General features: G+C 47.6%; 2 protein-coding genes and 1 long non-coding RNA gene across 11 annotated transcripts in view; all 3 read right to left on the bottom strand.

Annotated features, from left to right (window-relative positions):
- LOC309634307 overlaps positions 1–11,410 on the bottom strand; it is a 13,735-nt gene extending 2,325 nt beyond the window's left edge. Inside the window, exons 1-2 of the long non-coding RNA XR_014247964.1 lie at positions 2,831–11,410; positions 1–2,095 (exon numbers count right to left, since the gene is read on the bottom strand). The exon at positions 1–2,095 is cut by the window's left edge and continues 2,325 nt beyond it. This is a non-coding gene — a long non-coding RNA (uncharacterized lncRNA). The remainder of the gene's footprint in view (positions 2,096–2,830) is intronic.
- TGFBR1 (transforming growth factor beta receptor 1) overlaps positions 1–11,942 on the bottom strand; it is a 68,037-nt gene extending 56,095 nt beyond the window's left edge. The window contains exon 1 of one of the 4 annotated variants that reach the window (XM_082404051.1): positions 11,725–11,942. In XM_082404051.1, the coding sequence (XP_082260177.1) occupies positions 11,725–11,809 (85 nt within the window). In that variant the 5' untranslated portion in view covers positions 11,810–11,942. The remainder of the gene's footprint in view (positions 1–11,724) is intronic. The other 3 variants (XM_082404052.1, XM_082404049.1, XM_082404050.1) reach the window with 3 other exon arrangements.
- A 31,852-nt stretch (positions 11,943–43,794) lies between these two features.
- On the bottom strand, positions 43,795–143,390 carry COL15A1 (collagen type XV alpha 1 chain). 6 transcript variants are annotated; one of them, XM_082403757.1, is made up of 42 exons: positions 143,282–143,378; positions 142,804–142,883; positions 142,636–142,721; positions 109,323–109,870; positions 108,090–108,164; positions 106,547–106,627; positions 101,463–101,610; positions 98,189–98,298; positions 95,563–95,718; positions 94,222–94,374; positions 92,068–92,217; positions 91,411–91,551; positions 88,856–88,906; positions 87,596–87,682; positions 86,303–86,428; positions 85,359–85,421; positions 79,754–79,789; positions 79,196–79,336; positions 78,946–79,014; positions 78,091–78,126; positions 77,902–77,985; positions 76,512–76,577; positions 74,028–74,063; positions 72,089–72,151; positions 69,591–69,659; positions 69,448–69,483; positions 66,008–66,061; positions 65,848–65,907; positions 64,292–64,360; positions 64,133–64,174; positions 61,598–61,643; positions 59,707–59,787; positions 59,238–59,287; positions 59,039–59,140; positions 57,986–58,130; positions 54,099–54,163; positions 52,622–52,750; positions 52,426–52,485; positions 51,631–51,690; positions 47,209–47,394; positions 45,875–45,990; positions 43,795–44,881 (listed from the first exon to the last, which is right to left on the bottom strand). In XM_082403757.1, the coding sequence occupies exons 2-42, from the start codon at positions 142,812–142,814 to the stop codon at positions 44,668–44,670; spliced, it is 4,101 nt and encodes a 1,366-aa protein (XP_082259883.1). In that variant the 5' UTR covers positions 142,815–142,883; positions 143,282–143,378; the 3' UTR covers positions 43,795–44,667. The 6 variants fall into 6 exon arrangements, with proteins under 6 accessions (XP_082259883.1, XP_082259888.1, XP_082259885.1 ...); XM_082403762.1 differs by lacking the exons at positions 74,028–74,063; positions 95,563–95,718 and having other exon boundaries at positions 143,282–143,390; XM_082403759.1 differs by lacking the exons at positions 106,547–106,627; positions 143,282–143,378 and having other exon boundaries at positions 142,804–143,012.
- Positions 143,391–143,670: the final 280 nt, after the last annotated feature.

Genomic DNA, 143,670 nt, shown 5'->3' with positions numbered 1-143,670 from the left:
TAGAATGTGCATGCCAGAGGGCTCTGGACCCCCGGTTGTTTTATTTCCTTTGGCTGTAGCAAGTACCGCTGGTTGGTCTGTGTTCAGAGAAATCAGTAATAGAAACATATCTGGGGTGAGGAGATGGTATAGATTTTTTTTAGTCCCCCCCCAACATTATATTATGAACGTTTTCAAACATTCAGAAAAATTGACAGAAATGTGAACACCTCTATAGCCACCATTTAAATTTCATAACTGCTACTATTTTGCTATATTGATTTCATCATTATTTATCCATCTATGCATCCATCTGTTAAGGGTCTGATTTGATAGTATTTAAAGAAATCTTCCACAAAGTTAGGCGATTTTTAAGAAATCATTCTCCCTAATGGAGGCTTGAGTCAGAAAAGGGATGCTAAATAAAATTGTGAGGAGGCAGTTGGATTCCTGTTCAGTCATTAGCTGAATTATCATCCTGAAATTATCCTGCTTATCCTGAAATACCACGTAATGTCTGAGCTTCAGTTTCCTCACTTATAAAGTTAGACAAAATGATAATCATGGTCTCATGGTCCTTTCTAGTCTAAAAATTCTATGATTCTATAAAAAACAATTTTCTTAATAACTATCATTTACTCCATGTTTTCTATGTGCCAGGAAGTATGCTCCAAGTTTAGGAGCATAAACTCATTTAATCTTCACAGGTTCCTTAAAATTTCTGAGATACCACACTCATGAAAACTGTCACCTGTTTTAGCAGCATGTGGCCAGGCTGACCTATTTCCAGTTGCGCTTCCTCTCCACATGCTCAGTGCTCTTTACTAGCACCAACTATACACTTCTCTGGTGGAACCAGCTGGAACTAGCAATCAGAAATTAGCTTTCCTCATTGAGAAACAAGAGCAAACTGTAGCCCCTGGTCTGTAATTTTTTCCCCAAATGTGAAATGAGATAAAATAGCTAAAACTACTTTAACTTGTTTATTTTGGTAAAATAATTACATATAATTATTGTTGAAGGAAATCTACAATACACAATCTTGGTGTTTTTATTCAAATCTGTTGTACACTGAATAACAAAATTAAAATGTCAGTTTTTCAATTGGAGAAAAAAGGACTCAAATCAATAGCCATGTGCTAAACAAAGAGACTCAATTAGAACACATTATAGTTTGGTTTGGGAATGAATACATCAAGAAAAAAAAAAAAGCCCCATACACATATTGTGTGTGCATGTGTGTGTGTGTGTGTGTGTGTGTGTGTGTGTGTGTGTGTGTGAGAGACAGAGAGAGAGCGAGAGAGAGGGGGAAAGAGAGAGAGAGAGGGAGGGAGGGAGTAAGAGTTTGTGTGTTTGTATAAATGAAAAGCCACCATTACTGCTTTTATCTCTATATTCCTCTTCAGGTTTATCTCCTCTATGTTCAGTGCTCCCAAATATGTATATTAGTCCTTATTTCTAGTAAAAAAAAAAAAAAAAAAAATTTGTCTTTGCTTTTTTCCATGGGAGCTATTTGTTATTTCCATACATATTTAAAGATCTTATATTGTAGAAATGTAACAGGATGCCTGCACAAGGTGTCCTAGAACTATAAATATACACTATTATGCAATCAGTGAGGTTCACACCTCGGAAATCTAGATGGAATGGTTATCCTGAAGCAAGTGAACAAAAATAAGGAGGCTCAGCCTGTTGATTAGAACAAGGAAACACTGGAACAGGCCTAAAGTAACTCTGCAACTGCAGAATACGCAAGGCAAGTGAATTCACTCAAGTCATGGAGAGTGATAAACCCCAATTCTTCACTTTTTTCCCAATGCCCCTTATACAAAGCTTCTATAATAGATTCTGCTCAAGAGCAGGGAGAAACTTGTTTTCCCCAGTGAAATAAGCATGTCTCTAACCAAAGAATATCCTTTATGGTAACATACGTGGGTATCTTTTATATGAATATTGGGTTACTATACAACCAACATATATAGGGCCACGCTCTCTAGGTAAGTGCAGTCTCTCCTCAAGGAAGTCATCATTCCCATAATTCATCACCCAGAAAGGAGGCAGCTCTTCAAACAGGAAACCCAAGCAAAGACACTCTCTGGACCTTGCTGAGTTGGGACTGTGGGAAAAGAGGTAGATGTCTGGCTCAGTTCACTTGGTGGCAGTACTCACTCTGTCTGCCAAACGGAGACAGGCCAAAAGATAAGGACCTGAAGACAGAGTCTTTGTAAACCAGAATGAATAGTTTTATGTTGCTTTCTATCCATAGCTTTTAGGATAGCTTGATTTAAACATTCCAGCCTTATATCAGCTGTTGCACTGGCATTAAGGTAAAACTAGTGTGTCCTTAAGAGTAGAGAATAAAAATGGTAGCAGCAGCACTAAACTGAATCCTCAAACATATTAAAGAGGAAGGCTGAGAACAAGAATCAGGGCTGCCAGGTCCTGGAACTCTTTTAACACTTGGAGATTCTCCCTGCATTGTGGCCTTCGTGTTTGGGGGCTCCATTTTATTAAGGAAGGTGGCAGCCTCCTCATGTGTTCTCAACAACAGGCAATGAGATCTATGCAAACTCTCAGGTTCCCTTATTGCCCTCAATCCTAGAAAACTCAAAGCTAATTATTGTGCTCAACTACTAAAGCTTTCCTCAGGTAAAAGTTATAGCTAATTTTTCTCTTTCTTTTCCTCTTTTACTTGTTGGTTGTTATCTTTCTGATCACTAGTTTTGGTCTTACTGCATATATTTTTATTTCAAGCGTCCTAAATTCTTTTATAGAAAATGGCCAGAGGACAAGACAAGCACTGAATAAATTTTTCCCATACAATAAGATAAAGTTATAAAACAGTGCTCACCTTGAAGCCATGAATGCTAGGGAAGTCGAGAGCCTGTATGCTGGCTAAAAACAGTGAGCAAGGAAGCCTGGACTACACCTGTAAGTAAAGAATTCTGGGGTAGAAGAAGAGCTTGGAGATAATCAATTCCATCCTCTCACCTAATGCAAGAAATGTGTTCTACAGCTTCTTGGACAGAAGGTTATCTCTGCCTCCCACCTCTGTCTGAATATTTCCAGTGACAGGGAACATAGCACCTTATAATGTTCCACTTCATGACAGCTCCCATTGATAGAAAGTCCTTTCTTACATTGAGTGAAATCTGCCTCTCAGTCTACCAATTAATCATAGTTCATTACACAGACATGTATTTCCTCTTCCAAAAGGCATTCCTTCACTTATTTAAATGTATAAGTCTCATTTATTGAATATCTATCAGTATCAGGCTATGTGCTAGGTACTCTATAAACACTACTATTGATACATATTATCTTCACAATCATCATTGAAGTTAGGTGTTATCCTCCTGCGAAAAGTGAGTCCCAGAGAGACACACTGATTAGAATCTAATGCCAGACAAATATGTGGGGGCTCTTATACCTGTTCCCATAAAGATTTTATTACATTTCTGGCAACCAAGTCACATGATTTAAACGCCTTCAAAATTGGAAAGAAAACAAATAAGTTAGATCAATCCAAAGAGAAAAATAAAGATGGTCTAGAGATACGTACAACTGCACCAGTGTTTAGTTCACGGAGAAAAACAGTAGCATGAAAAGCGTTTAACAATATTGCCATCCGGAAGCTCCAAGAGACAGCAAAGGTAACACCTATTAACATCACAACCATGACGTGAAGCCAGTGGAGTAAAAGCAGGCTTCAAACAAGAAACTCCCTCTCTTGTACCTCAGCCAGGAACCAGAGCAGATTCCCAGGAAGTCAGTCATATTACTGCAGAGAAAGCAGCATAGCCTAAAGGCCAATTTCAGTAGAACCAGAAGTTCACAAACGATTCTGAATATATACTTCTTTGGCTTGGGGGTAGGGGGGTGGGTAACAAAACATGGACCTGCAACCGGGAGCGAAGAATGTAACAGTGAATTGAGCAAGGCTCCACATCTAAGCTAGGAATTCAGGATCAAAATAAATACTCCACTTAAGGTGGTTTGGGGGGCATGAGAATCCAAAAGAATGGGGTGGAAGGAAATGCTGATAATCATTTCTCTGCCTAACGTCCTCTCCCATTCCAACCATGTTCCAGTCTTATATTGTTGCTGCCTACTGAACCATTTCACTTGCCTAGCCTACTTTCACCTCAAACTCAACATGCTCAAATCAGAATTCATTTCCCTTCAATCTTTCTCTCACCAAATTCCTTACTAGTTAAAGGCATTATCTCGGTATAAAAATCCTGGAGTCATTCTTTTTTTATTTCATGGAGTCCTTCTTAATTTTTTTACTCCACCTTTTTACAGTTAAGAGCTACTGCCATTCAACAAATATTTACTGAGTGCCTACGATGCACCAGGCACTTTCTTTGCACTCTAGATACACTGATGAACAAAACAAAGATATACACTTTCATGAAGCTTATATCCTAGTAGTTAGAGGGAAACAATAAACATAGTAAATAAGTAAATATGATAAGTAAATACAGTATTTCAGAAGGTAGTGTTAAAAAAAGAAAAAGCAAAGCAAGATAATGACAATTACAAAAAGGGTGGTCAGGGTAAGGCTCTTTGAGAAAAAGGTGACATGTGAGCAAAGACACAGAAGAGGTGAGGGAGGAAGCCAAGAGCCTGCAGGGAAGGCAACAGCCATGCAAAGGCCCTACTGCCAGCTCCTATTTCTTTAAAATGTCACAGAGCCACCCTTTCACTCCATTCCCAAGGCCATCATACCTACTCCAAAAACTCCTAGGTAGCCACCCTGCTCCATTTCCTCTGTGGTGCAGTTAAACATTCTTTTTCCTGATTTTCAAGGCTCATAATTCTCTGAGCCCACCCTCTACATCATGAACTTCCATTCCTCCCCTTAAAATTCTTGAAACTTAGCACGCTCCTTCTTCACTCACATCATCCTCCCCTACCTAGGCGTACTTTCCCTCTGCCCCTCATCCTCTCTAAACCCTACCTATTCTGCAAGGCACAAGATCAAGTCCTATCACCTCTAGAGAGCAGTCCCTGTGGTTGCTATTACTGAATCTGTATTCATATTTCCCCAGCATCATACTCCTTGAAAGCAAGTGTGCGTCTTTTTCTATACCTCCCACTGAGTTGACCATTACTAAATATTTGCTAAGATTAAATGAGCTATTTCTACTACAAGCCAGAGCTCTGCCATCTTAAAAACATATTAGCTTTGATAAACTATTGAGACAGAATGATTAAAGAATGATTATATTATACAAAAAAATGCAAAGGGGACAGAATAAGCCAAAATGTTAACGATGGACAATGATAGCTTTTTTCTCTTCTCTGATTCAAATTTTCGGCTCTGTGTGCCTACGTTAATTTGAGAAGCAAAGAGTTTGCTATGAATATAAATAAATCAACACAAATAGTGAGGGATCAACCATCATTAGAATCATTGGAGAGATTCAAATTACCTAAAAATATAATGTCAAAGAAAGACTGCAAGCATCTGAGTAAGCTGTAGTTGCAAAGAGGCAAACTGTAATAAAGACAAGCTGAAGCATATTCTCATGGTGAAGGAAAGGAAGGAAGGAAAGAAGGGAGGGAGGGAGGAAGGAAGGAAGGAAGGAAGAAAATCTTCCTGACAAAATGACCATTATAAGATATTTACTGTGTATGAAAGCAGCGTGATGCAGAGGAAAGAGTACACACTCTGCAAAGGTTAAACACAGGCTCCACCATTCATTAACATCATGACCTCAGTTTCCTGGTCTGTAAAATGGAAACACAGAAGCTCTTCTATTTACAAACTTTCATAGGAACAAACTAAGTTCCAATCTGAGCAAAATCCTGACAACTCTGCCTACCCAGGCTGATGGAGTTAATGGTAATGCACAATCATTTGAGTCTCAGTGGCTGGACTACTGTTAGTCACTATCTGTTCCATCTAAAGGAGTGTCTTCCTTTTACAAATGTATTTATGATTAAAATATGAATGACAAAATATTAACATCTTTAGATAATGTTTAAGAGAGCTGAAAAGAATCCTGAGTTAAAACCAATGTTATCAAAATCTACAGTTATCTCCTGGGCACTGGTCACTGGACCTGGGAACAAACGGACTTAAAAAGAGTCTTTTGGAAATTAACTGGTACAAAAGTAAGAAGATTTGGTACTATTACACAACTATCATCCAAGGTTGGTTATGCGAATTAAATGAGACAAGGCAGGTAGAATTCCTAGCACATTCTTAAATATATTCCTTTCAGATTGATAAAATGGTGCAAGGACCACTGAACCTTCACAGAAATGTCAAAGCAACCTGTGTGTATATGCTGCAAGTCATAATATTTTTGTTATAAATCATTCTGTATAATGTATACTGCTCTCAGATTGCCAAAATGAGGGAGCGGCTTTACAAAAGGCCAGATCTGATCTATAAAATTGTACCCATAAAACCAATCAGACTTGCTCCACTAGTGTTTGAGAAAGTGTCTAAGGCAAAAAGCCTACAAGTCAATCAATCGTTAAGTTCACATCTAAAAAGGGTAACCATAAGAAACTGACTTGTAGTATTTGGACTAAAACTGTACAGCTAAACCTGGATCTAATTCAGAGTAGCAGCAAATCTTAATGTTTATGGAAACTGCTTAGATTTGATATTGAGAAAATTACATTAAGTAATGCATTAAATATTATCCTAAGTATTGCAGTTAGGCTGGGTCAAGACAGACTATAAATTTTGAGGAGATTCCAAAAGTTTTCTTGAGCCAGTTCTATGGAACAAGACATGAAAATTCCTGAGAAACATGCCAGCATCTGCTGTCAATTCCAGAATCAGGAAGCGAAGATGTGACCCAATCACATGGTACCAAACCAGGGTCCATCTGTTCAGAAAAAGTTGCATTATGCAAGCCATGACCAAGAAAAAAACAGCAAAAGGCATGAGGTTTTTTGACATGTGCAGGGGATTCTGTGGTTTGAAAAGATATGTTCTCATATCAAAAGGGCCATCCATAGGATACTGGCATTTTCAAAACCCACTTCATTAGACATGAACATATCTGATACAATACAACTGTACTAAAGAATAGTATTGAGTTCAGGCAACTGTTTCAATTAGGCCTAGGAGAAGCTGTCAACAAAAGTCTTCACAGGAGCATCCTTCCCCACAGGAACAAGATTTATCTCCTTCTTCATTATTTTGAACATGTCAGTTCCCCATTTAATTTTTTTTTTAATTAATTAATTTATTTATTCATTTATTTATTTTTGGCTGTGTTGGGTCTTCGTTGCTACACAAGGGCTTTGTCTGGTTGCGGTGAGCGGGGGCTACCCTTCGTTGCAGTGCGAGGGCTTCTCATTGAGGTGGCTTCTCTTGTTGCGGAGCACAGGCTCTAGGCGCATGGGCTTCAGTAGTTGTGGCTCACGGGCTCTAGAGCGCAGGCTCAGTAGTTGTGGCGCACGGGCTTAGTTGCTCCACGGCATGTGGGATCCTCCCGGACCAGGGCTCAAACCCGTGTCCCCTGCATCGGCAGGCGGATTCTTAACCCCTGCACCACCAGGGAAGTCCCTCCTCATTTAATTTCAACAACAAAGCAGATCATCTAAAATTCTAAACCTAACCATGTGCTACAAGGCCTTTCAATTGCATCCCACTTCAATTAAACCAAATTTTCTTCCAAACTACTATAAGCCTACTTTTCTCAATCAATAAGCACTACACCAGGCCCTTTTTTTCAGCAGTATAAAAAAGGTACTGACCTTCTCTTGAGGACTTTATAACCTATAATTATTCCCCCTCCCTCCCACTTTCAGAACTCACTTTTCTTAAGCTCTGTGAAATTCAAGGTAACTTGACTTAGGTAAGTCACTCCATTAACTCTGTTCCTCCCCCCTCCAAATCCTTCACATTTTAAACTGCCATATAGGACACAAGATCTAGAATCAGAAAAATCAAAGTTCCTGTCCTGGTTCTGTCCAACCCTGAGAAATTCACCTAACCTCTAGAGTTATGCTTTTCTATCTGTAAACTCAGTGATTTATGACTTTCAACATTTGAATGCCTAGCCCTGGTGGGCATCCCATTATATTATACTCTCCCTTACTCATCCCACTTAGATTACCTTTCTGTTTCCAGTCACATATTAGAGAATTTTTAGAATTTGGGAAAAAATAATAGTGGTTAATATATCCAAACCCCACATTTCAGAATAAGGAAATTAACTCTATAAAGAGTAACTTGCCAGCCAGACAATAGAAGCTTTTGCTTCCTGCCCTAGGGGAGCTGGGGGACACAGCTTACAAAGAGAGAGCTTAATACTCATCAAATCCCCCTCTCTGCCCAACTGAATTCTAGCCACCCTTCAAAGTCAGTTTAAGTCCTAAAGTGTCCAGGAAGCCTCCCCCAGTCACTTCAGTCGAGAATACTCACTTCCCTCTTTGAATACTGATGCCTCTCTGCAGGGGTGATATTAAAAGTATTAACAACTAGCACCCCAGTGGTACCAACCAATCAGAAAGGATGTCTAACCAATCAAAACACACGTGGCCCAGTGGGAATTGCTGGTTGAACATCAGCCCTCCTATTAATAACAATACAAAATAGCAACCTCAAACGCCAATACAATTTTCTCATTTGATCTTCACAATCTCATAAACTGGACAAAGTAGGTATCATCCCCATTTTCTACATATCTAGAAGTTGGGACTAATAACCAAATCTAATAACCAACTGCTTCTTTTACCACATCACATGACTTTTCCTGATTGTACACAGAATTCTCAATTAATATTGTATAAACTGTACTTACATATAACAGTATAAACACTAAAGGAATACTCAAGTCAAACAGAATTAATTTAAACAATAAGCATTTAAGTGGAACAGAATATAAAACATAGTGCTAGGTTCTGAGACCATAAAAGAAATAAAAGGCATGATCCTTGCCCTCTGGGTACTTACAACATGTTGGAGAGTATTTGTAAGTAACAGTGCAACATGGTAGAAATAGACAACACAAAGTGTACGTTCTATACAGTTCAGGGAAATACAGACTAAAGCGGTATAGGAAATCAGGACTGAGAACTTCTCTCCTCACACGCCCAAAAGGGGCAAAATTAAATATGTAGTGAAAAGGCTGAAAAGTCAGGAGTGGGTGGAAAAATAGAAAACGCTGGACTCGAGGGTTTGCAGTAGTGGGATGTGAGATCTCTGGTTGGATACACAGAGATGGCCCTAATCATAAGCCTCAAGTACTGCTCTAAGCACTGAATACAAATGGGAAATCTCATAAACCCTTTGTGGGGATGGCTGAGGAAGATTAGCTTGGCAGCAGCCTATAAAAAAGCCTAGGTGAGAGAAACTCTGGAAAGCAAATGGATTTGAGGGATAACAGGCAGGACTAAACTGATGGCTGCATATGAAGTAAGGACAAAACATTCAAGAGGCATCAATGTAAAGAAGAGTTGGGTTTTAGGCATGTTTTGAAAGAAAAAGTTACAAAATGGCAGAAAAGAAGCATTCTCACACAGGATATGTATGTATACATAGTGGTACTAAACTGTGTACCACGGACAAGGAACCAATTTCCCTAGAGAAATCTATGTTGGAGAGAGCAGAAGCTGGGCAGAGAAATACAAAACTGATACCCAGACAATAAGGAACAACTGCAAACTCTTAAAAAGGAAGTCAAATTATAAATTTTAAAAAGCATTTGCGCTTCTTCAGAATATATGAAAGGATGAATGGAAACATCAACATAATGAAGGAGAACAGGCAGACCAGTTGAGGTAGTCTAGACTCAAGCATAATAATAATAGCTCCTGGATCGGCTTTGTATTGTAGGCATGCCAGGGTAGTCTGTAAGCTCCTCCAGGGCATGGACTGAGCAATACTCTGTACATCTATTAAGTCCAATACTGATGCTTGAATACACGAACACTTTGTGTGCTAAGCTAGGTGGAAAAGAGTGAACTATGCTACTTGAGTTAATAGTGGTGTGGAAATGTTACCTATGCTTGATGCATAACTATATGGATTCTCCCACCTGTCCACACATTTATCTTGTCCCCCTTCTCAGGCCAATGTCAAAAATCCATTGTTTCCTCTAATGTAGGCCCAGTGTGAAGGGACTCCAAGAATGTACTAGGAGTGGTTAGGGTTCGGCACTTCCACTGCAGGGGGCACGGGTTCGATCCCTGGTTGGGGAATTTAGATACTACTGCGCGGCAGAGCCAAAAAAAAAAAAAAGAATGTACTAGGAGTCAGAAAGAAGCCAACCTGTTTTTCTAATTGTGAGGACAAAAATCTAAAAGTGAATAATAAAGATCACTCATTAGAGGACTAAAAAAGAAAAATGGGCTATGCCAGACAGTGAGGTGTATATATTAAGGTGTATAGGTTTTGGAAACTCTGAACCCTCAGTGTACTAACTCCAGCTCTTAGTAATTGAGTACTTACCCTCTCCACACCTTAGTTTTCTCATCTATAAAATGGGGCAAATGCCACATAGCCCTAAGGGTTTAGTTGTGAGGATTAGATAATGTACTTTGGTGTACTTCATGCATCTACATCATAGTAAGCTCTTAAAAGACAGTAGCTATTAATAATAATTGGCACCCTAATTCTTGAATTTTTTGTTTTAAAAACATTTGGTGTTCAATTACAGACACAGAAACGTACTTTCACTTTATCTTAGTTGCTTACACTAAGGCTCTATATTTCAGTTTCTAGTACTATAACTTGGATGCTAACAAAGTTTTTCCCTTCTCCTTCCGCGGTGTAGGTGACGACCACATACCCCATCCTAATTTAATATTTTGGAAAACGCAGCAAACACTCCCTCGAAAACCAGCTACACAGACGACTGATTCAAACTACTGTCACTCAAAAAATGGAACATCTCTAGCGATGTTCCTTCGAGGAAATAAAAGCGTTTGATCAATTCAGAGTCACTTCCATTCAAACATTCCAAACCCCCGCAGAGTGAGCAAACGTTCAAGTTTCTACTACGAAAACAATCTGTAGCCTTCTGGTTACTGGATTCACTTCAACACTTTCCCAGAAGCACGAAAGAAGAAGCACTCCGCACATGTTAGTGCCTCCTTGTCCTCACACAAAGCTTCACAGTAGCTCCCCTTCCAAAGCTGGAGAAGCGGCCCCTCTCGGCGGGGTCAGGCCGGCGCCAAAGGCCAGGGCGGCCCTGCTGACCCGGGGGTCTCTGCCACACATTCCCCCCTCCCACTGCTAGGGGAGGCCCTGGAGGATCAGAGCTCACACCCCGCCCTGGAAGCCTCCTCAGACCCCAACCCCTCCCGGGCCCCCGGAGCCTGGAGCACCTACTCGTTCGGGGTGCGGTGCCCGGGACAACGCCACACAGCGCCCCGCAGGGAATGGGGAGCAGCCCCAGCTCTGCCGGTCCCGGCCAGCCCCACACGCTCCGGCCGTCGGCCCGCGCCTACTCGCTCCCCAAAGGGCAGCCCCCGACCCCGGACGGCTTCGCCCGACGCCACCTCCCCCTGAGAGCGGGCAGCCGGGGCGGCCGCAGGCTGCCGGGCAAGTCCACCCGCGCTCCGACCCACGCCCTAGCCCCGCCTCCGCTCCCCGCCCGCGGCTAGCGTGGCGGCGGCCCGAGCAGGAAAGCCCGGCCCCGGCCCAGGCGCCGCCACCTGCGCCCCCGGCCCCGCGCCATGTTTGAGAAAGAGAAGGAGCGAGCCAGAGGCCGGGCCCGGTCCGCGCGCCCCGTAGCCGCATGCCAGTCCCGCCGCGCCGCCGCTCACCCGTCACCTCCGGGACCAGCGTTGCCGCCGCCGCCAGTACGAGGAGGAGCAGCCGGGGACGCGGAGCAGCGGCCGCCGCCTCCATGGTCCCGCCGCCACCGCCTGTGGCCCGGCCCGGCCCGGCAGCCGCTTCTCCTCAGCAAGCCTCGCCTCGCCCCACCTCCCCCGCCGCCGCGGCGGCCTCGCTTCGGCCCTTTGTAACTGCTCCGGGGCTGCGCGTCCATTGGCTGCCGGGCTCCCGCCGGCCCCGCCTCCCCGCCGTCTGCAAACAGCCGAGCGGGCCCCAACCCAGAGCCCCGCCTACGGGCCCTCTGGGCAGCCAATCCAGAGCCGCGGGCGCCTGGCCGCTGGCCACGCCCCCAGACTCCCCGCTTGGGGGGACACGCCAGACCCCTGCAGTTGTGGAAGCCGCTGGGAGTTCGGAGAAGGCCCGGTGGGAAGGATCTAGACAGCGCCAGTACAGCCTTGCCTCCAGCCACCGAGGGCACTGGGTTGTGTCTGGGACGATGGGTGTGTCTGGGTGTGAGTCGCTTTAGGAAAAAGGCTGTGGCTGCTCGACGCTCTTTTCTTCTAGCCTCTTTACTTCTCCCCTAAGATCTGGTACTGAGCCTGATTCCCATTCACAGCCCTGCACCATCAATACCCCACACATTCACCCAGATCCTTAGTACCTTCAAGCAGGCTTCAACTTCCACTCCCCAGATCCTCGCCTCAACTTTCAATGCCCCCCGCCCCAAGATCCTACCTCAGTGCCTTTCAGATATGACCCAGTCTCCTGTTTCCTCCCACTGTCAGCGTCCACCCCCAAACCTAGATACCCCCCCAAAAAAAATTCTGAAAAAAGTCTCCAAATCCTGGCCTCAGACCTCAGATCCCGAGCTCAGACACACCCCCGAACTGCCTCCCGCCCCTCTCCGGAACTCAGATCAGAGCCAGACTGGACTCCAAACCACACTCCTTTCCTCCTGTCCCTTCCTGATCCAGGTGGGAAAGGGAAGATTCCCACCCCCCCAAAGGAGAGGGATTCCCCTTTCTTAGCACGCAGCATCCCGAGGGCGGAGGAGGAGCAGTCATTACTCTGAGCCGCCTTTGACACGCCTGCACAATAATTCTGAGGTGTCACTAGAAACCCAAATAAACTCGGCTACGTTTTCATTCTGAATTCCTAATTTACTGTGAGACGCTCCACCCACCTTTCCTCCGGGACGCCGAAACGAGCTCCAGATTTATCCCTCTTCCTGTCAGACTAGTCCTCTCTTCAGACACAAACACAGACGAGGAGGCTGTTACACAGAACAGAGAACATTTTCCACAGAACCTTTTAGGGAGAAAATTTTATTTTCTGTGCGATTTGAACTTGGAGTTAAAAAACCCTTGGTAACGGGAATCAGAACCAGCCTCTAGTATCGCTTTGTAAATTACTTTAGCACTACTTGGTGAGCATTTTACAACCCTGTGAAGACCTCCCTCCTGAGCACTAAAGGGGCATGGTGGAGGTGTTGGAGCTGAGATCCGAGACGGGCACTATTCCCCTTCTGGCTTGAACATTTACTTGAGAAAGTCAGTTAACCTTTCTGAGCCTCCATTTCTTCATCTATAAAATGGAAATAATATCTATCTCCCAAGGTTAGTGAGAGGATATGTTCAGATTTGGGGGCTCCCCTTCTTCCCTTTCAAATTCTACTTCTAGGCCCTCTCTCATCGGACCCCTCACCTGCTCTTCTCCTCTGGGCAAGTAAGGGGCTGGTATACATACACGGAACCACCTAACCAGGGATGCAGCTACTGCTGGAACCAAGGTCACTGCCTGCTCTCTAGGGCTGCCTGAGACCACCAGCAGGAAGCTTTCTTCTTGCTCCCTGAAGCAGGCAGTCCACGCCCAGGGAGCCTGTTTCTGCCAGGCTCCAGCCCCAATCTGCTTTCTCAGTTCTGGTTTCTTCAGTGGAGACCTGGTGGGTAGGTCAGGGCCTTGTGACACCTGAGGTCTCTAGACTGCTTTTTTTGCTGCTCTAGTCTCAATATCTTGCTTAAGATAAGCCCTCAAGAGATACTGTGTGAATGAGTTAATGAATGAATGATTCATCTCAGACAAGTGATTGTTCTTCTCTCATCATTAAGTTCTTCATCTCTAAAATGGAAATATAATAGTACCTGCCCCATTTATAAATAAAAGGGATCGAATCACATGTCTTAGACCCCTTAAATGACATAATGTGTCTGAATAGTGTCTGGAACATAGTAAATATTTAGTAACGTCATTTCCTTTGCCCATCCCCTTCCAGCTTTGTGTGATTCTAATCAGCGTTCACATTCACAGTAATCCGTGCCTTTGCCTTACAAAGCCTCAATTAATCAGATATCTTCTATGACACACTTCCAGGTTCTTCACATTTCCATGGAATTGAACGTGTTCATTAGGAAACTGAGGAACAGGAAGGAGAAACAGACTATTTTTAAATTTTATTTTCCTGATATTTGGAGGAAATTTCCATGAGCCACCGATCTATAAATAAACTACATTAGAATGGAGCAATACATTATATGTTTATAATCGTGGTTCTCCAATTTAAAATGTCTCCAAATTACTAGGGGAGCATTTTATTTTTTTTATTTTTAAATTTTTATTCATTTATTTATTTTTTGGCTGCACTGGGTCTTCGTTGCTGCATGCAGGCTTCCTCTAGCTGCGGGAGCGGGGGCTACTCTGTTGTGGTGCGTGGGCTTCTCATTGCTGTGCCTTCTCTTGTTGTGGAGCACGGGCTCTAGACACGTGGGCTTTAGTAGCTGTGGCGAGTAGGCTCAGTAGTTGTGGCTCATGGGCTCTAGAGCGCAGGCTCAGTACTTGTGGTGCACGGGCTTAGTTGCTCCGCGGCATGTGGGATCTTCCGGGACTAGGGCTCTAACCCGTGTCCCCTGCATTGGCAGGCGGATTCTTAACCACTGTGCCATGCCACCGGGGAAGTCTCTAGGGGAGCTTTTTAAAATGCAGATTCCTGGTGTCAGCCCTAGAGAGTCTGCTCCAGTTCATCTGAAGGAGGTCCAGGAGTCTGTGTATGTAATAAACACCCCCAGGGGAAGTGTCACCAGGTCACGCTTTAAAAGACACTTCGTTTAGGAAGTGTGACCTTAAAACTCAGTAAATAAAAATGCATGTGCTTATTTCACCTTTTGAAAATGGATGGGCAATGGAAGGAAGCCTCTGGCTTTGGAGGTCTGCAGGCCCTAGTTGGAATTCTGGCTCTGCCATTTACTAGATGTGGAATCTGTGCACCCTACTTGATCTCTCTGAGATTTCACATCCCCGGTGTAAATTGGGATAATGACACTGACTCATATATTTGTTGTAAGGTCTAAGTGTGCTCTTGCACATGAAGAATCTATCATAAACGTTAATTCCCTTCACAGTCTCTATAGGCCCTCAAAAATGTATAGTTTACTCCAACGTCGTGATTTAAAGGGGAAGAAAATGAGGACCAGTCCCCCAGCAAGTCAGCTTCTGAGCCAGGACTAGGAGACTCTCACTCTAGTGCCCTGTCCCCTGCACAATGCTACCTCTCCATCTCCATGCTAAGTACATTGTTTGCTTTGCTTTTCATTTTGCATTATTCCCTCAAGGAAGATGTTTTCTCTTAAGTAGAGAGCAGAGACTGCTAGTTGCCTAATCTACATCCACTGCTACATTCACTTTATAACAGAATCCTCATTTTCTTTGGCAAAGCAGTTCACCTAACTAAAGTTTCCCAGGCTCTGGCACCTCGATATCGCCATGTGGCAGATTTCTGGCCAATGAAATATAATCAGAAGTCTACCAGGTAGAGCTTCTGGGAAAGATATTGTTTTCCTCATAAAGAAGAGATAGAAGTATCACATTCTCACCCTCTTTCTGCCTGGAACACAGTTGCAATGACTGGAGGTGCAGCAGCCATCTTGTGAACATAAGGATGATGGCCATAGCTAGGAATAACAGAGAGAAAAATGGAGACAGTCTGGGTCCTTGATAAATTCCTTAAGCAACTGAACCATCTCTGAAATGCTTATCCCTGGAGTTCTTATTATATGAGAAAAATAAACATCTTTTCTTTTAACCCTAGAACACTTCAACTCTAGTCATATGCTATCTATCTATTGCTGTATATTTTATTTCTATCTTATTTTTTAACCCACAAGACATTATCAATTTATACCATTATTATCTATTGCTAACTCTTAGTGCTCCTAACTGAATAACAAATCACCTCAAAACTTAGTGGCTTAGAATAGTAGCCATGTATTATTTCTCACAAGACTTTGGGTAAGCTGGGCAGTTTTTCTGGTCTAGGCAAATTTAAGCTGATCTCAGCTGAGCTCCCGTATGAATCTGCTGTCGGGTGGCAGATCAACTTGATGCTGAACAGATCTATAATAGTCTCGGTCAGCTTTTCTACGTGGTTTTTAATCCTAGCAAGCTAGTCTGAGCTTGTTAACATGACAGTTCAGGGGTCCAAAATAGTGAATGGAAGTTTACAACTGGCACAACATAATTTCTGCCACATCCCATTGGTTTGGCATGAATTGAGCTGAGCCCAGATTCAAAGGGTGGGGAAATAGACTCCATCTCTTGATAAAAGGATCTGCAAAATCACATTGCAAAAGGGCATGGAGACCAAGAGGGGAATAAGTGTGGCCATTTTTGAAAACACTTTTTACCACTTTTTCTGATCTTCATTCATTTTACCTCTAGACTTTCCATCTTAAATCACCTTCATTCTGCCTGAAGTATATCCTTTTGAATTCCCTTTAGTGAGAGTTGACTAGTGGCAAACAATTTTAGTTTTTGTTTGACTGAAATGTTTATATTTAATCCTTATTATGGGACAGTGTTTTCACTGGATATAGAATTCTAGGGTGATAATTGTTTTCTCTCAACAATTGAAGACATCATCCCACTGTCTCTGGCTTCCACTGCTGTTTTTATGAAATCAGATATTAGTTGATTTCTCCTTTGTAGGTAATCTATCTTTTCTCTCTGCTTTTTTAATAGACTTTATATTTTATAAATAAAGTATAAATAATAAATAAGAATACTTATTTTCTAGGTTCACAGCAAAACTGAGCAAAAATTACATAGAGTTCCCATGTATTTTCTGCCCTCTCCATGCACAACCTCCTCCACTATCAATATCCCCCATCAGAGTGGTACATTAGTTACAATCAATGAACCTATATTGACACATCATTATCACCCAGAGTCCATAGTTTACATTAGAATTCACTCTTGGGATTGAACATTTTATAAGTTTTGACAAATGTATACTGACATGTATCCACCATTATAGTATCATACAGAGTATTGCTATAGTATCAATCCTCTGTGCTTGGCCTACTCCTCCCTCTCTCCCCCTATCAATTGGCAACTACTGATTTTTTACTGTCTCCATAGTTTTGCCTTTTCCAGAATGTCATATATTCAGAATCATACAGTATGGAGTCTTTTAAGGTCTGCTTCCTCCACTTAGTAATATGCATTTAAGTTTCCCCAATATCTTCTCATAGCTTGATAGTTAATTTCTTTCTGGCACTGAATAATATTCCACTGTATAGGCTTACTACAGTTTATTTATGCATTCACCTACTGAAGGATGTCTTGGTTACTTCCAAGTTTTGGCAACTATGGATAAAACTGCTATAAACATCTGTGTGCAGGTTGTTGTGTGGACATAAGTTTTCAACTCATTTGGATAAATACCAAGGAGCATGATTGTTGGATCATATGATGAAAGTATGTTTAGTTTTGTAAGCAATTGCCAAACTATCTTCCAAAGTGGCTATACCATTCTTGAACTTTTTCTGACAGTGAGCTAGGTTACTTGCAGATTAATTTGATTCTTTTGAGGCTTATTTTAAAACCCCTTTAGGACAAGTCCAAAGTAGCCATTAATCTAAGACTAATTTTTCCTCACTTGTAATGTACGGTCTTTCTGGGATCTCTGTTAAATGCTCTATATATTCAACGAAGTGTCTCTACTCTGGCTGGAGAGAACTCAAATGATTCCTGACCTGGTCGGAGCTCAGAATTATCTGAGAACATTATAGCGTCTCAGTAATTTTTCTTTCCTCTAAAGTTGTTATTGATGGCTTTGTGGGGTTTCCTTCCCTGTGTGCGTAGATGAATATTCAACCAAAGACTCAAACAGATCCCCTATGCAGATTTCTAAACATTCTACATAGCTCCTTTCTCTCCTGAACTCTTGCCTTGCAAATTCTAGCAGCTGCAGGCTCGCTGAGCACTGGTCTCTATCTCCTCAATTCAGAAGAAATGTTGAGCAACTGTGTTTGTTACTCATTTGCATATCATCTTTTATGATGTGTCTGTCCAAGTCTTTTATTAATAATTTATAGGCGTTATCTATATAGTCTGGATATGAGTCCTTTGTCAGATGTGTGTATGGTAGTTTCACTCTGACTGTTATTTTATTGTTATCCTCAAAGAGCAGTAATTTTGAACTTTTTCTTTTATAGTTAGTTCTTTTTGTGTTCTGTCCAGAAAATATTTGCCTACATTCAATCACAAAGATATTCTCCTATACGTTCTTCTAGATGCTTTATAGTTTTAGCTTTTACATTTAAGTCTTTGAGCCATCTTGAATTAACTCTTGTGTAAGATGTGAGGTATGAATCAAGGTTCAATATTTTCCATACTGACATTCGGTTGATGCATGACTTGAAAAAAATGTTCTTTCCTCATAAAACTACACTGGTACCTTCGTCAAAAATCATTTGATTGTGGGTTTGTTTCTGGACCCTCTTTTCTTTTACATTGGTTTATTTGTCTATCTTAATGCCAATATCACTGTTTTGATTACTATACTTTAAGGTAAGTCTTAAAATCATGTAGAGTTAGCCCCCCAACTTTGTTCTTCTTCAATGTCGTTTTGCCCATTTTAAGACCTTTACAGTTCCAGGTAAATTTTAATGACAGTTTGTCAATATCTACAAAAAAGCCTGCTAGAATTTTTATTAGAATTGCATTGAATCTATAAATCAATTTTGGGAGAATGTACATCTTTATAATATTGATTATTCTAATTTGTGAGCATGGTATATTTCTCCATCTATTCAAGTCTTTAATTTCTCTCAACAATGTTTTGTAGTTTTTATTGGTAGGAGCCTTTTGTAACATTTGTTAAATTTATTTCTAGGTAAATTTTTACATTATTGTAAGTGGAATTAATTAATTTTTTTTTTTTTTTTGGGCCACAGCTTGTGGGATCTTATTTCCTGGACCAGGGATTGAACCCTGGCCTTAGGCAGTGAAAGCACAGAGCTCTAAACACCGGACCACTAGGGAATTCCCTGTAATTAATTTTTAAATTTCATTTTCTAATCGTTTGTCATTTCCATTAAGTTTTCACTTTAATTATTTTATTTTTCATTTGTAAAAGTCATATTTGGACCTTTTCCAACAATATAGCAATCATAGTTATTTCCTACTTTTGTTTGTGTATGATATTTCCAGTATTTGAATTCTTGTGGGTCTATTTCTTCTGTCTGTTGTGTCTCATTTACAGTGCCTCTGTGTAAGTATAGTTCCTTTTTATTGAAAGCTGTGCATTTCCTTGAGATTTTATTTGTGGAAATTCTTTAAGTTCTGAGATAAAGGTAGGTTCCTCTATCGAGGACTTGCACTAGTTCTTGCCACCTGTACCGCTACCAGTCTCAGATTAAGCTAACAAATTATTGGCTTGAGTTTGGGGGGGCGGGGGTTGTTTGCTGTTTACTGTTTAGAACACACAGGTAATATGAACTTGGGCCTCAAACTACATGAGGGGCAGATTGTGGTCCCACGTGCCCTGTAATGACATTAATTTCCCTTTGTTTGCTTAGCACCTAGGGTCTTGCAACCCCCTGGTGGTTGATGGGGTTAGTAGCTATTTCCGGTTTACACAAACCGGGAGTGTAGACATTTGGGGGTCTCACCTTTACAGACGAGGTGTCTAGGGGCCTTGGATGGCCCTGGTCTCTGTACTTCATGATTCCCTGTCCTCTGTGAGGCCCGATAACAGAAGCTCAAGTCCACCAGGTTCAATCAATGTCCTCAGAGCCACAGCCAGCGCAGTCCTTCTTTCACTTAGTATTCACTTAGGATTTTTGCCTGAGACTCTCTTACTTTCTTGCCAGCTCATAAATGCATTTAGGAAGATATATTGCCTCTGCATTTAAAATTTTTTCCTTGGAAGGGTCAATCCACCAGTTATCAGGAATGGAACTCCTACTACCTAACATCATGCAGACATCTTAAAAATCGCTATCCAGTTATCTGTTAGAGCAGAATACAGTCGTAACTGTTATAGGTCTCACAGGGGTTCAAACCAAAGCTGTTTTGCAATACAGTATGAGAAAAACCCTGCTTCTGGCAGCGTCTCTACCGCTTCTCAAACATTAAAAGCATGCTCACAGTCTGTCTCTCCCCACTCGCCTCTGTCAAGCTGGTTTCCCCAAATGCCTGGGTTACTTTTAAGAAAATGTTTTGTTTTCTGTTTTTTATTGTTTTGTTTTCACTTGGACTTTTGTTATGAAAGTCTAATTTTAAACACACTACCGACAAAGGATTGCCCTGTGGAAAGTTTCTCTGCTTTGAAGAATTTATTTATTTATTTAGATTAATTCAGTAAAAGTCCCACAGATACTGGAAAACAGAAGTGGACTCTTTTTGCTCACGTGAATTTGTGAGTGTGTATATGTGTGTGTATTTAATCCTGGTAGTTAACCTTTGCTCATTTTTGACTGCTTGATCTGCAAAGACAGATACAGGTATATTAAGCTCTCCTTCCTGCTTTCCTCTTTCCCCAGAGACACATCTTCTGGGCCTGACCACCCTCCTTACCCCATGAGAGAACCAAAAAGTAATGCCAATCTCCTGGCCCCTGTGAGTTAGGGCTGGGGGCTAGCAGGCTGGAGCCGTCTTCTCTCTGGCCCCGAGAAACAGTCCCAAGCTGCAGACTGTGGCTCTGTTTGCACCAGTCCTGCCCTCAGACAGCTGGACGTTAAGCAGTCCCGGCTTCCCTCTCCGGGGCTCGGCCTCCAGTGGGCTGATATCTAGGTTCTGCCTTGTTCCCAAGTCTAGGCTGCTGCACTGGTCACCTGTGTTGCCTAGGTCCTCCGTCTGGCCCAGACTCCTTTTTATCACCCCCGCTTCCAAGACTGGAATCTCTGGCCAAAACCGAGCTCAGTGGATGAGTGTTTGCTCCATGCAGACGGACCTCCTAATGTGGTTGCCTCCGCTTTTCAAGTACCCATTGCTGCTCTCGCTTCGTCTGTGGAAACATCTTGCTCCTTGTCAGCATCTCCAGAGCGGACTGTCTGCACATGGTCACGTGTCACTCTTCCCTTGGTTGCCGCCTGCCCTGACTAGACTCGGTGCCTCACTAAGGCCGCTTACCCTTCCTCTGGGTTGGTCTGCCCTATCCAGTTGCATTGTCTCAGGGAGAGCCCAGCTTTTCCCCCTGGTCAGCCAGGAAGATTCCCTGTGGGCAAGACAAATTGAGGGTTTTCAATAGGTTGCCCCTACCCCTTCCCCTTGGATCAAATGTCCCTTTAATCACACGTTCTTAAAAAGTACAAAGAGAAAAAAAAGCCAGAAGATGTGGAGCACATAGCCATGTGGCCTCTTTGTAGGAAATCTGCACAAGTTTAATTTTACACACACACACACATGCACACAGACACACACACACAAATTCACTTGCACATTTAGAACTGTACATCCAAAAAACAGCACCCACATTTCATGAGAGAATTCAACAGAAACACAGCAGCACTGGGGAGAGCTTAATACAACTCTAAGTGGCAGATCAAGCAGTCAGAAAACAATCAAGGCTAAATACCAAGGCTGAGTATGCGCTCACACTCCCCCGCCCCGCCACACACACGCACACACACACGGTCACTTGTGCAAAATGCGGAGTACTTCTGTTTTTCAGTATCGATGGGACATTTACAAAACTGATCATACATGAAGAAACCTCAACAAATTCCTCCAAAGCAGCAACAGTAGAGGATAAATCCTTGTTTCTGGTGTGTTTAAAGTTGGGCATTTGTAACAAAAGTTCAAGTGAAAACAAATTCAAAAAACACTTACAAAAATTTCCTAAAGTAACCCAAGCATTTGGAGACATCAGCTTGAAAGAGGGAGGAGGAGCGACAGCCTGTGAGCACGTTCCCGCAGTTGGAGAAGGGGAGGTAACGCCAGAAGCTGAATTTCTCTTGTACTGTATTGCCAATAGCTTTTGTTTGAATTCCCTTTGATACCAATAGCAATGAAGACTATTTTAGTACCAGAAAAAACTGACGGTGACTTTTAAGTTTGTGCAATGGGTGGGGAGGCGGGGAGTGGGAAGGTGGGGGGCAGAGTGGAGAGTGGACATTCCAAAGGATCAGGTCTCCCAACAGGTCGGGATGGAAGTTTGCACTTACAGGCAAGCAGGTGGCCCACAGCCCCCAGGGCAGCCTCCACCCACCTAAGTCAGCAAGCACCAGCCCTACATAACTCCTTCCTACCTACAGGGCAAGGGCAAAGGATCCCATTCATCTAATTATAGTGCCTTGGCCACGAGCAACCTCTAAAAATTCTCTGGGCCCGAGAGGGATGCCGACTCTCTCCTGAAGGTCTTTTGCAAAGGAAATGGCAGAACCTACAGACCTGTTAAGTTACCTGAACTGGAAAAACTAGGATGAAGGAGGGTGAGCCTTAGTGGGCTTGAAATTCGCTGCCCTTTAGTTTGGGTGCCCTGTGTTTCCAGTTCCATCTGAATATGCCACTTTTTAAGCCAGACCAACAGGATCCAAGCAGCCATGCTGGCCCCAACCAGGTTGAAATTTCCTGGTGAATCTCCCCTTGGTGTCTCTCAGCATTCCCCTGAATGCCAAATGGCACGTTAAAGACATAATCGCACCCCCAACTCAATAGCTGGAGCTTAGATTTGATCTCATTAAACAAGAGTAGGCTGTTCTGTTCTTTTCCGAGCTCTGAGGCAGAAGACTTGACGTATTGCTTTTTGACCCTTCTCTAGATCTGTTTCCTTATCTGTGGAAAGTATGGAGGGATGTTTGGGAAGACTAGAGAGAGAGTTAAAGCTGCTTTCTAAAATCTGGATCCCCTACACCTGTGGCCAGGGAGGAGCAACGTTGCCTCCTAAAGCCTCTGGTAGTGGAGATTCTTTGGGTTACAAGAGAAAGCCAACTCAAAAGCATTAAGCAAAAAACAAAAGAAGAAAAAATTGGCTGAAATACCAGAAAAGAACAAGGGCAGATGATGTCATTAGCTCTCAAGCTCTCTTTTTCTCCATCTCTCATCTCAGCCTTTTCTCTGTCTAGTCCTCATTCTCTCCTCCAGACATACTCTTCCATGTATCAGGGTAGAGGGGATGACCACCATCTTCTCCTGCCAGACGTTCTGAAACAAAATCCCAGGGATAGACTCTGAATGGCCCAACTGGGGTCAGGTGCCCATCATTTGGGTCAGGGTTTCTCAACAGAGAGGCTACTAGCCTTTCGAGTATGACAATTCTTTGTTATGGAGCACTGTCCCGGGAGTTTCTGATGTTTAGGACCCCTGGTCACTAAATGCCAAAGTGCTCCCCAGTCATTGTGACAACAACAACCAAACTGCACGCCCCTCCCTTTCCAAGGCCAGGGCTGTGGGGTGCAATACTGCCTTATGTGGAGAACCACTGCCTTGTGCCAAACACTGAAGCCAGGGTCTCAGGGCATGGTGATTTGTGCCCTTACCACCTGCCCTTTCCTGTGGTGGAGATCAGGATGGATGAGCCATTGGGTTTGGCAACCCTGCCGGACACATAAGGCACCGGTGGTTGGGCAGGAGTCATTTCCCAAAGGAATTCTCACCGGGTTCCTATTACCAGAAGGGATGCTGTGCAGACAAGGCCCCACGGCTGTTGGTTGCAGGCCTCTGCCCCCATCTTTTGGGGGAAACGCGAGCTCTCCCAAGGTGAAGCATTACCATCCTCCTTCCACCAACCAGTCCCCAGGCCTCAGTCACTCCACATCCTAAATCTCAGGACTCCAGCTCAAAACCGATCCCCCTTCACCTGGCATGGAGGCCCTCCTGGTCCCTTGTGTTTTTGACTCCTCTACATGCTCCCTGGACTTTGTCCCCAAGAGGCTGAGGGTCCCTACGTCCCCAGTCAGCACCAACAGTCAGCTGGACCTAACTTGCTGGACCAAACAAGAGCCATGAGGGAGGTTCTGTGGACTAATCACACCAGGACAAGTGCTGTTTCTCTTGTGTGAGCCCATCAGAACCGGACCATGTGGCGTTCCCAGGGCCCTGGCCACCTTCAGAGTTCTGAGAAAGAGGGAAGGAGGGGCTGTTTCTTGAGGATCCCCAGTGTCTTCATGGCTCCACAGCTGAGCTGAGGGATGAGGCACATGGCTGCAGGAACCAGGTTCTGGGAAGCATCTCGTGTGAGTCAAAAGCAAAGGCTAGGACATATTTTTCGAAGAGATTTCAGAGAGCTGAGCATCGGATGAGCGCTGCTCAGGTGGGGACAGAGCATGCTGGCATGGCTAAGTCTGCCCCCGGGGCCTCACACCCAGCGCCCCAGAGGACCGTTCTTGACTCCTCCTTCAGACTCCTGAATGTAACTCAAACTCCTTCCTCATTTCTATTAAGATAGTTGAGACAGTGTGGTACTTTCCAAAGGAATTTAACTGTGAAGCTAAAGGAAATGAAAGAAGAAAATGCTGTAAATCCACCAAGCTTATAGAATCTTTGTCTCAGCTTCTGGAAGGTTCTATTCCACACTCTGAGAGTTCCTTTTAAATAGAGGTTTCTCTATTTAATTGGGAGGAGGTTTCTTCCTCCCATTTCCAACCAAAAGCCAGTATGGGGTCAGGTCTCCTGGACACACTGCTTTCTCTCTCCTAGTCCTCATGGGTAGAGTTGAGTGGGGGAAGGGCAGGTATCCCTGGAGGGGCGAGACTTCAGCGTAAGATCTTTCCACTCAACTGTTCTTTCCTTCTCAAACATAGGTAGGTCACCTCCTCTTAGCCTAGCTCTTTTTTCCTTCTAGGAGCTCATAGTATAGGGAGGGAGATGGCTACACATGATTAATACCTATTGTAGTGTCATAACTCCAGTAGAGCTGGACCACCTCCTAGCCCCCTTATCATAATGTTTCATCAAAAGAAACAATGGTCTGACTTCCCCACACACGCAAAAAAGTCATATAAGTTTTTACTGAAAAGAAAAAATGTTAATGGTGCCAGAAGGATTACATTGAAATCTCACAGTGTATCCTGTGCCACCCCATGCTCTTCCTTCCTTCCGAGAGGCCCTCTATCCATTCTAACGTATATCCAGTAGCCTCCTCCTTCCACTTCTCCCACTACCCAGATCTCTATCCCAAAAGCCTTGGGAATCTGGCAGGCAAATGTGGACCAGGTCTTGGCAGGCTGCCAGAGATGGCAGGAGGGACAATTTGCTCCTGTTTGTGTCACCACGATGCAACAGTACAAGTGTGGTGGTGGCGGCCTTCTCTCTTACCACTCTTCTCTCTGTCCATCCCCAAGCATTATTGCTCTCCCTGGGGTCTGTCCCACATCTTCTCACTTTGACTCAACTTACAGTTCTTCCTGGACAACCTCAAATGCTCCCCTGCCTGCCACCCACCCCTGGCATGGACATGCAGCTGATTCCCAAACCCCTGTTTCCCCAGGAATTCAGCCTCCGAAGTGTCCAGGTTCTTCCAGTATGTAAACTACTCCTTAGGGTTACCTGGAGCTTGAGATGGACCTGTGGCTGCCTACAAAGCTCTCTTTAGGGCAGCAAAACCATGACTTTTATAAGTAGGTTGTTGATGATGTAACTTGGAAATTACCCTGTGTCTTATTTGTTTGCTCTTGGTCTCTCCTCCCTCCCCAGCAAATTTTGACCTGGGATGGAGGTGGGGTGAACAGTGAATAGCCCTTTTGTGTTTCAGACCAGATTGGCATCTCCAAAGTATTTATCTGTGAAATTTCCAGGCCCGTCAAAGGATTTGGTTGGATTCCCTAAGAGACAGATCCTTGGATTAACTGGGACGTGTGTCCCCCCACTGTGGCCAGGGAGTGACACATCCTAATTGGCTGAGGCCAAGGATTACTGTCCATCCCTGAACCAATCATATGGCAACTGGCTGGGATTATGGTAATTGTTAAGGTCAGTCATGGACGCTCAAACACCTAGAGCCCATCCAAACCACAAGGCGATCCCTCTGTGAACTTTCACAAGATAATATTTACCCCTTGCTACCGGGATCACATGCTGATATTTTGTAATCCTAGCTTCTTGACCAGGTAATGCTCAATTCTATTTCAATTTTTAAAAATCCTGGTCTGAGCCCAGTAGATTGACTTCACAACTCGCTAATGGTTCATGGCCCACAGTTTGAAAAATGCCGCTCTTAAGGTTTGCAGAAACTGCTTGCATTGTTTAAATGGTTGTTAAAATGTGTCATAAATTCTCCAGGAATTTAAGAGGGAAATGTGTAAGGAAGTGGAAGTTGGGTTAATAGAGGGTACAAGGTCATTAAGGGGTGGTACTTGCCCCTTGTGACTCAGAAAAAGCCTTGAGAGAAGACACTTTTGAGCTCCAAAGTGGGACTCCAGCTTCAAGTAATGAGACAGTCTACTGGGACTATCCCCCTGAATAGATCAGATTTGGGACCACAAGGCACTCCCCTGGAGTGGCAGTATGGGCATGCAACACAGCTGGATGCCCTGAGATGTTTTGTTCTACGATTTTTCTCAGCCAGAACCCAACTCCAACCCCTGACCAGACTTCTTCAATTCTTTGGAGAGCATGGTGAGCAGACAGATGCTGTTTTGGTCACGCTAGGGCCAGGCTAGTCCAAGCACCGACTGTGAGCAGGGCAGTGTCTGTGTATGTGGAGGATGTGCAGGAGGAGTGAGGATAAACAGGCCATGCACCCATTTATATAAAGTTAAATGATATACACAAGTAAATAATATATTTTTCAGGATACATTCATATGATAAAGACAAAATTCAGAATAGTGGTTGAGATTGAGAGAGAAAGATACAGGGAAGGGACATAGAGGGTCGTTCAACAGTTATGGCAACGTTTCATTTCCTAATCTGGTAGATACATGGCTGGTTGTTTTATTATTTATTAAACATTAACAATGCAATGTAGACACATTGTGTATATACATATACACACACCTATTAGGTATGTATGACAAAAAATATAATAAGCCATGAACCCTATGCTTAATGAGCTCACAGACTTAAGTGGAAGACAGCCATAATCACAATGAATATATTACACAATGAGATCATAAGAAATATAAAGAAGCAATTCATTCTGGCTAGACTTATGACTTTGGGTAAGTTATTTTATTTCTTGAAGCCTCAAGCTTTTCAGATACATTTTACAGATAGATAGATGTTAGATAGATAGATAGTAGACAGATGATAGATAGATGACAGATATATACATATACACATATATAATAGTTTTATTGTGAGAATCAATTGATACATGATGCATGAGATAATCTTTGACAAACTGTGAAACACTGTAAAAAATGTGAGGTAATATTATCACTTTGGGCATATTTTCAACTGTGTATTTCCTCTGTAAAAGCGCTACCCCACACAGTTTTGGGCTCAAGTGGCAGTCTAAAGGAAACAGGTTGTAAGTAACTGTAAATTATTCTCAGTCTAACAAATTTTGTGTCTAGCACGATAAAGATGCAAATAAAGACGACATCGGCTACCACTGAATAGCTTGTGATTGTCAGAACAGGGACTTGGAGCTTAAGGGCTCCATTGGGACCCAGGACTTGGACTAGCGTGCTACTGGGGGTGGGGGGAGGGTGTCAGAGCTGAGAGGAGAGTGCTGTACTTCACCTTCCCTGGGGGCTCTTTCGGTCAAGTCAGCAGACCCCTGCCGCCGTGATCACACTGGGCCCTGGCAGGTGCTGCTTCTCCCCAGTGCTCTGGCCTGAACGTGGACACAAATGTCTCCCCCCAGCTCTTCTCAGCCTCTGAAAGCAGAGGAACACTCTGGCTTCGGATGCTGCCAGAGTAGGCTCTCTTTCAGGATTGCTGGACCCTGTCCTCTATTACATGACACACCTAACATCAGCCAGATGCCCAGCCCAGCTCTGCAGGCTCCCCCTCCAGGTCCTGATTTCTGGCTCCTTGCCATCTCCTTTCCACCTTAAGGTCTCGGAGGCTTGTTCTCCAGAAGAAGGTTAGAATTTGTTGTTAAGACCTAAGAGTTCAGGCTCAAGGACCCTACAGACAAACTGACGCCTAAACTGAGGCTCCGAAGATTCTCTCTCCTGGGATAGAATGTGTCCCAAAGCTTGGGGGAGACGGAGACCCCAGGTTAGAATCAGGTAGTTTATCAGTCAGAGTCCCAGCTGCACAGGTGGCACACTCAAATGGGGTCATTGGAGGGGAGTTTAATAAAAGGATTATTTTCAAAGAGATGGCCAGGTATGGAGAAACCACAAGGGAGAGTGCAGAACCCCAAGGGCTCATGGAGGCACTGGTAACAGAAGGTGCTCTTACCAGCACAGGCCTGAAAAGGGGAGGAAGAGCTACTGGTGCCTGGAGAGAGAGTCGTGTGCAGGGAGCTGCTTGATGGGAACTGAGTTTTTAGTGGGGGAATGCAGCCAGACCTAGAGATCCCATAGACAGCGAACCCGGCAAATAAGTACCCTGAGCTCACTCTTCTCCCTCCCTCCCATCTCCAGCCAACTGGCCTAACCTAACTGGACACCAAGGGCAAGAGAACCCACTGCTGTATTCCACATGGATCAGGTTGCAGGGCACAGAGCCAGGTGGGTCTGGAGGAGCAATTGGCTCACACAGCCTCACTGTGAAAGTGGGGGCAGCTCGACAGGCCTGCAGAGCCCAACAGTCAAGATAGGGAACCCAGAGGGTACCAGATAACAAAAACACAGTCAAACAGTAGATTTGGGGAGACTACCTTCAGACTACAGGAATTCAGAGACAAAAAGGCCATTGGGAGGTGAGGGCACATCCTTGATGGCTGAATTCAAGTGTCCCGTGTTTAAACCAGGACGAAGTCACATCTTTGCAGAGATATTTTTGGCATGCAAGAATCAAATTCATTTAGCAATTTCACTTGAAGCAGCAGGCTGAAATTTTCCATCAACTGCTTTCAAGGACATTTAGAAGCAAATTTGTAGCAGACACTCCCTTATAAGCATCCTTGAGTGACTTAATGGAAAGATCTTTGTGCAACGATTCAGAAGACCTCAGTGATAGACTTCACTCTGCCTCTAACTCATTGGGTCCTTTAAATCACCCCCCTTCTCCTCTCTGGGCCTCAGTTTCCTTCTCTGTAATGTGAGAGGGTTGGCTATGATCTCTAAGATCGCTTCTGATTCTGGCATGCTAAGATTTTAATAGAAACTATACGATCAGGACAAGTCTTGACACGTTGGTCTTGGCAGCAATTTTTTTTTGCATAGGAAACCAAAAGTTCAAGTAACAAGAACAAAAATAAACAAGTGGGGGCAACATCAAACTATCAATAAAAAGCTTCTGCACAGCAAAGGAAACAATCAACAAAATGAAAAGGCAACCTATGTAATAGAAGAAAATATTTGCAAACTATGTATCTGGTAAGGGGTTAATATCCACAATATATAAGGAACTCATACAACTCAATAGCAAAAAAAAAAAAATACAAACCCCAATTTTAAAAATGGGCAAAGAACATGAATAGAAATTTTTCCAAAGAAGATATACAAATGGCCAACAGGTACATGAAAAGATGTTCAACATCACTAATCATCAGGGAAATGCAAATCAAAACCACAGTGAGATACCACCTCACACCTGTTAGAATGGCGATTATCAAAAAGACAAGAGATAACTAGTATCAGAGAGGATGTAAAGAAAATGGAATCCTCGTACACCATTGGTAGGAATGTAAATTGGTGCAGTTGTTGTGGAAAACAGTATGGAGATTCCTCAAAAAATTAAAAATAGAACTACCATATGATTTAGTGATCCCTCTTATGGGTATATATCCGAAGGAAATGAAATCAGTACCTTGAAGAGATGTCTACATTTCCATGTTCATTGCCGCATTATTCACAATAGCCAAGATATGGAAACAACGTCAGCATCTTCCAACAAATGAATGGATAAAGAAATTATATATATATATATATATAATTCAGTCTTTAAAAAGTAGGAGATCTGCCATGTACAACAACATAGATGGACTTGGATGACATTATGCTAAGTGAAATAAACCAGACACAGAAAGACAAATGCTGTATGGTCTCACTCATATGTGGAATCCAAAAATGTCAAATTCATAGAGGCAGAAAGTAGAATGTGGTTACCAGGGGTGGGAAGGTGGGGGAATGTTGGTCAAGGGATACAAAGTTGCAGTTATATATAATGAATATGTTCTACAAATCTAATGTACAGCATGATGACTATAGTTAATAATACTGTATTGTATACTGGAAACTTGCTAAAGAATAGATCTCGGGTGCTCTCATCTTACACACACACACACACACACACACACACACACGAATGGTAACAATATGGAGAGATGGATATGTTAACTAGCCTGACTACAGTAATCATTTCACTATGTATATGTACATCAAAACATGTACTTTTTTTTTTTTTTTTGGCCTCACCACTTGGCTTGTGGGATCTTAGTTGCCCGACCAGGGATTGAACCCGGGCCACGGCAGTGAAAGTGCTGAGTCCTAACCACTGGACCACCAGGGAACTCCCAAAACATGTACATTTTAAATACATACAATTTTTATTTTTATTTTTTGTGAAAAGGAGAACCAGTCATGATGTATCAGCAGAGCCAACTTGGCAGTTACTATGTGATTCCATTTTGCAAGTTACAAAATTGTTTCTTTGAATTTGTTTCTTTCAATTTCTTTAAAATTGCTCCATTTCTCTAACGCAGCAAAGAGGCAAGAGAAAATAATTGCTTTCCAGTGGACTCATGCCCATGAAAACAAACCCGAGTGTACTGCTGCTAAAAAGAATCCAGTCTACCACACTTCCTATTTATTTGGCTTTGGAGAATTGGGCAGAGCAGAACTGAGGGCGGCGTGATACACCGCACTGAGTCATCACCTGAAATGGCTTCCACCTCCAAGAGCCTCCCGCAGGCCAGGCTGTAGTGTAGGCCTCCTCTCACAACTTCCCCCTTAGTGCTATTTCTCCACAGAAGAAGACCCCTGCGCTCGCTTCCTCATTACAATTCCTGCCCGCAAAGTCCATTTCTCTCGTCTCACCTAGAAAAAAAACCAGCGTCTGAATGTGTACTCTTTCTTTGGTTCCTGGCATTAAATCTGACTTCCTGTGAGAGGGATTTGTTGTGTTTCCCTGTCCACCTCCTCCTTTCTTAAGGGAGAGCACTCACCTTCTTCCTTTAAAGATTTGCTCCACCCCTGCAGCAGCCAGGCACTAGATTTTACTGAGGCTGCCAATCACTGATTCTTGACCCCTGGCCACAAAGATGAGGATGCAACCTGAGCCTGACCAATCACAGAACCCCATCCCCTGGCCTCTAGGACTGAATGAGGAGACTGATAAAAGCTGGGGCGATCAGCTGGGACTTATAGCCAGTAAAGCAGGGGGAGGAAAGAGACACCTTCTCATTGCCTAGGCATAAATGAGCTAAATAATATAAGCCAGGAGCTTCCGGTGGTCGTGCCTTCTGTGCCCTGTCCTTGCCAGGATGAAGCCAACTCAAGTAAGAGAAAATGAGGCCCGAGCACAGAGAAAAGTCAAGATGAGTGATGGAGGCAAAAGGATGGGAGCAGGAGGGAGAGGACTTGACAATATTATTTGTTTACTAGGCACAGTGATCTCAGTGCCAGGCCCACCTTTTACAGGAGCCAATAACTCTTCTTTTTTTAAATTAAGCTAGGTATAGCTTGATTTCTGTCCCATAACCAAAGAAGTCTGAATAATACAGAAATTGGTACCTGCAAAGGGGGACTTGTAAGTAATAATAGACTCTAAAAGGTGGAACTGGCCGAGGCAAGGTGGCGAGGAGCCAGGAGGATGGGGAGAGGCTGGCCTTCCAGGCCACGGGCTGGTAAGCAGCCTGGCAAATCTTTGCCAGCTGTCAGGAAAGGTCTAGGTCAAAAGATGTCAGGATGTCAGAGTGGGTTGGCTTTGCGCTACCCAAAAGGATGCTTCCGTCAAAGCTGGGCTGTTTGAAAGCAGCAGGGAACAGCAGGCAGATAAAAGAGAGGCCCTTCTCCTTGCAGCAAGATTTCCAAGGTGCAGAGATTTTGATGATTTTTCCTTAAAGTATTTCAACAGCAGAAATCTGTGGTTGGGAAGAGGGATACCCTGGGGGAGCTGGAGTAAGAAGGAGAATCTCATCCTGAAACCCCACTGAGTGGAACACAGCCCAAGGCCTGTGGGGACCTTCATCACCTTGTGGAGCTTCAAGTCAGCTCAGGCCAGGAGGAAGAGTCCCCAGAAAATGGACCCTGTGGTGAAGAGCAGAGATCCCTCCACTCTGGGGTCCAGATTGCCACTGCTCAGTGGAATTCTCCCAAGTCCCCCAAAAGGTAGGACCAATAGAAGGACAGAAGGAATTTGCTCCTCTGCCAGAGAAATGAGTTTTTGCTGTCCCTGTGCAGAAGGATGGGATGTAGCTACTCGGCAAATGACAACTAACTGGAATTGTTTCCCCTTCCCCCTTTTAAATAGAATTTCACAAACATATATGGAGTGGTTCAATGTACCATTTAATCACAGGTGGCAAGAGCATGAGTATGGCCAATTGGCCTCTCAACTAGAACCTGATCAAACTATTGCTTTTTCAATTATTCAACACATAGTTACTGAGCACCTACTCAGATACTCTTCTAGACCCTGGAGATATGATAATAAAGAAAAACAACCAACCGAAACCAAATCTTGCCCTTCTCTTCCTTCCCATACCAATAGTACCACCATCCAGGCAATGGGCCAGGCTCAAATCCCAGGAATCATTCTCTCATAACTGAGACCTTTCAGCAAGACTCCTCCTAAATTCATCCCAAATCTGCCCACTTCTCACCATCTCTACTGCTTCAGCCATAGCCCAGGACATCATCACCAATCAGCTAAATCATGGCAACAGTTTATTAACTGGTCCATCTGCCTCCACAGTCCACTCAGCACACATAAGTCACAGTGGTCTTTTCAAACAAAAATCAGTTCATATTGTTTTAAACCTAATAGATCTGGTGAAATCAAAAATCTAGATAGTTGTATCTATCTCAATAATAAAATGAATGCTAGCTTCAGGAGGTATGTGTTTGTGAGACTCTCTTTGTGTACTTAAGGAGTCCATGCTGGTTTTCTATTTTCTGATGGTGGATAATGTCATGATGATACTACTGCCTCAAAAAATAAAAATAAAACCAGTTCATGTCCCTCTCTCGCTTAAAATCCTCCAGTAGCTTCTCAGAGCAACCAGGCATAAAGTGCAAACCGTTTACCTTAGCCTACAAGAGCCTAGGTGATCTGCAGCTGCCTACCTAGACTCCCTTGTCTTGCTCTGTCTTCTCTCCCATTTACTCTCCCTCCAGCTCCTTCCAGCTTCTTTCTGTCCCTTAGACACACCAAGTGAGCTTGCATCTCAAGACCTTTACAAAATGTGCTGTTCCTCCTTCCTGGGACACTATTTCCCCAGGTCTCTGCCTCCCTTCCATTGTTCAAAGGTAACAGGATGGGGACTTCCCTGGTGGCGCAATGGTTGGGAGTCCGCCTGCCAATGTAGGGGACGCGGGTTCAGTCGCGGTCCGGGAAGATCCCACATGCCACGGAGCAACTGAGCCTGCGCACCACAGCTGCTGAGCCTGCGCTCTAGAGCCCGTGAGCCACAACTGCTGAGCCCACGTGCCAGGACTGCTGAAGCCCGTGCACCTGGAGCCCAGGCTCTGCAATGGGAGAGGCCACCGCAGTGAGAGGCCTGCGTGCAGCAACGAGGACCCAACGCAGCCAAAAATAAAAATAAATAAATTTATGAAAAAAAAAACAAAACAAAGGTAACAGGATGTTCACTGGGACTTTTCCTGTCGTCTGGGAATTCCAGCTAAAGCCCAGAGATGAGAACTGGAGCATGGCCCTTTCTCAAGACAGCGGCCCACCATGACACCAGGTTCCTTTCCCAGAGCTCATGGAAAGGTGTCAAACAGTCCCTACCACCCATCCCTCCTTTCTAATCTTCATGAGATGACGGGAAGGAGAGAAGGAGGGGAGTTAGAGTAAGAATCATCTGCCTTGTGGGGAGTGCAGTGTTTGTGATGAGAGGTGACCTCCCCCTAAGCCAAGTATTGGGGAGGCTCCAAAGAATCAGCAATAGAGAGGGGTCCCTGAGAGAAGGGGAAATTGGCATGCTGTTCCCAAGTCAGTTATCCTTTTCTAATTTGCCCTTGGACTTAGCTGAGTAAGGTAGAGGAAGATTGACTTTGTTTCAAGATGGGAATTGGGGCAAAAGGGGAGCTACCTATACTCTACAGTTGCCCTGGTGAGATTCCCAGTTGGGCTAAAGGCAGTTGGTCCCACCTCCTGTAGGAAGGTCCTCCAGAGGATTCACCAGCATTTGAGTGCCTGCCACAGAGAGGGCGTCAGTGGCCACTGTAAGCTAGAGAAGTAGGAACAGCCAACTTGGAAAGGACGACAGCCCTGGCCAGGTAAGTAAAGAAACCCTTATCCTGTTTCCTCTCCTCCCTCCCACCACAAACACGCCTGAAGGGCTGAGCCTCGAAGAAGGAAGGCGAGAATATACCTCAGAACTTGATCAGACTCCTTCCCCATCTTCATTCCTACAAGTCAGGATCTCAGTTCAAGAATGCTCTGCATGAGGGCAGGGGAAAGGGAAAAGAGATTGAAACAAAGTTGGTGACAGAAGTCTTTTTTTTTTTTTTTAATACATTTTTCTATTTATTTATTTATTTTTGGCTGCATTGGGTCTTTGTTGCTGCGCGTGGGCTTTCTCTAGTTGTGGCGAGCAGGGGCTACTCTTCGTTGTGGTGCATGGGCTTCTCATTGCGGCAGCTTCTCTTGCTGTGGAGCATGGGCTCTAGGTGCGCGGGCTCAGTAGTTGTGGCTCGCAGGCTTAGTTGCTCTGCGGCATGTGGGATCTTCCCGGACCAGGGCTCGAACCTGTGTTCCCTGCATTGGCAGGTGGATTCTAAACCACTGTGCCACCAGGGAAGTCCCGTGACTGAAGTCTTAAAGTAGACTTTTAATACCCAAGGAGTCATGGAATCTTCCTGTGTCTGTCCCGGGCCTGTTTGCCCTCAAGGTGCATTTCTCACTCCTTGCCAATTCTGCCCTGTGTTGGGGGTGGGAGCCTGATCCCTGCAGGCCATGCTGCCCAAGCTACTGGCTCAGATGACTTCAGACCACCTTTGGTAGGTGAGGGATTGGAAAGCAGCAGGAAGGAATGAATCAAGGCATTTTTCTTCTACCCTGTCTGCCTCTAGTGCAGTTTCTGGCTGTGGGCTCTTCTTCCTTTATGACTCCAGGCTCAGCCCGGTCCAACTTCTGCTGCCTGATGCTCGTTTCTCAGCTCTGGTAACACACTCTCCTCCCTTTGTTCCTCTTTTGATAATGTCTGGTTAGTCTTACTGTGTCCTATTCTGTTCCTCAGCTTTCCCAACACTCATGTAACTAATTGTCTGCATCAGATTCCCTCTGTTTCAAATACTGAGAGTGCTTTTCGTCTTTTGGATGAACCTTAACTCATATACTTCCCCAGAGTTCTATACTACAAAGGACTGTGCCCCAAATATAGCATGGCCAGGGATAGCATCTGTAGGAAGTCAAATAGTTCTATGTTCATACCTTAATCAAGACATCTCAATACACCAGTTGCTAACATCTCAACTCAAATGTCATCTCTTCAGAAAGTTATCTCAGCATCCCCCTCCCCAAATCACACCTCATTATTTTGTCTTCTTTTAGATATTTTCAGTACCCGATTTCATCTTATCTATTTATTTGTTTGCATGCTTATGATCTATTTCCCCTCCCACTGGAATATAAGATCTTCAAGGGCAATTACTCTTCTTCTATACCCCAATTTGCTCAATAAATAATTAATAATTTAATGACCAGCATCAGGACCTGGTGGAATGGAATGTACATCATCCAGAGACCCTCAATTTGCAGCAGCTAGATGTGATAGCTGAATGTCACTTTGGTTGTCAAATCTTAAGGAGGGGGTGAGTGCATTTTTATTGTATGTGAGTTAATTGTATTGTACATATGGGGGAGGGGGAGAGGGAGAGAGAGAGAGAGAGAGAGAGAGAGAGAGAAACCCAAGAGGGCGAATGTAATAGGCATCTTTCATTTTCATTTGCCAATTTACTTTTTGTCTGTAGCATCATCCTTTCTTTGAGGAATTGCTCCTATCCCGGCCATAAAACTCTCTAAGAATACAGAATTTGGGGAGATGAGATTTTTTTAAAATAATCTTTTACATTTCATTTGTGGTTAGAATATTCAGATTTTCTACGTATTTTTGCATCAGTTTTGATCATTACATTTTCATAGCACATCACTGGTTATGATACATCCATAGATGGACTTATCCCCCTTCTCTGTCTCACTCTCCCCATTCCCTCTCTTCTGCTTCCTGGGATCCCCTGCATCAAGTCTTGTCTTAGGCTGTGCATCTGGGGACACCAAAACACTCATCATCACAGTCTGGGAAATGTCTGATGTGGACACAGAGTAGGATTAATGGTGGAACTTCGAAGTCAGCCTCCCTCCTGCTTGTGGGGATGCCTTGAAGAAGACTGCAGTATGGATGAACACAAAATGCCATACTATTTAAGAGCTGTGACACTGGGGACACCCTAAATATGAGAATATTGTGAGAAGAAGCATCCTTGCCTGAGTTCTGAGCAAGCACCATGGCATGGATTGGCAGAGATCTGTATCGGTGGCAGTGGACGGGGGAGGTGGTCTAGGTGACAAGACACCAGAACAGGGTGGTCATGTCAGAGCCCATCTCTTCAAGACCAGCATGACTTCAGCACAGTTCTCAGCATCATAAGCTCCCTGCTAACTGCCGGTGGAGCACAGACACCGGGGAAGTGAGTCTGGCACAAGGGACATCTCTGAGTTCCCCTCTCCCAGCAGGTACCCACAGGTAAAAAATGAGTAGACCTGATTCCTGGGAAAAATATAAGCAAACCTGGACTATTTGAAGGGTAGAATTATTGAAGAATATTTGGGGAAGAAAAGGACTTTGTGTTAATTTCCCACCTAGGAGATCAGACTTATAATTTGGGTTTTAAAGGAAACATGAACCTATTTTATCATCACAAGTTGGTAAAGTCTGGAACATATTTTACAACCACACTATCAACAATTATTTAGTCCAACCTTTCCCCAAACTCACTCATTTGCCTACTGTCTTAACAATATACCGTTTGTACTGCTAGTTACCTAATATTTTTCTTTAAACCAACATATTTTTAAAAACTTAAATACCCACTTAAGCTTCATATTGAATAAAAACAAACATGAAATTATTGATTTGGTGCTCCCTATATATTTCTAACACATATGAAAATAAGTATATAACCATTAAAGGAAAAATCACCTCAATCTAGATGTGGTACACATATTACAAATTGGGAAACACTGATTAGACACAACTATAAATTACCCTGACTTTGTTTCTTATTAGATTTCTAGTGTATTACAATGCCCTCTACTTTGTGAGAGCCTAATTCTCTGTTCATTTATATTGGGTTATAATTGTTCCACTAAGTTTGTTTCTCACAAAGGGTACTTGGGTGTTATAATTTCGAGTCTTGACATTTCTGGAAGTCTCTCTCCTTTGTTCCCAGTTTGGCTGCAAAATTTTAATGTCATAATTCTTAATCCACAGGATTATTTACACATTGCTCCACTGTTTTCTAATTTTTAATATTGCAAACGAGAACTCCAACGCCAGTCTGAATTTCTTTCTGTAATGAAAGTTTATAGGATTTTTACACTATACTTGAAATTCAGAAATTTTACGAGATGTGCCCTTGGGTGAATTTTTTTGCAACACTTCTGCCCAGGACTAGTGATTCACTTTAATCCATAGCTAGAACTCTTTCAGCTCAGGAAATCTCATTATTTTGTTAATTGATATTTCACTTCTTATCCATTCTTCTCTCTTATGCTATGACTCCTCCTGCTATATGAACACTGGGACATCATATCTCTCACTCTCTTATTTTAATTAATTAATTTATTTTTGGCTGCATTGGGTCTTTGTTGCTGCGCGCGGGCTTTCTCTAATTGCGGCGAGCGGGGGCTACTCTTCATTGTGGTGCGCGGGCTTCTCGTTGCAGTGGCTTCTCTTGTTGCAGAGCACAGGCTCTAGGCGCATGGGCTTCAGTAGCTGTGGCACGTGGGCTCTAGAGTGCAGGCTCAGCAGCTGTGGCGCACAGGCTTAGCTGCTCCACGGCATGTGGGATCTTCCTGGACCAGGGCTCGAACCTGTGTCCCCTGCATTGGCAGGCGGATTCTTAAGCACTGTGCCACCAGGGAAGCCCTCTCTCTTATTTTTTTATCTCATGAATTTATCTTTTTGTCTGTGTTCTGAGAGGATTGTATTAATTCTTATGAGTTTACTGATAATTCACTAAATCAGTTTTCAATAGTATATATGCTGCAGTCCTATTTTATTTGGGGGCTCAATCATGTATTCTATTTTCAAGTAGTGTTCCTTGTTCTCCTAGTATCCCATCTGATGCTTCTTTTACCCTCTGACATTTCACTGAAACACAAATTTGAATTTTTCAAGTTGGCTCTTGTTTTCTGTAATAATTCTTTTTGATAAAAGCCATGGGCTCTGATAGATCTGCTGGTTCCCTTTCTGAGACTGTTTAATCTCCTCAGATGACTGAGGAGATTTGTCAAATTAAATATATGTTGCTATTTATAAATATGAAAGCCTGTATTGAAAAGGATTGATAGCTCTTCTGAGTGCTGGCAGCAATCGCCGCAGGTCCCCATAAGCTTTCCCTCACAGGTCCCAGAGTATCTTTGCCTCCAGCCCTGGCTGGCATAGTGCTGTGGGCACCAGCGTCTGGACAGACTCACAAGCAGGCCCTGCCTTTGTAAGATATCCAATCACACTAGGTTCACTTCTTCCAGAAATTCTCAAGACTCCTGTCTGGCTGATGTTGTTCTTCCTTTATGACAGTGGTGTTTCAGAGATTTCTCCTCCTCTTATTTTTATTACTTTCATCATTTCAATGAGATTTGGGGAAGTTACTGTAAGCTCAAATTATTATCTTGAAATAAAACCTGCGTGGCTTCCCATTAGACTGAGCCTGATGTAACTGGCTCTGTGGTGCCGGCCCGAAGACCTCCAACTTCCGATGGCCAGCGTGTACATCGCTTTGCCTGAGAACTTTCTCTGGCAGCCCGAGCCCACTGCGGCTGAGCATGGCAGGTCAGAGGTACTGGAATGTAACGCCCCTCTGCCTTTCAGTGACTGGTGGATGTTGGTGTATAAATACCACAGTTCCTTGTTCCTTAGGTGGGAAACTCTGAGGTGCCTGTTCTACGCTGGATCCCAGAGTTCCTAAAAGGAGAGGATGATCTGGTCGCCCACAGTGGTGACTAGATGCCCCCTTTAAAGCCTGCCTTCCCTTCCTTATCTCACTTCCCCATTCCCCTACTGGTGTATCCCGGGATCACCTCCCACATAAACTACTGGCAAATGAATCCTCATCTAAGGAGGACACCAAATCAAAACACTGACAATGTTTAAGTGTTTTTTAGAAAGTTTTCTCTCCTGGTGTAGAGAATGAACTGGAAGGGAGAAGCTGTGGGCCAGGAGATCAGCATGGAGATGTGAGATGCAGTCCTACAGAGGTAAGACAGGAGCCCGCTCTTTGTCTCAAAGGAGGACCAACACATGCAGCAAAGCAAGAGTGCCCCGAGATATTTTAAAATACACTTTGACATTTGGAAGAACAGAAGTAGCCACCATGGAAATATCCAGACTTCGCTGAACTTCCTCATACCTACTTTACATCTCATTATTATTGTTGCTGTTATTACTAAGAAAGCACTCAGAAAATAATTGTTGAATGAGTGAGTAAGTAAATGACTCCTAGGCTACTGGCTGTCTGGTGGCACCATTCCCTGAGAGAAGGATCGGAGGAGAAGGAGCAAGTCTGGAGGGAGGGGTGGGGTAGGCAATCTCCTCTATGAACATATTAGATAACAGGGCATTCTGGGTCCTGCTTGGAACGCAGGGTGCTGGGCAGGCTTAGGCAGGGGAATAATCAGATTATTTCACTGTCATTGTGGCACATGCTCCTGTCAATCAGAAGGAATATAGCCCCAGTGCCAGAGCGGAATCATGGAGCCCCTACTGGGCCAGATGATAACATTTTAGTTGTAGGGTTATGGGGAGGATGAGCAGAGGGGCAGGGAAGCCAGGACACCCAGGGGCTTGGGACAGTGGATATCCACCAACAGGTACAGCTGCACTAGTGTGTACAGGTTGAGCCAGAGCTCTGGGCTTGAAGGCAGACAGAGAAACCAGGCAGATTGGAAGACGCCATCCAGCAAGACTAGAGAAAGGGCCCCCAGCTCATCTTGAGAGACATCTAGGGCAGGCCAAGGATAGTGAGCACTTACTCAGGATGCTTACTCAGGGTCACAACCCCACTCCCAGAGCTTCTAACAACTTAACTCAGTGGAGAGTAATTTCCTTTACTACCTCTATTTTACAGATGAAGAAACTGAGCTGCAGGGAAGTGTTGAGTGTAGGGTATGATTTTCAGTAACTTGCAGGTGTCTACACGGCTAGTGGGTGGCAGAGCCCAAATTCAAACCCAGACAAAGGCCTGTCTACACTCGACTGCTCTGTAAGTTGGAGTACAAGATGGAAGGCAAAGGGAAAATCAGCCAGTGGTGATCAAAGAACTTTGAGGTTGCTCAGCGGTATCTTGGTGACTCATGAGCTCAAGGAACAACCAGAGAGGTACTCCCCCAGCACTGGGTTAGGCAGGGATTGCACTTGCCCCAACTGGTAAGGTCTTTGAGGAGTTGGAGGAAGAGGAGATACACATGGGATTTGAAACAATCCATGGCAGGAGAATAGGCTTGGTGGATTTGAAAAGTGGGGACACCATTTCTCCAAGTTCAAACATGGTGCTGGGTACAAAAGCATTATTGAAGAAGTATCTCTCAATGGATGAATGAATAAACAAAAGACCTGCTTGATCTTTCTCAAACACAGAACTGATCCCCATCCCATATCTCAGCTTCTTAAAATCTTCCCAAGCTGCTCCACCAGTAGCAGGATGAAGTCCACATACCTTATCTTAGAATTCAGGGCCATCATCTACCATCACATCCCCTACACTCAGCCCTTCCCTGCTGCTAGGTGCTGGGATCTCTCTCTCTCTCTTTGGTCTTTTTCTCAACCTCTTGAGCCCTATTTTATGGTCATTGCAAACCTCCTCACATTATGGGTGGAGGAATTATTTCTTTTGCATAACTCATCTTGGATGGAGCTGCCACTCAAAGTCATAGACACACAACACAAGTGGGACCAACCAGAATCCTTTTCAGGAATTAATATAATCCCAGAGGGGAGAGGGAGTCTTCTCTTTCCTCTGAGGCCACCCTCTGGGGTCTGGAGTAACGTTAAGCCTGGAGCTATGAACAACCCCTGGCACACGAAGGAATCTTGTTCTCGCTGAAGGGAAGGAAGACACATACAGAGAAAAGCAGAAGCAAGACAGACAGACAGACACACAGACACAGAGAAAAAGAGAAACAGACTAAGTGACGATGTTGCTTGAATCTCTTGGATTCCCTGTCCTTCTTCCTGGTTTCATGAGCTAATACATTCCTTTTTGTTGTAGGTTGTTTGTTTTTTGGCTTATGAATTTGCCTTGTGTTTCCCTCACTGATCGCTATTCAGCTGGACGGGACTGCTGCCACTCCCTGAGGTCCATGCGGTCTCCTACTTGCACTCCCTACATGTTCAAGCAACATGGTCCAAGCCATCTAAATGCAGAGGGTACAGGAAATTTGAGACTGGCTCTTATGATTCATTCTCCTCGTTCCCTCGCTTCTTCTGAGGCACCACCACGCAGCCACGTTGACTTTGGCAGAGAGCTTGCCCTGGACTTCCCCCTTCATTCTGTGTCTCCCCCAACTCCCCTTCCTTCCCAGTTTCTAGGCTCCTTCGTGCCCTCCAGAGTCTGCCTCCCGCATGGAACCTGGCCCCTGATGTGGGTAGATATGGGACAGCCGCTTCTGTCTTTCTGCTTCTGGACAGGGGACCTTGGATGCTGCCGGCTCCAGACCTTGAGAGTCCACAGTATGGACTCAGCAAGTACACCAAGACCTCTTGCACTGTAAGGACTACTGTGGCCTCTCTTCCCTCCCCTATTATGCCTGAGAGCGCTAGCCTGCTCCCCAGCCTTGAAGGACATTCAGGGATAAAGTGAAGGCTGGAGACCTTTCAATCATTGCATTTCACTTGTGTGACAAGATCTAGGTGTGAAATACACCAGGTGTTCAGAGGAGGAAGCATGACAAAAGGTAGGCAGGTTCAGAGCACTGGGGGATGTCACAGAGGAAGCAGAGTCTGCACTGGCTGTTGGCAAGAGGGCCAGGCTAGACCTAGAGTGGCTAAGGCTTTCCCAAGACGGGGCAGGGCCCGGACAGCAGCCTGGTAGAGGGGCCTATGTGGCTCACTTAAGTATTCACGAGGCCCTCAGGCTAGTGGCCTTTGGCAAATGACAGGAAAACTGATGTTCAGTGAAGGGCCTTGAATGCCAGGCCCAAGATTTTGACCGTCATTCTCAGAGTCTAACCAGGACTGGGGTTGATGCAAGGCCTCTTCTGGGAGGGCCGGTTGGTCATACCCTCCTTCGGTGCACAAAGAGGACGGAGAAGCCAGGGCATGAATGTCAACCGCCTTCCTGGGGTCAGCAAAAGGGATCTCCCCTCCTTTTGGCTCCCCCAAACCCCGACACCACCCTGCGCCTTCTGTGGCCCAGGGCCGCAGCGGGCTCTGGCTAAAACGGAAGGTACCTTCTTTTCACAACCTCAGCACCTCCTGCCCCCCTCCCCCCTCAGTTCCTGTCCATGCCAGGCACCCCCCACCCCCCCAGCCACTGGGTGGGTGAGCGAGTCCTCAACAATCCCTTCTGGGGCTTTCCAACCTATAACTGTCTTCATCCCATGACTCAGATTTTCACTGCTCTTCCATTTAGGAAGCCCCTAAGTGGAGGTTCTGGGCTGTCTGCCTTTTTTTGGTCCTCCATTTCCTTCCTACCTCAAGGACTATTAGGGTGGATTCACTTTGCTGAGTTTCTGGGCCAGCCCAGCTGAATGGGAGGAAATATCCCAGCATGCCACTTGCCTGGTGATTCTGTTTCTCCTGCAGCATCAAGCCAAGAGCCAGAGAGTCACAGCCTGGGAGCTGGGAGGGAGCGAATAGGCAGCCTTGTGCAGTTGCTCCTTGAAACGATCCTGGGCACTGGAGTGAGATGGACCCTGGGCCTGAAACCAGCCCCACCACTCAGCAGCCTTGTGACCTGGAACAAGTGACTTCCTGAGCCTCAACTTTTTTTTTTTTTTTTTCATTTGTAAAGTAAAGATAAAACTACTTACCTTGCAGGGTTATGAGGAAAGATAAATAGGACTTATGTTAAGTCTGATGTTTAGGAACTGAGAGCTGATATGACTTATTTTATCCCAACCTCCTTGAGAGAAAAAGGCAGATTTGCCCAAAGTCATGTGTTGAGACACAGTTGATCCTGTTTGTCACACTGGGGCTCTTCTGCCCCCACCGAGTGGAAGACAACAGGCAGGAGCAGAGGAGCATGATGGGAAAATCTTCCTGTTCTCTGATCATCTCCCGAGGGGTAGCACAAGTGGCAGTGACAGGGTTAGCAAACCGCCCCCCAGGGCCGCTTCCACATCACTGGTGAAGAATAAAGGAACTGGGGGAAAAAAGTCAAACAGAAGAAAGCGCCTGGAAAAGATGTTTTTATGTTCACTTACATGGAAAAAAAAGAATCAAAGTGTACAGCATGAAGGTATATGTGTCTCAGAAAATTCATCCTCATGAACCTGTTTGTTGAATCGCAGTTATAATTCAAGCATTGCCAAATGGAAGTTATAAAGTCAGGGTGGGGTGTGGGGAAAGGGCCACCACAGGAAAGGTAGTAATTATGTGCTATTTCTTCTCTAGTTTCAGATCATTGGGAGTTTAAACTTTTCCAGCAAGTCATTTATATAAACAGATGCCACACTAAAATATGTTGTGTCGAAATATAAAACTCCTAAAGCAAGATGGCGATAATATTTTAGGAAAAAACATTAAAGTCTGGTAATATCAGAAAATACAAATAGGATCATTTTGAGCAGTTCTGTTTCTCTGTATGAACAGCAGTTGCAAACAATGGATGTATATTAAAGAACAAAACATTTGGTCTGCACATAACTTAGAAAGGGGTACATTTCTAAACACTGACTTTGTAAGAAAACATGAAGGACATCTTACACTCAACAACGGTTAAAAGAAGGAAATCACTTTCTGAAGGATGCAGTGGGCAGAGTGCCAAGGCCTTTGTTTTCAACTTGCTCTTAACCGTGTTGGGATGTGTTTACACTGCATGGGTTTCCTGCAGAATCTAGCACCAATAGATGGATCAGATTTTATCTTTGATCTGAGTCCTTTATGTCTTCAGTTTTGAGTGTATTGAGGTATGTTTTCTTTGGTTGCTGTTGTGACGAATGTGTAATAAAAAACTAATATTTACAACATTTAAACATTTTAGATTTCAGTGTCAACTCTTCACATAAAAAAAAATTGGAACACTCTTAAGAATCATGGGAAGGTCATTACTTCCTCACATCTGTCATGAAACTGTTTTCGATACACAGAACAATTAGCCTATTAGCACAGCTGTATGCTTTCTGGTCCAGAATCTTCCCCGTGCTCAGCGGGGAGGCCAAGCCCATGACTGCCATGTCGGCGGTTCGCCACGCTTCACAGTACTGATCCACAAGACGGACTCCGTGGGTGCTGGAGCCGTGCCAAACGACCTTTTGGGGCCTGAAAGGTAATTTTGTTGTGTTACTTTTTGAAATGACCCTTCTTTGTGGCATATCTTGGTGAGCAAATTGGCATAAGTCTAGTGAGTCAAGTCAAACTCCTGAACCCTCCAGGGTCTGACTGCACATCACCTCTCTGTCTTTATCACTGTTTCCAACTTTCTGAACACACTGCATTCCAACCATATCCAGCTTGTACTTGCTCTGAAATCATACTCTCTGCTTTCGTGAATCTGAACCTTTGCTCGTGAAGCCCCTTAGTCTGGAATGGCCTCGCTTTCATTTTCAGTGATTCCTTCTCATCTTTCCCAAGTCCATTAAACGCCCCCTCTTACAGGAAGTCTTCCTGATTCTTACCACCAAGGAATAATGATTCTTTCCTCTGTGCTCCTACCATCTTATCTGTTTCTCCATTTTCCAATGACAATATTACGTCTAGAATTGTAGCTAGTCTGTGTCTATCTTCCCACAGACTATGAGCTTTGAAAGGAGAGGGGCTGTGTAGGTTTATTACTGTGCCTTCCAGGCCTGGCATTAGGCCTGGCATAGAGTAGACACTGAGGAAAAGTTTACTGAGTTGTTCTATTCTTAAAAGCATACATAATTTTCAAAGAATTAGAGTGCAACTCACAGTATAGGGTTAAAGAATCACCACGAATAGCATTACTTACCACTTATTAAGTGCCTACTGTATGCTAGATGTTCTCACACTTACCTTTTTATTCTCACAACAGTCTTATCTGTATGGATATGATTATCCTGCCCATTTGACAGGTGAGGCAACTGAGGCTCAAAGAGTGGAAGTGCCTTGCTCAAGGTCCCATATTAAGTTACTGGACCCAGGTCTCCTGGTTCCATGGCCCCTGGCTGCCTCACTGAGGCTTTACGTTGGCAGCACCCCAGAGGAGCAGCTGATAAGGGCATCCCATTGTTAGACTGTCTCCTAAAACTGTCTATTATATGATATACTTCAAGGGCTTCAACCTCTACTTACCAAGAAGGATCTGTCATTACGTCTCGGCCATCAAAGGAATATATTGGAACATGTGTATTGAACTGACCTCCATGGCCAGAAAAAATTGAGTCCCAATTATTAAAAAGTACTTGGCCCTATGGAGACAAAATGCCATGTTAGAATCATTATGCAAACAGCCTGCAAATATTTATCCATTCTTCAAGGCCCAGAAGTCCCTAACCCCAATCCCAGATCCTAGACAGAGTGAGAACTCAGGAAATACTTGTGGTTTGATTTTATAATCTTTCCTTGAACCCTTTTGGCTTTACGGTCTTATTTCTTGAGGTAACTTCTTTTACTATATGTGTATAAAGTCTCCTCCCTATCAAAAGTGTGTTTTAGGTCTTTATCATTGCTATTTTAAACGTATACACTGAGCTTCAAATTTGTGCCAAGCCTTGTGCCAGCCTACAAGTGGATCATGTGGAGATGAATTTCTTACTCCTTTTCCTTCGGTGATTTGTATTCCAAGAATACAGTCTGAGTGGGTGAATGTGGTAGAACAGAACCTTGGAAGACGGGATGGGAAGTGCTGGGTGTGGGGTCAGGATGGACTTGCCAGCCTCAAGGTTCCAAACTGGAGTACTGAGGTCACAGGGACCAAAGGGTCTCGAAGCACCTTTGAGGTCTGGTTAGGGGTCAGGACCCAGGATGTGTGTGAGAAGCAACAGAGCTGCCCCTCTGTAGCCTTAAAGGAGTAGGCTATTTCCATGGTATAACTGAGGGATGATGCGAGGCCCTGCCTTGCCAGTGAATGGGGGCAGAGAAATATCTGAGGGTACCAAACCAGGGTGCAGGACAGAGTGGCTCTGCTTTGGGACCAGTGCTCACCAGCTGTTCTCTGGTGCCACTCAGCCAGTGCTCTACAGAAGGCATCCTCAGGTGGGACCAAGAGGGGGTCAAGGAAACTAATTCCAGTTTGTAGTGACTTTGAGTAAACTGCTTTCTCCCTGTGAGCCTCAGTTTCCTCATCTGACAAACTGAGAAAAGAATAACTCCCGTTTTTATTGGGAGTATCTGTTAAGATAATGGCTATGAAGTACATTGTAAACAAACACAAAAGCTATATAAATGAAAGAGGTCATTACTATCCCTCCTGTCTGCTCCAAGGGTCATAAACCCTCCAAACAGGAAGGGCCATTGTAAATATAAGGCAACTGAGGTCCAGAGAGGGAAAGTAACCATCCAAAGTCACGCAGCTAATCAGGGCCTTGAAACGGCATACTTCTGATGATGTCAGGAGTGGCAACTGCCTCTAGTCCCTGTGGAGACCAGTCCATCCAGGAGGCAATGGGAACGATATTTATTTTTACCTTAAGGTTCACTATGGGAAGGCTATATCTCTCTTCTTTCCTCACAACTGTAGAGAGATCTTGCAAGTGGGAGGATAAGAATGCTTCGTAGGTGGACAACAGTCCTGCTGCCCTGGCCTGCTGGAAGCACTGAAAATCAGCTCGAATGTCCCCAGAAAATGGCGTGTTCAGAGCGACCAAGTGTAGCTGAAAAAAGTGAGAGAAAAGACAGTGCAGTTGAAGAATTCAAGCAAACTCCAACCCCCATAGCCATCACATGTTCCTAATAAGATCCCACACTTGCTGTAATGGAAGGCACGCTAGAGGTCACCTTACTCAACCTCTACCTGACATTGGAATTCTAGCCCTTGCTGGACCATCTCCAGGGAGGGAGAGCTCAGGTCTCCCAAAGCAGCCTGTGTCAGCAATCTGAACAGCTCTAAATAGTAGAAATTTCTTCCATATATGAGAAAAACAAAACAAAATAAAGCACTTCAGAGATCTGAATCCAGCCTGCAGGCAGGCCATCTGTGGGTCTGCCCCTCATTGAGTTTCTAGGAGGTTTTTAAGCTGGCTTTGGTCCTAGATCTCAGAGCTACATCAAGCTATCTGCCTCCTGCCCTTTCTTCTACCTCCTGAGTAGGCCTGGGGCTGATCATGAGGGACCAGAGGGAAAAGACATTGAAACGAGAAGGTCATGACATTTATTACTAAGACTTCTGGGATAGACCCTTTTGGAAACTAGGGGTCATACAGGTCATACATACTGACCTGCCACCTTGGTAAGTAGCCCAAATAAAAGCCATTCCATAATCTGCTTTCTCCCACTCTTTCTCTCCCCAAACCCAGCCTTCTTTTGCGGCCCTCTCTCCCAGCCCTTTCTGCTGTACCCTCTGAATTATACTCCATAATCAAGGAGTAGTAATCTCCCTCCTCAATCTCATGTCAGGAATAACTTTTATCTCATTAGCATAGAGCTGGTGCAGGACCCGGGCCCAAGTCGCCAGAAAAGGAAAATATTGTTAAATATCTTAAACCCGTCTTCCTCCCTCTTATGTGTCTGAAGACCGTGGCACCCGAAGGAAGAGGCCTTATGGTCTCATCACCTTTCTGCTGCTGTATTTCTTGGGGCTATACCCAGGGGTGGTCGCAAGAGGCCCTGATGGACTGCGCTTCCCTGATACCAGGGGACACCTAGGAAAGGGGCAGCGGTGAGTGCAGGTCTCCCTGCCACACCTCCAACCCCACCTCCTCCACCTCTCCTTCTTTAAGGAGATGCACAGAGAAATGTCTGCAACGATGGCTGCTTCTGAATGGTGAGATTGGGGGCTTTTATGTTCTCATGTTTCTATACCTTTAACCGCTGGAACATTTCTATCATGAATAGATATCATTTTTATGAAGACAGTGACATTTCCACAATCAAACGTTAAAATGGCTTTTTGAAGATGGTTGTAGTTGTGTAAAATTATAAGTGATTTACTATTTTCTTTCCCATTTTTTTTTTTTTTTTTTTTTTGGCTATGTTGGGTCTTCGTTGCTGCACGCGGGCTTTCTCTAGTTGCGGCGAGCGGGGGCTGCTTTTCATTGCAGTGCGTGGGCTTCTCGTTGTGGTGGATTCTCTTTTTGTGGAGCGTGGGCTCTAGGTGTGTAGGCTTCAGTAGTTGCAGCACACGGGCTCTGTAGTTGCAGCACGTGGGCTTAGTTGCTCTGCGACATGTGGGATCTTCCTGGACCAGGGATCCAACCCGGGTCCCCTGCATTGGCAGGTGGATTCTTAAGCACTGCACCACCAGGAAAGTCCCCTTCCCCATTCTTTTTATTCATTGTCCAAATTTTCTACAATGAATATGTATTACCTTAGAATTTATAAAAAAATTTTGTAGCTACTGCCCTAATGTCTCCCCTCATAACTAAGCTTTTTGAAGGGTTACCTATACTTGCTTCTCTATTTTCTCACCTCCCATCTGCTCTGCAACCAACTAGAATCTTGTTGGCATCCCTCCATGCTACAGAAATGCTTTTCTCTAGTTTCTCAATTTGAACAACACCTTTTAGTTCTTTCAATGGGCCTCTTGGCAGCATTTGACACTGTTGGCTTCTATCTTGTTTGGCATTCTTTCTTCCTCTCTGGCGATGGCTTCTCAGTTTCCTTCTCATATGTCTTCCATCAGTTCCTTTTTGTTTTTGCTCGTCACAATCCAATCTCTTCTCACCATATAGATTCTCTTTTGGGAATCCTACCATCACCAAGACAATTTCCATAGCTCTGCTGAAAACTCCCAGGTCTGTATCTCCAGAGCAGACCCACTGCAGGGTTGCAGACCTTCTGATCCTGCTTCCTCCTGCTGGTCTCCACTCAGATATCCTACAGGTACCGCAGACTCACCATGCCCTACGTTAGTTCCTGCTCGGTGAATGGCAGCACTAAAGGAAACGTGTTTCTGGTGTCCGCCAAGTCCATGCCTTCTTCTTTGAAAGTGTCCCCACAATACTTGCTAAAAAGAGTGGCCTCAGGCCATTCAATTTCATTCTCTTGACTGCTCTTTTTTTTTGTTTTTACATTAAAAAAAAATTGGGGTACAGTTGCTCCACAGTGCTGTGCTAGCCCCTGCTGCACAACGAAATGAACCAGCCATGTATACACATATCCCCTCCCTCCTGGACCCCACTCCCACCCGCCTCCCATCCCACCTATCTAGGTCACCACAGAGCACTGAGCCGAGCTCCCCTCACTACACAGCAGGCTCCCGCCAGCCATCTATTTTACACATGGTAGTGCACATACATCAATCCCAATCTCCCAATTCATCCCCTCCACCGCTCGTGTTTACACATCCACTCTCCACATCTGCATCTCCATTCCTCTCGTGGCTACTCTTTTTTTTTTTAAATAAATTTATTTATTTTTGGCTGCGTTGGGTCTTTGCTGCTACGCGAGGGCTTTCTCTAGTTGTGGCGAGCAGGGGCTACTCTTCGTTGTGGTGTGCGGGCTTCTCATTGTGGTGGCTCTTCTTGTTGCAGAGCATGGGCTCTAGGCATGTGGCTTCAGTAGTTGCAGCACACGAGCTCAGTAGTTGTGGCACGCAGGCTCTAGAGCGCAGGCTCAGTAGTTGTGACGCACGGGCTTAGTTGCTCCGTGGCATGTGGGATCTTCCTGGACCAGGGCTCGAACCCGTGTCTCCTGCATTGGCAGGCAGATTCTTAACCACTGCGCCCCAGGGAAGTCCCTTGGCTACTCTTGATTTGACTGGGAGTAGGCAACTGACCCATGTAGACTACCTCTCCCAAGACTCTGAATTGAGTCAGGTAGTATTGAGCTCTGCAGCTGTAAGATCACATAGAGTTGAGGCCAGGATCAGTGCCATGGCAACCCAAGGCTGTGCACAAGCTTTGCAGATGTAACCTATGTCTGTGTGCTGGGGTAGGGGTGGAGGGGAAGCAGGAGGAAAGACCTTTGCAGAGGCTGGTCTGTAGAGATACTAATAGCAGGAACAAGAGTCCACAGGCCCTGTTGTACTTCCTGCAATTGAGTTCCATGAGGTTCCTGCAATTATCTGAATAAAATCTTCATTTAAGCTAGTGAAGAAATGGAGTGAGAGTTTCAGGTCTAAGCAACAAAATGATCCCTGGAAAAAAAAATCTATCACCACTCAGTTACCCAAGCAGAAACCTGGGCATCATTCCTGATCACCCTCATCCTCACTGCCCCATACCCAACCAATGACCAAATTGTCACTCCTGCCTCCTTAATTTCTCTCCCATCTGCCCACTTTTCTACATGTTCACTGCTGTGATCCTAGTTCAGATAATACAGTAACTACTTAACTGTCTTTGGGTCCCCGGTCCTGTGCCCTCTAATCCATTTGTACATTATAAGCAAGGTAATTTCTCTGATGCCAATCTTATTTACCCTTGTCTTCCTTAAAATCCTTCATTGTTCCCCCACTGCCCAGTGGAAAAGGCCAAAGCCCTTGGCTTGGCTTTCAGGTCCTTGATGACTGACCTTGCCCTATGCAGACTATACTTTTCCCTTCCCTGCCTTGAACTCTACTCCTTCAGCAAGACTGAAATACTTGGAATTAGAGAAATGTACAGCGCTTGCCCTTGCCTCCCTCTGTTCCATACTCCCTCTGCCTGGAACTCCCATTCCCCTCCCCTTACCTGGCTCTCCCCTGTTCTCAACTGTCCTTCAGGTCGTGATTTAAAGGTCACCTCCTCCAAAGAAGGCAGACTTCTTTGACCTTCCTAACACTCTGAGTACCCTGCGTTTGCCTCGCCCAAACGACTTCTCACACTGTATTGGAATTACCTATTTTTTATTTGCCTCTCTGGCTAGTCTATACGCATCTTGAGGGTAGGAACTGTGTGCCAAGCATGGGGCCTGGCACATGACAGACACACTTTCGGCATCTGTACAGTAAATGCATGAATTGTACTTACTGCAGGGCTGTCATAATTAACACTTGAAACAGACGTCAGTGGAAGCTGAAGCTGATGAGACTGTCAGGTAAAAAAGGAAAAAAAAAACCAGTCCTGAATATGCATTCAATCTGTTCTTCACCGTACATTAAGGTACAAGTGCAATGTTTCTTGAAAAGCTGCTTCAAACAGTTTGTCATGGTCTTTGGACCACTCTTAACTGTGAAGAGTTTCACACATGAACGAAAAATTATCCTCGGAAAGGGAGTGGATATTCTCAAGACATTTAGAAAGAGCGCTGAATCAAGGAAGAAGTCCATGTTTTACAACCAACTCATTCACTTAATAGAGCAAGGCACCTCTTCAGAGCCTCAGCTTCCTCACCTGTAAAGTGGGAATGCTATCACCTGCCTCAAAGGGTAGCCGTAAGGTTAAAATAGTGGACAACGCAAGCTGCTGTTGTTCTTATCAGGCAAGCAAGTCTCAGTGTCAAATATTAAAGGGCTCTTCTAGATTGCTTATGCCAACCGTGTTTTCACAGATCAGTAAACTGAGGCCAAGAGAAGGGAAGTCCCTTGCCCAAGAGGATTCAGCTACGACATGGGAATGGCCTGTCTCCAGAGTCTGGGTCCAGCTCTCCCTCCAGCTGTTGTGAGAACGTTCTGTTGGCACTTGGTAATTTTTGGGCTTCTGCCAGATAGTGAACCATGCAGAGCTGGCTGTCCAGAGTCTGGAGAGCTTGATACTGGATGCCAAGGGGATTCAGCAAGTGCTGATGAATGAAGGAGCTAGAGGTAAGGCAGGGAAACGACTCACATTGCTGGAAAGCGCAGGGGGTGGTGGGCTGTCATCCGGAATGGGGATCAGTTCTCCCAGCTTTAAGGAAAAGAGTACGTTGAAATGAAACATCAACTAGAAACTGTTCGCCTATTTTCAAATCAGAAAAATGGCATTTACAGGAGTAGATTGTTATTTTTAGAGGGTACTTGGAGGCAGTTTGTTAAAGAATTACCTGCAGTTTTTTCCAACCATCTCTGACACGAATGAAAAACTCGGTGCTGTCCCTCAGGTAGATGAATGTCCCTTCTATGACCAAATGGGCTTTCTGCAACATGTCAGCCATGCTGCTAAATGCTGTAACCTGTCAGATAATTTTAAATTCCAAACATCGCGGTTATCATCACAGCGATGGCACAATTTGAAAAGCTGGCCTCTTCGTAAAGTCAAATATGAGCCATCCCCTCACAGTCAGTGAAAAGGCTTATTGTGCCATAGAGAGATATATAACTTCATTAATAACCAAAGGACTTTCTTTCCGATAAAACAAAAACACGCATTACCTTGAAACACAAATCTCAATTACAATAAACAAATTAAAACAAAGAAGATAGTATCCTGAGAGTTCAAAGACATTTAAAAACTGTTAACAGAGTTGGCTCTGTTGGATGTTGGTATTGGCAAAATCATTGGTAAGTTTTGCCACTTCCATTTGTGTGAGCTGCACAATGGCACCAACATTGTTACATGTGTTTTGTTAGTTCATGCTGCTCCTTACAGGGTTTCAAATTTCTTTTCATTTGGAGAAAGAAATGTAAGCAAGTGAGTTACTCTACCTACGTCTTAAATCTTTTTTGCCTGGCTGGGTAGTTCCAGTATTAAATACACAGCAGAAAATGGGGGTCTGTAATTTCTCTGTCTAGAAAATTGCCAAAGATCAGACAGCCATCTTGGCCTATCCAGGCACAGGCATAAAAGCTGGAAAAATCTATTGAGAAGTATCAAGCCTCAAAGAAAATATCAACCAAGGAAGCTGTTATTTTTCTTTTCAACTGAGAAAGATTATAAAAACTTAATTTTCACCTAGCTTTGAAGATGACTTTGTGATTAAAATGACTTAGGCATCCCCCAAAGCTACCAAATATCGAAATTCCATCTACTGTTGGACAGTTCTTCATCTGGCAGCCCAAATTTCCAAATAAAATCTATCAAAGACCAAAGAGCATTCCTAGGACTCCTGACATCCTAATGAGGTATTTGTCCCTCTTTCTGTGCATCACAATAGTCTCTGTGTGCCATATCCTGCTCCAGTGATCTGCAGGGTAACAAGGTACAAGAGACATCCTTTGGTAGAATGGAGAAGGCTGCATTACCCAGGGGAAATGTAACCAGCACAGGGCCTCCTGTGATGTTGTTTAGTCTTGTGCCTGTGTTTTTTGATGTAATATGATTGGCTCTTGTTACAGTTTAGTCAATTAAGGATTGGAAAGGTGGAACTTAAATCATAAATGATTTTGTAGTCTGTATCTTTTTACTTAATAAGTCATCAAAAGAGATAATAAATACCCTGTTTGTGAAATTATACCATTTCTATTGTCATGGAGGCCTAACTCCAACAGAGAAGGTGTGCCAGCCCCTAAACACTGCAGCCAAAGTTCTAAGGAAACCCATCCAAAGCAGAAGGATGAAGACACACTGATGATAATACTGACCAGGTTCCTGGATCCGGGAAGCCCTGGCTGTCCTGGAGGGCCGGGTGGGCCTGGAATGGCCACAGCTAAGACAAAGCAGAAAAGAGAAGTTACAAAAAAGCATACTCTCTGCAAAATGCCTCCGAGGTTCAGCTGGTCACTGAGGGGAGCGTTCACCACCCCACTCACGGTGCTTCAAAGTGTTGCACCTCGTAACCGAATCTTAGGAACTCTGTGCCCAGCATATGACTCAGCCACATTGACTGGTTTGGGGGAGAACTGAGATTCTCGACTGTAGCCCTGGATGAAGTCATGCCTAAGACTTTCCAGTTTTATAAGTGAATAAATTCCTGTTGTTTCAATTGTTTGTATAAGTCAGTCTGAGTTGAATTTTCTGTCACTTGCATCCAAAAATGCTCTGACTCATACAACTTATTTCTCCCAAGAGACAAACAGGTAATTACTGAACAGAGGAAGCAGGCTCAGAAAGAAGAAGAGAAGGTGCTAGGCTACAGGGGGGCAGGGTAGGGCAGTGACAGGGGCCCTGGCCGTCCAGCCAGGAGACTCAAGTTCCTGATTTGTCAGTTCTCAGCTGTGTGATCTTGGGGAAACAAGCTCTCTGAACCCCAGCTTCTTCATCGGTGAAATGTAAACAGATATTTCTTCACTAGCCTGTGTTGAGAACTGAGAAGAACACAAACTAGGAATATGCTTTGCAAATTGTACAGCATCCAACCAGAGATTCTTATCTTTTGAAGAGTCAAAATGAAATGCCCTTAAAAATCAAATCAAGGCTATTGCCCTCTCCCCTAGAAAAATGCATATATGCATATCTGCAAGTGCGCGCACACACACACACACACACACACACACACACACACACACACACACTTCTACTTAGAATGTTAGTGGGATGATAGCTCCCTGAGGCACATCTTTGAATTTTCTAGGAGTTTATGGTTCCCAAATGAAGAGTCCTTACTTTAGGCAAACATAAAGAAACGTTATTATAGCAATTCCGCTGCTCTCCTTCTACCTCTCTAATCTCCAGTTCCCCCAAGAATCTGCAAAGCTCTTGGCAGAGTTAAGGATGTTTGTACAAGTCCCAGTAAAATTACTGTATGAGATTTTTGAGGTCACTGCAAATAGGCCTGCAGTCTGACACAGGACCTGAAAATTCATACACAGGTGGTGAATGTCTAGTGGAGACAAGGTCTGAGGACTTGGATTTGGACCCCAGCCATGCCTCTTCCTAGGATTTGTGACCTTGAGTCAGACTCTTAACCTCTCTGAGCTTTGGTGCCTTCATCCATAAAATGAGTTTTATTATCTTATGCATTTCATCTCCCTCCTGGGGTTGCTGTTAAGATGAAATGGGATAATGGATATGGGAGTGTTTTGTAAACTGTGAATTGCTATATATTATGTGAAGGGTAATCCTTTTCAATGGAGCAAGGAGTCCTAGGGCCCCCTAGTTTAGGGCTACTATGGACAACAGAGTCTCTGAATCCCGTACTCACCCTGCAATGCCCCTCCACCTCTTGCAATTCCTATGTATCCCTCAAGGTTGTATGGGCACCTATGGTTTTATCCACCCAGCACCTTCTCTCTTTACAGGACCAGCATCCTCATTTGCTCCTGAGATCTTCCCCTTCACCTCTATGACCATCCAGGTCCAGAAGGAGCTGTCATGGTCTCATGTGATCCCACCTCCTGGCCACAGAAGACTGGTCCAAGGTTGGGCATCTGGCCCAAGACAGGTCAGTCAGAGTCCTTCCCCAGAACATCCCCACCCCAGGGCTTTTCAAACTAAAACTGAGAAACAAGGCCAAGATTTCTAGATGACGGTGGAAGCTGTAGGTTGTCGGTATTTCTCGCCATGCAGAGGATATGGTCTATGGCGATGAAGCGTGATGCTGCAGTCGGAGAGCAGCTGAGCAAGAGATGGCCAGAGAATCCTCGCAGGGACTGAATCCCTGGTTCCGGCTGCACCTGAAGTCTCACTGCATGCCTGCCCCTCTTACAAATTGATTGTTCACACCCTCCTGCACATCCAGTAAGTTTCCCTATGCACTTGAGCTAGTTTGAGTTCCATTTCTGTCACTTGCCCCAAAGTCACCTCCTGTGTAAAGTTCTCCCGGATGCCCCAGACATTGTAGGTCTCCTCCCAGGTGTGCTTCCACCACACCTGGCTCATGCCAACCCAAACAACAAAAATGATGCATTCATGCTATTATCGCTGCTGCTGTTATTTTCCACCATGGGCACAGTGGAGAGAACACAGGCTTCGGGGCTACTCTGATCTGGGTCCTAATCCCATTCATGCCACTTATTAGCTGTGTGACCTTGGAAAGGTTCCTAAACATCTCTGGGTCTCACTTTCCTCCTCTGTAAATTGGGGATGCTAATACTTTCCTTGAAAGGCTTTCTGAGAATCCAGTAAGATAATGTAGTAGAGTGACCAGCAGAGTGCCTGGCACTTGGTAAGTACTTGATAAATGGAGATTTTCTTCTATTTCACCTATTTTTCATTTGAGGAAGTGAGGTACCAAGGGGTAAAGAAATTTTTACATAGAAGGTTAGAATCAGTGCTGGTCCTCAAGTCCCTTAAGGCCCAGGCATTGACAAAGCAGCCAGGAAGTTTCCACCCACACATGAAAAGATGTTCATTATTATTAGTCTTTAGGGAAATGCAAACCAAAACCACAATGAGATATCACTTCACATGAATGAATGATGACTAGAATAAAAAAGATATGATAGGGCTTCCCTGGTGGTACAGTGGTTGAGAGTCTGCCTGCCAATGCAGGGGACACGGGTTTGAGCCCTGGTCTGGGAAGATCCCACATGCCGCGGAGCAGCTGAGCCCATGAGCCACAACTACTGAGCCTGCGCGTCTGGAGCCTGTGCTCCGCAACAAGAGAGGCCGCGACAGTGAGAGGCCCGCACACCGCGATGAAGAGTGGCCCCCACTTGCCGCAACTAGAGAAAGCCCTCGCACAGAAACGAAGACCCAACACAGCCAAATAAATAAATAAAATAAAAAGAACTGTCTAAAAAAAATTAAAAATAGTAAGGATGTAAAATGATTAATTTAAAAAAAAAAAGATATGATAATAACAAATGTTGTTGACAATGAGGGGAAATTGGAACCTTTGTACACTGCTAGTGGGAATGCAAAATGTTGCAGTCACTTTGGAAAACAGTCTGGTGGTTCCTCCAAAAGTAGAGCAACCATGTATATGACTCAACGATTCCACTCCTAGACATTATACCCAAGAGAACTGAAAACATATGTTCACACAAAAACTTGTACACAAATGTTCACAGCAGCACTATTCATAGTAGCCAAAAAGTGGGAACAACTCAAATGTTCATCAGCTGATGAATAAACAAAATGTGGTATATCCATACAATGGAATATTATTCAGCCATAAGAAGGAATGAAGTACTGATACATGCTACAACATGGGGGAACTTTGAAAACATTATGCTAAGGGAAAGAAGCCAGTCACAAAAGGTCACATATTTTGTGATTCCATTGATATGAAATGTCCAGAATAGGCAAATCCATAGAGACAGAAAGTAGATTCATGGTTTCCAAGATCAGGGAAAGATCAGGAAAAAGAGGAGTGACTGCTAATTGGTACAGGGTTCCTATTTAAGGTGATGATAATGTTCTGGAATTAGAGCGAGGTGATGGCTGCCCAACCTTGTGAATATATTAAAAACCATTAAATTGTGCACTTTAAATGGGTGAATTTTATGGCACGCAAATTATATCTCAATTTAAAAAAAAAAAAAGAAAAGAAAGAAGGCTCCATCCAGGAAACAGCCTTCTGTCGGACAGTGTGGCTCTGACATGCCACCCAGATGTGGTGACGCTGGGCACCACTCACAGTACTGACCTGCTCCTAGGATAGCCGGAGGTCCTGGTGGCCCCGGGGGTCCCGGTGGCCCAGGGGAACCAGGTCTCCCAAAGCCAGGTGGCCCAGGCATGCCAGGAGCACCTGGGGGTCCCTGGGGCCCGACGATGGTCTCCCCTTTCTGGCCCTGTCAAGTGCACAGTAACAGAAGAGAGAAAGCACCATTAGTCACTAGAAGTCCCATCTGTTCTTTTTGTCAGGACATTGATAAGAAGTCAGTAGACACCCTCTATTGTTATCGTCATCCTCAACCCTGGCGCAAGCCAGGAGGTGGGAGACCTGAAGAGCGGTGGCCCAGTCGTTATGCTGAAAGACAGCAGAGAAGCCTAGGGAGCCCTGGACTCAGAAGGGCCCCTGGAGCTCATCTAGTCCAGCCTCGGCATTTCACAGATGGAGAAACAGAGGCCTAGGGAGGGGCAGGGCTTGCCCGAGGTCCCAAAGCAAATCAGCAGCAGAGCTGGAAGGAGAGCCCTGGTCTCCTGGCTTTGCTCGGTCTATGCTCATGGCGAGTTCCAGGGCCAGAATTTGCTCCTGGTCCCTGAGGGTCAATGATCTGGTCATAATCTCAGTGGAGGCATAATTTGAACTTCTCTTTTGTGACCTGGAGAAACTTCTCATCCTAAGAAGACCAAGCCCATCTACGGGCTCCTCCTTTGATGAAATTTCAGAAGAATCAAATAGCCCCCGAAAAACATCTCCCTCACCTTCCCTTCTGCCTCTGTTATCTGATGTGTTTACCATTAACAACTCTTTGTGTTGAGTGAGTTTTCCACCGCTGATGTGAATAAGGCACGGTGGTGGGTTACCTGGAAGCTACCTGCGTGCATGTGGCCTTGGCTAGCTCCCTTTCCTCTGTGGCCTCTGCCAGGCTCCCCACCCATTAGCAAGTACGGGGGAGAGAGGCCAATGCCCAAGGCCTGCCTGCAGCCTGTGGTGCTGTGACTGGCCCTTGCTCCCAGCTGCCTCGTCACACTGGGGGGCTTCAGGGAGCGCCGTGACTCCCCGAGGAAGGGGTGTGGAGGGGTCGCTACTCACCGCCAGGCCTGGACTTCCCGGCAGGCCCGGGGGCCCTGACTCAGAGAAGCCGCTGTCAGAGTCTCCTTTTTCTCCTTTGATCCCCCTGTCTCTGTTCTCCCCCTGGAAGCAGAGAACATCCAGTAAGAGTCAGATGAACCAGTCTCTGACATAAGCCTGAGAACTTGGAAACACAGGCCAGATGTTGAGAAATGCTCACCTTCAAGCTGTTCAGAAAATGTCTCAGGTAAGTTGGATCCACAGGAGGGCCTGAAAAAGAAACGCTTTTTAAAAATCCACACTCAAACTCAGAAATTCAAATACCAAAGCCTCCAAGTTGGCAACCATGATGAGTTCCTAGCAGAAGTGACCCCACATTGGTTTAGCTGACAGAGGGGGCACTGGGCTAGGAAACAAGCACTAGTCCAGATCCCGTGACCCTGTGGCATCCTAGGCTTGTCCCTGGTCCTCTCCAGGCCTCGTTCTGCAGATGAAGCTGGAAGGATCAGAACTTCTGGTCTCTCTTGACAATGTTCTATCTTATACACGTGTTGCCCATGACTGGGTCTCTCAGGAATTCCACGGAGCTTGTGGACAGGGTGCTAATGTAATTAGCCTTACTTACTGGCTCAGTTGGATTTCTCAGAAACAAAAATCAAGGGCAAGATCCAGAACAAGAGTTGGGATACCTGGTGGTCCCTGGGCCCCCTGGTCGCCTTTTTCTCCTTTTGAGCCGGGAAGACCCCAGGATCCTTTCTCTCCTTTAACACCTGCCACCAAATACACACACATTAAAAAAAAAAAAAAAAAAAAAGATAGTGGAAAATCACCTTCATTCTATATAAAACATTTTTGAGACAAGTTTTGAAACTGAGCCCCTTGAGCTAAGTCTACTCAACAACAAAGGCCTATTGAGGGTATAAAATCCTTTGCTATAGGATGGAGAGGCAGAGGTAGATGCAGCAGACACAATTCCTGACCTCGGAAAGCTCTCAAGGAGACAGACACAGTGAGGGTAGCGCGAGGCAGGATGGAATAAGTACCATCCTCAAGGTGCCAGCAGTGCATTATGGGAGCCCAGCAGAGGCTACAATTAACTCCCTTGGACGGCTTCATGCACGTGGCCTGAGACTCAACACCAAGTCAAGCTCCTGGTCCCATCTCACCTAAGCCTGGGCAGCACGGTGGTGTAAGGGGAAGGGAGGACTCTCCGGGAGTGCCGCAGAGGACAGCTAACGGTGCTAAGTATTCCACTCGCAAAGTTGGAAGAGTGCCAACAGTGCGGTACGCCACTCCCCACAGGACTTGTGAGAAGCACTGCTTCTGCAGAACCGGCCTTACAGTCTTCCCTCCTCCCCCAACTCTTTATCTGGGAGAGGGGCTCAGAGAAAGCCTCCTGGGAGTACAGAGTTTGGGAAGGGAAGCAGTCCCATTTCCCCACCTAGATGGGTGGGTGGACACTAGATCTTTGAGTTCCTGGTTCCCGAGAGAGATCAACTGACCAATGTGTGCCTACACACTGGGGATCCAGGAAAGCAAATCCAGCTCCACCCCCTCCTCCCCAAGGTCCACCTTGCACCAGGGGAAGGGAGAGCCTTGAATTGGGTCTGAACAAGCAGTTTGAGAACAGCCTGGACTTTGTAACCAAAAGTGATCAAAAACCCATGAAGCCAGATACCAGCAGGGACACCACCACCCAAGCAGGCCAGGAGTGACAGAGCCGAGCCAGAGGTCAGTAGTGGGGGGGAAAAAAAAAAAAAAAGGTCTTTCCGTGTTTAAACTGCAAGCGTTCAGACTTCTCAATCAAAAGGGGCACACATGGTGTGACAGTGTGTGTGGGGACAGGGAACCAGAGTCACTGCTTGCCTGCAGGCTCCCACCTCCTGGCCTATCCCCCCTCTAATGTGTGGTAGATAAGCTCCTACAGGCCACGAACATGCTGATGTTTACTAATCACTAAGAGGCAGTGCGTCTCACACTGCACTGTGTATACATCTCAGAGGGAGCTTGTACAAATGCAGCTCCTGACCTAGCAGGTCTGCGATGAGGCCTGAGATTCTGCATTTCTAACAAGCTTCCAGGAGGTGCTGACGCTGCTGGTCCAGGAACACTCTGAAGCAAAGGCCTTCTGAGCTCCCACGGCCTCCCCTGCATTAGCTCTTGGCATATTGCATTGTAACGACTTTTTAAAGTTTCACCCAGCAGAGTCTAAGGGCCTGGGCGACAGCAGGAGCATGGGATCCATCTGTCTCAGCCCAGTGCATAGGATAGCACCAGGCAAGGAGAAGCTATCAGTGGATGTGTTATGAACAAACTAACACATGAATGGAAAAATGGAGTGCAGCCTGCTAGCTAGGAGGCACAGCCAAGATGCACAGAATAGGCAGATGGGTGACACAAGCAAACAGAGGTGCCCAGTCCCACAGCTTTTGTCCAGCTACCACCTTTCCCATGACACCCAGACAGATCTTCCTGACCACCAAGTCTACGCCCAGCACTGGGCAATTGGAAACCACCTCTGCAGAGATAGGAGGGCCAGGAAATGTCCCAGAGAAACAAGGTGAAGACAGGAGTGTGTACCATGAAAAGTGATGAGTTCTGAATTTCCAGGATATGTGGTACCAACCTAGAGAGAGAGAGAAAGCCAAGGTCATACACTGCAACCCTGTTCTGGTGTTTGCATGCACAGGGAGCCACAGTCCCCTGTCCTGGGGGCGAGGGGTGAGGTCATGGAGTCAGGCCTTCCTTGGGTGTTGTAACCCCCAAAGGCCCTGAGTTTCCCGGCATCCCTCAATGCAAGGCATCCCAGGCCTTCAACTGGGGCAGGGTCGGGGGGTGGGGGCAGGGAGGGCATCATGTAGCTGAGCTGGGCTGAGACCTACTGGCCGAACAACTCTGCAGAGGGAAAGCCCAAAGCTTTAAGACAAAAAGTCATGGCAATTTTGGTCTGGTCAACTGTGAGAGTTCTTGCCCTCCCTTCTGATCTATCAGGATGGATTCATGTGAGAGGTCAAGCACTCTCGGGCAAGTGATGTACTCAAACCATGAAGCTGGGCCAGCCATTAGCTTTGCTGCCATGTGTAATCAAAAATGAGTACACTGAACAGGAGTTGATTGTGGTGATAATTAATAAAGGGGAGTTATCATTAGATTGGGGGTCCAAGCTATTCAAGATAATATTCCTTTACAGTTCATCCCCAGATTCCTGCATTTCTTTGTCTATTAAAACAGAGCCACCTGCCACCCTGCTTTTAATAGTCCACCTTCACCTTTTTCCCAGTTAATATGCAGAATCAAAATGATCCCTCTCACACCAGATCCTCCCATGCTTTTGGGTGCAGGGTCACAAGATGCTCAGGGGTCACCAAGAGAAGATGAGGGGAGGGGACAGGAATCTTCCAGGAAGAATATTTCTAAGTTAACGATAAAGGCAGCAGTACCCAGCTGATATCTTACAGCTATGCTGATAAAGTTGCTCCACTCCAGGGGTGGATTGTTAAGGGTGAATTGTTAAGGTATTAGAAAGGGCTGAAATGAGAAGGGGCTTGTGAAATGCTGGATGTGAGAGGAAGCACTTCTTTTTCAAATGTCTATTTTGAGAGCTGGTCAAGAAACATCCATGCCCCAGCCTGCATGGAGTCCAGCCAGGCAACATGAAATCAAAACCCAAAATGCTCTGAGTTCATCTTTGGCTTATTTTAAGGAACGTCATGACCCCCAAAGGCCATGGTCACAGCAAAGGGTCCTAGCACAGGTCACGGTAATTGCAGTAGCATTTTTACAACGCTCTTGAGTTTTTCAAGTACTGTCCCGTGGCCGGTTCATTCGAAGCCTGATATCGTGTTTGCTGGGAGGGGCTTCGGGCACTAACTCACGGAGGGACCTTGCCTCTCTGGGCTGAGGTCTCCCCTTCTCTATGGCTGGGAGGCCACCATCTCTCAGGAGGGTCTCTCCAGCCCTGACGTTTTAGGATTCTTTTCAGGCCACTGATATAAACGTGACCTGGGTAGCTGTTGTCCTCACGTAGTTCTGGGAGCCAGCAGGCCCCTTGGTCACCTTACACAGGTGGGTCCTATCCTCTGCCTTCCATGCCAGAGTTCCCAGGCCCTGGGCTCCAGACTTGGGTGTCTCAAAGTTTAGACATGGACAGATGTCTGGGCAAACACTCAGCCAAACTGCGTCATTTTAAAGCCTCTGATCCAAGTCTCATCACCACCTCCAACAGGCATCAATTAAGAACCCGCTTCAAGGAATCTTCTAAACTGTAATTTGCAAGCTCCCGAGAACAGAGGCCACGCCTGTCTAGTTCACCCCTGTGGTCCCAGGGCCTCACTTGTACTTGACACTTGGTAAGTCCTTGATAAATATTTGGCGAATGAATGAGAGAATAGTTATGCACAGTTCCATGACTAATGCCTGTGCATGGGGAGAGGCCCACCCTCCCTGGGTTTCCCCACACCTAATATAGGTGACACCCTGGGGACACTGCACTGACCAGCTGGGCGACCAGGCACGTGTCTGACCCCTTGGGGTGCCTGTACCTGCTGCCTGGTGGTCAGGGGACCTGCATGATAGCCTCAGCTCCGTCCGTCCTGTGACCTTAGACAAGTCAGTGAGCTTGTCTGAGTCACAGTTTGTTTCCTCATTACAAAGGGGGAGAGAAAGTCCCTCCTCTCAGGGTTGTGTGCTGTGCAGTAATATGACAGTTGAGAAAGGACAGTTATAGATTTTAGCCCAAAGCTCCCAATGCAAAGAGCACTGGTTAGAATTGCCTTTTTATTCTCATCTGTATTTTAAGGGGTCTATTTCCCCCTTTCTTATACTGCTCCAAGCATGAAGCTAACATTCTAACATGAAGCTAACAAAAGACACTGCTTTTTGACTGCATTAAAAGACACACTCTGTCCACATGTGTGCCCTTAGAAGACCCAGTACGTTTCAGTGTCACAATCTATTATTTACAAACCTCAAGTCACTCAAGGGTCTATATGCAGGTGATAGAAGACATCAGAGAGGACTGACAGACAGAAGGGGCTCAAGACAAAAACTCATCTTCTCTGAGTTGCTTTCTATGCCAAAGCCTGCTCTATAAGGCAGCAACTATAGGCTACTTACTGGCATTTTGCAGTGTGGCCGGACTGGAACTGGGAAGATGGCCTGTGGGAAGTGAGAATGAGAGGAGGGAATCAGGACACCCGACTCCAGCTTAGGCTGGTCTGGGGCCGTTCCCCGCTCCTCCTTCAGGTCTCCCCCACCTCCCCACTGCCAACTTACTCCTTTGATGTTAATCACAGCTCCAGGTGGTCCTGGGGGGCCTGGAGGACCAGGTAGGCCAGGTGGGCCCTAAAGGGAGGAAAGAAAGGCCATACCTGAGTTCGGGTTGTCATGAATTCAGAGGCAGCTGCAGGACACTTCCCCAGGGTTTGGAGACACAATGAGGAAAGGAGGGTCCTCTAAAGCCAACTAACTCTTCCCATGGGTAGGCGAGTCTCTTCCCAGAGCACACCTATATCCGTGGCCTCGCTACATCTTCACAACAGCAGAGCAAGTATCATCGCTGGTTTACAATTGGACATAATGAGGGCCAGAGAGGGGAAGTGACCTGCTCAAGGCCACACAGCAATTCATGGCGGAATGGAGACTGGAAGCCAGATTCTGACCCCAAGAGCAGTGCTCAGAGGATACTGAGCCCACCACCTCTATCGACACATCCCTCATATGGAGGGGCAGGTGGAGTGAGGCCTTCCCAGGATACAGTGCCTGGGAGAGCCCCTCATAAATGTAACAATAAATGCCAACTCCTGTTAGATGGCAGAGTCACTTTCAGAGCCAGGTCAGCCTGGCCTTGACACCATGCAATGTTTTCTCTGCCAAGCCTGGAGCCCAAGCTGGACCTGCAGCAGAAGCTGCAGGAGGGGAGGGGAAGGGGAGGCTATGACCACAGGTGAGAGGCCTCCGGCCCACGAGAAGCCCCACGTGATCACTCAAGTGCAGGCACCGGTGTCTGCTGTACCTGGAGCCCCGGTAGGCTTGGTGAGTGAGTCAGTGCCCAGTGATTCAATATGATTGCATTTCTGCATTTCTAGGCATACAAAGCAGCGACCATGGGGTGCAAACAGAAGCAGCAACACACTTTGAGCTGCATTTGCATGCAGCAAATGGGGGACCTTCAGTGGGTCACTAACTTGTCCAGGCCCTAGTTTCCTCCTGTGTAAAACAAGAACGCCACTGAGTTTCTCTTAGAAGAGTTACTATCAAGACTGAGATCCTGTCCTCAAAAGCACTTTGTAGAGTGTCTGGCACACAGTAGGTGCTCAATAAATGCTGGCTTCCTTATTGCAGACGTGGGACCCTGCTGATGCTCCGGTGTCCGTCATCTCGTTTGGCCCTGCCTACACAGCTGATCGACCTTCCGCGTTCTCTCCAGAGCGCTCACCGAGCACCCCCAGCAACACGCGAAACCCCCAGGACTGCGTAACCCAGGAAGGATGGGCTATTACCCGAGTCGAAAGACCTGGGATTCGAAACCAGACTTCTTGAGAAAGCCCAGATCGTGTTCTCCCACCCTCCCTCTGGGGTCTGGACGAGGAAGCTTATGCCCCACTAAGGTGGATTTGGTGGCAGGGACCTCCTGAGAGCAAGCCGGAGGACAGGGTTGGGCTGGAGGATCTTTGGAAGTGGCAGCAGAGGAAGAAGAATAACGTTCCTGAGCATTCTGTCCACGAGCCCTGCTCACCGGACCTGGCACTCGTCCACCCCTCCTCTGGACACTGGCCCTGGGGCCGCGTCCCTGGGGTGGCATGGGGCTGGGTCCCTGGTGTGGCACTCACCGGCATCATGACCCCTCGATCTCCTTTGGTGCCTTTGAGGCCATTCAGTCCTGGGCGACCCTGAAACCCACGGGAGAGGCCTTAGTAAACCCACTGCCCGCAGGCCAGCCTGGCCCGCGTGTCCTCCCTCACATGCAATATGAGAAACCCCAACACCTACGGGTCGTCCAGGGAGGCCAAATTCTCCTTTGTGTCCTGGTGGTCCTCTGGGCCCCTGGAGGCAAAGTAAATACCAGATTAGAAAGAGAAAAATACTGTATGATGTCACTTATATGTGGAATCTAAAAAAGCCAAAGTTGTAAAAACAGAGTAAGATGGTGGTTAGCAGGGGTAGGAGGGTGGGGGAATAGGAGAGGTGAGGTTTAAGGTACAAACTTGCAACTAGTAGACAGCTAGGTCCTGGAGATCTCATGCACGGTACAGTGAATATGGACAGCAACACTGTATTAATATTACAATCCTCAAACTGCTAAGAGTCTAGATCTTATTTATTCCAACCACAAAGAAGAAATGATAATTATGTGATGTGAGAGAGCTGCTATCTCCACAACAGCAATCATATTACAATATATAAATGTATCAAATCAACATGTACACCTTAAATGTACACAATGCTGTATGTAAAATATATTTCAATTAAAAAAGAAAGAACAGGGGCTTCCCTGGTGGCGCAGTGGTTGAGAATCTGCCTGCCAATGCAGGGGACACGGGTTCGAGCCCTGGTCTGGGAAGATCCCACATGCCGCGGAGCAACTAGGCCCGTGAGCCACAACTACTGAGCCTGCGCGTCTGGAGCCTGTGCTCCGCAACAAGAGGGGCCGCGACAGTGAGAGGCCCCGCGCACCGCGATGAAGAGTGGCCCCCGCTTGCCGCAACTGGGGAAGGCCCTCGCACATAAACGAAGACCCAACACACCCAAAAATAAATAAATAAATACATAATAAATTTATAAATAATCACTCATCTGAATGAAGAACATCTTAAAAAAAAAAAGAAAGAAAAGAAATGCAAGGGCTAGGGAGATGGGGGGCATCCAGCCTACCTTTGTGGCCAGTGGTGACAATGCACCACTAATAGGAGGATGCAGGGCAAGGAGAAGTTATGAAATGTCCACCTGCCTGGCTCCTTGTCCCCTGGCCTCTCTGTCCTCCGCTGGACCCACTTGCTCAGTCCCTCCTGCGGGGCTCTACCCCAGTCCAGACGCTGGACCCAACCCTCTCAGCCAGTCAGAGCTAACAAAGAAGCAAGAGGTCAGTAGCTCCGGGCCTCAGCTCCCAGGTAGCCGTGTGCTGGGCCAGCTCAGAACGTGGACCTTTGCCTTAGGTCTTATGTCCCAGGGTTCTCCATGTCCCCCGCTGGAATAATGCAGCCCTGCTTCACTCCTCATGTCAGCCAAGCCCAATAACCTGCTTCAGGATCTGGTTCCTGCCTTGCTCCCACCCGTCCCTAAGGACCAGAATCTTGGCCTGGCGCCCCACTTCTCCAGATGAGCCCCTGCCCGTGGGCCGCATTCCAGTGCTTGCTTTCTGTGTCCCCATGCTCCCAGAGCCGCTGCCCTGTTCCAGCCTCCTGCCGGAACCCTCATGCCTTCCAGTGTCCGGGATGCATACAATGTACCACCTCTTCCCAGAACAAGCTCTACTTCCAGTTGACACCTTTCCTGTTTTGTAACTGGGTCTGTCCTGTCTCCCAGGGGAATAACTGGTTTAAGCCTGGGGCCTATCAAGCCCCTTCTTCCTGCTCTATTAATGTATTCAGACTTACCCTGAAAAATGGCAAATAGATTGTGTTGAGACAGGCTCTGTATGTAAAGTACCCAGACCAGGTTACTCTCAGGAAAAGAAAATCAAGGAGTTAACAGGCCACAGGCCACGTGGCGGTACGTTCTAGTGCAGGGCTTCTCAAACATCAGTGTGCGCAAGTCACCTGGATCTCATCAAAATGCAGATCCAGTAGATCCGGGGTGGGGCATAAGGCTTTGCTTTCCCAACGAGCTCCCAGGTGATGCTGCTGAGGCTGGTCCATGGGCCACACTGCGAGTAACAAGGCTCTAGTGTTGTAAGCTATACTGGTCATGAGGGCCATAGACAGCCCATATGACACCTTCTGCAAATTAGAAGAAGGTGCCCCCTTACTGTCTGTGCAAGCTATGCACAGCTGGGCTTCAGTGGCAACAACTACCCTGGCCATCTGCAGCAGCTTGCCGGCCACCACTGCTAACAATTAGTATTTCCACCATACTGGGTATTAGTAAGTGTTACCCAGTGGTTGACACAAGACTCTCCCAGTCTGCCTTAGCCTGCAGCTAGGGCCAAGGACACCTCTCCAGGGCATCCATTCTGCCTGACTTAAGGGACCAAAGGCTTTAGAAGGTCCTTTGAAGGATGCACCTTGGAGGTTATGGGCCATTCATCAAGGACACGTGCCTGTTAGAGAAATGTGAGGTCCTTTCTCCCCAGGCCTGAGATCCAGCTTCAAACAAACCCCGCATTCATACCCCAATGTGCAGTTCTCCAGCTCAAAATGTTTCAGAAGAATGAAGGTGTCAACTGGAGGCAGTGAGGTGTGCTGGGAAAAACCTGGACACAGAGTTTGACAGGCTGGGTTCAAATCCCTGCTGTGTCACTAACAAGCTGTATGGCAGTGGGCTAGTTACTTAACCTCTTTAACCTTGGTTTCCCGGTCTATAAAATGGGGCTTCTGACATTAGCCTCTTAGGGTGGTGAAAATGAAATGAGGTGATCTGTGTTGAAGCATCACTGTCTGACCCATGGTGGATATTCTATGAGTTTTCTTTGTTCTTTGGGAAGAAATATACGAGGGGCAAGTTTAGGGTTCATCTGGAGAGAACTGGTAGCTTAAAAATTGTTCAGCAGCCCCCCAAAATTATAGATTCCTGGAGCAGTAAGGCAAGAAGGACCCTATCATGTCATCTAGTACTCATTCAATACCCTCACTTATAGATGGGAAGACAAAAGCCCAGAGAGAGAAGAGGACTTGTTTGAGGTCATACAGCAAATGGGCAGCAGATCCAAGACCAGAAGCCAAAAGGCCCAGGTTCCCTGGGTAATGACAATCTTTAGCTGGCAAGACCTGTACAACTATGGGTCTCACCACCATCCGCTTCCCCCCTCCTTCTGGACACAGAGCTAAACCACATTTCTGAGACCTATCCCCACCCCCACTCCCACCCCCGCCTCCTGCATCAGAGGTCTGGCCAGAAGTGGAGTTCATCATCTTCCATGGTCTCTTCCCCCTCCCCAACCTCAGCCTATCAGCTGGAAGATGCCACTGTGGCCTTGAATCCACCAGAGGGCAGAGTCACAGGATGCAAGCATCCTGGATCCCCGAGTCACTGCTTGGAGGGGAGATGTCCAACTGGGAACCACCACAGTGGACTCTGCATAAGTGAGAACCAAGCTGCTACTGTGCTGAACCACTGAGATTTTATTTAATTGCAGTTAGCCTACCCTTGACACAGATACATTTTGCCACATCCTTTTTATTTTCACAGCTGGGACAACTCAATCTAGTTGAGCCAAAGTACGATAAATGCTTCAAACCCCAGTCCAGATGCAGGGGCGAGACGCTCTGGCTTACCATTGGTCCCGGGGCTCCACGCTCTCCAGATTCACCCTAAAACAGGGAGACACAGACTTGTCACTCAGATGAACACGGTTTGCGACAGAAACAAAGATAGGATGTAGAAGATGTGTGCCTTCAGGGTCTGGTGACATAATTACCTTTTGGCTCCTCAGCCTTTCCAGAGGAATATCCCCCGTCAGGATGGCGCCTGGCTCTCCCTTCTCACCCTGCAATTCAGAGAACCTTTTGATGAAGCCGGGCCTCCGCCTCACCGCCTTATCCGGAGGCTCATCGCCATGATTTCTCTGGCCTTCACGCTGCCTCTCCAACCCCACTGCCCGACATGACCTCTTGCTAGAATATTGCACAGCCTCCTAAGTCATTAAATGTTCTCTGGACTGTTCCCTCCATGTACCATCAGTTACTGTCTGAAAGCACAGGTTGGGGTCCTGCAAGCCCCTCTGGGGCTCCCGCTGCTGCCAGATCAGCGTCCCCACTCTCAACCCTCCAGGAATCAGTCCCAACAAGGTCCGTCCCACCTCTGGCTGTGTGGCTCCCCCCTTAGAACCTCTGGCTCCTAATATATTTGGTGGCTTGCTTTCCTAACAACTCGACTTGAGATCTGTTCCCACCTAGAATCCTTAGTCTTGTTAAAACATCTAACATTGGGAAAGTGATGACAGCATGAACAGTGGAGGCCTCTCCAACACAGGGGCCCTGAGTCTCCATGTGGAACTTTGCCTCCAAACTCCAGGCTCCTGTGCAAATGCTCACTTGATCAGGCAAAGTTATCTCAGTTGCTGGGAAATAGGGGTGATGGGTAGACTGGTGGCAGGGACACAGGATCCCGCCCCCAATCCTGTGCTCAGCAGGGCCATCTACTATCCCAGGAGGCTTCCAAGAAGATATATGTCCAGAGAAAAGGCCAGGGAGAGGAACCATTCAAGGCTCTGGCCCCAAACTTCAATGCTAGCCCCTGGGGAACCGGGCTGGACCACACGAAAGTCTCCCTTCAACAGGGCTGGAAGCAGCCAAGGCAGTGGTGCCAAAGCAAGCCAAGCAGCCTCTCCTCTCCGTCCCCCAAGCCCACACCTGCTATTTGGATCTTACCACTTCGCTGGTGAGGAAAAGCAGTCCTGAGCACGCCAGCAGCAAGAAGAAGCAAGCACAAAAGCATTAGAGGCAGAGCGAGAGAAAGCGCGTTGGCTGCGAGGATCAGAGCAGACCTGCCTCGGCGCTCTTCCCAGTTTTCAAAGTGGCAGGGGATTAGGGAAGAGATGGCACGTAGGTCCCTCTAGATCCGCCCGACCTTGCCACATAGAAAACAGAGCGTTTAAAGCAAGAGCCAATCCTGCTTGACCAGGCCTCCTCCCAAGCCAGAACTGCCCTGACCCCACGCCATCTCTGTAGGCCCGTGGCAGCAAAAGGCATCCCAAGACATGGTCCCATGTAACGCTAAACTCAGACCCAGCACACTGAACCCTCCATCCCCTGGAACTGTGGCCCAACAGACACTGGAGACTCTCTCCCCCTCTGTGGGGCTAGTGGGAAATGGTGGGGGGAGGAAGGAAAGAGAGTAGCCTAATGCTCCCTCCTCTTAGAGACGCACACACCCTCCTTGACTCCCCAGGGCAGGCTCAGGGCTGCTCCCACTGGCTTTGTACAGACCCCCGTTACAGCAGTGACCACGCACTCTGCTGGCTGTCTGCATGTCTGTTCCTCACATCTTATTTCTCTACCCCTAGTGCCTAGTATAGGAAACCGGCTGGCACACCTTAGGGAATGGATGTAATCTGGATGAGTATATAAATGGATGGATGAATAAATGAATCCAATCCAGAATAACTGCAATCCATTTATGGACGTCACTCTCCCCTTATCTATAAAAACCAACTGGGAAATTAATTCCAAGAGGCAAATGTGGAAGGGTACAAAGGTCATTTCAATGCCCTTGGAATTTTCAGGAAGTGCTCTGCATGCTAAATGTTCCAAAACTTCTGGACCAAGACTGCCATCCAAGTGCGGAATGCCCCCGCTTATACTAATAATAGTTTAATAAAATAATGATTTCTAAATATTAGCATCACTGTATTCATTATTTATATTCATTCATCTTTTCATCCAACAAATGTTTTTTTTTTTTTTTTTTTTTCAACAAATGTTTTAAGTGCCATTTGTGTACCAGGCGCAGTGCTAAGTACTGGAGCTACAGAAAAGAAAGTGGATGTGCCTGCCCTCGGGGAGTGCACACTCTAATGCAGGTGCCCGCGGGCAGTTAGACAAAGCACAGCGTTCAAGGGAGCGTTGGGTTGAGTTCTCTTTCCAAACTATGATGAAAATCTGTTTCTCCCCCCACCTCACCTTCACCCTGGAGGAACCTTGAGATCATGAAAGTTAACAGCCGGGGAGTGACTGCTACTAGATACAGTGTTTCTGTTGGCATGATGAAAATGTTCTAGAATTAGGTAGTGGTGATGGCTGCACAACCTTGTGAATATACCAAAAATCACTGAATTTCACAATTGAAAGGGGTGGATTTTATGGTGTGTGAGTTATATCTCAAAATTTTAAAAAGTTAACAGCTACTTTCAGCCCATTTGAAATATTTACCAAATTCTAGAGCACAATCCCACCCAGATAGCTGGGCCCTTCTTACCTGTTCTCCTTTTAGTCCTGGAAATCCAGGCACACCAGTGTCACCTTTTGGTCCTCTGGGTCCCTAGAAGGAATCATTGGAGGGTATTCGGTTGTTTGTTAAGATTAAAATGCTTTAACTAAACAAAGTTGTTGTTGTTCCAAAAAGTAAAAGAGCACGGAGTGCCAGTGGAAGTCACAATTAGTCACGATGTTTTCCTAATATTAAGTGGTCTAGAAATTGTGGTCTGGTGGAAAGAAGACAGCACTGAGTGTTAGGAGGCCTGGAGGCCCCACTCCTCTTTGAACTGTGGTTTCCTCCAATGGGCACCATTGAAACTGCCTGCTGCCTCTGCTCACCCATGGGTCCTCGGGGCCGTCCTGCAGCCCACCGCCCCCATCATTCACCCTCCATGACTCCTGCCCCTTCTCTGGCTCCCCACTACCTACGGGATGGGATCCAAACACCCTAGCCTGACACCCAAACTGATCCCAGCCGGCCTCAGGGCCTCATCTTCCACTCCCGTCACTCCACCAGGGGCGAGCCTATCCCCTTAGCCTCTCTGCACCCCTCACCCGCCCGCCACCGCCATTCCCTCTGCAGAACCAAAATTCTGCACACCCGGTCAGAGGTGACCTCGTCTCAACTCCAACATACACTTAATATCTGTGACAATGACTCACACAGCCAGACGTCTGTCCCCCAAAAAGAGTTTCAACACTTTATTGCAATTTACCTTTTCACAAGTCCCTACCTTCTGGGTTAACGCAGTGGCCTTCAAATATTTGTTATTATTATTTTTTAGCAGTGAAACTCTTTTCATTCTCCTTTTTCAAGTAAAGTCAAACAAACGCCCAATGTATAAAATACGTCAAATGGAGCTTCGGCAGTGGCCTGGATCCTGCCTACTTGGCCCCCTCCTTACTCCTGAAGTGGTCCCAAAGGCTCTTCTGAGGAGCCTAGGGCTCCCTCGGGAACACAGAACCAGTCATTTAGAGAAAAATGTGTCTGGAACACGCTCTGGCTTTGGAGCAGCCAAGCTGGGGCTGGAGATCAAGCTCAGAGTTCTGGCCTCTTCTCTTCCTAACTAAGAGGTCTTCTCCATGGCTGCCACCCTCTCCTGTTTTTTAATGTCTAGTTCCCATGTATTTTTAGTGTCAACATAGCACATGCTCCTTTTAAAAAATGTAGAAGTGCAGAAAAGTATAAAAAAAAGAAAAAGAGATCATTATAATTCTACCATCAACAACAAATTTCTATTACATTTTTTGATAAATTTCCTTCATTTATCCTGGAAGCAGTGCATGTCACCATTGGCATTAGGCCTTTCAGAGCTGCAACATATGGAGAAATTGTGCAGATTTCACTCTGGAGCCTTGGGCTTCAGTGCAGGCTCAAACTTTTAGACTAAACTGATCACTTTCTACGCAGAAATGCATTTTCACCTTCCATGGTGGAAGCCCCGTAGCGTGGTGCACACAGACTATTAATTTTGGACTTCCAGGCTATGATTCCCCTCTCTCCATCCTCCATCGCCACCATCCTCTCTCTCTAGGGATTTTATCTACTCGGACTCGATTTGAAATGCTTGATTCATCCACTCATTTATAGGTAGCCAACCACAGACTCCAGCTCTGGCTCTGGCTGCCCTGGGCTAGAAAGAGATGAACAAGACCTGACCCCCTGCAAGCTGGTCACAGTACAGTTGAGGAAAAAATGATAAGGGTACAAATAACTGTTATTCAAGGCAGAAAAGAACGACAGCAGAGGTGAAAATAAAGCCCTATGGGATTCAAAGGAGGGAAGGGTCACTCCAGATGGGGGCAACGAGGAAAGGCTACACGAACAAGACGGCGCTAGAGGTCAGTTGTGCAGATGGAGAGGAACAGCATTCCAGGTGGAAGGAACAGAATGCACACAGCCTCGGGGCACAAAGGAAGATGGCTACTGTGCTACTCACTGGAAATCCTGGCAGCCCAGGCATGCCCTCGGGGCCCTGTGACACAGACAGACAAAGCAGGCAGGTTAGGAGCAGCATTTCCAGGCCAGCAGGAACCTGTACCTCAGGGGCCCACTCCCTCCAGCACCTTCCAAAGGCCCAAGCATGTTCCCACACAGTGGGGCTCAGGATCCATTTTGCAGAGGATGCCGAGGCCCGGGAGGGGAAGGAACCGTGCAGTCACACACTAGTTAGCACAGAGCCAGGAACTGCTCAGGAGTCTGGAGCCTCTGCTCCCCCGAGCCAGGACTCTCGGCACTTTAAGTCCCAGCCTCCTCTTCCGTGAAATCACTCAGCGTCAGAAACCTCTGGGGCAATGAATGCAGTGCTCAACCTCCACAAATATTCTCAGAAAACAAGTTCCTAAACTCTGAGGAGTGGGCCCAAAGGGTGTGCTGGGGAATTTAGGGGTGGAAGTGGGGGCAGTTGGTGAGACTCAGTTCTTTTCCCTCAGTAAGAGGGAGAATTTTAAAGGACCAGCCATTTTAAAGGCTCCAGGCAACAGAAAATTTGTGGTTCACTCCACATGGGGCCAGGACTCTTTTTCCTCCAAGCCCAGATACCCACATACCTATTAAAGACATAAGAGTTTGGCAGAATACATATATAAAGAGAGATATAACCGAATGGCAACAACTTTCTCAATATACTGTACAGTCGTCCCTGGGTATCCGAGGGGTATTGGTTTCAGGATCCCCTGTGGATACCAAAATCCACAGATGCTCAAGGCCCTTATATAAAATGGTGTAGTGTTGGCATATAACCTACATACATACTCCATATACCCATACACTTTAAATCATCTCTAGATTACTTATAACACCTAATACAATGTAAATGCTATGTAAATAGCTGTAAAACCAATGTAAAAGCTATGTAAATAATTGCCAGCATGCAGCAAATTCAAGTTTTGCTTTTTGAAGCTTTCTGGAATTTTTTTTTTCAGTACTTTTTATCCAAGGTTGGTTGAATCTGAGGATGCAGAAGCAACAAAGGACTAATATATATATATATATATATATATATATAAAATATAATATAATATATACATATATCTATATGGTGTACATATAGTAGAGTGGAAAAGTATAAAGGTACAGCTGGGAGGGAACTGCCTCTGAGTAGGAAAATCTTGATCTTCTGTTAGGGACGAAGGGGACCCTTGAGGGCCTGGATTTGCCAAACAGGAGGACAGGGATTGGGACAGAAGGAGGATTCTCGGGTGGGGAAAAGAGAGAAGGGGTGGGAGAAGACAAGGCCCAAGGACTCTTAGAACAGAGATGTTGATTCTTAGATCTGAGGCTGTCTGTGTTTTGCTTTAGAATTAAGCCAGCTAACACTCTCAACCCCCAATAGTTTGGGAAAAACTTTTGTGAAATGACTTGCTTGTTTGCTTTAGGGTTTGCTTACTGGGGTGTTTTGGATGATTTTAGTAGAAATCAAGGAAAGGGAGACCCACTGGATGTAGTATAGAAGAGACAGTGAAATGACCCACCAACAGAGGCCACTCAGCAGAAGGAGATACTGGCTCTAAAGGAATCGTGCAGATATTTGCAGAAGCCTTGGGGAGAGCACTGAATTCTCCCCAGGATATGGACGGCAGAGGTTCAGGCCAACCTCACTGGGGACTGCAGGGCGGGTGGCCCCGGCAGACATCTGGACTGCGCAGCTGTGGAAGTATAAGCCTCAATCTCCGTGTCGGCTTCCACAGAGTGCCACAGTTTGCAAAGCAGTTTTGCATCCATCACCTCTTATAAGCTGCCCCAAAGGCTGGTGAGGTGTTATCAGAGAGACGATGAGAGTCTCAGAGCATTATGCAGAGGAGATGGGGCTGGAACCCAAGGCTCCTAAGGCCAGAGCTCTTTCCTCTCTCCCCAGCTGTCACCAGCAGATATGGAAGATGCAGTGTGGATTCATTGCACAGACTGCAGGAGGAAGCTTCCTTCCTCTTAGGTCCTGTTGTGTCATGGACTGACGCTGTGGACTTGCAGAAATAAGGTAGCTTCTCTGTGTGTTCCTGATCTCTAAATGGGGCCAGAAAGACTGAAGCCAGTCACGTTCCCTCCTCATGCGCCAGTTTCCCTATCAGCACAAGGATAGGTCTCTCTAGGCTCCTCCCATTCTGGGAAATGAGATCATGTAAATAAAAGCATGCCCAAAGCACTGCTCAGACATCAATCAATTTGTTACTTATGATTCTCTGATTTCAATTACACATATTTCTGATGCAAGGGACTGGAAGCTTCCACTGCATTGGACAAAACTCCCTGCACAAATCAATGTGACAGCAACTTCTCAGAAATGCAAAGCTCTCTTTCTATTCTACACTTCGAGACACTCTAGCTCTATGCTTCAGGAGCTCAAAGGATTCCAAACCAACCCAACTTAGTTTCAGCTGGGGTGTCTGGGTAGGACCCTCACTCTAGGGCAGCTGTGGATACACACCGGAGGCCCGACGAGCTCAGGAATGTCCGAGAGATTCACGAATCCATGGGTGATGTTGATCAAAGGCTGAAAAGAGAAAAATCAGACAAAGAGACAGAGGGTGGCACGTGTCCCACCTTGCTCCCAGCAGTGAGGCTTTAACTGAAGTCACCCCGCATGGCAGACACAAGCAGACACTGACAACACCCACCCACTGCCAACACACCCATCCCTCCCACTTACAACACAGCCCTGAGCCGCCTTATAACTTTCCTCTTCGATTAATCTTAAAATTGCACCATACATAAATGCCTTTTTTCTTTTATAATTTTAAATATATAAATTTAAATATTATATTTATGTTATATAATTATAAATTAATAATAATATTAATACCCACAGAAAACAGTGTTGTTGGGTGTGTGTGCGTGTGTGTGTGTGTTTGTCCATGTGGTTATTTTATATAAATGGCATCAGGTTGTAGGTATTATTCCTCAACTTGCTTTTTTCACTCAATCATACAGCATGGAGGTCTTTCCATATGGAAGTTTTCGGTATAAACATTTTTAGTTTTAACAGATTGCCAAAGAGCTGTCTCAAGGGGCCGTACAACTTACACTTCCAACAAAGTATGTGAGATTATCTATTTCACTCCACCCTTACCTATACTTGATATTTTTTAATCATACTTAAAAAAACAAAAACAAAAAAAACAAAAAAAACTCTAGTCATTCTTTTTTCCACTTATTTGGGACTTTTTGTCTTTCTGTCATGTACCAGTATGACATTATTTCTCTTGGAAGGGCCACAGTTTCTCACAAATGTGATGTTCTAATATTCAGTGGAGTGTGATCGTGTCCCAGCCCACATCCCAGTCTTCTCTCCAAATTTCCATCGCTCTCCACCCACCCCCATGCCCATCAGCTCCCTGTGCCTTGGACACACCCATGTTTTTCTCTTCTGTGCTTCGGCTCAGAGTGCCTTGACCACCTGAGTTCTGGAAGTCCTGTCCTCCATACTTACCTGGTGAATCCTTCTTGGCTTTCAAGTCCCTGCTCAAGGAGACTTCTTCCAGAAAGTCTTCCTTGATTTGTCATACCCTAAACCATCTTTCCTCCCTCGTTCCCCCACTTATGTTCCTTGCCTCTCGGTTACAGCTCTGTTACACTCAGTCTCCTGACTGCAAATGCTGCCAACCAGAAGAGAGGGTTCTGGACACACTATGTGTGACAATAGTGGTACCAGGGTAGGGACAGACAGGTGGGCCATGCTGGCAGGTAAGAACTCCAACACCAGATGCCAGCTATGTGCCCCCTGCATAAAGAGCAGCCCTGAAGGCCCTGAAGTTGTGGACAACCTTCCCTCCCCTTTAGCAAAAGCAGCCATGCTGGTGATACCTGGTGATACTCACACTAGATAAGACCTCGATGCGCCCTGGTAGCCCCCTGGGCCCAGGGGGTCCCACAACGCTGGCTCCATCCATCCCTCTTTCACCCTGGATATAGCAGTGAGAGTGGAAAAAAATTCACTGTATGTGGATAATGCTCCTAGAACCAGGCTGAAAATTTCTCTCACCCCCACTTCAGATCTGTGACCTCACCTTGGGTCCCTGGTCTCCTTTTTCTCCTTTGGGACCCTGGCAAAACAGAAAAACAAATATTCTTTGGGTTTTTTTCTATTCACTTTTCCCACTCTCCATCTATCCTCCCATCTTGCCATTCTCCCTAAGCTCTTACAAGGATTTTGTCCCAGATAATGGGAGCAAAAGAGGAGGGGCAAATTCCCCTTACAGAGTCAGAAGGAAGGAATATCTCACAGACAGTAAGAGGACCAGAGGCCCTCTCCCAGCACGGAGTGAGTGTCCTTTTGACCCTGAACCCAGAGCCCTCTGCATCTGGGGTGTGGGGGAGGTCTTCCTATTCAATCACGGAGGGGGCTGTGCTGCTCCCCTTTGCGAGGCTCAGCTCCTCCTGCACTGGTGTGCTCAGCTCTGGGTACTGCTTGGATCTCAAATATAATGAGATCCTGGGGATTGGTCCTCTAGAGAGCAGGTATCATAGCAGAAGATGGACAACACCTCCCTGGGGGGTAGATGTAGTGGGGAAGGGTACTTGTTAAGAGCATGGGATTCTGAAACGGGGCAAAGTGTGAGTCTTGAATGGGCAGCAGGAAGGAGGCAATGAAGCAGAGATGCTTGATGGTAAGGGACTGCAGAGAGAGAGAAAGATAATTTTCAAGTTTTCCCACAAGATGTTTTGTGCAAAACCTCTGTGCTACTCCTCAAAGAAACAAGCTATAAAGAGCACCTGGTCTCCCCACCACACAGCTGGAAGCTGGAGGCACAGAGAGGGTGAATTAGTGAAAGTAGCAGAGCCAGGATGGCACCCCACAGCTTCTCCACTCCAGTGTGACAGCATGACAGTCCTCAAAATGAAGGTGTAAAAAGTCAACCTACACTTGAAGCCGTTGGTCCAGAGATTCCGGGCTCAGGCAACAGCCTGATGCTCCCAGAGCCTTCAGTATCCTAGGGAAGGAAGAAGAAAGAGAATTTCAGTACTGATTCCCGAGCACCTCCCTGTGCCAGGTGTGGTGCTGGGAGCTGGGGCTCAGTGGGGAATCAGCACCACCTTGGCGTTCAGTTAGCTGGCCTTTCCAGTAGTCCTTAGCGCACGTTGTTCTTTAACCACAGAAAGGAGGAAAAGTACCTCAAATCCAAGTCCCATTGCACATCCAGGGCCTTGGGGCCCAGGGGGTCCAGGGGGCCCTGGGGGTCCCATGACCCCAGGAGCGCCAACTTGTCCATTTTTCCCTGGGGGTCCTGGTAAGCCTCTGTTGCCGGGATCACCCTGTAAGGAAGGGGACAGGCTGATTATCTAGCCTTGGAGTCACTCATGGAAGGAACAACATCCGCAACTGAGTCAAAAAATTGTTCTTTGAACTTAATTAGATTGTTGGATTCTCTGATCAGCGCTACTTAATTGTACAGAAACAGCTATCTTGCCAATTGACATTTCACTTGGAGATAAGCTAACGGCGCTCATTGAATGAATTAGGGTGGAGGGGGTGAGAAAGGAGAAAACCTGGTGGGTTATTCACTCTGCTCCAGCTGTTCTGCCTTCCCCAAGCAGTTCCTTCCAGATGTTTCTCTCTGATCCATGACATTTATATATTCAATACTCTAGCCCAACAGTTCAATTATACTAAACCCAGAGAGAGGGGAGGAAGGAGGAGAAAGCTTTTTCTTTTTCATTTTCATTTTTTACCTTTTCACCAACTGAGCCATTAGGTCCTCTTGCTCCCTGAAAAAAAAAAATGGGGGCCAATTAATATATATTTCATTAGGTATGTTTAAAAGAAAATGCAGGATTACAGACTCTTAAGTAACAGGACATTAAAGTGGGACTCTTCCTGCTCAGTTCTGACTGATGTCTCAAACCTGAGCCCATTACAATAGTTGTGAGTTTGCTAAGCAGGTCATGCTGAAAGCTTGTGAAACCCATCTTCCAACTATTATCTCATTACCTACCTCAAGAGTGAAAAGGAGAAGTTGAAGATTAACCAGGAAGAGATTGTAGAGGAAGAATTCCCTTGGAGAGCTGTCAGTGTACTGGGTGGGCCCGATTCCCCTCCTCGAAGCCAAGGGAAGGGACTTCAAGAGTTTGATATGTATTCCCTAGGCTTTTGGAGATATGTGGATGATGGCTGGCTCTCTTCTGGAAAAATCTAAAGACCGAAAGCTGGCTGGAATAGCCCCAGAATGGGGGTCGGGGTGGGGGGGGGTCTCTAAAGCAGGCTGCGTGTCCACCGCCAGTGGGAGACACAGTACAGGTTTCCTGGGGGGTTAGATGTGGATCCCAAGGAAAGGAGCCAGCTGCGAGCTCAGATAGAGGGGAGCACCAATGGGGGCTGATGGTCAGGAGTGGTCAGCCACAGGAGACACTGCACTACAGCAGAGGACTGCAGTCGGGGGTCCCCAGCTAGAGAACTTCCAAGGAAACCACAGAAGCACCCGCAAGAGAAGAAGCCAGCAATTGCACGGCCACACACAAGGCCCTGACACCATGATACACCCGCCATCTAAGGCTGTGCCTTCTCCCAAACCCCTCTTTCCCTGGGCCAGATTCGCCTTCCTATATCAAATCCATAGAGATGACAGAGTGCATAGTTCCAAAATAGTCATGCTCAAAAATAAGATGGCGAGTGATACTGAATCTGAAACAGTGAGGAATGGCAAAGAGAAAACATGGGAAGCTGAAGCCAGAGGCTTCGGTGGTGGAGAGAAACCACAGGTAGAAAAATATCAGGCAAGGGAGGAGTGGAAGCCAGGAGCAGGGTGTGGCTCTGACAGGGAGATAGGTTGAAATTCTGGAGCTAGATAGCCATGGAGCCCTGCCCATCTCCCCTCACCTCCCACTTCCACTCCTGCTACAAGGATAATAAGAGTCGTTTACTGGAGCAAAGGGATAGGGCAGAGCCCCAGGTGGCTAGTGGACCCTGGGAGGTCCAGGGGTACCCCAAACATCTAAGATCAGCTGTTGAGGTGCCCTGCCTGCTGGCACATCCTACTCCTCCCGTCACCTTCCTGAAACCTGCAGAAGTAGCTACCACCCAACTCCCTAGTAATTTGTACAAACAGAGGCAGGAAACAGACTAAAGAGGGATTCCAATTTCTAAAGCAAACACACAAACAAGAAACACTACACATTTGAGGAAAGGCAACACTCTGAAAGAGAAACAACAACATCAACCATGGAAGGTTTCCTGAGGAAACAGCTAAGAACACGATCCAATCAGGAGTCTAAGTAAATACTATATATTCTCAGGGAGAAAAGGGAGGATATTACAGCCAGGAAACAAGGACAAACTATTATGAAATAAGAACAGTGGTTATAGAAAAGAATCAGGGCTTCCCTGGTAGTGCAGTGGTTAGGAGTCTGCCTGCCAATGCAGGGGACCCAGGTTCGAGCCCTGGTCCGGGAAGATCCCACATGCTGCGGAGCAGCTAAGCCTGTGTGCCACAACTACTGAGCCTGCGCTCTAGAGCCCGTGCGCCTAGGGCCTGTATTCCGCAACAAGAGAAGCCACCACAATGATAAGCCCGTGCACCACAATGAAGAGTAGCACCTGCTCACCGCAGCTAGAGAAAGCCCACACGCAGCAACAAAGACCCAACACAGCCAAAAATAAATAAATAAATAAATATTTTAAAAAAGAAAAAATCAATTAGAGACCTTAGAGACAAAAATATATAACTGCTGAGAGAAAGTACTCTACAGAAGGGTTGAATAACAGAAGAGACACACCTGAAGAGAGAATCACAGAAAGAATCCCGTTACTCTATGGGATGGTGGGAGGAGAGGGGTGCTTGCAGAAGGAAGCAAGCCTGGCTGGCTAGACTCTGTCACTTTCCTGCCTGCTGGCCTGACCTGGGAAAAATTAAGTGTGACATTTTATCCTGGGCAGAAACAGAAAGAATCAGGTTCCAGTTTTGTTGCCCAATCTGCAGGCTACAGTTTCTGTGTCTGCTTTTCTTGGGTGTGACCAGCCACACCATCTTCTGCTGCCTGACGCAATCTGTCCTTGAAGGAAGTACCAACCTTATGCATTTTTCAAGTAACAAGTCAAATCACAGTCAGGGATATTGTGAAATAGAAGTTAACTTAGTCCCATCTCTTGACTTTTGGACTCTACCCTCTGAAAAGATTATTATTGTGTTGCCAGTTGACCCCGTTCAAGAAAAAGATGTTCATAAGGTAAAAAGCTATACTTTGTCAATTGCCTTCCTGACTCTTTTCAAATCAAGAGTACATCTTGTAGCAGTTTCAAAGGAAGTTCTAGAAGATATGTGGGACCTTGATTTATCTTTCTCAGAAACAGATGATTTTATCCAGCTTGTACATATGAAGGCAGGAAATGAGTCCCCTGTCACTGGAGGTGTGTAAGCTGAGCAGAGATTGTGGAGGGGCATCAAGGATCAAATGTATCATTGGATCTTATGTGGCGTTACATCCCTGAGATTATTCATTTTCTTTAGCAATTTTTGTTATTTCACATTCAGACTATTCTCCTTGGTTTACTTTTTTGGGGGGCGTGGAGGTGGGGGGTAAATGTCATGTGCGAGGCTTTCCTCCAGCTCTCCAGATGCAAATTTCCAAGTCCTTCTAGAGTCTACTTTTCCTTGACCAGAAAACATCATATACACACAGGGCAACAAGTTAGGCCTCACAGCAAATTCCAGGAAGAAAAATGTGATTTATCTGCCACAATTAGTCTGGGCAAGCCTGCCGCTTTGCGCACAACCGAGTGTCTGAGCAGCTGCAGAGTGCACCTGTGAGGGTGTTTGTGTGCGGATGTGGGCATGGGCGTGGGTATTTTTAAGCCCGAGACCAGCCAGGGAGGGGTGTGTGGGGGAGGGGTGTGTGGGGAGGGGTGTGTGGGGAGGGTGTGTGGGGAGGGTGTGTGGGGAGGGGTGTGTGGGGAGGCGTGTGTGTGGGAGGGGTGTGTGGGGAGGGGTGTGTGGGGAGGCGTGTGTGTGGGAGGGGTGTGCGGGGGAGGGGTGTGTGGGGAGGCGTGTGCGTGGGAGGGGTGTGAGGGGGAGGGTGTGCGGGGGAGGGTGTGCGGGGGAGGGGTGTGTGGGGAGGGGTGTGTGGGGAGGATGTGTGGGGAGGGTGTGGGGAGGGGTGTGTGGGGAGGGGTGTGTGGGGAGGGTGTGTGGGGAGGGGTGTGTGGGGAGGGTGTGTGGGGAGGGTGTGTGGGGAGGGGTGTGTGGGGAGGGTGTGTGGGGAGGGGTGTGTGGGGAGGGGTGTGTGGGGAGGGGTGTGTGGGGAGGATGTGTGGGGAGGGTGTGGGGAGGGGTGTGTGGGGAGGGTGTGTGGGGAGGGGTGTGTGGGGAGGGTGTGTGGGGAGGGTGTGTGGGGAGGGTGTGTGGGGAGGGGTGTGTGGGGAGGGTGTGTGGGGAGGGGTGTGTGGGGAGGGTGTGTGGGGAGGGTGTGTGGGGAGGGTGTGTGGGGAGGGTGTGTGGGGAGGGTGTGTGGGGTGGGTGTGTGGGGAGGGGTGTGTGGGGAGGGTGTGTGGGGAGGGTGTGTGGGGAGGGTGTGTGGGGAGGGGTGTGTGGGGAGGGTGTGTGGGGAGGCGTGTGTGTGGGAGGGGTGTGTGGGGAGGGGTGTGTGGGGAGGCGTGTGTGTGGGAGGGGTGTGTGGGGAGGGGTGTGTGGGGAGGCGTGTGCGTGGGAGGGGTGTGTGGGGAGGGGTGTGTGGGGAGGGTGTGTGGGGAGGGTGTGTGGGGAGGGGTGTGTGGGGAGGGTGTGTGGGGAGGGTGTGTGGGGAGGGGTGTGTGGGGAGGGGTGTGTGGGGAGGGTGTGTGGGGGAGGGGCGGGGCAGGGAAGCTGGTAAGAAGAACAAGGAAGATGAGAGTAAGTCTTGTGCTGTTTCCTGCAAAATTTAATTTCTTATGAAACAGTACGTGTAAAATGAGTTCTATAAAGCTCAACAATTGTTTCTTTCTTCTTTTTCTGAGAAATGAGCTTTCCACGAAAATCGAGTTACTGTTTCAATAAAAATACTCCTGAGAGCTGACGGAAACTGGAAATTCAGTGACAAGCACGGTGTCTAGGGAGTCAGCACTTTCCACAACTCCGTCCAGGTGGGGTACACAGAAGGCCTCCACTCCCCACCCCAGCGGGGAGGCTCCTCCCTCCTCTGAACCCCAGTGAAGCTCATGCCTACACCTCTGGAAGGAAGCTCACCTCATCTTTATTGCCCCCCTTTGCGGAACATGGGAATGCAGTAGGGGCAGGACCCCCCCCCCACCCAGCACCATGTAGCTTAACAGAAGACTACAGGGGCTTACAGAGAAGGGAGAGACTGAGGGCGTGCGAGACTCAGGAACGGAGGGTGAAAAGGGCACCTGAAGAAGTTTCATTCATGCATCAAACTGCTCACAGAAGCCTGGGCTAGGTTCTAAGGATACACAGACAGTGCTCACGCCCTGCTTGTAAGGCTGGGGTTGGGAGCAGACTGGTAAGCGAACAGCGTCAGTGACCCTGGCTGGAGGGGTCCCGCAGAATCAGTACTGTGCTAACGGGATGCAGAGGAAGGAGGGGTGCTTTCTGCTCAGAGAGTCCAGGAGAGCTTCCCAGAGGGTATATCTGAACTGGGCTTCTGAGAATGAGGAAAGGGAAAGGACAGCCCAGAGAGGAAACCACAGGCCAGGGCCAGGAGGCTGTGCAAGCCCAGAGCCTTTCAGTAGGGCTGGCTGGCTGGCCTGGAGGCCGGTGTGTAAGGGGGCAGTGGGAGGTGGAGCTGGAAAGGTAGGTCGGGAAGGGCCTTGAAGGTCTGCACATAGTGAGGGCTCTGTCCTGCAGGCAACGGGGAGCCGCTGGCGCTTTCTCAGCGGAGAGGGCAGTGAGTGCTGACAGCCTGCTCTAGGAAGATGGACCGGGCAGGTAGCTGGAGGCTGGATTGTGGGTGGGGAGAAGGGGGCACCAGCGAGGAGCCTGATGCCACACTGCAGGCGAGGAGAGATGAACGTCAGGTCAGGGTGGAGAGAGAGGTGGACATCAGATTGGCCAGTCTTGGCAACAGATGGTTCATGGTAGGAAAGGGAGAGGAGGGAGGAGTTAGAGAAGACTCTGCTTTTGAGTCCAGGGGACTGGGTAGATGGCAGTGCCATTCACGGAAGCTGGGGACATGCAGGAGTGGGCAGGGGAAGGCGCTGAGTGCCGGTTTGGGCATAAAGAGCTCTGGAAGGGGGAGACATCCAGCATGCGGACCAGAATGGGATCAGAGGCAAGGTCAGGCTTAGAGGTCAGAGAGGCAGGGTGGGCCTGGTGATTCCCCGTGTTGGAACCCGCCCCCCTCTTCTCCGTACCTTCTCCCCTTTCATTCCAGGAAGGCCGGAGGCTCCATCAAGTCCAGGCTTTCCCTCAGGGCCCTGAGGAACATCAAGGATAATCAGCCCACAACATCTCTGAGAAGATTCAAATATGAACCCTCTTTGGAAAAGGAGGCCAGGGCTGGGAAGACCCAGCGGGTGAGGCCAGTGGGTCCAAAGCCTTGTGTCAGCCGGTAGCAGAACACCTGTCCTGGCCCCAGTTCAGCCACGGCCGGCTGTGCATCTGTGGACGAGGGTCCTTCACTCTCTGGGCTGCATTTTCTCTTCTGTGGGGAGTCGGGGGCAGGGCTGGACTAGGTGATTTGTGGGGGCCTCCCACCCCGGTCCCAGCGCTGGTGCTCTATGATTCCAAGATTCTGCATGAGCCTGCATTTCCTATACTAAGATAAAGCAGCGAAACAATGTGTAGGATGATGTTTTTCTTGGCTGCTGCTGCTTTTTTTTTTTAAATAAATTTATTTATTTTATTTATTTATTTTTGGCTGTGCTGGGTCTTCATTGCTGCACGTGGGCTTTCTCTAGTTGCGACAAGCAGGGGCTACTCTTCGTTGCGGTGTGTGGGCTTCTCATTGCGGTGGCTTCTCTTGCTGTGGAGCACGGGCTCTATGCACTCAGGCTCAGTAGTTGTGGTGCATGGGCTTAGTTGCTCTGCCGCATGTGGGATGTTCCTGGACCAGGGCTCGAACTCGTGTCTCCTGCATTGGCAGGCGGATTCTTAACCACTGAGCCACCAGAGAAGTCCGGCTGCCGCTTCTTATGAGTCTTAGTAATGTCTCAGCTGAGGAGGAATTTGTTTACAAACGCTAGCTAGCTCCTCACTCCCTGTTGTAAGCCTTAGCACTGGGGTCTGCAGTCTGTACCCCCTCCCTGGCTAAAGGAAGCCCCATAGGCACAGAGGGGCAATGGCTTCGGCAGCTCACCGGGGGACCAGGTTCACCAGCAGGTCCATCTTCTCCAGGGGATCCAGGGGGTCCCGTGAAAACATCAGTTCCTGGTTTTCCTGGAATCCCAGGTAAGCCAGGTGGGCCTGGGGGACCTGGAGGACCCTAAAAATAGATACCTTGTTAAGAAACAGTGCAGGAGGGGACAAATATATATGTTCCATTCACTCCATTTCTGAAAACAACTCTACAAGTAGAGACTGGTATTCCTACTTAGAAGATGGGGAAACTGAGGCTTAGTGACATGATGTGACTTGCTCAACAGCTCACACACACAGCTAATTAGGAGAAGAGCTGGGATATGAGTCCAGGTCTTTTTAAGCGCATTATATCATGTTTTCTCCCTAGATGTATGTACATAATAAAAATATAATTTGTTGGAATTCTCAGAGATGCTCTAATTTAGTTTTCTGATTACCTGAGAGGTTAGTCCAAAACTGCCTATTGTTAACCCTTATTAAAAACATCCCTGCAATGTACTAGTCTCTTTAGCCTCGGGCTGGGTTGGCTGATGCCACCAGCTTGGAAGTCCCAGCTGGGTCCCGCTCCACTCATCCAGTGAGTCCTGAACCCTTCCAGCCCTGCCATGATGAGTGAGCAGAAGGGCAGCCGAGTGGAGCCTTCTAGGTGGGGATTCAGCACCAGGGCTCAGAGGAAGGGATGGAGATGAGGTTGGGGCCCTGGGGACAGAGGCACGAGATGCAGCTGAGAAGAGAGGTGCTCCCGGGGGAAACCTAGAGGGACCAGTGGGGGCCCAGCCTTGGGCAAGAGGCTGGGGGAGCAAGAGGTGCCAAAGAGGCAGAAAGAGTGGTCTGGAGAGGTAGGGAGGGGGCCGCCTCAGGGTAGGAAGGATTTTGAGAAGGGTCTGGAAGCCAAAGTGTGAAATGCTACCTAGAGAAGAGGCCAGCAGGTCTCTGTAATGGGTAAGGGGGTGGGGGACAGAGCTAGGTGGTAGAGGTGAAGGTCATGGGCATACCTGCTGTGGAAGAGCCTGCTGGAGAAGGCTACCGGGGGAAGGAGGCAAGTGGCAAAGTGGGGCACCTGACTATAAACTAAGGCTCAGACTCACTTAAAACTGATGGAAGACGGAAATGCCAAACATATACAAATGTGGAGGGGAAAGTAGAGCGAGTCCCAGGAGCCCACCATCAGCCGCAAGAGTTATCAACGGTGGCAATCTGCTTTCATCTGTTATCGGCCCCTGTGTCCCTCCCTCCTGGATCCTCGTGAAGGCTGCCCCCGACACTAGGCTGTTTAACCCTTCACACTTACTCTTAACAGTTCCTTGCTGCGCACTGGGTCACCAGAGCCGACGTCCAAGCCCCAGCCCAGGCTGGAGCCCTCAGCCTCCACTCCCACCTGTACAGAGAAAAAGTTCCCACGGCTTGGTTTCACCTGCTACTCTCCAAGGACAGCTGTGTCACTGAAAGTCTTCCCATATTCTGTGGCCCTATAACTGCTGCTGCCAACTCTCCTTCTGGCTTTTTCTCCCGGTCCCCTCTACAGTTGCCCTCCTCCCTCTCCCCCTCCCAGCTGTGCGGCCAACACACAGCCAGTCCTCAAACACAGGACACTCTTTCACAGCCTCTTTTGCTGCCTTTCAAATCCCTACTCATCCTTCAAGGCCCAGTTCCATGGTCACCTCCTCCATGGAGCCCTACCCAACCCCATTTTCAGAGAGAATTCACCTCTCCTACTCTGTGTTCCCACCAGCCACTGTGGGGGTCTGGATTTAGCAGTAGGACGACCTGACTTGAAGCTCAGTTGTGCGTGTGTTGGTTCCACTACGCTAGGACTCCTCCAGGGTCAGCCCAATCCTGAGATACCTCTGGGTGCCCAGTGTCCAGCATGAGATCTGACACTGAGAAGGCACTCATTATGTACTTGTTGAATATCATCAAATTCCTCCAAGGAACAAAAGGAAACTTCCAAAACACCTTTCTGGTACTTAGTTCCTGAAGATGGGAACCAGGCAAGGCCTAATTCAATCATCAAATAAGGAAGAGCTGGGTTAGGGGTTAGAGCTGAGCTTAGGCAGATTGTGGCAGTGTGGGCGTGTAGGTGGGAGAAGGGAGGTGATGATATAAAGGCAAGGAGACAGGAGGCTGTTGCCAGCATCCAAGGGATGAGGAGGTGCTGCACAGCTAGACTCGGGGGCTTCGGGACTGACTGGATTGAGGGGAGGCACTCGAGGATGTTTCCTGGCTTCTCTCTTCATGATCAGGAAGATGGGGTACCATTCCCAGAGCAGGGGAACCCTGCGGGGAGAGCAGGCCTGGAAGCATGGTGACAAGCTCAGTTTGGGATGTGCTTAGTTTGAGGGACCTGGGGGTCTTTCAGGGCACAGGATATAAACGGGATGTAAATAGTTTCTGCTCCTGGACTCTCTGAGAGAGTCCTGGTACAGGAAGGAGAACTGAGCTCTGACTGGACGGCACTTGGGGGCAGACGGGAAGGATCTGCCTGTGGCTGTTTCGTGCATCCCCGGCCCCTGCACACTGTGCATGTGACAACCCTGGGTGGGAATCTCACCGTGGGTCCAGCAGGTCCAAGGGGGCCAGGAAGCCCCTCCCCAGCTTCACCCTAAAGAGAACAAGATGTCAGTGGAACACTGGGCACCCCTCCCACTCTCCCCTCCTCTCTCCCGAAACTGCGCTTATTTCAAGAGGAGGCTTATGCAGGAGTTCTATATACCTCATTTGTTGAGCGTGTACTACGTGCCAGGTAAAGTTTTCCATGTATTAATTCATTTAATCCTCACCACATCCCAGAGAGAAAGCTCTACAATCCCCATTTTATACATGAATAAACAGAGAGAGGGGTGTGGCAGAGCCAGACATGAATGCCCCTCTCACCCACTGCCTTGGGTGACTCTGAGTTTCAAAATGAGCCAAAAGATATTCCAGAGTGGGTACTCCCAAGACTGTCCCTATTGTGTTATTAAACTGTCTGCTCAGGAATTGGGGCACCCATTTCAATTCATCACAAATTCCTGACACAGGCACTTAGGGTGATCTATCTTCATTACTTATGTGCCATTATGAAATCCTGCATGTTCGTCTCTCTCTTTCACCTTTCTCCCCACACCTCTCTCCCCCTCTCTCTCTTCTTGGAGCTTTTTAAAAATCTCATTGGATGGGAATTCCCTGGCAGTACAGTGGTTGGGACTCTGTGCTTCAGCTGCCGTGGCCCGGGTTCAATCCCTGGTCGGGGAACTAAGACTCCCACAAACATGGAGAGGCCAAAAAAGAAAAATTAAAAAAAAAATTGTTTTAAACATCTCATTGGAAAAGTCAGAAGCCCCCTTGACGGAAAAACCACCGTGTATTAGGAACCTACCAACCCTCACAGTTCTACTACTTTAAGGCCACAACTGCCGACATTTAGGGAGGGTTATTTCCTTCCAGGGTTTTTGCATGTGTCTATTTTTAAATAGTTAAGACCACAGTAGGACCACCTGACTTGAAGCTCAGTTGTGCGTGTGTTGGTCCCACTAGGCTAGGACTCCTCCAGGGTCGGCCCAGTCAGTATACTGAAGTTCATAACCAGCTTTTTTTCCACTTAGCATTATATGGTAAGTATTTTCCTCCATCATTAAATACTCCTAATAAGTATAATTTTAATAGCTGCATAATGTTCCATTATTTGAACATCCTTTAATTCAGTTAACTCCCCTATTGTTGGCTAGTTAAACTGTGTCTAGTTTTTTTTCCATTATGGACAATACTGAGATTAACATCCATGTACACAAAGCCTTTTTACATATCAGACTATCTCCTTTAGGATTGATTCCTAGAACAAAAGTGTCTGGGTCAACAATACACAGTTTTATGGTGTTGATATGTGTTGACCAAGAACTTCTCAGCAGTAGTAAACCACTGACACTGTCACCAGCATAGCTGGTCTCACCAGGCCCTCACCAAGTGCCAGCTTCTCAAAGCACAAAATATACAGGATCTAAGGACAACTGAACCAGGTTTCCCAATAAATCAATGGCAAAAAGAACAAAGTAGGTGGGAGACAATCATAGACTAAAAGAGACTTAAGAGACACATCAACCAAACACAAAGTAGACCTTGTTTGGATTCAGATTCAAACTAAGTGCAAAAAGGCATTTTTAAATAACTAGGGTATTAGATAATATTAGATAATATTAGATAATATGAAGGAACCACTGTCAATTTTGTTAGATGGATAAAGACATCCATTATTACCACTGATGGATGACACTGTGGCTAAGGGGAAAAAAAAGGTCCCAGATCAACCTATTAACAATACACATTAACATGTTTATGAGTTAAATGATACAATGTTTGGGATTTGCTTTAAAATACTCCAGTCTTCCCCTTCCCTCCACTCCAAAAAGATGGCTGTGGGAGGCGGAACAGATAAAGCACGACTTGCATAATGTTGCTGAGTGATGTGTATGTGGGGGGGTTTCCCACTTCTAAAAGACAAAGTCACAGCCCTTAAGTGGTGACAACCTCGCACCTGTGCATAGAACTTTCCGAACATTCCCTGACCTGCATTCTGACCTGACCTCACAGCCACCCTCTTCTACAGATGAGGAAACTGAAGCCCAAAGAAAGGGATTTGTGTGAGATCGTACAGTTGCAACCCAAAAACTCGTGTTGGAAGAGACCTGAAGGTGACCGTCTCCCCCTTCCCCACACACACACACAAACACACCTCCGATGCTTCTATTTCCTCTACAGTCCCTGCCACGTCTTACAAGTTTCCCCACCTCCAGGATGGAATCTAATGACATTTGAGATGGGCCTTTGTATCTTTAGGCAGCTCTGCCTGTTAGAAAGCTCTCATTCCAATTAAAGAAGTGGGCAATTTGGGACACAAAGCCAGGTGCCCTAGGTTTTTACCTCTTGCATCTTCTCCACAAACTGCAGCTTCCTTGTGTGTTCCTAGGTTGGAGGACCCTCAAAAGTCCAAATTCCACATTTTGCGAACCAAAATGAAAACCTCCCTCTAGGAAAGCCAGGAGCAGGCCCCTCTGGCCTGCCTTTCTCTCCTCCGTAAGACCGGCCAAGTCAAATCTTCATGCCTCTACGCAAAGTGAAATCTTCACTTACCGGAGGGACCCCTCTTTCAGGAGCTACTGTGGGTATGGGAAGCGGGGGCGCCTCAGGGAGAGCGCCACCCAACTCTTCTGCCCCAGCCGCGGGAAGGGGCCGCTCTGTCGTGGCTGCTGCTAAGTCTTCATCACCAGGACCCTGAGAAGCCAAACCAACACGACGAATCAAGCCACCTCACCCATGATGCAATGTGCACACTGCTGCTAGGGAGTTTTGTTGACTTTCCTTTCGGTGGCACTAGCCCAGTTTCAAAGCACTTTCCTACCTACAACTGTCATTACACCCAACACACTCACAGAAGCACAGACTCATAATCCCCTTCTGAAACATGCATCTCCTCTAAACCCCCTCCCCAGTCATGGTGCTTACTGCCTCTCACCCCAGCAACGCTGTCTAACTTTGGACCACATTCCGAGAAAGTTCTCCTTGGACAAAGATGGGGGTAGAGGGTCAGGACAAAGCCTGCTCCTCTGACCCCCTCTGCTATGCTCCTTCAGTTACATCCTGCCTCCCTCTGGTTGGTGCCGACCCAGATAAATGCTCTAACGAAGCTGCCTGTGCATTTGGCTCTGGGAAGGCCGGCAACTGCTCCTGTCTCGTGACCCTGACCTCTCTCTCCCCTGTGAGGCAGGGAGGATGCTAGGAGACACTTACAGAAGTGACTACTTGCTTGGGGGCCGCTGTGGGTGTGAGGGGAACCAGGCCATCAGTCGGGAACCCGCTGGCCTCCTCTTCCTCAAAAGTGCTGAGGGGCACTTTTGCTGCAGCCGCTGCTATTGTTACGCTTTCTTCACTGATTAGACCCTGAAATGAAATTGGCATAAGGGATCGTGACACTTCATCCACACCCCTGGTTGGTGGGTGTGTGATTGTGGGGAGGAACCTCCTGAGGCCGTCAGATAAAAGCACGGTCACAGCTCATCTAGGACCAGCCTTAGTCCCCAGACCCCCAGAGCTCCAGGCTAGAACGCACCTCTCAGGTCGTCCCCTCCCTGCCCCGGAGTACCCTCCAGCACACCTCTGCCGCGTGCTTTGGCCCAAACCTGCACATCCTCAGGAACTGGCACTCCCTACCTCCACAGGAAGCCCTTCTATCTCCAGACAGCTTTGCTACTTAAGTTCTAGTTTCTGTTGAGTAAAGACTTGGTAGAACTGGGACCTGATCCCTAGTTTTCTCACCCTGTGACAAGGGATTTGCCTTTAAAGAAGAAGGAAAGGTAAGGAGGGAGGGAAGAAAGATAAAGGAGAAGAAAGAGAAGAGGAAGAAGAAGCAGGAGACGGTGGTGGTGACGATTTGTTAATTACAATAATCCAGTAACTGCCAAGTGGCCTTGAGAGCTCCATCACCTGGCCAGGGCATACCTTCCCCACTGTAAAGTTTCCTTGTCTGGACATTAGACCAGAGGTGAAAGGCTGGGAGTGAATGTGTGGAATGATCTCAAAGGCCAGTGTTGACATGTGATGGCCTGACAACCCCCTCTTTTCACTCACTCAGCAAACATCTACTGAGTCCCCAACATCTGCCGGGATGAAGACAGATCAATGAGCAAGAGGTATGTGATCCCTGGCCTCACAGAGCCTCCGGCCTGGTAGGGAGCCAGTTGTGATGAGGCTTTCCGAGGAGACGTTTGGGGTACTGGGAATGTGTCTGACGGGGAGACTTCACAGCCTGGGAGGCACCTCCCTGATGAAGCGGTGTCTGAGCTGAACTCTAAAGGATAAGCAGGAATTAACGGAGGGAAGAAGGAGGAGGAAAAGGTTCCAGGCAGAGAGGAGAGGGTGTGGGAAGATTCTAAGGCAAGAAGGAAATAGGCATGTTCAAGAAACTGAAAGAAGGCCAGTGAGGCTGGAGCTCCAAGAGCAGGGACAGTGGCCCAAGATGTGGCCCTGGAGGCTGGCGAGGCCGGACCGTACAAGCCTTGGAGGCCAGGTGCGGGAGCAGGGTCTGCAGCGAGGACACTGGGAGGCCCTCTGCAGAGGGCTGCCCCCACCAGAAGGAGCCGGGGGCAGAGAGGATGGAGGAGGCCAGGAAGGGCCTTAACCATTGCCCGGGCTGGGGATGCCGTATCTCAGTACAGGGGGCTGGCACTGGAGAAGGGTAGAAGGAGGGAGATCTGTGACGTGTTGAGGTAGAAAAATCAACAAGACTTGACACGTGACAGAACATGGGAAGTAAGGAAGAGGGAAGAGAATTCTGGATTAGGCAGCTGGGGGATGATGGTTCCATCATCTGAGATGGGAACACAAAAGGAGTGGAGACAGGAGTCTAGGTTTGAATCTGTTGAGTCTGAGTGTCCTAGGATACTTGCATCCTGTCTTCAGGAGTTGGGAGCAGTGTCTCCGTGAGGCCTGAGGAGAGGGCTGAGAAGGCCTGGCCATGCCCTTGGACCCTGCCAGGGCCTGCCTGCACCTGGACCCTTCACTGAGCTCTGACAGCCTGTGCTTGTGCCCAGAAACGGGCATGGCTGTGCCCGCCATCACCTCCTCCACTCACACCCAGCACTCCTCCACCCTGGCTCCCGACCCCTGCATCAGCCCTGGAACTCACTCCCACCTCACTTGACTCACCCATCTCCCCACGGGCCACTGGGGCTGTCAGCCTGCGCTGTCCCCACGCCTCCAGGGCCCACAGTACTCTCACCAGGCACCGGCAGACTGCACCTCTGAGGGAGTATTTGGTCAGAGAGGTGTCCCCTCCCCATTCAGGTTCTTCTGGATTTGCTGAACAGAATGGAGACCGGCCCCCTGAGAAGGCCAGGATCCACTCCCAGCTGTGACCTCAGCCTTCCAGCACTTTATACTCCTTACCAAAGTGACCCCTTCCCCAGGGTCCTGAGTGGGCATGGAGAGGGTCAGTCCCCCAGTGGGCACACTGCTGGCCTCTGCTTCCCCGGCACCACTGACGGGCACCTCGGCCTCCCATGCTGCTGTCGCTGCTGAACCTTCTTCGTTATCTGGACCCTGAATAGGAAGACATCACAAAGGGGCCCCATCACTGATCCGCGGCGCTGTGGCCAGGGGAAGCTAAAACTGCCCTCCCCAAGGTTACTGATCATTGTGGGGACAGATCCAATGGATGCTTTCCAGGCCTTTACTCACTGGGACTCTTGGCAGGAGGTGACATCGTTGGCCACTCCCAGAGCAAGAAAACACCACCCCTGACCCAGACCTAGACACAGCCTCCAAACCCACCCCCCTCCCCCCGCCTCCAGGCTTGCTTCCCCCAATCTTTCTAAGATCCTACTGTGACTACATCACTTCCTGCTTTAATACCCTTCATTCTACCTATTGCGTTGATATACGATATTTGCTTTTCTCTTTCTGACTTACTTCACTCTGTATGACATCCGTATGTACAGCAGAAACTAACGCAACATTGTAAAGCAACTATACTCCAATAAAAAAAAATTTTAAATAAATAAATAAAAAGGAGAGCAAAAATAAATAAAAGTTATATATCATTTAAAGGAAAATGAGCTAAGATCAAATAATTGAGTTTGAGGTCACTCATGCTTTACTGAAAGCTGAAATTAAAGAGCGTGTATAAAATCTGGAAAAAAAAAAATGCCCTTCAGTGACTTCCCATTTCTGCTGGACACTCAGCTCCTTCTCACGGTGTCCACGGTCTCAGAGGCTTCTCTAGCCACACTTCCCCTCCCCGTTGCTCACACCGGGCCCCACAGGCATGCTGCGCTTGTTTAGGTCTTTGTGTGCTCCTGTTGATGCCTCCAGGCCTTTGCTCCCGCTGGCCCACCTCCCGAACATGTCTCACTCCCATCACTTCTACGCATCCCCCTGGTCTCGCCTTCAGCCTCCTTTCCCCAGGAAGGCTTCCTGGCCCCCCGAGTCTGGGCTCTGGGCCCCTTCTGATACTCCCCTGTGCTTCTCCTGTTGTCCCTCTTCCCTCTCTGTTCCCAGGAGCTGGGTCTATCCTAGTCACCTGGAGCCCAGCACAGCACTCCACAAACACCTGCTGAATGAGTCAACAGAGGCCTCGGCCTCCAAATCAGTGTCTACTGGGACTCGGCCCCACAAGGCTGTCACTCTGTCCTTTGCAAACAGGTGAGGAAGGCCAGTGACTGCTCCCACCTGAGACGCCACCGAACTCCAGAAGCAAGTGAAGCGGAGCATGTACTCTGAGCTAATTACCAGAGTGACCCCTTCCCCAGGGTGCTCAGTGGACATGGAGAGGGTCAGTCCCTCGGTGGGCACACTGCCGGCCTCTGCTTCCCTGGCAGTGCTGATGGACACCTCGGCCTCCCCAGCTGCTGCTGTTGCTGCCACACCTTCTTCCATATGTGGACCCTGGGAACAAAGGCATCACTAGGGACCACGTCACTTGCCCATGCCCCCGATCAAGATGGCTGTGGCTGGAGAAGACTGACTGCCTGTGCCCTCCGGCAGCTTGCATTTCTGTAGCTTCTTTCCTCAAGGCACTTTGTTATCTGTGATGTTACCCCAGCTCCACAACAGTCCCAGAATCCCTGTGGCAGGAGAGACTGCAAGGCACGTGTGTCTCCCATGTGATTCCAAGCGTCTGTGTGCCACACCAGTGACTGGGAGATCAGTGCCTCCTGAGACACATATAGCTATGCCTCCTGCTACAGTGCTAGACACTTCAATCTAGACCTGTCTTCCTCCCTGTGACCTCCCCTACGTGCGCACCCAGGAGCCATAAGAACAGGGCAAGTGTCTTCGTCCATGATGGTGCTTCAGAGATACGCAGGCAGCAGCCCCGTCCTCCTCAGCCTTCTCCAGACTGGACACCCCTCTCTTTCCCTGTGACTCAATTTCCGCGGGAAATTCACAGGCAGATTCTCTGAAGGTTACACAGCAGATGCAGGAAATGGCAACAGAGAGCAGCTTTGGCTGTTGGTGTCACCAAACCGACTATGCTTTATCTCAGCTTCACAAAGGTTTGTTTTTTAAAAAAATTTGGGTGGGGTTTTGCTTCGTTTTGCTGCAAAAAGTAGTTCTTTTGGGGTTTTTTTTGTTTTTCAGCCATACCTCATGGCTTGCGGGATCGACCAGGGATTGAACCCTGGCCCCGGCAGTGAAAGCCTGGAATCCCAACCACTAGGCTACCAGGGAACCCCCCAAAAATGTAGTTCTTTTGGATACTAAAAACACTAGGCTGATCAGAGTTAGACATATTTCTTTGCTGAAGGACTTCTCAGAGCCTTCTCTGTAAGAAGAATACAGAGTGGATCATTCCCCAGACTTATTGGCCTATAGAACCATTTTTCCATATAACATCAAATCCTTACAGAATTACGTCCCCCCAAAACAGAGAAAAGCTGATGTCATAGGATTTTAAAATGAGATTTTTTTTCTGACTCAATGTCAGCTAAAGCCCCAAAGTACAAGTACAATTCCATAAGCCTCAGATAACCTCCGTGTTCTAAAAAAAGGAGCCAGACGACTTACATGGGACAGGCAAAGAGACAATGAAATGGAATCAGTTCTATCAGCATGAGCCCACCACCTGCCTTCGGCTATGTAAGAAAAGGTGAAGAATTCATTTAGGGGTTGAGTGATTAGAGACTTTTGTAAGAATTCCTTTGGAGACAATTTTCTGTGTGCTGTGGCTCCCCCCTGGCCCCCACCACAAACCATTTGGTGAGCTGGGTACGTAGTGTTTGGACTTTGGGAGGCAAAGGGACTGGTGTTTGATTCCCTCTAGGGAAATACCAAAGGCAAAAGCAGGGAGCCATCCAGACTGAGTCAAGAGAGAGAGACAGAGATATCTGCCCTGCAGTTGTTTTCCTGGTGATTGACTGATATGACCCTTCCAAAGGGAGCCAGCTAAAGCCATCTGGAGATGGACTCCCACCCAAAGGGCCCCCTAGAGGATCAGGGTGACCAGCACGGGGTGGAAGCCCAGTCGGAAGTTAAAAGGCCCAAAATGGACTTGGGTCCTAGATTCCCTGCAGGAGGACCTCTAAGGAATCACAAAAGCCCCTGTGAGAGAATGTTCCAGCAACCAGATATCTTCCCCACAAAAGGCCCAGATCACTGTCTGATAAAACTGTGTCGTTTTCTCCAGGTGGGCCAGACTTTCTGGGGGGCGGGGGGGAGTGATGAGAGGGAGGAGAAAGAAGTAAGAAGACAGAGAGGAAATATCCCTAACCATGCTTCCTTCCCTGCCTGGCTCCTGGTTATATTTGTATTTTTATTGAATTTTTGATATTATGCTGCAGGGATTTTGGAAATACCTGTGAAAATAGGATGTTACCAGATAGTAACTGAGAGACGAGAGAAGTGTCTTGAGTTTTCATGCCAGGATAGGGGAAAGAATGAGCTGACACAAGGTTTTTAGCAGAGGCCAGAGGTGAGAAACATAATTTGCTTTAATTTGGCACCCTCTCATGTCCAGCATTTAAACAACTGGCTTTGCAAGTGTAAAAGCCAATTACCAAACAATAGAGCAAACACACCTGCAGTTAATCTCATTCTCTCTTGAAGGGGCTCAAAGGGCAGAAGACGCTGTGCATCTTCACAACAAGAGGGAGGCGGGTACCGTGTTGAGAACCCAGCATTCATCTCCGGGCAGGTTTGAGGACCTGGCTCTCCTCCCCTGTCCTGGTGCATCCCTAGGGAGACTCTGGGGCCCTGGGACTCCTGCCTTCTCTGTACCAGCAGGAGGGAGGCAGTCTCCCTGATATTCAACTAAAACCCTTGTGACTCTCTATGGTGCCCAAGACAAGTCACCATCAAGTCTGAAATAAGCAAGCAAATGTACTACTGACTCAGATGAAATTTACCATTCACTCACCTCTTCAATGACATGAAGGAAGGCCCCATCCGCCGAGCCAGTGTCAGTAATGGGGGAAGCGTCCACAGTATCAACTGTCTCCAGTGTGTCATTCAGGATCTCACCAGACCCTACAGGAAGCAGGCATTCTGCACTTAATAACTGCATTTTGCAAATGAAAAAGAATGTGGTCTCTCTTCACCTATGACTTGAAAAGATGTCCATAATACAGGATTAAGAGGGAAAAAATGTTGCAGAAAACCGGACAACGAAAGGCAGTATTACATGGTGGTTTCGATCACAGGCTCTGGCACCAGCTATAGGGTGAGAACCCTGCTTTGCCGCTTACTAGGAATGTGACCTGCGGCAAGGCATTTACCCTGTGGCTCAGGTTCCTTGCCTATAAAGAGGGGATCATAATTCCTGTCTCCTAGGGTCATTTTGAAGATTATGTGTTACAAGGATTAATTAAACTAATGCAAGAAAGGCACTGAGGACCTGACATATAGTTAGCAAGGGATAAATGTTCATTGTCAGTGTGGTTCTACATTTGTAAAAGGAGGAAAAACTATATATGAGAATACATGTTTTATCATCATTATATATATTATTATATAATTAATACATTATTATATATAACATATAAAATATATAGATAATTATGTATATATGTGTGTGCAGATAAACCACACATACTAGGCTAAACCACAGTACTTAACAGTATTGGTTTCTTCCAGAGGACAGCAGAGGAAACTATTTTTTTGGTTCATACAACTCGGCATTGATTGAACTGTTACCACAAGCACGTATTTCTTTTGCAATTAAAAAAAACAAATAGAGTCCTAAAGCAAAGAAAAAGACATTATACTAACATGAATGCCTGCCTGTTACAGGCTGGGCTGCAGGCTAAGCACATCCCACGCACTCCCTCCTGGAAGCCTCCGGCTGGCCCATCTGTCCTACCCACAAGCACCTCCACACCACCTCGCAGCGGGTGGACAGAACCAAAGCAGGAATCCTACGTTTTCAGTATCCCCAATATCACCCCACGGTGTGTGTCCTGCTCTGATCTGCACACTAACACCCTGTGATTATTAACCCCGTTTTGCAGAGGAGGAACAAGGTCCCACATAAGAGGCTGCGAAGGGGCCCTGAAGCCAGCCCTTTCCACACACACTGTGCTCATGCACGCCCCATGGTAAGGACACTGTCGAGGGGGAGATGCTGAACTATTCAAGGGACCCTGTGCCCACATGCACTTAAAAGACTGAATGCCCAGGAGTGGTCAGTCTCTCACTGCTCTCTCGTCCTCCCTGCTCTGACCACCAGGGGGCGCTGTGCTAGCAGCCAGAGGGACCCCAGGCCTCTGAGTCCCCACCCCTTGGAGGACGGAGGGGGGGGGGGTGACAAAGGTCCTACACCAAGATGGTGTCAGGGACCCTTGGGATAAAACTCTTGGGAGGCTTTCGCTAGCCAGGGACAGGGCTCAGGGTTCAGCCCCTTCCTCCTCACTGAGCTGTCTGCTCAACAAGAATGAGGATCTCTAGCCAGCTCTGCTGCTTCTGCTTGGCCTTCTGTCTGCCACAGAAGTAATCTGACAGATGCCGGGGAACAGGCGAGCTGTGCTTAGGCTGGGTCCCGCCTCCTATGCACTCACCCCTCAGTCTAGGGGAGGCCCTCGCCTCCTGGCCCTGCAGCCTCTGCCCCCTCCTAGCCCCTCGCTCTGAGATCCTAATTCCCCCCAGGAGAGCAGCATGTGCAATTCACGTCCACACCCCAGCCACAGCATCCAGTCCTCTCATCCACCCGGGAGGCAGGGGTTGTGAACCCTCGCAGTGGACGGCGGAGGAATCCAAAGCTTGGAAATGTTGAGCAACTTGCCCACGCCCGACAGCAAGGAGGTGGCTGAGCAGGGTTTCCGTCCAAAGGGTCTCACCCAGCAGTCTTGCCACAGCTACACCCTGACTCCTTGATGGTATTGTAACTTTATTAAATTATTATATAATTTTTTTCTATTCAGTACTGTATACCTTCTCTCACAAACAGACTTCCCTAGTTGTTAAAATAATATTCATTTACTGAGGGCAGAAGTAAAAGGAATAATGATACATAGGATTTTAGAAGACATAAAATACCGAAGTACAAAAGAAAATAAAAACTACCTACAATCCTGCCACCCAGAGATAACCACTCACAGCATTTTGTTGTATATTATTCTAACTCTAACACACACACACACACACACACACACACACAGTGCTCTACGTGGTTATATATAAATAGATATAAATAACATATGTTCAAATTTAGGGTCACAGCACACATATAGTTTTGAAAGCTGCTTTTCTTGTGGAGTACACCATGATCATGTCTCTGGGTCATTAAATTTTCTGTGTCACCAGTTCCAGGGCTGTACATGTGAATGTGGGCAGTCTGGGTTGTTTTTGACCTTGTACCTAAATCTCAGTGCTCTGGTGTTGGCTGTAACTTCAGTTTGAATGGTTACCCCTCTGATAAAGGGCAGAAAAGGCAGGCCGATCTCCGGCCATGCTGCTGCCTGGGGGATCCCGTCAGACCCTGGGCTTCTGCCAGGGCTCTCCTGTATGGCTGGGCAGGGGCGAGAGCCCTGGATGGGTAGTCAGGAGGCCAGCACTGCCCCCAGGGCCTGCCAGTGACCTCCTGGGTGTCTGCCCCTCTTTGGCCATCAGTTTGTTTCCCACATGTGCCAACAGGAGTTGAGATGGCCTGATCCTCAGAGAGTCGGCGAGTTTGTGGCCAAGGCCGGGAAGAGTAGGGATTCTGGAGTCAGGCCTGGGCGCTGGCTCAGTCCCACCACTCACTAGCTGTGTGACTGTGGGCACATCACTCACCTTTCCAAGCATCGGTTTTTCCATCTGTAAAATACTAGCTAATACTAGCGACTAGTAGACATGTTGTCAGGATTGGAGGGGAAGTATGTAAACACTCGGCACACAGTAGGTATTTAATAAGCAGCCACAATTATCACAAGCTTTTCACACCCCAGGCCCTTCTGGAGGGGTGGAGTCTGGAGGTTAAAAGTTCTGGCATCCAAGATTAAACACCGGCTTTGCCGTTTAGGAGCCGTGGAGGCTCAGCTGGGTGACATGACCTCCCTGTGACTCGATTTCTCCATCTTGTTTGGGAAATGAGGATGATTATAGTCCCTTCCTCAGGGGGTTGAGGGGAAGCTCAAGTGAGATGCTCTCTATCACATACATCACCCAGTCGTCACTCAACAAAACCCACTGCGTATGAAGGTGCATTGGGGACTTGCCTTGCTTGGGGCTGCTGTGCGGGACGGCGCTCATGTTGGTGGTTTCCTGGGCCCGCTCAGGTACAGGTTCACCGGAAAGCTCTGCATCCTCAGAGGGAGAAGACAGGGTTGGAGGTGTGTTTATGGGGCCAACTCTTGCTTCTCTAGACTGCAGGGGAAATGAGACCCAAAGGATTTACTTGGCAGGAGAGCAGAAAAGACGGCAATGAATATCACTGGAGAAAACAGTATCTCCACAAAAGCTGAATAAACCCAGAAGAAAGCCTAGACCTGCCTATTGTGCACCTGGGTGATCACTGAGCCGCCCAGGCCCTAAAAAAGGTGTATGTTAGGGTAATTAAATTTTGTTCAGTTTACAGCAAGACTCTGATACTCTTGGCTGAAGCTCTTTGAGCACAGAGACCATATCCCTGTGATCCCTGCATCCCAGGCCAGCACAGAGGAGGTGCTCAGTAAAGACGCATTAAAGGGAGGGAGGGCAGGAGGGAGGAAGGAAGGGGGTTGTGCTCAATAAAAGCTGTATAAATCCAATCCCAGAGGTACACTGGTCCTGTATACCTATGAAAAAAAAGATGGGTATGGTTTCCTTTCTAGGAAACTTCAGCTTCTGTGTAACTTTTCCAAAGCCAGTCAATGTCTTCACCACCTTTACCAACTAGGAAAAAGCAAACAAACCAAAAACCCCAACAGTTGGAAACAGAGCAGTTCAGAGAGCTAGGCAGAAATCCTGATAAAGGGCAGCAAAGGTCATCCCCAGACCCAGGATCGGGGAGCAGCTCCTGTGACCCAGGGCTCGTTAGTGGTCAGATAGTCTCATCACTTTCTTAGCTCAAGGGGCTAGGGTGAATGGAAGGATCCTGCCGACCAGTGTGGTACCTGTGGTATGAACAAGAAACAACTAAGACACTAAGATTTCCGGGTAAATTTCTTACCACACCTATCACTTACCTATCCTGACTAATAACAGAAGGTTATTTCCTTAATGTCAGAACCTAGTATATAAATGATGAATCTCTGGTCCATCAGAACAAAGAAGATTCTTATGTGCCCCGTAACTTAGGATTTAATGGTTCAGTTCTTATAACCAAACTCGAGTCAAATTCCAGCTCTCCACTTATTAGCTATATTATATTGAGCAACTCATATAACCTCACTGAGCCTCAGCTTCCTCCTCTGTAAAATGGGTCCAATAATAACTACTTAAAAGTTATAAAATGCATGGATGTGCTTGGCACGGGGCCAGGCCCATAGTATGAGCCCATAAATGGTAGCTATCATCAACATCCCTAGATGTGATTTCTCTGGGTGTTAATATTAAAGGTGATTATCATTTTGCTCAACTGTACTTGTAGTTTTTTCCATAATGAATACGGAATACTTGTGTACTAAAAAAAGATATAGTTTACTGTACCTTAAAATCTCCAGGGTGAGGACAGAGATGGAAGGCTTCAAGAAGTTGAGCCTTGAAGAATGAACAGTTTCAGAGAACAGGGATGGAAGGAGGCATTGAGGTGAGAAAGGACACAGCACTGCCAGGGCCTGACAACCTGTGCTTGGCCAGGGTTCGAGGATGGAAGCAGGGGGATAAAGCCTGGGGAGGCAGAGAGAGGGAGGGGGCTGGTTCTTAGAAGTCTGGCCTTAAACCAGAGGCAACAAACTGTGTCCCTTTGGGTAGCAGGATGGGGGAGATGTGGGCAGGTGTGTACTTTAGGGCGTTCACCCTGGTGTCAATGAGAGCATGGATTTGGGGTGTTGAAGTTTAGGCCAGGAGACCAGGAGGGTGCACTAAAGAAGCCCAGTGAGGGAGGAACCAGTGAGGTATAGCGGGAGCAGCAAGCAGTCACCGCCCCCCAACCAAGGAGAGGCTGGGAAGAAGACCAAGTAAGAACTCCCCATTCCCCAGCTGCATGGTGATCTAGCAAGGCGGTAAGGACCCCTGCCCCAGGCAGCTTCCTCTCCTCTCCCTGCCAAGGGTTCTGGGAAGCCACTTCACCATGGTTCCCTAGCCTGGAGCAAGACTGCGGGTGGCTGGAAGCCAAGTGGCTTTATAAGGGGCTTGGGATTTGAGATGAGGCAGGTAGGGCAGGTGAGCGTATGGGAAACACAGGACAGTCAGGTAAGGGTGGGCTGAGCTCAGTAACTCAAGGTGGCAAAGTTTGAGTTATACGAAATCACCAACTCCAGCCTCTCAGCTAAAAACCTCTTCTGGCAAAATCCCAACAAGGCAGCCATGAAGCCTGGGTTCAAGGCAGAGATGGTGAGCTGACCCTCGGCAGTCAGGGTCAGGTGTCCTGTCTCCAACAGGCTGCTGCTGGTTTTCAGGCGTTAGTGTGGATGGAGAACCAGTGTGGCCTGTGACAAAATGGGAATGTCGAGCCTTAAGACTTTTTAATTAAAATGTGGTAATTTGCTGGCCCACATTCAACACATATTTCCTGAGGCCCTACTGTGTGCCATGTCTTGACTGTTCCCCGGGATATAGAAAGGAGTAAATAAGAAGGGCATATGCCCTTAAACTGTTGGACTACTGGGGAGATACAGACCCAGACCCAACTAACTGTGATGAATGTGACACTCGGGATTGCCGGAGTGAGAGTCACGCGTGAGGAGGGCAGCGTGGCCGTGGCCGCCAGTCATGGGCTATGGACTGGATCCTGAAGGAGCGGGAACTGGCCAGGCAGAGACAGGGGTGGGCAAGGGCCCTCCGGGCAAACAGAACCTGCAGGAGCCAAGGCACAGGCAAGGAGTGAAAGGGTGTGGCGTGTTGGGAACCTGTGAGCACTTGGGTGTGGGTGGAAGAGAGGTCCTGGCTGTGGAGCAGAATCACCTGCAGAGCTTTGTGTAAGTACAGACTATCAGATCTTACTCCAGACCTACTGAATCTGAACGTCCGGGTGTGCAGCCCAGGCAAGAGGCTTTTTTTAAGACCTTCCCCCAGCACGCACCCCCCCTACACGCACACATACACACAACACGTACAAGCACACATACGTACACACACAGACATATACACACAGACACATGGACACATACACATAAACACACACACACACACACACACACTCAGGACTTTGATGCACAGCCAGGGCTGAGAACCATAGGGTATTAATTCTAACTCGGCAAAGATAGAACTTTCCAGAAATGGAAAGGTGTGTCAGCAGATGCTGACTTAGCAGGGGGAAGAACTGGGGAGCAGAGACTCCTACCCTAAATGGGGAAGGAGGCGAGGAGGGCGCAGCTTTTTAAGGCCCTGAGTGCTCAGGCAGTCCATGATTCAGTTCGCTAGTCATGGCTTGTGTCTTGGAGGGTGGCAGGGTTGGAAAGGCTGAGGACAGGGAAGTGAGATTCATTCCAAGAGAGAAGCCAGACAGAGAGGGGAGGGGAATGTCTGAGCCGAAGAGGGTAATTCCCCCGCCCTGGAGGGGGCGGGGGGAGGAGGGTGGCCAGGGAAGGGGAGAGCCTTCCAGGAGAGGGTGAAAGGGAGAAGTCCCTAGCTGGGGGTGACATGACTGATAGCGGCCTGGGCCCAGGCTGGAGACCTGGCTCTGCCACCTCCAGGCTGGGCAGCCCCGGGGCAAAGCGCTTCATTCGTGTGTACCTCAGTGCCTCCTCTGGGGAATGAATGGAAACCACCACCCTGCAAAGAAGGTTACAGCCCTCCCTGACCAGCACCCCCCTCCATGACATCTCATGCTCCTAAGCCCGACTCCCCTTTCCTGTCCGTCCCTCAGGGCCACCTCGGGTTATTAGCCTCTCTGCTCAAGTCAGCCTCACTCCTAGCTGTGAACTGGTACCCTGGGGGGCAGCGTCAGGCTAGAAAGCCCAGGGGACCACGGCTCTGTGCCCTGCTGCCCTATGCCCTGGACATGCCAGTGGGGTGGCCAAGGGCTGATGGGCACACAGGATTGCAACACTGCCCAGAGCAGCCACCCGCTAGTCACCACCTAGGCGGGCACCTTGGACCCTTGACTTTCTCCATCTCAGCTACCCCCAAATCGGCTGTGGTCCGGAGGATGCACCCCTGCAACACCGCCCAGGCCGGCAGCACAGGATCATGGCCTGAACCCTTGATGGGGCATGAGGGGACCTGTGCTCTAGCCTCAGCTCAGCCACACACCCTAGGGCCAGTCTCCTTCCCTCTCTGGGCCTCAGTTTGCTCATCTGTACAAAGGGCAGTTTTCTGTACACATCTGAACAGAAAGAGGTGACCTTTAAGTCCCTCCCATATTAACAGACTCTGGTCCTATTCTGCACCACCCACCCCTCTGTCACTGGAGGTCTATAATTTATCGCCCCCACCTTATTTCTAGCTCCCTGCTTTCTTCTGTCAGAGATGAGTCTATAGACTGAGCCAGACGAGTCGAGGAGATGGCTGGGGCTTCTGTGCTCAGTGACTCAGACACTGCTGGCTGTTTTCATTAAAACAGGCTCCTTGGTGTCTCCACAGTCTGATTCAGTGCTTTCAAAACCACTTCCTTGTCTCGGCCACGGGGCACATTCCCAGGAGGGAGGAGGCCCACACCACTGGGAGGATGGCTGCCTTTCCTATGGGGCCAGAAACAAGCTCCTGGGAGGACTGTGCATCTCACAGGAGTGGGGGCCCCAACTTCCTTCCCACAGCCAGAGCCCTGAGCAAATGTGACAACAGCCACCGTTCAGGGCCACCTCCCTTGTGCCAGGCACTGGGCCGAGACCTGCCCCTGCATGGCCTCATCTAACCTCACAAGGACCCCACGAGACAGCGCGCTGATTATTGTTTTATGGGAGAGGGACTGAGGCTCAGAGAGGCTGAGTAAGTCACCTAAGCTCACACAGCTGGGAGGTGATAGAACACAAAGTTCACCTTTGGACAGCCCTCTCGTGGCCACAGCACAGGGTGGCACCCAGGTAACGGTGTTCCCCTGCACTTGGGATTTTGCAAAATGCCCATTGGCCAGTGCTTTCCTGACCTCCCCAGGTGAACTGTCTAATGAAGTCACAGTTCTGAGAACACAGACGTCAGACTGGGACTCTGGGTACTCTCTGATAACGCCCAGCCCCCTAAAAGCCGACCAAGAGGACATGGCACAGCACCCAGTACTCACCGGGGCTTGAGTGTAGGTGATGGCTTCCAAGATCTCAGCTACTCTCTCTGTCTCCTGAAGCCCGCTGGCCTCTCCTGATGCCTGTGTGGAGACAAATCATGCTGGGCAGAAGGGGGGCAGTTTACAACTGTGGAGTCACAGAAATGAACTCCTGTGGAGGAACGGTGCATGTGTGAAAGAGAAAGAGAGAGATGGAGATGGATGGAGACAGAGGGAGTGGGATGGAGAAGACAGCATATGTCTTGGCTATTCTTTTTGTTTCCTTCCACGTTTTATTGCTCAAACAAAAAACTACAATCAGTGTAGTCTCTCTAACATACCTACCTGCATTTTGCCCAGGTGCCCTTCAATCTCGATCAGAAGGCCCTTCCACTTTGCATGGCTGTCACCAGAATTTCTCACTGGGAGTCGTTACATTTGAAATACATCCTCCCTTTGCTACCTATTCTTCACAGTTAGCCCCCTAATGGCAGCCAAGACACCCGTATGCCATGATTTTGTAACTTATTTGTGGACCCTTGGGTTGTTTCTATTTGTTCAATAGCAACACGGAGATGAAGGAATAAATACACACAAAGCTTCCCTTCTTTCAGCGTCACGGGAACGCCAGGCTGGGATCACAGCCTCAAGGAGAGCAAACATTCTCACAGATCCAAGTTCCACCTTGGAGGGGCTTTCCAACTACACTGGCAGCATTTTTTACTAAATGAATAAAATCAGCTTATTTTAGCTTTGGGGCTGATACCACCCAAAGAGGAGCAGAAGCTCTAGGAATACGCCACACTCTGCTTGACTCTCCCTTTCCTGCATTATGCCATGGCTTCTGCCGGGAACACCTTTTCTTCTTCATCTGGATGACACTTGCTTGTCACCGGTCAGGCATCAGCTCCCATTCCTCCTCCTCCACCTTCCTGCCCCGACCTGACCTGTAGAATTTGGGTCTGAGGGCCAATCACACTCAGCTCTGTCACTGCAGTTTGGGTGTGTGTGAGCATCTGGAGGATAGAGACAGTTCCCAGTTCATCCCTTTATCTCCAGCATCTCCCCAGGTCTGTCACCTTGCAGGTGCTCAGTCAATTCTGGCGGGAGGGAGGGAGGAAGGGAGGGAAGGAGTGGGGAAAGGACCCATCTTTTGTCCCCTGCCCACCACCACTGCCCCCCAACTGAGGAACTGATTCATTTGCCAAGCATAAAAGCTAAATTTAGTTTTGTTTTTATAAGAATTTACACCCAGAATGTCTTAGAGTTTTCACTTTGATTTTAGAATCCTGACACCCTTTCTTGGCAGGAAGTCTGGAAACCAGGCCATTGACGGGCACAGCCACGGAAGAACCTAATACCTTAGAAGAAACACAACTCCTCCCCACCACACACCAAAGACATGGCTGAAGTTCTTAAAAATAATAATAAAGCCAAAAAGCCCAAAATAGGACTTGACACAGTGCTTGCCAAGATGAGAGATTTCAGAGACTCCATGACGTTGGGAATGAAAAATTGCCTGGGCGCCAGCTTCTCTGGCTGCTGGGGGGAGGTAGGGGCTCACCGAGGATTCTTCAGCTTCACACAGCTCCTCGGGAGTCCTGGGGTCAGGGTGGATGGTGAGCTGCTGTATAGACCCCTAGGGAAAAGCACAGGGGTCAGAGGCCACGTCTACAGCACAAGCAGCCGTGGGAAACATGACTTTTTTGTAACAGAGAAGAAGCCGTGAAAGGACAGGTGTGAGAAGTGCTGCCCATAGCCGTGACAAGGAAACCAAGCCACCTCCAGGCCTGCTCTCATTCAGGGGGACTCTCCTTGGGCCAATGTAATATGAGCCCCACTAACTAGAGAGGTCCTTGGAGAGCATGGTGTTCAAAGCGCAGACTAACAGCAGCCTCCTAACTGGTCCCCAGGTCCCCGGCTTGTCAACAACGAGCCCTAAAATGCACGCCTCCCCCAACAGAAAGTGTCTCTCCCCCATGGCTCAAAGCTTCCCAGCTGGAAGGACCTGTTCCCCAGGGTAGGTGTCCACCAAACTTCCTGCTTCCACTCCGCCTCCCCTCTCCACACCTGACAGCCCGTTCTCCATGACTATCCCCAAGTGAGCGTTTCAAAATTATTCATCGGATTTTAACTTCTTAAAATCCATCTTCCACTGTACTACAGATAAACCCAAACCCCACCCCACAGGCCTGTCCTGAATCAGTTGGGAAGGTATCAGTAAGAATAGTGCTGACTAAATGAATAACTACAGTGACTTAGGGATTTGCTTTAGAATGGCTTATTCATAAAAACCCATTTTGACAGCAAAATCAGTTTTCCGGTATTTTTTTCAAGGCACATTATCCAAAAGGAGAGAGAGAAACTACCTCACACTCTGGCATCCCAGCTATTCCACCTGTGTAGAAATTACATGCAACTGCCACCCTTTTCCAAAGATAAAATCACTGAAGGATATAACAAACCTTACCCTTTCTATAATGCCTTAAAACATACAAAGTGCTTTCACACAGGCTAGCTCACGTGACTCCACAACCCTGTGGCCTAGGTTTTCTTATCCCTACTTGTAGATAAGAAAACACAGAGCAGGTCAGAGAATCCAGATACTGTCTAAAATCCTCAAGCTACACTGAAAACTCAGCGCTGGCATCTAGGTTTTGTGTTCTGGGCCTAGCTTTCTTCCCACCAGCATACATGCCTCTTTGAGGACATAAGAATAAAATAATAACAAGAATAGCTGCTTGCGTTTGTCTCACGGTGTCCAGCGGCCCCCCTGATCTGCAGGACTTGGACTCACAGTGAATCTCTCCAGCCCCGTGGCTCCTGCGTTGCCGACGAAGATTCCCGCGCTGGGCTCGAAGGCCAAGGCCCGGGAGGACCTCGGGAAGGGGACGTGGCTGTGCTCCTCGCAGTCCACAAGGAGGGTCACTTCCTCGCCCTGGACAACCATGGCAAAGCGGTTCCACCTGTGGGTCATCACGGGCACCAGGAAGGCGGCCGCCTCACGGGACACCTTGGAGCCGGGCTCCGTATAGTAGAGGATGACCCGCTGGCTGCCGTCCTCCACTCCTGAGAGCCGCAGGCCCAGGTAGATGACCTTCTGGAAGGCATCTGTGATAGCAAAGAGCACGCCGCCTCGGGCACTGCTGGGCTTCGCCATCACGCTGATGGCAAAGTCCCTGAAGAAGGTGGGTGGGATGAGGGTCCTGGCCGGGCGGCCGACGTTGGCACCAGGCCCGAAACTGTAGGCTGGGAAGCCACCATAGCCAGTGACAAAGGACACGGACGAGGGCAGCGGGACGCCGATGAGCTCTGTGAGGTCCAGGTGGCCCTGGGAAGCCAATTCTGCAGGGAGGGAGAGAGGAGGCCATGCTTCACATATATATTCTGCTACGCTTGGAAATGAGGAAGAAATAAATTCAGGAATGAAATGGGACCCTTCAGGAACCCCACTGTTGTGTCTTAATTATTGCTTTTCAAACTTTTTTGACAACGACTGACAATAAGAAATGCATTTACATGGCCACCCAATATGCACGTTTAGACAAATATATATCTGTAACAGTGAAACAGATGTTTCATAAAACATTATTTACTTTTAATACTTACCAGGCACTATGATATTTTCCTTTCTGTTTAACAATTCTTTTTCTCTTTTATTAAAAACATGCTGGAAACAACCTACTGAATTGATATCGTTACCCATGAACAAGTCATGATGAGCAGTTTGGAAAACATTTAAAAATATTCCTAGAATATCCCTACAGTGTTCCCCCATCAACTTAAGGATTTTTCTCCCCATTTCTTTCTTTAAAAGAGGATAGGTTTGGGACTTCCCTGGTGGCACAGTCATTAAGAATCCGCCTGCCAATGCAGGGGACACAGGTTCGAGCCCTGGTTCGGGAAGATCCCACATGCCGCGGAACAACTAAGCCCACAAACCACAACTACTGAGCCCGCATGCCTAGAGCCCGTGCTCTGCAACAAGAGAAGCCACCGCAATGAGAAGCCCACACACCACAATGACACTCGCCACAACTAGAGAAAAGCCCGTGCACAGCAACGAAGACCCAACGCAGCCAAATAAATAAATAAATAAATTTATTAAAAAAAAAAAAAAAGTGGACAGGTTTATTTTGTTTTGTTTTATTTTGAATGAGGTCTACTGTTTAAGTGCCTCAGGGTGTGGGGAAAAAAGCAGGGACAAAACGAAGTGTTCCCAGACCTTAGGACAACTGAAATACGCATCATCGTCATCGCCCTTTGTCACTGTCGTCATCATGATCAGCATCACCCACATTCCCCGGGCTCTCACTCTTACCAGGCTCTAATCTCTTCACATACATTAGCTAGCTCACTTACTCCTCACAACAACTCCATGAGGGTAGGTACTATTATCCCCATTCTACCCCAGAGAAAACTTAGAGAAGGTAAGAAATTTGCCCAAGGTAAGCCCCTCAGGAGAGCATCCCACTAAAGAGGTGTGCTCTTAACCACTACCCCTTGGGGGGAGAAATAATAGGCCTCCATTGTGGTGGCCTGGAAAGGACCCCAGGTTCATGAGCCTTGGTCCACCCAACCACCGTCCCCTGGGAGAAGGCTGCAGGCTGCCTTGCAGTGACGTGCACCCCTGTGCACCTGAGGTGATGAGATAGGAAGGCAGGTCCCAGAGAGAGGTGGGCAGGAGCTCTGCAGGCGGGACAACAGATACAAACTGGATTTTGAAAAAGGAATGTTTGAAAAAAGGAATGTGGGATATTCATTTTGTTTAACATGTTTAGATTGATTTCTTGTTGAGATGATAATTTGGGGAAATTCTGGACTAAATAAAATATATTATTAACATTTTTAGAACAAGAATAACATGAGGAACAGGCATGGGCCCACCACTCCACTTAAGAAAGAAAATATCAACTCAGCTGAGGCTCTCATGAACTCTCTGATCCTCTTCTCCCTGCCTATGCCCCAGAGGCAGCCACTCTGGGGGTCTGGTGTTTATTATCCCCATGCATGCCTTTGTGTGTTTACTACATGACTATATGTCTCTAACAGAATGCAGCACTGCTGTGCCTGTCTCCTAACCTCATATAAATGTTGGCATGCTGCATGTATTCTGGAACTTTTTTTTTTCCACTCAACACTGTATTTTTGAGATTTATCCCTGTTGAGACATGTGGTTCCAGGTCTCATAGTTTCACAGCAGTACTCTAGGTATATATAAGCCACTATGGATTAGTTCACATTTCTGCTGATGGAAAGTGAGGTTTCCATCACTATTGCAACCACTACTGCTATGGACCTTCTTATACACATCTCCTTGTGCTTACCTGTGCAGGTAATTCCACCACTTAGGGTAGAATTATTGGATGATATGGGTATATGCATCTGCAACGTCACTGAGTGTGGCTAAATTGTTCTCTTAAGCAACTGTGCCATTTTAAAAAAATTGAGATATAACTGACATGTAATATTGTGTAAGTTTAAGGTGAACAAAGTGTTGATCTGATACACTTATATTATGTATTGCAATATGATTACTTCCCCAGCATTAGCTAACACCTACATTACATCCCGTAATTATCATTTCTTTTTGGATGCAATTATTATCTTAATTATCATCAAGATGCAACTGTGCCATTTTACATGTCCACCAGAAGCATGTTCTTGCCAACATTTCGGGGAGGTAGAGAGATGAGATTTGGGGAGTGGTCCATGGGGCTTCTCAACTACAGTGATGATGTTTATTTCTTAAACTAGGTGATATTCAAAAGTATTCCTTGTAGTATTCTTTATAAAAAATGCCATGGAAAATATTTCACAAAACTCTAATGAAAACGATTGTCCCATCCTCAACAAAAGGGCAAATCTGATCATGTTGAGGCCCTGATGAGAAGGCTTCTCTGGCCATCTGTGCCCTCAGGGTCCGCGGCAGCCTGGGCGCCTGGCTGGAGAGGCCTTCGTGGTCTAGACCCAGCCGCACTCCGACTCCCCAGCATGCCCGATGCCCTCCCTCCAGGGCCCCAGGCCATCACAGGTCCTCTGCCCTCCTTGTCAAATGCTCTTCCCTCTGCCACCACCCCACCTCGCCCCACCAGTTATTTTTACCAGAATAACTAACTCCTCATTCTCCAAGACTCCCTCCCATGAAATCCCTTGTTTCACCTCCTGACCTACATCTCCTTCCAGGCCCGCATCAGATGCCCCCTCAATATACACTGAGGTCTTCCACTTCCACTCCCAGCACACTGCAGGTCCCTGTTGGGTCGCTTGTCTCTCTCCCCATTGTACCACAAGAACATGGACCACACCATTTATCTCTGTGTTCCCAGTATCCAGCTCAGTGCTGATGAATGAACGCATGAAAAGATGAACAAATAAATGAATGAAGTCCAACCCCTTCAGTTTACAGAAAGAAAACAAAACTGAGGTTAAAGGAGGGAAGGGATTTGGCGGCTAAAAGCAGATCTGATTCTCAATCCAATGCTTTTTCTGTCCAGTTTGCAACTTGCATTAAAACAGAAACTAAAGTATGACAAACCCCAGAAGGCAAAAATAAAAAGATTTATAAATTTTGTTAAATTTAACAACACATAAAATTTTAAAGTTCTGCATAGCAAAAATAAATCCCCACAGTGTCAAATAAAATCCCAACCTGGACAAAAATATTTGCCACATATATCACAGACAACAGATGAATTACGCTAATACACAAAACAAACGAATAAGCAGGAGGCCAAAAATCCAATAGAAAAATGGGCAAAGAACAGGAAATTCTTTCCACAGTAAAAGAAAAAAAAATGGCTCTTAAACATATGAAAAGATACTCAACCTCATTCAGAACAAGAGAGATACAAGGTAAGATCATGAAGAGATACCATTTTCCCTATCAGATTGGCAAAGATCAGAATGTTGGATAATATTCTGTTTAGCAAGAGTCTGAGGAAACAGGCCATCGCATGCACTGCTGGTGGGACTGTAAACTGGCACAACATCTGTGGGAGGGGCACTTTGACGATATTTATCAAAAGTAAAAGTGCATATGTACTCTTTGACCCAGCAGTTATACGTCTATGAATTTTTAGAACAGATAGTTACAAATGTGACATATAAAGCACTTACAAGAATATCCATTGCAGTATTGTTTAAAATGTATCTAAATGTATCTAAACCATTCTGTCTTGGAATTCTTGGGGAATGGTTAAATAAATAATAACTTTTGGGACTTCCCTGGTGGCGCAGTGGTTAAGGATCCACCTGCCAATTCAGGGGACACGGGTTCGAGCCCTGGTCCGGTAAGATCCCACATGCCATGGAGCAACTAAGCCCATGCGCCACAACTACTGAGCCTGCGCTCTAGAGCCTGTGAGCCACAACTACTGAAGCCCACGAGCCACAACTACTGAAGCCCACGCGCCTAGAGCCCATGCTCCACAACAAGAGAAGCCACCGCAATGAGAAGCCCGCGCACCGCAACAAAGAGGAGCCCCTGCTCGCCGCAACTAGAGAAAGCCCGTGTGCAGCAACGAAGACCCAACGCAGCCAAAAATAAATAAATAAATAAATATATTTCTAAAAAAATAAAAAGTAACTTTTGATATATCCATACAACGAAATACAATGCATCCTTTAAAAAGGTATGGTTCCTTAGGTTTTAATATGAAACAAGATGTATTAACTAGAAACAAACATATAAGAAAAACAAGGTGCAGAACAGAATTGCTATCAGTTGGAAATACATATATTAATACATAAATATATAAAATATATTTTAAAATATATATTAAATACATCTAGAAAGATACACCAGAAACTGGGACCAGAGATTGTCTCCAAGGAAGGGTGCTGGTGGCTGGGAGATGACAGGAGACTTTCTTTTCACTGGATACTGATTTCTACTTTTTGAATTTTACCCCAAGTACATGATGTGAAAAATAAAGACATTTACATATTTTTTAAGATGTTAACACCCTACATACCCTTTTAGAAAGTATAAAACCTTTTCTTCATGTTTCTCCTCACTCAAATACAGCCCATCTCTATAGAAAGAAAAAGTGAAAAGAAAAGAGATAGAAAGAAAAGCAAGCAACCCACTGAGATTTCTTTTCTCCCCTCCACAGTTTAAAGATAAAAACAAAACAAAACCATGAGTACCCTGCTGATAGCTTCGCTTTCTTCTCCACTTAATCCAATGAAAGCTTTTCCTCTAGCTCCTCTCTCTCCTACTGAGAACAGGATGAGAAGTCCCTCTCTGGTGGGATACTCCAGGTTTGTAGAATGTCTGGTTCCACGTGTAGTGAATGACCTGGGCCTCTCATCCAGCGGCTTGTTTCTAAGTGGTGTCCTGAGGGTTCAAGGGACAGCTGGGGGTTCAGGGTACCCAAGGACAGGGGCTGAGAGGTTCCCACCCAGAAGCCTGCTTAAACCAGCCCAGTGCTGCCATGGCCAGTAAAGCCCAGGCTTCCATGCGGCCATTCTGGGAATTCTTAATTCCAGGAGGATTCTGGTTTGGAAAAAAAAAAAAAAAAAAAATCACCAATCTATCCAATCTCCTTATTTTATAGATAGGGAAATGGATGGTCAAGGAGAGAGTTCCAGGACCAGGAGGCACAGCCAGAAAGCAGTAGATGGAGCAGTGAAGCAAGGATAGACAGAGGGGAGGTGTGATTCTGCCTTAGGGGTGACTTGGAATGACAGGTGACCCAGAACTGGTGTCCCTCCCACGACCTCTAAGCTGCCCCAGCCCTGCCAGGCACAGACCACTGGTTGGCCAGCTGGACGGTGGGAAAAAGAGGCAGCCTGCAGAGGAGAACTATCTTGGTGCTGGATTCAGATCCAGCCTTTGCCAATTACGAAGTGGGCAGCTTTTGGGCAGATAACTTACTGGTGACGAGGGGACATCCCACCCATCTCACACATGGGGACCAAATGAGATGATGGAGGAAAAGTGCAAGTGCTCAACAAATGGTAGAAATGGGTCTTCTGTTTGATTCAAAGGTATAAGGTTAGCAAAAACCAAAGTCTGCAAAGAGATCATTTCCTAATCCTACCCGCCCCCTGCTGCCCAGACCTCAGCCATGAGAGAGGACCAGAGTGCAGGCATCAGGCAACAGGCCTTGCTTCCACTGGGTCGGCCACAGGGGGAGCCAAGCCACAATCTAGAGGAAGTCCAAGTCAGCCCAGCCGTGCTCTCAGCAGCCACCCCTCCCTCCACACACACGGTCCCACAGCGTGGCGTGGCAGGGAGCGACCCCTGGCCTGGAGTGACCCATGCTCAGGGCTGTGCCTGGGCCTGCTAGCTCATTTCTCCTTGGCCTCCAGCAGGAAAGCCACCTGCTCAGGCGGCCACCAGGGAGGGGAGAGAAGCCAGGGAGCCAAGATAAACAGGCCCAGCAACTTGGTCCATAGGCTTGTCCTAGGATGGCTCTGTGCTGGGTGGGAAGCTAGGGGTGGAGATCACAGCTGGTGGGAAGACATCTCGCCATCCTTGAGGGGCAAGACTGGAGGGGGCAGTGCTAATGGGGGACTGACTGCAGAATTCTCTGGCCTCAGGAACCCTGGGGCCCTTTGTGGGAGGTGGCCACTCTTCGCCACAGATAACTACTTATCTCATAGGACATCTGACCTCAGTCTTAATCTCTCACTTCATTAATGCATAGGGATAGCTTCATTTCCAATGGAAGTTCTTCAACCCACTTTTCCAATTCATGACTTTGATAACATTCATAAAGCCCCTACCTCACACCTTGTGTGCAGCTGGGGATATGGAGCTGAACCTAGAATGTAGGCTCTCAAGAAGCTCATGATCTAGGTGTCTCAGTTAGCAGTCATCCGCTCATGCTACTCACAAGATCCAGAGCCTTCAATGGCTCCCCAGCGCCCTCAGGATCAAGTTGAAATTCCACTCAAGACACCTTTTGCTTCACCTCTTCATTCTCCCCCTTTTCCTGTTCCTGTCTTTGCTCATGCTGTTCCTTCCATTGGAACATCCTCTCCTATGTTCTCACAGCCAAATCTTTCTAAGCTCACTCAGCTGCACCCCAAGACACTGGAGCTCCACTCCCACCCTATACACAGAGCCATAGGCATGACTCCCTCCTTCAAATACCCACATCAGGGCTTGGCAGAGAGCAGGCACTTGGCGTTGTGGCCTGAGGAAAGGGAACAGAGAGATGCCATTGGGCCTCCACTCTCCTCAAGTCTTTGGTTTGGGCTCCTGAGCACAACTTTGGTGCAGCCCCTCCCGAGGGCACAGGGAAGAGGAATCAGACGACTTTAGAGATGGACTGGGCAGAGGAAAATCTGAACAGTCACCACATGGTGCAACTTTCCTCTCAGGGGTCCAAAGCCAGTTTCCATGGAAACCAGGGCAGAATCCTAGTGCTGAAGAAACAAACAGGGCAGGGTTCAGGTTTTCCTTCCACAGAGATGACAGTGACCTGGCCAGAGGAGGTGAAGAACTGGAACCCTTCCCTCTCCTCCTCTCCAGGACAGCTGACATCTCTCCTCCCAAGGCAGGTCTCAGTTTCTCCTTCTATGTAATGGGCTGGTTCAGCCCTTCCATCTGTGGGGTCCTGAGGCAGTGCCTGGGGCTAGCCTGGGCTCTGGAGCTTTGCCTCCTCAGGGAACTGTATCTGGCTGGCTTTGCAAAGCTCCATCTCACAGATGATTATCTGGGACCTGAGCCCAGTGCTCGAGCTTGTTAGCATTTAAAGCCCCAAGGGACTAAGGAGCATTCCTCTGGCTCTAGGTCAAAGAGGGTTGCAGAGAAGCCAGACAGGGTGGCTGAGGACACTCCAGGAACGTGCACAGCAGCGGCCCCTGGCGGCCACACGGAGAACTGCACCCATGAAACCCAAGGAAGGCTTCCTGGGCTGCAGCTGTGAGGGACACCGCCTGTGCCAGAATCACAGTCAGGTCTGGAAGTGACCCAAGAGAGCAGGTCTGAGGTCAGTGGGGAGCTGTGAACAAGCCAGGCCTAGAACCCTGGTGCCTCCCTCCCATCCTCTGCCCCTTTCCTACACCGGCTGCCTGGGAAAGCAAAAGGTGTCCCTTCCCCACATCCCATTTCCACTTGCAGCTGTGAAGACTACAGAACACTTCAGTCAGCTTAAACGGGGACTCACTGACTCTCCCTGCTCCCACTGGGGGCAGGGCTCAGGGGGTCCAGGTGATCCAACCTTGATGGAGCCAGCAGGCTAAGTGTGTATAGGTAAAGTGGGGGTGACTGCCCTTGGGACCCCAGCAGGGCCCCTCTCCCCCGGATTTCCCTACACTCACCCCTTGGGAGAGAGGAGGTCCCCAGTGCCTCCTTTGCTGCCTGCTGGGAGTTCACCAAGCCACAGACTCTATGCAGAAAGACTGCAGCTCACCCTTTGGAGAAGGAGTTTCCTCTGCCGCATCCCTCCACGCCAAAGTCTATCTGGTTTCTGCTTGCACATCTACACTGTCCAGGAGCTCAACGCCCCCAGGACAACTCTGGCCACTGCTGGGCAATTCTAAGTCTTCTTTCTCCCAGTATGCTAAGGCATGTCCTCCCGTAGCTCCCACCGGCCTGGCTGGGCCTAACTCTGCCCTCTGGACTTCCACACCGTGGCCTCTCAGACACTGCATGGAGCGGTGGACAGGGCCCAGCCTGGGAGGCAGATTCTGCCACCAACGCAGTGTATGCTCTCGAGCAGTCCCTTCTCTGCGAGCCTCAGTTTCCTCGTCTATGAAATGAGAGGCCTGCATCTGATGGTTTCCAAAGGCCCTTGCCAGGTCTGAAGGTCTTCAGTTTTGCATCCTCACCTCCCATCTGTTTTCCAGTTTCTCTAACCACCCTTAACTGCCGGTTCCTTCAGCCCACAGCCTTCAGGCCTGGAAGGAATGACTCCAATGGGGACCAGCACAAATCCAGCTCTCCCCCTACAGACGTCCTCGTCTTTGGACAGTGTGGCCTGGCCAGAGGTGGGGAGCACTGTGCCCAGGAAAATGTCATAGCTCTGCCTGTGAGGAAACATCACCGCAACCAGCCTGGAGCCCCCGGAGGCGCCCAGCTCTACCTGACTCCCTTCCCGAGGAAAATGAACGAAGCAGAATTCCTCCTGCAGGGGCTCCATCCACACCCAGCAAAGATGCAAGAGGTTCTTAGAAAAACCTACCACCCAATGCATTTCTTAGAAAAAAGAACTGTTTCCCTGCCAGGGAAAAAATCCTGGATCAACTTAGAAGGAAGACCTGGGCTTGCCAACAATCAAAGACCTCATTTTTCTGAATTACAGAAGAGCATTTTTCTACATGTAAACTTAGAACGCCTCTTTCCCTTTTCCGGTTTTCATATATAGCGCAGGAATTTTCCTGCTCAATGAAGTTACTGTATGAGCTCTCCTCTCTCTCTCTTTCTTTCGGGCCTCTGACCTCAAGTGAGAAAACGATGGTTTTGAAGGGGCCTGGCGGTGGTCAGAGTCCTGGCAAGGTGTGGGCCCTGCAGCTTGGTTGCCCTGCCTAGCAGCTGGAAGGAGCTGGGCCCAGCTGGGTGCCCCAGCAGGAAGAAGTCTGCACCCACCAGCACCCTCTCTGGTTTCGAAGCATCCTCTCACCTGTTCCCTCGCCAGGGGGGAGGGAGGCAAGGGAATCAAGCCTCAGAGAGGGGAAGTAACTCACCTGAAGCCCCAGTGTGGAAGCCAACCTATTACAGCCCACTGCCTCCTGGGCTTCCCTCTCGGCTCTCCCTCCGTGTTTCCACAGTCCCCATCCATCCCTCCACCGCTACACCCTCATCTCTGCATTCTGGTGGTTAGTTCCCTTCCTTCCCTGATATGCCTAGACATGGGCTCCTGGGCATGGATCATGCAGACTCATCTCGCGGTCCCTGGCACCAGCACGGAGTCTGGCAAGGGTGACCTACGAATGGATGACAAGAAACAATAACATCTGTGGCTAAGATTTACTGTAGGCTTGCTGCGTGAGAGGCACTATTTGAAGAGCTTTCCACCAATCATTTCATCTTCACCCTTGATTCTTTATGAAGTAGATAATATTATTATCCCCATTTCACAAGATAGAAAACTGAGGCTTGGAAAAGTTAATTACTGCCCCAAGGCCATGAAGATAATAAGCAATTGCAGTCAGGATTCAAATCTGACTGGGTAGTATAATGTGGTATGAAGGTTGCAGTCCTAGCCACACGTCAGAGTCACCCAGGGAGCTTTTAAAAAGACAGAGGTCTGCCCCTCCTGCCTGGCCCTATGGAATCAGAGTCTTCCAGAGTCTGGCCTGGGTGAGGCTGATGCCCTCTCCTGGTTGGCAGCCACAGGTAAGGGTTAACCTCCTGGGGTTTGGTAGCAGAACGATCCGGGCTTGAGCCCTGGGTCTACCACTAACTGGGGTGTGACCTTGGGCAAGCCAATTCGCTTCTCTGAGCTGTAAACTAATCTGTACAGCGGGCAGCAATAAAAGCTGGCTCCCAGAGTCACCATGAGAATGGACAACACGATGGGCCAGGAGCACTCAGGACCCAGAGACTAGGCCAACTCTGGGCCGGGTACCTTCATGGTCTCTGCAGTTCCCTTCACAGTCACCCTCCAACTGTTAGCCTTTACAGAATTAATAACAGAATCAGATAAGTAGGCCCAGAGACTAGGGAACTGAGGACCTGAGCCTGGAGAGAGTGGTATGACTCTCTCATTCTGTGACCGGGGCCTGCAACACCCGCCTACACACACACACACACACACACACACACACACACACACACACACACACACACACACACACACACACACACACACACAGTGGGTCTTGCTGTGCTGCTGCTGTGAGGGCCTTCAGACCCCTTCCTCACTGCCTTCCCCAAACCTGGGTTCAGAGCCACTGCAGGGACCCCGTGCACCAGGTGGTACAGTAAAGGCTAGCAGGTGTGGGCAGGCATGAGGGCCACGGGCATCTGGGAAGGGTTCTGTAGTAACTCCTCTCAGTTTATGGCCCTTCCTTTTCCATTTGGGGAACAAAGACTCTTTGAGTGTGATGGAGGCCTTGACTCCTGAGGGTGACATCAACTGCGGTGAGTCACCACTCCCGGCAGCAGCTCCGGAGGACTCAGCCCGGGGCTCTGCAAGGAAAACTCACAAACTCACTGAAGCGGGCCTGGAGGAAAAGGGGCCTGCCCCGGGCACGTGAGGGGCACCAGAGAGGAACAGGTGGCAACCTGCTGGAAGTGGGCAATTTCAGGAGCTCCTGAATGTGCCGGGCTCCGCACTGCAAGGGGACACAGAACCAATGCTGGCAGGGCAGCAGGGTCAGGGTAGATGATCAGACGGTTCCCAACTGTACCCCGGGGCCAGGGATGGCAGGAGGGCAGGGAGGGGCACGGAGGAGGCCACCAGCAGGAGAGGGGAGGCTAAAGGAGGCCTGCCCCTCAGCTCCCTAACACACGCAGATACAGTCACACATGCACACACACACACATCCAGATTCACGCTCATAAAACCACACTCATACACACACTCTCACCTATCCACAACACTCCCACGAACACTCACACACACATTCACAGATACAGATATCCATACACACACATTCACACACTCACGCGTGTATGCACACATATCCATACACACACCTTCACCCACTCTCATCCCATACTAACACACCCTGACACCGTCACACACTCACACACACATCCACACACAAATCATTCGTGGAGACTCTCTCACACATTCACACACCCACACTCATCTACCCTGATCCATACACTCACACCAAACAACTCAGACTGAATTTGCTTGATATTTTGGGTTCCAATTACAGCCTCATTTGAAAAGGATTCTGCAGCTAAAAACTAACCCCCCAACACAAAGCCACCCATTAGAAACCCTTCCACGTTATAGATGTTGAAGTGCGGGCACTGCAGGGGCAGACGTTTGCCTGGGGACCCACAGGGAGTCTGCAGCCCACTCTTTCTTCTCTAGCTTCCTCTTTAAAGGTCTGGAGATCTTCAGCTGCACTTCCTACACACAGGGTTTCAGTTTCTCTGATGTGGGCACATTTTCTGGATTCTGCCCTTATCAGTAAAACCTTCTTCTCAGGATATTAGATTTGGGTCATGTCTTCGCACAGCATCGAGCCCAATTAACTCATTCTCTTGGAAGCAATGCTAGAAATGGCTGAGCAAGAAGTATGAACCGCAGGTGATACGGGCATCTGGCAGAGCCTGGCACAGGTAGGTGCCCAATGAATGTTAATTTCATGAATGTATGAGGAAAGTGTAACAATAGCTCGTGTGTAGTGAGTCCTTATTATGTCCTGCGTGCCATGTACTTTACCTGCCGAGCAGTGGTTCTCAACCCTGGCTACACAGAATTACCGGGGAGATTTTTAAAAAATATTTATGCCAGGGGCCCACCGCCAGAGATGTTGATTCAGTTTGTCCAGGCATGGCCTGGGCACCAGCCCCCCAGGTGATCCTGATTCACAGCCCCGGAGCTCTCCACAACCACCCCACTCTTACTGTTCCCAGTCGACAGATGAGGGAACAGAGGCACAGAGAAGTTAAATAACTTGCCCGAGGGCACACAGCTATCAGGTCCTAGAACTGGCGATTTTAAGATATGAACCTTAAAGGTCTGAGGCAAGGAGTTGAGTCTCCCTCTGCTCCTCTGCTCTCCAGGAATGTCACTTCAACCCAAGGCTGCCCCACTCCAGGGAGCACACCTTGACTGTCCCGGCCCTTGGTGACCTTGGGCCCGTCTGCCTCCCTATTCCCATTGCCCCGCTGCCGATCCCCACTGCTCTGAGCGCCAACACTCAGCACCTGCCTCTCAGGAAGGAGCTTTGTCCCCAGCGAGAGACAGTCTCTCACGGGCTGCATCTTCTGAGCAGATCTGGGAGGGAACTGGACTGCCACTGCTCTCATTTTGGCCAGCCTGACATATGTTCCAAACTAGAGAAGGATCTCCAAGCAGCACACTATTAGGGAGAAAGATTCAGCCAGGTCTGGCTTCAAATCCCAGTTCAGCATTTAAAAGCTGTGCAACTTTGCACAAGACACTTCATCTCTCTGAGCCTTGGTGTCTACATCCATAACACAGGAATAATGCCACCTACTTCAGGAGAGACTTTCGAGAATGACTTGAGATAATAGATGTAAAATACTAGGCAGAGGGCCTAGCAAAGCATACATTCAATAGAGCACAGTGGTTGTTGTTACTGCAATTATCGTCAATGATATTAGCCTTCTTTTCTTTCCCCTGAATAATTGCCAGGAAAGATAGGTTTGTGCAATTTTCCCTCTGGGTCTCAGTTTTCTCACCTGCAAAATGGGGTGAAATGACCTCCTTCAGCTTAGTTGCAGTGAAGGTCAAATGTGGTTCTGCATGTGAAAATGCTTTGTTAAGCATAGCCTGCTCAGGTGTAAGGAGCAACTAACATGGACAGAGAGCTCCAAACAGGTGCAGGGGCCTGAGAGGGCTGTTTTTCTCAGATTAGTGAAATTTGAACATGCTGAAATGCTATAATGTGGCCAGTGGAACTTCATAAGCAGAATTTCCTGTCCCAGCCTGGGAATGGCTTGAATAAAATGGAGTTGACCAAGAGGAGCTGGAACCTGGAAATTGGTTTAGCATTCCCACTCCATCCCCTCCTGACCCCAGGGCAGGACGCTACGGTCAGGCTAACTGCAGCTGCTGGAAGAAACAACAACTAAACGATAATAATAATGGCCCATGTTCACTGTAGTGGGTTGAATGATGGCCTCTAAAATGATAGGTCCATATCTTAATCCCTGGAGCCTGTGAACGTGACCTTATTTGGAAGAAGGGTCTTTTGAAGATATAATTAAGGATCCTGAGATGAAGAGACGATCCTGGATTATACAGGTGGGCCTTAAGTCCAACGACAAGTGTCCTTATAAGACACAGGGGAGATTTGACAGAAGAGAAGGCGACATGATCATGAGGCAGAGACTGGAGTGATGCAGTCATGAATCAAGGAATACTGAAAGCCCCCAGAGCTGGAAGAGGCAAAGAAAGATTCTCTCCTAGAGCCTCCACCGGGAGTGCAGCCCTGCCAACACCTTGACATTGGACTTCTGGTCTCCAGAACTTTACCAGTTTGTGGTAATTTGTTAGAGCAGGCAAAAAACCTAATACGTTCATTGAACACTTACTGTATGCCAAGTTCTATTATAAGTGTGGTGCCTGGACTGAGTCATTTAATACTCACAATAACCCAGTGAGGAAGGTATTATTACCTGTATTTTATACATGAAGAGATTGAGATGCAGAGGGATGAGGTCATACAGGTAGTAAGTGGCAGAGACAAGATGTGGACCCAGCCTGGGTCCATTCTCTATGGACACAGGGTTAGGCAGGGCCCTAGCTGCGATGGGGATTCCCTCGGATCACAGCACAGCCACAGCAAATGAGCTGCCTCCCAGACAGGCTGATGGGAGGCCGAGTGCCCTGAGTGACTAGATCCCACTGACTGACAACAGGGAGAGTCAGCCACGTGGCCCCAGCTGGGAGAAGGAGGTTGGTGATCTGTGGGATGCATAGAGGCTTGGGAGGTCCAGCCCAGGGGGCCTGGGCATGTCAGCGAGGGTTCTACAGCCAGGAGGAAGCTTGTGGCCTCCAAGGGAGCTGCTCCCCAGAGAAAGCCTGTCCCAAGCCGGAGGAGGCCACGCTTCCAGGAGGGGCAACAATAGCTACTTCCCTTGCCTCCCCACCTTCCCCTTGCCCTTCCCTGAGGGAAGTCCTCTCCAGCCACACTGGGAAGCTGGGCCTCAGGGTTGATTTTTTCCTAAATGCCTGCAAATGGATCACCCCACCTTGCCAAGAAACCCTCCTCTGGTAAGTTTCCCAGGAAGCTCCAGTTCCTCACTTCTATGTTATTATCTGTTTATTTGCCTATGTCTCCCACCAGCCTGTGAGCCCTTCGGGGGTCAGGCATCATCTGTTTCATGTTTATATCTCCCAACTTCATCCTCACCCCTCTAGCACAGGGCCTGCCTGAGTTAGGCAAAAATTGAGCATTGATGGAGGAATGAATGAACGAATAATGCACACATGAGTGAATGAATGAGCTTAATGGATTCTGGAGAAGAGTGACCGTATGCCTGTCTTACCATATTACATTTATTGTCATCAATACATACAATCAATACAGTCTTTTTCAGCAATTACAAAGAACTCTAATGAATGCCAGCTGTTTGTCACAGTGATCCCACCAGCACCATTTAGCTCAATATGCACTTAACAGCCTAGCTCTCATCTGATCCAACTGTTGAAGTATAATATAATATTAATAGCCAAACAGAGGCCTGATGTTAACTTTTCTGAGGGCTGCAATCTTCCATCGTTTTGGCTGACCCTTAAGCAAGAGGGTGCAGAATGACCAGCCTTCTGAAAAATGCCTGCCTTGGCTCTCACCCACCAAACTGAGCTGGGAGTGCCGCTCTAAAACACACTGGGCTCTTAGATTTCCGAGTGCATTCCAGCTGCCTCCCTGGAACAAGGGTCCGGGTAGGGATTATGGACAACGTACGCTTCCCCTTCTCGTGATATACTATTAGGTTCTTGAGGTTTGGCTGGAGACCTCAGAGAGGCTGCTCGTCGCCTATCTGGGGGCTAGAGCATGAGCTAGGGCCACTGGGCAAGATGGGGAGGGACAGGCCAGCCCTCGAGGTCCTGGGAGAAGAAGGGTAAGATTCCTGCTCCTTCCTGCATCCTCACCCCAACCTCCAGCCCCACGTTGTAAGGCATGGGGGTGGGAGGGGCATCGATGGTGGGAGGAGCTTGAAAGAGTAATTCTGGAGCTTTCTAAGTCTCTAAGTAAGGCATGTCCTTGGGTATTTCTTGAGTTCTTTTGCATGATTGACACCACGTGGTCCATAAAATCTCTTACAGAGTTAGAGGTGCTAACCATATGCAATTCAGTCATAATTTACATTGTGCCAGCCCCGAGAGAAATGCAGCCACAAGGGGAGGATGGATCTCGGAAGGGGAGGCAGGAGTGGACCTCCCTGTCTTTCACTCTATCCTGGTCCCAGTCCAGGGTTCTGGCATTGCCCACAACCAGCATCCAGTGGCCACACTTGTCTGGACTTGGGCCTGGGGTGGACTCTGGAAGATCAAGAAGACTCGGACTCTGGTCCCCAAGTAGCTCTCAGCCTAGTAGAGAGGGCAAGACACCAACACACAGAGCCCTGGTACAGGTGCCTGAACTGAAGGACAGGGCAATGGAGATGGGCCTGGAAGGCTCTGCACAGGTGAACATGGTGGAGCAAGCAGAGCATAAGCAAACCTATGGAGTTAGGAAACTGAGGGGTATGTGGGTAGTCCCGGGGGATGGGAGCAATGGGACTCTTAGGTAACCTCCAACATTAGCACAGAAAGGAGAGAATTATGACGCCAGGTTAGAAGTGTGAAGCCAACATCAGCTCATTTACTCTCAGGACAATTTGATAAGGTGGGGACAATTGCACTCCCATTTTGCAGATGGACAGACGAAGGCTGAAGGAGACCAAGGCCACAGAGCTGGACTGGTGTGGTTGGGACTCACACATGGGTCATCTGAGGTCCTTCCCAGCTCCTTCTACTCTTAATCACTTTTTCACTCGGGAGACTGGAAACAGTTTAGGGAGAGCCTTGAATGTCAAGCCAAGGAGACTAAAATTTATGCAACAGGCGATGGGGTGCCTTGAAAGGTTTCTGAGGAAGGCTGCCACTGACCATTTTAGGAGGCATCACCACTTCACCTCGAGCTGCTGCCCCGGCAGTCAGGCCCCTTCCTTTCCCTTGCCAAGCAGAGGGTGGAATTGGGCGATTTGGAATGTGGAGCGAAGGCGGTCGTTTGGCAACAGCAGGAGACATATTTTCCTGCAGCCTCTCAGCACTTGGCATGTGATGCCGTGGGCACGGCCCAGGGCGTCGCAGCAGATGAGCTTGTATGAATTCAGCCAGGACAGGGAAGCAGCCGGCAGAATGAGTTCACAGCTTCAGCAGGAGCTGTGAAATCTCGCCTACACTGAACAGGCTGATAGAGGCCTGGAGACTCGGGGTGACCTTCAGAGCTGGGAAGGACTTCAGTCCAGTGTCCCCACGATGAGAAAACTAAGGCCCAGACTGACGATGTGACTTGCCCAGCATATCGTGTTCCCACAGTTATCGACTATCCAGGCCACTCTTACCCACTGCCCTAAGAAGGTGAGGCACAGGGACGTGCTTGGTACACAGTAGGCACCCAATACGGGAATGGATCCATAGTGGGGCCTGTGGTCCTCACATATAACAACTCGATGCCACTGAGTAGGGGGAAACAAACGACGTAAGAAATTTGTCCTACAGCTGGTATCAAACACACTGCTTCTTTCTACAGATTGTCCTGCTCCACTGTGCAGAGACCTGCTCTCTGTGGGATGCTGGAGCCCCGTTTGGCTCTGAAATGGGATTTGAGTTTAAGGGAACAGCCAGAACAGATGGTGACCCTGAAGTCATATTTTGAAACAGGCTGACTCTTGTTTAATCTAGATGAAAGTATAGCTTGATGGCCTCCAAATGTTAGCTGGAGGAAGAGCCCGTGCACCTCCAGAGTAATGAGAGAGGGAACCAGACCCTCCAAGGTGCGTACCCAGGAGATGCCCCTAACTGGAGGCCTGAAACTGAGGGTGACCTCGGGGGCACCCGAGGAGGACGAGCCTCGAGCCTCGCCCAGCAGATGCAGGGGAAGGACGTGGAATTCTGTGCCAGAGAGACCTGCACGCAAGGCCTCATCCACTTACTAGCCTTGTGCCAGTTCCTTAACTCCTCTGAGCCTTAGTTTCATAATCTGGACAGAGAGATGACAATACCCAGCCCTCAGGGTGGTGGTACAGGGTAATGTCAGGTGCTGAGCACATCTTATTTATCTGTCCGTTCATTCATTCATTCATTTACAAATATTCTCAAGCACCAGCCACCAGGTGCCTGGCACTGCTACTGTGGGAGATTCACGGGTGAACAGGACAGATGTGTCCCCTGCCCTCGTGGTGTGTATGCTCTAGCACTGTGTTCCTGGATGGGCAGAAAAGCCACCTGAGGGCTTTAGAAGACTGATTCTCGGCTCCATACCAATCAGGACCTCTGGGGGAAAGGCCTAGGCCTCCACATGTTTTAAAAGCTCCCCAGTGACGCTGCTGTGCACAGGGTGCGGTTCATGGTTTCGGGGAGAGCTCTCACCCACCAAGGGCTTGTCGTCTCGGGCTCTACCCTGAGTGCCCCACACAGCCTGGGAGGTGGGACCTCCACTACCCCCTGTCCAGATAGGGAACCAACCCTCCTCCTGAGCAATTTGCCCAGGTCACACAGCTGATAAATGGAAGAATTGGGATTTGAAATCCAGCTGATGTTTCCAAAGCTCAGCTCTAACCATACGCTGCTAGGCACAGAAGAGACCCTCAGTGTATGTGAATTCCTGTCCCCCGTCTTTCCTCCCACATCCCTGAGGATGGGACAGACGGACAACATGTCTACAGTCAAGCAGCAGCAAAACTGGGGAATTTGAGGGTGGTGTGATGCCACCCACCTGGACATCAGAAAACCGTTCTAAATCCAGTTCTTCTATATTCTGGCTGTGTGACTCTCATCATGTCCCTTGTTCCCTCTGAGCCTCCACCTTCCCCTCTGTAATTTAGGAGAGCCAGAATAGAGGATCCTGAAAGTCCAACATTTTCTGGGTCCTCAAGGTCCCCGGTGGGTTTTGATGGGAGCGAGGTATTTGGGGGACCCACGGACCCTAAGAAGGGAGCTTAGGAGCCCCAGCTACCCAAGGTGCATGAATGGTGAACTGTGCTTCTCCCTCAAGGAGCCTGGACCACACAGGGTAGGAGGCTGCCTCCAAAGAGATTCTTAGAAACCTTGAACTTGAGTGGGACTGGCCAGTCTCCCGCATAAATATGCATGAACAGCATTTTTCACATTCCACCCAACCTTCCCATGCTCGTGCACCCACACACTTATTCCTGGAAAGGTAAATTCAGATTGAGGAGGGAAGTTTTTTACAGCCACCAACACACACACATCTATTCATTCAACTAGCATTTATTCAGCACATGCTGTATGGCACCACTGTTCTAGGTGCTGGGGATCCAGCAGTGACAGACAAGTTCCTTCCCTCGTGGAGCTGAAAGTTCTAGTACAAGAGCTATGGAGAGCAGTGACCTCCATCTCGTCAATAGCAAAAACAAAACAAAACAAAACATGTCAGTAGCCCCTTCCACACACAAGTGCGTTAGGTAACTATTGATGGAGGAAACGTTTATACAAGAACGGGTTCTTGTACCCGCTACCATAATTCCAAGCCTCCCACACCAATTGGGGATCTCAAATCTATATATAACATCATCTCCACTAAAGCATCACCATTAGAGAGAGGGGACCCTATACCTGAGGGCCTGGGTCTAGCCAGAGCCCCACAGAGCTTGGAAATTTAATTAAAGCCTCCTCCCTTATCTTTAAAAGCACTTAAGTTTTGCACTCCATAATAATTGTGGGCTGTTTAATATAAAAATATTCTAAATTATTTTCCAGTTGCTACTGGACTCCCTGAGTTATCAACCGCTGAGTAAAATGGATGCAGGAAATAAACAATGTGGCTTTGCACACTGCTGTCACACAGCCAAGGATCACGAGCACACCCAGTTTGAGAAGCAGGTTTCTAAAGGAATGGCCTGGACAGGAGTGGGTAATGAATCACCATCTCCCACCATCTCTAAAGGAATTGCTTCCCATGTGAAAACATCTAAGAACTTCCCACCCAAGTTATTCCCCTGCAAGACCTCTCTGTTCCCTGGCAAGAGAATTCTGCATGTGCTTGTGGATACACATTCTGAATACAGAGATCCAGAGAGAGAAATCAGAAGACATAATATAAGATCTGGATGAGCCTCAGAGCTGGTCCAACCCCTTCATTTCACAGACAGGAAGAAGCTTTTCAAAGCCAAGACTAACTGGAGACTAACTGCAGAGGGCAATTCTTAGAATCCTTTTCTCGTGTGACCTTCACAACCTCTCAGCCAGGCAGCTGTGATGGCCTGGGAGGCTCTGGGTGGCCAAGGTAATACCAGAGACTCTGCTCCAGGCTCTCAGTCAGACCTGCTTCCCTATCATTCTACTGCAAGTCTCTCATATACACTTCTCTTGGGCAACACAGAGGTGGAGACCCTGTGCCCCTCCCTGAAGCCATAAACTCTCGGGTAAGTAGAGGCAAGAGCAGGGCAGGAAAGAGCACCCAGAGGCTCTCAGCCCATGGACCCTGGGCTATGAGCACTGGGCAGGACCCAAGGGGCAGTGGAAGCCCAGATGCTCACCCAGGGCCAGGCTCGGGAAAGCAGCTACTGGACGGAGGTTCTGCTTTCATGCTGGAGACCCCCCACTTCAGCCCCGTCCCATCCTGTCCTGTCCCATCCCAGCCTCCCCTCCCTTACCGGGCTCAGAGAATTGACTGCTCAGGCCACACCAGCGGCTGCTTCCATCCTATCCTCATCCTGTTGCCTCTATCTGGAACATTCCACTCCTCTTTTAACCCACCAGCCCCACCCCCTTTCCTGGCTAAATCTATTCACACCTCAGATCTCATCTTAAATGTCACAACTTGGGGAGACTTTCCTGACACCACAGTATTAGAGTGGCCAGGCATGTGCTTTCATAGCTCCCTGCGCGTCTTCATAACACTTTTTACTGTTTATAGACATTTAGGGTTTTTTCTACAACCCTTTATTTAGTGTCTATGTCCCCCATTAGATTCTAGGCTCCATGAGGAAGGGAACCATGCTTATCTTGTTCATCATTTTATAGCCAGCATGTACACACTGCCTTGCACACAGTAAGCAGTTAATAAATATTTATTAAATAAAAGTGAGGGAATAAATGAGTGAATGAAAAAGCTACCAGGCTATGACAGGCAGGATGACCATTTATACCTAGAAATTTTGGCATTAATTCTATCCAACTCACCCACCCATACTTGCAGAGTCCTTGCTTATCTCCCTGCACTGGAAGGTCAATGATTCTGAACCCTGAAAATGAATGGCACTGTCCCGGCTCTCCCCATCCTTAGGTAGATGGGCTTGCAAGTGACTCTGATGGAAGGAACCAGGAACAAGCAATGCTGAGGGAGGCCATAGGAGGGTTTAGGAACCATGTCAGTTAGCACTGAGGTTGAACGTCGTCACCGTGGCCATTACCCTTCATTGAGGGATCATGGTGTGCCAGGCGCTGTGCTAAGAGCTTTGGGGACATGACTCCATGTACTCAACCAAAGAACTCCGAGATAAGTACTATTATCATCTCCACTCTACAGATAAGGAAACTGAGGCTAGAAGAGGACTGGTAAATTGTCCAAGGTCACCAGCTAGTACGTGCAAAGCCTAGAACAAAACCAGCCCTGCCTGACCCCTAGCCCCAGCACTTGACCACCACGCTACAAGGTGCGCCCCTCACTTCCGTTTCACTCCCATCAGCCAGGGGCCGGGGTAAGGTGTAGATTCTGATGCAGCAGGTCTGGGGCTGGACCGGGGAACCCTGCATTTCTAACAAGCTCCCCAGTGGTGTTGATGCTGCTGGCACAGGGACCACACTTTGAATACCAAGTCTATAAAGGAGAAAGAGGATCTCAACAGGGCAGGGAGAGTATTCCAGACTGTGGGGCAGCGCTAGCAAAGGTAGGAGGAGGGAACATACTTGTAAATTCAGAGACAAGTGGAGTTCAGCGTAGTTGGAGCCAGGGCCCCGTAGCTGGAGCCAGGGCACCGGGAGCGCTGGGAGGGGAGAAGAAGCCTTGAGCTCCAGCCCGAGGAGAGTGGAATTTAAGGTGCTGTAAGGGAAAGCAGGGAAGGGTTTTAAGGGGATGTGACATAATGGGACCTGCCACTCGGGTTGCTGTGAGAAGATGCACTAGAGGACAGAGAGATGGGAGGACCTATTGGCCAGGACAAGGAGCTGCTGTGACAGTCCCTTAGTGAGCACGACACAGGCCTGAACCCAGTGGGGCAAAGGGATGAAAGGAAGAGATTGGATGCAACAGACCTTGCAGGAGCAGAATCAGTTTCTTCGAAACAAAGCTACAACACTCTTTCCAGGTGCTAAAAATATCTCAACCAATCCATGCACTGCAGCGACAGTGCGGAGATGACAAAGCTGATGGCAGATATAAATTTAGGTGCACACAATTATAGCAAAGTCTCAAACAAAACTACTCTTAGAAATGGGGCCCACCAACCAGTTCTTCCAATCGGCCGTACAGTCTCCGTGGTGACCCAATCTTTTCCTTTCTTTGCAGATTAAGTATCTGAGTCCAAGAACAGAAGTGACTTCGTCAAGCTTCCCAGGGAGGGTCCAGACCCCAGGAATCCTACCACTAGCTTAGTGCTGTACACCCGAGAGCACTTCCTTCAGCAGAGAAAATGAGGACATTCAGCCGTCGTTTGATAGCAGCCCACACTTGCAAATATTAAACAAGAAAAACCATTCCACTTCTTCAACTGGAAGCTCATATTCTAATAAAAGGGGAGGGGGGAAACGCTGAAATGAAGCCATCTACTCTAGACAGTTAAGCCTGAAATAAAATTAGAAAATGTGTCACGTGGAAAAACTGCAGTGAGAAATGATTTCATTTTTCCCTCCCTTTTTCTTTCTGTGGGAGAGTGAGCAATTTGGCATTTCAACTAGACAGGGAAGGAGAGCAGCTGTGGTCTCTATTTCGTACCAAATACACACAGCCGTTGGGCACAGTTCTGTATCCTGACCCATGGAACAGGATGTCAGTGAAGGATGGGAACTGGACTGAGCGCTGCTGAGTTGGATCACCTCCCCCAACCGCCGCAAAGTTTGGGCGAAGTGAATTCAGATATCTTAGAATGTTCCCGCTAACAGAGCTTTTAGGATTCACCTGGTCCAACCCCCTCGTTTCCCAGATAAGGAAACTGAGGCCCAAAGAGAGCCAGTGATTTGCACAAGACAGAAGAGCAGGGGAACAGCAAAGTAGAGCCCCTCCAGTGCCTCCAGGGTACTGGGGCCCCACCGTGGCTGGCGGTGACCTGAATGAATATAGCAGGCTTCCACTGGGTTATGCGTTTAACAAGCATTGACTGAGTACCTGCCAGAGCCAGGCATGGGGCTAGGTGCTGCGGGTACAGGGAGAATAACCTTAGCTTGGACTCTCAGGGTGCCCCACCCCTGGCATTCCAGCCACCCTGGGGGCTGTGAGCTTTGAGATCAGGCTAAGAGGAAGGATATTCTTGGAGATGAGGCCAAAACAGCACACTGGTAGGACTTCAGAGGGTCTCAAATGCCATGCTAAGGAGTGTTAAAATCATTTCCTAGGGCTGCTGTAATAAATTATTGCAAATTAAGTGACTTAAAGCAACACAAATGTATTACCTTACTGTTCTGTAGGTCAGAAGTCCAACACAGATCTTGGATAAAAATTAAGCAGATCATGCTCCTTTCTGGAAGTTTTGAGGAAAAATTCCTTTTTTTTCTTTTTCTTTTTCCAGGTTCTAAAGGCTGCATGTATTCCTTGCCTTGTGGCGCCTTCCTCCATCTTCAACACCAGCAAAGACTACTCAAGTCCTTCTCACTTCACCTCCCTCTTCCACTTTTAAGGACGCTTGTGATTACACTGGGCCCACCTGGGTAACCCAGGATCCACTCCCTTTTTGAAGGTTAGATGATTATCAATACTAATTCCACCTGCAACCCTAATTCCCCTTTGGTAACCTAACATATTCATAGGTTCTGGGGATTAGGATGTGGACACAGTTGGAGGGCCAGTACTCTGCCTACCACAGTTGGTTAGCATAGGAAGATGACAAAAGGTTCTAAGGCAGGGGGTGACATAATAAGAGCTGGTTTTACACTGCTGCTCAAACTTTAACGTGCATGTGAATCACCAGAGAGCTTGTTAACAGGCAGATTCTGATAAATTGGGTCTGTGAGTGGGACTGGAGATTCTGCATCGCTACTAAGTTCCCAGGTGATACTGATAATGCTGGTTGGTGGACCACACCTGAGTGGCAAGAAGCTAGAAGACTCCTGTGGCTGCAATATAGGGGGTGGGTGGAGAGAATGGAGGCCAGGAGACAGACCTGTTTGCTGAAAACAAAGACAGAACAAGCCAGGCACTAAGACTGTGCAGCTGGAAGGGGAGAAGCAGCTGGCTCACCTAACTTCAGATGGTTCTTTGTGTGACGCTGTTGAAACTGCATGGATTTAGGTGTAGTTTGTCATCGGCTTTTGGACTCTCTGTTCTACAGGATGCAATGGTTATAATTTTCCAGCATTGGAAAGGCATACCTTCACTTTTCTTTCATGAAATGTATTCCACCCCTGACGTATCTGTTACACCCAGCCCCTGCTCCCACCCGCTTTGGCCCCTCCACCATTACCACCACCATCATCACCATCACCATCACCATCATCACAGTGCATGGCTGGGGGTGGTCTTCCAGCAGAGCTGGAGGCTCACACAGACTCTGCTATGGTCCGGGGTTCCTAATGCTAGGTTTTCACTAAGATCTCCACAGTCCCAGGCTTTGAATATTCATTCATGAATGTATTCAAACACTCACTGTGTCCATTTGGTGCCACGTCAGACGCTGAGGAAACATGGATAAATAACATAGGGTTTCTGCCCTCAAGGAACTCACAGAGATGTGGGAGCAGGAAGGAAAGAGGTACAGAACTGGTCACCAATTACAGGCCCCATGCTTCCCTTCTTACTCCTCATAGTAGGAATTATTGTCCCAATTTACAGATAAGGAAAACATGGATAAGAGAAGTCACTGGCCCTGGGTCACTCAACAGAGCTGAGATCTGAACCCAGGACGTGGGTTCTGGGGTCCAGTGGCGGCTCTGCCTCTCACCTGTGTTGCGACCACGGACAGGGCCTTTCCTTTCTGGGACTCAGGATTGTCACTTTTGAAAGGAAGCCACTGGACTGCATTGTTTGTTCTCAACCCTGGCTGCACTTTAGAATCACACCAAGAGCTTTTGAAACCTGCCCAAGACTGGACCCCAGGCACATTAAGAACCCTGGACGCGGGGAGGACTGGGCTTCAGATTCCTCTTGAATCCCCGAGGTGATTCTAAGGTGCAGCCAGGGTTGAGAACCACCAAGGTCCTTGTGACCTGAGCTCTTGCATTCTAATTTCCTGAAGAAGCCTCTTCTCCTCTAGCCCTACCACAAGGCCTGTGCCAAATGGATAAATGAATGGTAGGGGCGAGGGAGGAATCCCCAACTCCATTTAACTAAGGGCAATTTGGAGCAGTAATGCTGGCACTGTCCCTTGCGCTGTTGTCATTTTCTCCTTTCAGTTAGAAAAATAGCATCAGTGGACAAAGGTGCAGTAAGTTAGGTAGGTATTCTCTTATGCTCTTGCAGGGAGTACAAATTACTATGCCTTTCCAAAAAATGCAATGAAAGCCTTAAAAAAAAAAAAAAAACGGGCAAGCACTAGACCCAACAGTTTGTTTTAGGAATCTGTGCTAGGAACTAGTCACAGGAATGGTCAAATAAAGAGCTACAAGAATAGGGTCATCACAATAGTGTTTATGGATGTAAACAATTGGAAACAGCCTAAAGGCCTAAAAGAGGCCTAGTTTAATTATGGGACATCCACATAATGAAATACTATTTCGATTACAAAGGATTTAGGGAAGACTATTCAATGTTCCAGAGGAAGTATCTAGATAATTGTTAAGGAAAAAAATGCCAAGCAACAAAATACAATGTACAGAAGGATCTATTCGCATTATAACATATGTGCATATTTAGGCACAGAAGATAAACTTGAAAAACAGTCCACCAAATGTTAGCAGGATTTATCTCTGACTCATGTGAAAATATGTGACTTTTTTAAACTCCTTTTTTTTTTTCAACCTAGATTTTTACAATGACTATTATTTTTATTATCAAAATATCTTAATGTTACTGAAAAATATAAATCTCTTCTTTCAAAGCTTGCTTACCTCCCTCCGCCTCCTCCATCTTCTGGTGGACATGGACATCCCTACTTCAGTGTTGAAGAGGCTTGCTTGCACTCTCATTAGGACACTCAGGACAAGGTCCACAGCATTCAAGCCAGCTGCTGCACACTGGTCTCTACTACTAGATTGTGAGTCCTTCCAGGATGGGCACTGGGTCCAGTGTGGCTCTTTAGTCACCCTGCCACCTATCCCAGTGGTCCTCAGAGAGGGCTGGCAGCCAGAAGATATGGGAGGAAGACAGAAGTCTATAGTAGTAGCCAAAACACAGAACAGGGCAGACAGTTTTGAGGACTTCAGCAGACGTTTGCTTTGGGAGGAGACTAGTTGCAAAGACCTCCTGGTGGTGGAGGGGACTTTTAAGCTGGGCCTCATTTGAGTCCCTCAGTGATAGGAGGGGTGACTCCCAGACAGACCTAAGGCAGGGCTGCTCTCTGCAAGCCAGACTCTAGCCAAGCTCCCCAAACCAAAAAAGGGGCTGCCCTAACACCTGAAGTCAAGGGTCCTGCTCACTTAAGAGAGATATGAGGGCCCTCAGAACTGTTTTCTGCCCTGTCCAGTTCTTTAAGTCATCCATGGCATGCAACAAGTGTGAAATGAATTGGACTGGATAAAGTTGGGTTGGGATGGATTACATTGGATTAGGTTGGGTTGGGTTGGGTTGAGTTGATTCTGATTGGAGATAAGGGGTGGGTTGCACCCAATAGGTGACCTAGGCCTCATTCTTGCCTCATTAGATCTTGCCCAGGAAGAGGTCTGGGGCTTCTCCAGGTTCTGCTCTAACCCTAGACTTTTTTCTCTTGAATTGGGGTAGCGGAGGAAGGTAGTCAGTCAGCAAACCGGGCCACTCCAACACCTCTGACCCACCGCAGCTCCCTGGGCTCTGTGTCGACAGCAATAGCTCAGGCCCCACAGTCAGCCGCTCCTCTGACTTTGAAGCCTTAGTTGCTCATCTGTTCTCCTTCCTGCATATTTATGTCTTAAATTGAATCTTATTGTTAAGATTGCCTTGCCTTTTATAACCCTCACCTGCCCACCACCACTATGACACTCCAAGTATCCAATCATATCATGAGAAAATTATGTGATAAATCAGTCTATGCTAAGGAATTTACAGCTTAATAGAGGAAGCAGGGGTAACTTCCCTTACCAGATTTTAAAACACGTTACAAAGCAACAATTATCAAGACCATGTGGGATTTTTTTAAACAACACATACGCACAAGAAAGCAACCAATAGTATGTATAAAGATTCCACAAAAAAATTCTATTATTAAAAGAAAAATTTTATATGATAACCAGAAGCAGTACTAGGATGGAGGAATAGTTTACATTTTAGTTAGTATTTCAGGGAATCCTGGGTACCACTTTGGAAAAGAACTGACCTCAGAATACACTTTATGTAATCTGTTTAATCGATGGTTCATTTTAAATGGATCAAGCTGTAGACATTCAAAGAAAACTTGAAAATAAGCTCACATATTTAGCTAGCACAGAAAGATAAATGTGCAGCTTTTGACAAAATAGAGGCTTTCAGGAATAAGATGAGTGGGATAAGCTAGAAAATAAATTGTTTACACAAATAGATGTAATGAAAAAAAAAGATAAAGAGCAAAGTAACATTAGTGTAAATTCCAGCCTCACCAGTTATTAAAGTCATTAAAGAAAAGAAAACTAAAAGCCCTATAACGTGCCCTGATTACTCAGCCATGGCCACTCCACAGCTGGCAGAGCCATGGAAGACTCAGGATGACTTAGACACTGCAGAGGACATGGTAAATCGGCACATTCTCTCTAGACCACAGCCTGGACCTGCCCATTCATTCCCTCTTTGATTCATTGAAAGAGTTTGGGGAGCATCCACTCTGTGCCAGGCCCTGTAGGTTCTGGGGTTCAGAGTCGGGCAAGGCCCAGTCCCCACCTCACAGAACTTCCTGTGTAGTGGTGGGGGCAGACAAGTAATCAATGATCATGGTCCATTCTGGGAAGCCCTGTGACTGAGAGATGGTGATATACAGTGTTAGCCCAGAGGAGAGACACTCAACATGCCTGGTAGAACAGGAGGACTTCCCAGAGAGGAATCTTAAAGGATGAATGAGGGTGTGCCAGGTGAAAAAGGGGAAAGGCATTCTCAAGAAGGGACTGGCCCATGCAAAGTCACAGAGGTGGGACAGTGAATATCTCACCCAGAAACCTGCCAGGGAGCGGCTGCTGTGAGCCCAAGTCAAGAGGGACATCGTGTGAGTGGAGAACGGGAGGTAGGCAGAGGCCAGACCACAAGGGGTACTTGGGGGCAAGGAGCATGACTCCATCCTAGGTACATGGAGAACTCAGAGAGAGCAGTTAAACTAAGGAGCGGCATGATTCAATTTGTATCTCAGAAAGATCCATCTAAATAGATAATAAGAACTATCCAACTAGTTCTGTTATTTGATGGGCAAATCTGTTTGAGGGGATCTAGTCAAAGGAAATAATCCCAAAAGAAAACAAAGGTCATTTGTCTGAAGATGTTCCCAGCAGCACTATTTATCATAATGACAAAATGGCCAAAGTCCACGTGGCCAACTCTGGATGAATGAGGCATGATCCACACCCTCAAGGTGCTCTCATAGGAAGGAGAGAGAAATAAACATACTGTCGGTACAGGGGGGACAGTGGCTGGTGCCTGGAGAGACAGGTGAAGGGCTGTGGCGGTTTGGTGATGAGAAAGCTTAGCTGGGGAGATCCAGAGAAGGCACCCTGGAAGAGGTGCCGTTTAAGCTGGGAGGTAGAATTAGGCCCTAAAGAGAAACAAGGCGAGGGAGTGTATTTTAGACACGGAGATTCATCAAACCTTGTGCAAAGTCAAGGAGACTGCAAAATCCCAAATATACATGGAGAGCTGTGTGTGGTTCAGTGTGCCAGGGGTTTTCAGCCTTAACTCTGCTGTAAAACACATAATGGCAGGACATTATGCCACCACAGGCATTCCTAACTTTAGAGAAAACCAGAAATTTAGCCAGTAATTAAAACATGACAATCATTCATATTCATCACAACTTCTAATGGTATGTGAGCAACATGAGCTCATTTCAGGTTGGGGCACAGGTAAGGCGGGAGGCCAGTGATGTAAAATCTTAGGTGTGACTCTTACCCCCTTCTCTCTCACTCAGGAAAGCACATCAGCTGGCCACCAGCAAGAATGAGATGCTTAGAGGGAAAATCTGAACCTGCCCTGACTGGTATTCAGAGTTTCCGCCAAATGGCCAAGAAGCGCATGAAGAGATGCTCAACATCATTGGTCATTCAGGAAATACAAATCAAAACCACAGTGAGATACCACTTCATACCCACTAAGATGGCTGTAATCTGAAAAGTAGAAAATAACAAGTGTTGGCAAGGACATGAAAAAATTGGAACCCTTGTACATTGCTGGTGGGAATGTGAAATGGTTCAGCCACTGTGGGGAATAGTTTAGGAGTTCCCCACAATTTAAGCACGGAATTATGATATAATCCCGCAATTCCACTGCTAGGTATACAGCTGAAATAATTGAAAACAAGTACTCAAGTCCATATACCCAAATGTCATGAAAGCACTAATCATAATAGCCAAAAGGAGGAAACAGCCCAAAAGTCTCCATCAATGGAAGAATGGATAAACAAATTGCGGAAAACAACGGACTATTATTTGGCCATAAAAAAGTGAAGTCCTAATACATGCTCCAACATGGATGAACCTCAAAAACATTATGCTAAGTGAAAGAAATCAGATGCAAAAGGTCACATATTGTATGATTCCATTTATATGAAATATCCAAGACAGGCAAATCCATAGAGACAGAAAGCAGTTTCATGGTTGCCCCGGGCTGGTGGAGTGGGGATGGGGGGAATGGGGAGGGACTGCTTGATGGGAATGAGGTTTTCTTTGGAGTGATGAAAAGGTTTTGGAACTAGAGATGATGGCTGCACAACATTGAAAATGTACTAAATGCCACTGAATTGTCATTATGAAAATGGCTAGTTTTATGTTATGTGAATTTCACCTCGATTTAAAAAAGTAAATCAAGATATCCAAATGTCCAATACATATACGAAAAGGTAATCGACTTAATAATCAGGAAAACATACATTAAGACGACAGTAAGATTCTAACGTGCACCCATTAGAACTGCAGGAGTTAAGCTCACTGACAACACCAAGTGCTGGTGAGGATGCGAAGAAACAGAGGCTCTCCTACCAGCTTGACGGCCGTGAGCCCTGGCACAACCATAGTGGAAGCCGCGCTGCCATTGTTCATTTGGAGGGCTTGCCTACCCTGTCAGCCAGCACTGAACTTCCATGTGTACAACCAACGGAAATGTGTGCACATGTGCACAAAGAGACGTGGACAAACAGCATGTCAGAGACACGCTACCATATTAGCCCCAAATGGAAACCACCCAAACGTCATTGGAAAAAAAATGGATAAATAATGGACAGTAAATTAATACAGTGGGATACTGCACAGAAAGGAACATGAATTAACTACAGTGAAATGCAACAGCATAAATGAATCTCAAAACTTAATATTTAGGGAAAGAAGCCAGACACCAAAGGAGACACCCCACATGTATAAAGCTCAAAAAAAAAGAAAAACTGAACTTCAGAATTTGGGGATCCATGCTTAGGTACTAACGTTATTTTCTAAAAGGAAGGAAGGAATCACCATAAAAGTCAAGGGGATGGTTACCTCTGAGGGGAGGGAGGGAATAATCACAGCCAAAGGGCACAGGAGAGCTTCTGGGGGCTATTCCATTTCTTGACCCACTTACATGAAAGTTTGCTTTGTGAGAAATCATGGGACTGTATTTTTGTGCACACTTTTCTGAATAGATGTTATATTTCACAATAAAACAGTTTAAAGAAAAGTAGATCATTTGCACATATTAACATTTTGTTATCAGGAACAAATTAGTTATGACACCACTGCCCCTGTCTCACAACAACTTCCTTATCTTCTAAAAGAGCAGGCATTCCAGTGACACTGTAACTTTACCAGCTCAGCCCTCACCCACTAGGGGCACAAGGATTGATGCGAGGGACAAGGGGTCAACTGACAAGGGTCTCTTTAAACAGGGTGAGCCAGGAAACCCTCAGGAGCTGAGAAGCCTGGGGTCTCTGGACCTCGTTTCCTCATCTGAAGCACAGTCCCAGTACCCAGCTCCTGGAGCGATTGTGATGATTGGGTGAATGAAGTATGAACATATCACACATATGAAGTGGTTTACAAGTGTTAGCCTTATTAAACTTCATGCCAGATTTAGTTTGCAGGAGGATATTTCAGGCGTAGGAAGATTCTCCCCTCGAAGGACACTGAATATCCATCAATCACCCATCAGTAATGGGTATTCCTAACTTTAGAGAAAACCAAAAATTTAGCCAGTAATTAAGACACTACGATCATTCATTCTTCTCCTGAGGGTTTCCTGGCACTCCCCTTTTACATTAAGGATAGGGACAGGACTTCCTCTGTGTTAGAAAAACAGCCCTGACCTGGCATCCAGAGAGCCAGCCTACAAACGCAGGAGGAGAAAGAAACACCAAATTTTCTTTCCCCAGAACCTTCTTCATTTTGGGGGTGGGGTTGCAGCAGAGTTCACAAAAGACCACAGAACCTGAAGCTGCCCTCTGCCGCTGAGTTGGCAGTACCTTATATCACATGCAAAACTGCAATGTTCTGACACGGGCCACGGTGCTGAGAAGCCAAAACTGTGCTCCAGCTGCCCTTTGGTCTGCAAGAAATGCCAGGCTGGACGCTCTGGCAGGAAAAGTTGTCATTGTGTTTGAGTCTTGCTCCCAAGGAGGCAAGGATCTGGGCTGTCCCGGGCTTCCTTCAGCACACAAAGAGTTAACCATGGCCACCCAACAGTCCTCAGTTTCCTTCACAGAGTCAGAGGTTGTGTCCATTCCCCCCCACCCCCCACCAGATCCCATCTCCCAGCACACTTATTCTGTGGAGACTGTGTACTAATCTCCTAAATCCAAAAGCAGTCCGAGGTTACTATTTGGAGAGTGGTAGCTCTCTTGCAAAACTGCATGGAGAAAGGGCTGAGCAGGGAAGGACCAGAGTCTAGAGACTTTGGCACCCAAGCCCTGCCTTTTGCACAGGCCAGTTCTTAAGCCTCTCTCACCCTGAGTGTCCTCTTCTGTAAAAATGCCTGCATTGCTTTCCAACACAGCTATTGCAAGGATCAACCTGTAGTTTCAATCACTTATTTTGTGCCCAGTATGTGCCATGGTGTGGAAAGCATATTATTTCTAATATCTCTTTTAATCTTCACAGCATTCCTAGGAGGAAAGGTCGTCTAAGTATTCCCCTTTTTCGGATGGGGAAACTGAGGCACAGAGTGGTGAAATTCATTGTCCAATGGCACCTAACACAGCCACAATTCAAGCCCAGGAAGCCTGAACACACTTTAACTCAAAACTATTTTAACTCAGACTCCACTAGTCATACAACCGCCTCTGGGTGCTGGTGGGGAAAGTGAGGCCTGGGAACAGAAGGTACCAGATCCCCTGGTCCCCAGTCCATAGCTCTTCCCATCGCGCATGGAGCTACTGCCCACGATGGATGGGACTCTCCAGGTAACTCAGGGCTAAGTTAGGCATCAGGGCAATTCAGTCCCGTTATTTCTTGCGCGGCAAAGCGCCAGGTGTCTCAGCTGGCGGTCGTGCTTCCGCACCTGTGTACAGAGAGGGCACCAGATCTGCCCTTACAATGAGCCAGCCAGCACGCGCGATCTGAGCGCGGGCCCTGGGTGAGCTGGAGCTAACTGTCCCCGCGGAGCCGCTGGCGCTGTCACTGGGCTTCCAAAGTCCCCCTCTGCCCAAGATTGGAAGGGCCGCACCTAGCTCAGACACCTCGGGTACCCGGACAGCACTCCACCCGCTCCGGCGGCCCAGAGACTCCCATTCGCCCCTCGAACCTCCGGCAGCGCCCGGGGAAGCCGTGGCAGAACCACCAGTGCGCACCGAGAGGCGAGGACTCCCTTTTATGTCCAGGAATGAGGCGCGCACCGCAGCCGCGCCCGCAGCCAAAACCAACTTCCCCTGGGTGCGGAGGCAGCCGGTGCCATCCTCTGGCCGGGCCACTTACCTGTCGCGGAACGGGTCCGGGTGACAGCGGGGAGAAGCACGGAGATGGAAAGCAGCCACAGCAGGCGCCAACACTGCGTGTCCCTCCTGCGAGAAGTGGCGGAGGGAGAGAAGGTGAGGCGGCCGGGAGGACCCGGGGGGAGCCGGGGCGCGGGGCAGCGAGTCCTACCTTTGTGCCATCCCGCAGTTCCGCGGGCCGCCGAGCTCCGCGGACGGCTACGGGCTCTGCGCGTGGGCCGCTCGCCTTTCCTGCCGGGAACAAAGGCGGCGCTGGGCAGGGGCAGCGGCAGCGGCGGGCAGAATCCGGCCCGCGCCCTGAGTCACCCGCGCTCTGAAACCCGACTCTGCCGCGCCCTGCGGTCCCCCGTGCGCCGCGCCGCGCCCCACCTCGGGCAGTGCCGCAGCGGCGCACTCACGTCCCGTGGCTCCTGGCCGCGTGGGGAGGCCCCACGCCCCTTACCCCCTCGACAGATGCGCGCCCCCCCCAGCCGCGGCTTCCACCCGGGCGGCCTTGTGTAACCGAGAAAAGCCCCGCTCCCGCGCTCTTGTGGGTCAGCGGGCAGCTCCCTCCAGCCCTCACGTCTGTCCCTGTCCCGGCTGCCCCGCAAACAAAGCACTCTCTTTACGGGCCAATGAAATCCTCTCACCAGCCCAGGAAGGCTGGAATCGCTCTGATTTCCCTAAATGACAACGAAGAAACTGAGGCTCAGAGAGACGCGGTGAATGTCCCAAGTTCACACAGCTGGACTGGGCTCCTGACTGCTGTGCCCCGCCCTGCACGCCTGACACACAACCCCCTTGAATGCCCAGGAATGGCCCCTTTGGGGCGGTATAAGTGATTCATGTAAATAAACGCAGCAAAGAGAACCCTAATAAAAATTTTAAATTTATCTACTATTGCAAGGTTTTCCTCTTTATACCTTGCCGGCACCACCATCCTCCACCACCAGAATGTAAGCTACAGAAGGGCAAGAATTTATATTTGTTTTGTTCTCTGTCTGAAATAGTACCTGGCAGTAGGAGATGCCAATAAACA

This window comes from Balaenoptera borealis (genome assembly GCF_965194805.1).
Source record: "Balaenoptera borealis genome assembly, chromosome: 8".
NCBI lineage: Eukaryota > Metazoa > Chordata > Mammalia > Artiodactyla > Balaenopteridae > Balaenoptera > Balaenoptera borealis.
This window is presented reverse-complemented; position numbering and strand designations above follow the sequence as displayed.

Coding starts and splice junctions, on each gene's coding strand:
- COL15A1 (XM_082403757.1), bottom strand. Junction 101,611..106,546: donor TCACCTACACTCAAGCCCCG/GTGAGTACTGGG, acceptor TTTCCCCTGCAG/TCTAGAGAAGCAAGAGTTGG. Junction 59,788..61,597: donor AGAACTCATCACTTTTCATG/GTACACACTCCT, acceptor ATTTGGTGGCAG/GTGTTAAAGGAGAGAAAGGA.